Source organism: Vulpes vulpes, chromosome 13, assembly GCF_048418805.1.
Source record: "Vulpes vulpes isolate BD-2025 chromosome 13, VulVul3, whole genome shotgun sequence".
Classification (NCBI taxonomy): Eukaryota; Metazoa; Chordata; class Mammalia; order Carnivora; family Canidae; genus Vulpes; species Vulpes vulpes.
Window position 1 is genome coordinate 307,984 of NC_132792.1, and position 133,187 is coordinate 441,170.

Consider the following 133,187-nt stretch of genomic DNA (forward strand, 5'->3'; position numbering starts at 1 on the left):
CTGCAGAGGGGTGAGGCCGAGGCCGGGGGAGGGCTGGGGGGACCCTGACCCCTGGAGGGGTGAGGCCGGGGCCCGGGTCTCGGGCGCGACTGTACTAGCTGCGATGACAGAGAAGCCGCAACTGGGTCTGCAGGTGTGGAGGGCAGCGCCTCCCCCCCCCCCCCCCGCCGCCGCCCGTTCCGTCTGGTGCCCCCAGCAGCGGGGCCTCGCCTGGCAGGCAGCCGGGGCATTGGAGAGGGCTGCGGGGGGGGGGGGGGGCGGGGGCGGGGGGGGCTTGCCGAGCTCTGCTTGGGGCCTGGCACACGACACAAAAGTACCCAGAGGAAGTCGGCCAGGCCTTCTAGTGTGAGGGTAAGGCAGCACCGGGCGTTGCTATAATGCACAGCTTTTCGTAAGTGCAAAAGGGCACATGCAATGGGCCGACCATATAATTCTACATTTGTATGCAGCTATTCACAGAGCCTCAAAACCTATCAAGCAGGATCCCTGGGTGGCGCAGCGGTTTGGCGCCTGCCTTTGGCCCGGGGCGCGATCCTGGAGACTCGGGATCGAATCCCACGTCAGGCTCCCGGTGCATGGAGCCTGCTTCTCCCTCTGGCTGTGTCTCTGCCTCTCTCTCTCTCTCTCACTGTGTGCCTATCATAAATAAATAAAATAAAATTAAAAAAAAAAACCTATCAAGCAAACATCAACAGAAATAAAAGATGAAATGGTAGATGTCAGTGTCTTTCTCTGTGTGTGATGAAACAAGCCAGCAAATTAATAAAGAGGTAGAACATTTGAACATCAGGATTAACAACCGTGGCCCAATGACATATAGAGAGCGCTGCATTCAACAGCTGAAAACTCCGTTTTTCTTTTTCTTTTTCTTTTTTTTAAAGATTTATTTATTTAGTCATTCAGAGAGAGCGAGAGAGAGGCAGAGACACAGGCAGAGGGAGAAACATGCTCCATGCAGGGAGCCCGACGTGGGACTCGATCCCGGGTCTCCAGGATCACACCCGGGCTGCAGGCGGCGCTAAACCGCTGAACCACCGGGCTGCCCAAAACTCCGTTTTTTCAAGCAGATATGGAGTATTTACCAAAATTTTCCATATACGCTGGATATAAAGCAATTCTCGACAATTTCAGTGGATTGAAATAATCTCAAGTGTGTTCTGACCATCGTAATATTAAGTAGAAAACCAGTAACAAAAATTCAAACATTCCCAATGCTTGGTAATGAACATTTCTAACTATCCTAAGACTCAAAACGATGACAACGGAAGTTGGAACATATTTATATTCAATGTGTACATAATGTGAAATGAAAACAGGGAAATTTTGTTTAGATGCAGAGGGGAGGCCTGCAGGGGAGCGCTCGCTTCCCGCCTGCCCTGGTCAACTGCAGGTGCTTCCCCAGGCCCTGCGCCTTGCACCCCGAGACTCTCCAGCGGAGGAGGGAGGAGAGTCGCCAAGCAACAGCCCAGCCAGTGAGAAATCGCTTTACTTCCAGCTCCCAGTTTCCTTCGATGGGCTTTCAGTTTACCACGGCTCCTCCTTTCCCGGGACAAAGAAGCTGCTGGTCCTGCCTTGCAATATTTTGCTGTCCTCCAATAACCGCATGTTTTGCTGGTAAAGTAACTGGTACATTTATTTTTAAAATGAACAGTAATACATTATTATTTGTGGTTTACTGCTAATGACTGCTCATAAAGAGAAATTTATTATCTAAAATCATGTATTGGGATGCCCCGGTGGCTCAGTGGTTGAGAGCCTGCCTCCAGCCCAGGGCGTGACCCCGGGGTCCTGGGATCGAGTCCTACGTCGGGCTTCTTGCAGGAAGCCTGCTTCTCCCTCTGCCTGTGTCTCTGCCTCTCTCTCTCTCTCTCTCTAGGTCTATCATAAATAAATAAATAAATAAATAAATAAATAAATAAATAAATAAATCTTTAAAGAAAAAAAGAAAGAAAGAAAACGGAGCAGAGGAGCAGAGGCACGCCTGGAGGGCTCAGCGGTTGATCGTCTGCCTTCAGCCCAGGTTGTGACCCCCGGGTCCCGGAATCAAATCCTGCATCAGGTTCCCCGCAGGGAGCCTGCTTCTCCCTCTGCCTGTGTCTTTGTGCCTCTCTCTGGGTTTCTCATGAATAAATAAATAAAGTTTAAAAAAAAAAAAAAACGGGAAACAAGTTAAATACCGTCCAGTGGGCAAGTGGTCAGACCAGCTGGGGTCCATCCACGCCGCGGAACACTTCTCAGCAATGAAAGGGATGAGCCAGTGATACAGGCAACAACCTGAATGGAACTCAAGGGAGCGACGCTAGTGCAAAAGTCGAGACCCGTGCGTGCTGCAAGGTTCCATTTGAATAAGAGTCTCCCCGATGACACAGACTTTGTTAAACCACCCAGAACCCAGCACTTGTTACGGGGAGCCCCCTGAGAGGGGAGGCAGCCACTTCTTCGGGGCCAACGATGAATAGATGAGTGCTGTGGGGTGAGCTCTCATTCCTCACTCAGCCCTGCATCTCACGGGTGAGGAGAGGAAGGCCGCACGGTTGCACGCGTGTTTCAAACTTGCCATGAGGGTAAAAGCCCAGCTGGAGACCTCCCTTCCCTTTGGGACACTTTAATAGAAAAAAGAAATGGTTCGATCAGCCCATTTGACAGGCTCTGGTGCCTCCCTGCTGGGCAGCTCCATATCTCATTAGATATATTGGAAACTGGTCCAGGGCTCCAGAAGGAGCGGAGATGGGCGGAAAGTTCTGTGGTGGGTCTGCTCACTCACTGTCAAAGCCTCCACCTGCTCTTGGTCGTCGTCGTCGTCGTCTTCTTCTTCTTCTTCTAAAGATTTTTATTTATTTATTCAGGAGAAACACAGAGAGAGGCAGAGACACAGGCAGAGGGAGAAGCAGGCTCCACGCAGGGAGCCCCATGGACTCGATCCCAGCACCCCGGGATCACACCCTGAGCCAAAGGCAGCTGCTCAACTACTGAGCCCCCCAGGCGTCCCTGCTCTTGGTCTTCTTTATGGCAAACAGAGGACGATGGGGTTCTGGTCACCCCACGGGGCCACTTAGACGAGGGGAACTTAAGAGGCATGTTTGGTTTTCAAGCAAAGGGATCGTTGTCCCTGCCACATCAGACACCCTAAGCATTAGTGTTGGTTTGTGTGGAGTTGGGGAGACAGGAAGCCAAGGGAAGCTTTTGTGATCCGAAGCCACACCCCCGAGACTTGGCCGCACCCCACATCACCTGGGGTTGCCTGGGGCGCTGAGAGCCCCCGAAGCTGGCTATCTGGTGCTCGGTGCTCGAAAGGTTGCTAGTGTGGCAGATGCACTGAATTTTAAGTGTGACATAATCTGAGTGAGCGGGACTTTGAGTACTCACACTCACTTTAGGTGATGTCAGGGCACAGCTCTCACAGACCTTTTTGGCCACATCTTGCGATTTCTTATATATCTCTCTCCCTCTGCCCCTTCCCACTGCTCCCTCCCTCCCTCTCCCTCTCTCTCAAATAAATTATTATTTATAAATATATAAAATATTTTTTAAAAAAGGAAAAAGAAAGAAAATACGTTCAAGTCCAGAGTCCGGCAGCTGAATTCATCGTACAGCTTGTGGTCTTCTGCGCCTGCGCTGTCTCAGCAGCCTCCGTGTGGTTGGGGGACCCCGGCCACAGTCCCCACGGTGCCAACGGCCCCAGGTGCCGCCGGCCTGCCCTCTCCACCCCGGCCCCTGGCGCCCCCCGCCCTTGTGCCTCCCCTTCCACCTTACTTTCCTGCTTGGTGTTCTCTCCGCCTGCTTTCTTCCCTTACCCCACCCTCCCCCACCGGCTGCCTCCCCTTCTCTCCCCCCAGCACTGCGGGGACACGCAGCGACAGCAGTGCTGTGCTCCGGAGCCAGCTGTTCAATTTTCAAGAATTTGGGGAGCTTTGGGATGCCTCGGTGGCTCAGCGGTTGAGTGTCTGCCTTCAGCCCAGGACGTGATCCTGGGGTCCCGGGATCGAGTCCCGCGTGGGGTCCCCACAGGGAGCCTGCTCCTCCCTCTGCCTGGGTCTCTGCTTCTCTCTGTGTCTCTCCTGTATTTAACATAAAAATCTTAAATAAAAAAGAATTTGGGGAGCTTTCGTGAAGGATGGTCGTATGTCAAGTTGACCTAGATCACCTTAAAATTTAATAAATCATGTCACAACAGAGGTGATACTCAGAACTTGCTACCTCTGATTCTTTTGCCACCCGTGACCGTCACCTGCCCTCCTGAGGTGGCTCTGCCCGCTGTGCCTGGCGGCGGGCGTGGGGGGCTGCTGACGCCCCTTCCCGGCTCAGCGCCCGGGTGTGCGCACCGGCAGCGGGGGGAGCCTGGGGGGACGGTGGGCACCACGCAAGTCCGCAGGCCATCAGAGGAAGCCACGTCTCCACGGATCGTCTTATCAATTATTTCCGCTGAAGAAAGTGGTAGAGAAACGCTGATCGTGCAGACGTGGTGCTCTGCGGCTGTTAGCACTGCGAGTGGCACAAAAGTGGTGGGAAATCTTCCCGGATTTGAAAACCATCACGGAGACCTTGGGGCAGCGTTGAGAGGTGAGCCCCCCACCCCCGCCCCCATGTGACGTCTCCGTGGCTCCGCTGGCCTCACACCTTTCCATATGGACAGAAACACCGGTCGGCCTCCGAGTCAGGATGGGTGCTCCCGTCGTGCGGCAAGAAGACCCAGCAAGGCCCCCTGGCACCTCTGTGGGTGTGGCACGTACCCCGAGGACTATTGTGCATTATTCTCTGTGACTGGTGTGCTGCGCATCTTCTATGGGCATATAATTTGTAGCAAACTCAATCACACATCGGCTGCCCTTTTGTGGGTGAGCTGCTCCTTAACCCTGCACCAGTGTCCCTGAGGGGCTCCCCTCCGCCCACTGTGATTCTTGTTTTGTCGATGCCTCTCCCTTCTTCCCCCCTTTCTCTCTCATATCCCCCCCATACGATTCCTTTTTGCTTCAAGTGGCGTAGGCCCTCCGGAGTCCTGGATCAATCCTTCTAGTTAGTGGCACTGAGGGTCACGGTCTTCATGACCTTTCCTTGCTTTCCCAGAGGTCATGATGCCTGTGTAGACACACCTTTCCTGGAGGATCCTGGGCTCCCAGAGCTCTAGGATGATGGCCAGACTTTAAGGCGATGGAGCATTTTGCACCCAAACACTATTGATCCTCGGGGCCAGCCTGGAGGACACCCCCCAAACCCAGCTCCGGAGACCGAGGCTCTAAGCCTGTGTGCCACGCTCGGGCCTCCAGCTACAAAACTGCCCAGCCAGGCCTTGGGCCAGACCCTAGGTTCCCAGCCCAGGTCTGCCTACCTGCGGCTGCTTCCCGAGACAGGGCTCCCTTGCTGGGGAGGTATCTGGCTCGGCTGCCGCTTGGTGACGTGTTCCTGGACTCAGCGGCCCCGGGGAGATCAAGCTACAGTTTCCTGGATCGCAGGCCACATGCAGACAGGAGTCTGGTCCACTGTGTGGACGCCTGTGGCCTCCCCAAGGGTGCCCGGTACTACTGGGGTGCTCATCGTCATTGCCGTAGCTGCTGGCGGACCAACCGTGCGCCGGCTACTGAAGGCACCAAGTTTGAGCTCCCCTCGACGCAGACCCTGAGGTGAGGGTCGGAGAGCCAGTGATTCATTCAGGACGGAAAGGGACGTCTCTAGGGGAGACGAAGAAAAGGCATCGCTCAGCCAGTTACCGCTGCAGGCTCCTCGCAGGGGAACCCCGTGGTGATTGTGTGGCGCCCTGACCTCTGACAGTCCAGTTGGGTGAGGGGGGGGCGCTCAGGGGCTGAGGGCCCATCTATTTCTCCAGCATTGCTGGCCCACCTTGCTGAGATCCCAGGATCAAGTTCAGGAGCAGGCCCCAGGCCAAGAAGTGTGGTGCCAGCCCTGGGAGCCGGGCATGGGCGCAGGGTGGCAAGGCAGAGGTGCAGGCAGGGCACATGGGGCGGAAGCTAAGGAACAGGGGGGTTCCCGAGGCCGGGGTGCGTGGCCGCAGACCAGCCCCTGGCTTCCCCCTGGTCGGCTGACTGGGCACCTGAGCGCACCTGTGCAGGGCTTTGGGAAGCCCCTGCCGAGCCACCTTTGCTGCCATCCTCCAGCTGGGCAGAGGTGGCCGTGTCAGTCCCTCCCCGACCCTGCCCTACCTGGCGAAAGGGCGTGAGCTCCAGGGCTGGGCCCAGCAGGGAACGGCCATTCCCCCGCTGTCTTCCCATGAGGACTGTGGCCCCGAAGCCGCCCTGCTCGACGCCCTCGGCGCCCTTGCCCTCTGGAGCCCTAGGAGCTTTCTGGGCCCCCTCTCCTGTTGCACGGGCCCTCCCAGGCCCCTCTGCAATGAGTCCCTCTCCCTCTGCCTTCCCGACGACGACTTGAAGAGAACCCCACCCCAGCCCCAAAGTCACTGCCCTTCTCTTCACCATCGCACAGCCTCCTGCCTCCCGGCTGGGCCAGGCATGGTGCAGCCCCATTAGCCCCTTCTCTCCATCCCACTGACAGAATTTAAAGCTGCAAGAGGAGCAGCCGCACAGCCAAGGCGGGATCAACCAGTCTGGGGCCACCAAAGCCTGGCCGCTCTGACACAGTGCTGCCATGTGGGCAAGGTCCCCAGGGTGTCCTCCTAGGACACGGAGGCTGCCTCCCCCTGCCCTCCCGTGCTGCTCTCAGCCGGCCCTGGGACGCACCAGGTGCCGGGTCCCCCAGAGGAGAGCCTGCCACCCTCTCGCCTGGCCTCCCCAGGCCGCAGAGGCCACATTTCCGCTTTGCCAGCAGGAGGCGCTGAAGGGAACCTGATGCCGCGGCAGGAACCACACCTGTGCGGGGCCAGCTGTAGGGAGCAAGGTGGAGTCACTCTGTCCAGCAGTGGCTTGTGTCAAGCGATGATGCAGTTAAGGACATTGCAGCTAAGACCGGACGTTGCCGAGACCAGAACTGCCGACGACGCCCCAGAACTGACAACCAGCAGAAGCAGAGGGGGCTTGCAGGGGGTCAAGGCCAATTAAACCCCTTTAAAAAGGGAGGATTAGGGAGGAGTTAAAATGACTGAGGAGCAGGGGACCCTAATTTCGTGAATTCAGTTAAAGAGCCGTCAAATCATCCTGAGCACCTGCGAAATCAACCGAGACCTGAGAAAAGAATTGCCGCAATTCTACAAATAGAAAAGAGACCACTTTTTGCAAGGTAGGGGGTGTGGAGACGTGAATCCGGGGTGATATATCGGAAGGTAACCCCCGGGAGCAGGGAGCCTCCGTAAGCTGGTTACCGGAAGGTGATAGAGCAGCGGAGCACAAAATCCGAACTTTTCGAGGTCGGCCTGGAAGGCGCTCAGGAGGTGAAGCGGGGGCAGGCTGCTGGGGGCGACGGCGCCGTCCCGGATCCCCGGGGTCACAGGGAGATGGGGGTGCCTGAGTGCGCACGGTTCCCAGTCAGCGAGGCCAGGCTGGGCTCAGCTCGGGGTTGCCATAAACCTCTGGCTGGGCCCAGTCGGGCCACCCACACCCCCAGCAGGGCCCTGCCAGAGGCAGAACCACGGGGAGCCCCTCTTCCCCTCCCCCAGGAGTTGGGGTACCAGGTCCCGATGCAGGAATCCGCAGGTTTCGGAGACTGGAAGCGAGGCCCGGTGCCTGAGATGGAAAGGCTCGGTCCCGGGCTGGGCGGGCACGGAGTTGGACGGGCACCAGGGACGCAGGAGGGATGGGCCGCTTTTCCCTGAAGTGCATGAGGAGTGGGGGCCGTGAGCTTTCAGCTCTGGGGCTGGAGATGGGGGTGCCACCATTTTCATCCCCCCATCGACTCCGGAGCTGCTTACACGGAGCCGGGCCCCCTGCAAGAAGCGTGCAGTTCCTTGGGGACAAAGACACCGGAGAATCAGCACAACGGGCTCCTCCCCCAGACGCCGAGCAGCAGCTTCTGGCAGAAGCCAAGTTTCCCAATCGTGCAGAACTGCAGAACTCCAGCTCTGGGGGAAAGGAGTATATAGAATTTGTGTTTTTCTTATGATTACTTAGAGTTTCAGTTTTATTTTTTCCCTTTTCAGCTATTTCCTTATTTTATCAATTTTTAAAGTCTTTTAAAATTAATTTTCAGTTTTGTATTTGTTTTATATATATATATATATTTCATTTTTGGTTTCCTTTCAATTTTATTTTTGTATATATATGTTTTTCTTTCTTTCCTACTTTGGTAGGTTTCTTTCTTACTTTCTTTCCTACTTTCCTCTAAAAAGCAGACCAAGATACACTCAGGATCTAGTTTATTGTTCTGTTCTGTTCTACTTGATTTAATTCTCTCTCTTTTTTCTTTGGTTTCTGTTCTCTTCTGATTTGTTTAGGGTATATCTTTCTGGTGTTGTGGTTGCTATTTTTGTATTTTTCTCTATCCTTCATCTATTCTTTTCTGGACATAATGGCGAGATGGAAAAAATCACCCCAAAAGAGAGAACAGGAGGCAGTACTCACTGCCAAGGATTTAATCAATATGGATGTAAATAAGATGTCTGAACTAGAAATCAGAACAACAATTATAAAGGTAATAGCTAGGCTTGAAAAAAGCATAGACACTAGAGAATCCCTTACTGGAGAAATAAAAGAACTAAAATTTAATCAGTTTGAAACTTAAAGGCTATTAATGGGGCACCTGGGGGGCTCAGTGGTTGAACATCTGCCTTTGGCTCAGGCCATGATCCTGGGGTCCCAGGGTGGAGTCCCACATCGGGCTTCCTGCATGGAGCCTGCTTCGCTCTCTGCCCGTGTCTTTGCCTCTCTATGTGTCTCATTAATAAATAAATAAAATCTCAAAAATAAAATTTAAAAAAAAGGATTACTCACCACAAACCAAGTAGGATTTATTCCTGGACTGTATGGGGGGTTCAACATCCACAAATCAATCAGTGTGATACATCACATTAATAAAGGAAAGGACAGGGCAGCCCCGGTGCTGCAGTGGTTTAACGCCACCTGAAGTCCAAGGTGTGATCCTGGAGACCCCGGATCGAGTCCCACGTCAGGCTCCTGCATGGCGCCCGCTTCTCCCTCTGCCTGTGTCTCTGCCTCTCACTCACTCTCTCTCTGTGTCTCTTATGAACAAATGAATAAATAAATCTTTTAAAAAAATAAAGGAAAGGACAAGAAACATATGACCCCCTCAATAGATGCAGAAAAAATATTTGACAAAGTACAACATCCTTTCTTGATTAAAACTCTCCAAAGTGTAGGGATGGAGGGAACATACCTGAGTATCATGAAGGCCATCTATGAAAAGCCCACAGCAAATATTCTCGATGGGGAAAACCTGAGAACTCCCCTAAGGTCAGAAACATGACAGGGGTGTTCACTCTCACCACTATTGTTCAACATAGTCCTGGAAGTCCTAGCCTCAGTAATCAGACAATAAAAAGAAATAAAAGGCATCCATACTGGCAAAGAAGTCAAATTTTCACTCTTTGTAGATAATGATATTCTATGTTGAAAACCCAAAAGACTCTACTCAAAAATTGCTAGAACTCATACAGGAATTCAGCAAAGCGGCAGGATATAAAATCTATGCACAGAGCCCAGCTGCATTTCTATACTCTAACAATAAGATAGAAGAGGGATGCTCGGGTGGCTCAGTGGTTGAGCATCTGCCTTCGGCCCAGGGCTTGATCCTGGAGTCCTGGGATCAAGACCCGCATCAGGCTCCCTGCATGGAGCCTTCTTCTCCCTCTCCCTGTGTCTCTGCCCTGTGTGTCTCACAAATAAATAAATACGATCTTTAAAAAAAAATAAGACAGAAGAAAGAGAAATTAAAGAATTGATCTCATTTACAATTGCACCAAAAACCATAAGATACCTAGGAATAAACCTAACCAAGGAGGTAAAGGATCTGTACTCTGAAAACTGTAGAAGATTCTTGAAAGAAATTGAGGAAGACATTGTTAAAATGTCTATGCCACCCAGGGCCATCTGCACACTCACAGCAATCCTCATCAAAACACCATCAACATTTTTCACAGAGTTGGAACCAAATAATCCTAAGATTTGTGTGGAACTGGAAGACCCCGAATAGCCAAAGGAACGTTGAAAAAGAAAACCAAAGCTGGTGGCATCACAATGGCTGACTTCAAGCTGTCTTACAAAGCTGTGATCAAGACAGTGTGGTACTGGCCCAAACAGACACGTAGATCAATGGGACAGCATAGAGAACCTAGAAATGGACCCTCAACTCTATGGCCCACTCACCTTTGCCAGAGTAGGAAAGACTGTCCAACGGAACAAAGACAGTGTCTTCAACAAATGGTGCTGGGCTGGGGATCCCTGGGTGGCTCAGCAGTTTAGCATCTGCCTTCAGCCCAGGGCGTGATCCTGGAGACCCGGGGTCGAGTCCCACATTGGACGCCCTGCATGGAGCCTGCTTCTCCCTCTGCCTGGGTCTCTGCCTCTCTCTCTCTCTGTGTCTCTCATGAATAAATAAATAAATAAATAAATAAATAAATAAATAAAATTTAAAAAGAAAGCATAGTTAAAAAATAAATAAATAAATGGTGCTGGGAACATTGGGCAGCCACGTGCAGAAGAATGAAACTGGACCATTTCCTTACACCACACACAAAAATAGACTCTAAATGGATGAGAGACCTAAATGTGAGACAGGAATCCATCAAAATCCTAGAGGAGAACACAGGCAGCAACCTCTGCGACCTCGGCCGCAGGAGCTTCTTACTAGACACTCTCCAGAGGCAGGGGAAACAAAAGCAATAATGAACTACTGGGGCTTCACCAAGATGGAAAGCTTCGGCCCCGCAAAGGAAGCCGTGGCCAAAACCAAAAGACAAGCTACAGAATGGGGAAGGTATTTGCAAGTGTCTTATCAGATTAAGGGCTGGTATCCGAGATCTATGAAGAACGTCTCAAACGTGACACCCAAAAAACAAATGATCCAGTGAAGAAACGGGCAGAAGACACGAACAGACGTTTCTCCAAAGCAGACCTACACGTGGCCAACGGACACATGAAGAAATGCTCCACATCGCTCGGCATCAGGGAAACCAAATAGAACCACAGCGAGATCCCACCTCACACTGGCCAGAATGGCTAAAATCAGCAAGTCAGGAGACGGCAGGGGTTGGTGAGGATGAGGAGAAAGGGGCCCCCTGACCTGCTGGTGGGGATGCAGGCTGGGCAGCCGCTCTGGAGAGCAGTGTAGAGGGTCCTCAAGGGGCTGAATGTAGAGCTACCCAATGGCCCAGAAACGGCCCTACTGGGTACTTATCCACAGGACACAGACACGGTGATTCCCAGGGGCGCCTGCACCCCAACCTTTACAGCAGCAACGTCCACGAGAGTCCGAGTGTGGACAGAGCCCAGATGTCCATCGACAGATGAAGGGTAAAGACGCGGCCTATGTATACAACGGAGCGTGACTCGGCCGTCAGAAGAGTGAGATCTTACCATTTGCACAGCGTGGGTGGAACTAGAGGGTATGATGCCGAGCGACATAAGTCAGTCAGAGAAACACAATTAGGCCTTGACCTCACGCATACGTGGAATTTGAGAAACAAAACAGAGGATCGTGGGGGGAGGGAGGGGAAAATACAGTAAGATGAACTCAGGGAGACGAACCATGAGGGACTCATAACTCTAGGAAACCAACTGAGGGTCGCTAGCGGGGAGGCCGGGGGGACGGGGTGAGGGGGTGACGGGCACCAAGGAGGGCACGTGGCAGGATGAGCACTGGACGCCGCGTGCAGCTGGTGAATCACTGACCCCTACCTCTGGAGCTAATGATACACTATATGTTAATTCATTGAATTTAAATAAAAAACAAAAACAAAATAAATAAAAAGGGAAGATTTTTGTAGCAAACTGCCCGACTCTTCAGGCCCGACCGCTCTCCGTGTGCCCAACTCAGAAAGGCAGCTGCTGCCCCGGCTCTGCCCGGCTCATCTGCGAACAGGCCCGGGATCCTCCCGGCTTCAACGCCAGACACGGCAGGTGCCCAGGGCTGACCCGGACAGGCCGGAGCCTCCGCGCAGCCGCTTCCCACGGGCCCACCTGGCGTTGGCTGCGCTAACTCCCGCCCTCTCGTTCTTGGTGGTCGTGTGCCGTACTAATCGCATGGTGAAATGTCGCTGAATTTGGGGTCTTGACCTTATTTTATGATGAAGTTGCCTTGTTTGGTGACTGAATAAAGCCAGCGTTGCGGGAAGACACCCCTGTGCTGTGCACCATCCCCTGGCGCCGCAGAGGACAGGATAGCGCACGTGGGACTCCTGGGCCGGCCTCTGCCCCCGTGTGCCATCACCTCCATGACACGGGCCGGAACGAGGCCAAGAGCACCCTGCTCAGTGAGGGTGCTGCTCCCACGCAGACCTTCCCTAGGACGGCCTCCTCGTCCGCCTCGGCCCGCTCGGTGAGTGAGCTCCTCTCCACCCTTCCTGGCCCGCTGCCAGCGCCTGTCCTCTGGGAAGCTGCCCGTGGAGTCCCACCCATGGCTCGGCCTCGACCTGCAGGGGAGGGCAGGCCCGGGCTGTCTCAGGTGCGTCCTGCGGGACAGGATGCTGGCAGCCGGGACACCCTTGTTTATCCAGTTTGCCATCTTGCCGCTCCTGGAAAATACCAGCCGCCCATACCTAGCAGCACCGGCGTCCCTACATCCTGGCTCCTTGCTGTCCAGACAGGCCAGAACTGGGTCATCCAGCCCACCTGGGCTCCCAGGGAAATTCTTCACCACTCCCCGCCCCCCGCCACTCCTCTCATCCCTCCCCTCAAAGGGACCGGCTGGGACATGCCCAGATAAGCAGCTCATTGTGTTTCTGTGTGTACTTTCAGAGAACCCCAAACCCTGAGGCTGGGATCCCTCAGGATGGATACAGACGAGCTAGTCTTCCCCATGCTATAGGAAAATGGAAGGTGGCAGTGTCAGGGCAGGGACGGAAGAGGCTAGGCTGACCAGGGCACCGGCCAGAACAACTCAGAACATCAAACTTTCTGCTCAAAACACTCAAGAATTGCACTAGTCTGACCCCTCCAGCTGCTCCTCTCTGCACCGCACCCCCTGCTCTGAGCAAACTGGCCTTTCTTTGCTCCTCCCCACACTCTGGTTGTAGGTCCTAAGACTACAACAGCTTCCAATCTCTATGACCAGGGCTAAGGCTCAACCTATGAACAGGGTCAAGGCTCAGTGTGTGACCAGGGTCAGGGTCAGTGTGACCAGGATCAGGGCTCAGAGTGTGACCAGGGCCGAGGAGCAAGAATGCCTCACCCCCTTCACAGGGGGCAAGAAAACCTGCCCCCTTCAAGATCCTCGTAGCTGGATTAAGATTCAAATCAACACAAGACAGATTAACAGGAGAAATAAAATTTAATAGGTGCACTACAGGGAATCCACATAGACATGCAAATCCCAAAAGCAGGAGAAATGAGGTGTCTGTGGCAGAGTGAACTAAGGAGAAAGTGCTTTCAGAGGAAAGGGATGCACTTCTCCGGTGGCAAGAGCAGGTGTTCGGTAATGAGCCATTTGCCCGGCTGTATAAGGGGGCGCTCAGGTAACATTCATCTCTGCTAATAGCCCTTATTCTGGGAAAGACCCCCAGTTCAGATTCTTCAATAGAGTTCATGGAGGGACAAAAGTTTCTCTTGGGGCTGAAGGATCTCAAGTGCCTTCAGCTCAAAATAGCCCACATGCCAAATTGGTACTATCTGTGGGAGTCGGAGTGGAGGACTGTCTTGAACCCTCCACCAGGCTCAGGGCTCAGGGTGTGACCAACATCAGGGTACTCCTTGGTCATGTAGGCACGGGAGACCCCTTTTCCAGCCCCTGCCCAGCAGGGAGGGGCCTCAGTTCAAATTCTGGGTCCCCCTCCCTTCCTTCCCAGCACAAGCGGGAGGAAGGGTAAGAAGCAGGGTAGAAAGGAGGGGCCAAGGGAAGGCAAGAGAAAGCGATGGGGAGGTCAGTGCAGGACTCTGCCTCTGGTTTGGGTGGAGTTCTTGGGGTTCCTAAGAACAGTCAAGATCTCTTCCTGGAAGGTAGGAGCAAGTGCTCTGGGCTGGCAAGGTCCACGCTGGGTGTCCAGTCCAGAGGCGCACCGCTGCCCCAGTTCCTCCACCTGCCCTGCACACCTGTGTGACAGGAAACCCCACGTCTCCCTCTCAGTCACTCTGAGGAGTGGAGCTCAATGCCAGGTGAGGGAAGCCGTGCATCAATGGTGGCCTGGGTGGGAATCTGGGCCTTAACTGGAGAACACCCAGCTTATAAAGTTTCAGATGCCCAATTAGTTCAACAAGGGGTGGGTCCACCTCCTCCGCCAGCACCTGGGCCACTCATGCCACCTCAGCCCAGGACAGCTCCTGTCCTCCTGTTTTTCCCATGGGGAAAGTCACTCCTTCCTTGAGGGTTGGCTCCCCAAGAAGGCAGGCCCTTCCTAGGGTCCCTTCCCCATGAGGCTGCAGCATTTTTGCCCCAAAGGCCCTTTGAGATGCACAAAGTTCAGCATTTCTCAGGTGACCTTATTAGAAGAGAATATACTCACAGAAACGCAGGAACATGGACCTTGATATTTGAGAAATGCTGTGCCCACTGGGTAAGATCCAGCCAACTTTGCTTACACTGAGAGTTTTGGGGACTCATCACCCTGACTTGGCTGCTCTTTTGCATTGGCTCTTTCTCTACTTTGAAGAGTCCCCTTCTCCTCGCCCCTACTTCAAAATGCAACCCATCGGGTACCTTCTCCAGATAGAAGTCTCGGCATTGATAGAACCAGGCCGGGCTGGGGGTCCCCATCATGTTACCTGACTAATCTTGATAGTGCAGGTCCACCACACCCCTATCCTCAGCACCAAGGGCTTGAGCCTGTCACTCAGTAGGAATCAGAGCCGCTGGAACCCATGAGCTACACCCATTATCTGGGGGGGAGGGGTGATCCCAGAGTCTCAGGCTCTCTCCCCATCCACAGCTGCTCTGCTGCACATTCATACAGGCACAGGTTACCTACCGAGTAGAGCTGCCTGGGTGCTGGGGGTGGGAAAGTGAGAAGCAGGTCTGAGTTCAATGAGAGGAGGGTTGTAGTCAGTCGCCCAAGGTGGCGATGGCGGCTTGCGCACGTAGGGATGGGCTCCCCTTCCCTGGAGCCCAGCCAGGGCCCTGCTAAAAGACCTGGAGAATCTGTCAGCCACTGAGCACGCATCTGGCCTCTACTCTCTGGCCTCTGAGCTGGATCTAGGGCCAGCCCTTGCTTGTGCTCCTATGTCATGGCACCAGTCTGGGCTCTACCGCACCCCTTCCAATTCTGGAGGCAAAGTAAGCAACTTTCTCAGGCCTGGGCTGAGAATGATGTGGAGTCTGGAAGGGAACTCAGTTCTCAGAATCCAGTCCCCATTTCAGGACAGCTTCACGCAGGGTAAGGGTTCAGGCGAAGGAAGCCAAGGACTGCTGAGCAAGGCCAAGTTGGCTGTCACGGGCCATGGCTCCAGGAGGTCACCAAGCTCAGAAGGGAGAGGAAGGTGGGAGGAGCGGGGTCAATGGAATGAAGTGTATTGGATGGTATAGGAGGAGCTGACTGAGCAGAATGCAGAGAGTAGACAGGGTAGTAGATGGAGCGAGACAAAGTAGAGTGGATGGAGTGGGTGGGGGGATGGAGGGAATGGAGGGATGGGCGAGGGAGGGGATGAGGGGATGGGGGATGAGGGAATGGAGGGGATGAAGGGATGGGGGAAAGGAGGGAATAGAAGGATGGGGGAAAGGAGGGGATGGAGGGGATGAAGAGGATGGAGAGGATGGAGGGGATGGAGGGGGAAGGAGAGGATGAGGGGATGGGGGGATGGAGAGGATGGAGGTGATGGAGGGGGAAGGAGAGGATGAGGGGATGGGGGGATGGAGAGGATGGAGGCGATGGAGGGGGAAGGAGAGGATGAGGGGATGGGGGGATGGAGAGGATGGAGGGGATGAGGGATGGAGAGGATGGAGGGGATGGAGGGGGAAGGAGAGGATGAGGGGATGAGGGATGGAGAGGATGGAGGGGATGGAGGGGGAAGGAGAGGATGAGGGGATGGGGGGATGGAGAGGATGGAGGGGATGGAGGGGGAAGGAGAGGATGAGGGGATGAGGGATGGAGAGGATGGAGGGGATGGAGGGGGAAGGAGAGGATGAGGGGATGAGGGATGGAGAGGATGGAGGGGATGGAGGGGGAAGGAGAGGATGAGGGGATGAGGGATGGAGAGGATGGAGGGGATGGAGGGGGAAGGAGAGGATGAGGGGATGAGGGATGGAGAGGATGGAGGGGATGGAGGGGGAAGGAGAGGGTGAGGGGATGAGGGATGGAGAGGATGGAGGGGATGGAGGGGGAAGGAGAGGATGAGGGGATGAGGGATGGAGAGGATGAGGGGATGAGGGATGGAGAGGATGGAGGGGATGGAGGGGGAAGGAGAGGGTGAGGGGATAGGGGGATGGAGAGGATGGAGGGGATGGGAGGATGGTGGGGATGGAGGGATGGTGGGGATGGAGGAGATGGTGGAGATGGAGGCAGTGAGGGGGAGGTGAGTGAAGCGCCAGGCATGCTTGGACACTGGGCTCGGCCCCAGCGTCGCCCCCACTACCCCGGTCCCCCGTGTCTGAGTTTGCACAAGGTGGCCGGGGAGTGAGCAGAGCGCGTGCTGCACTGCAGGTCCTGTGAGCAGGTTCCTGAGGACGGAGGCCGCCCTAAGGTCTGGGTGTGGGCCAGTGAGGCTCACATACCCTAAGGCTGAAATTTGAACGTTCTAGAAGTGTTAAAAAAAGGTGACATAAAACGTCATGGACAAAGTTACCATCAAATAAATTGATGGACGTTTGGACGCCCGGTCCTGGCAGTGTCACTGGGCGGCGGCCGTTCGGGAGCCCGTCCTCCCGGGGTGTCACCTGTGCGCCCTGCACGGGCCCCACATTCAGCCCACAGCCCCCCACCCCCGCCGCCTGTGCTCCCGCCCCACCTCCACCCCCACCGTCCTTTGTGGCCCTGTGTCTACCTTTGTGGCCCTGTGTCTAGGGACGGCACCAGCGGCGCAGCCCAGCCGAGCCTGGATGCAGACAGGAATACCCGGTCTAGGACCGTCCTAGACAGAGATGATTCTGTCCGGGAAGGAAAGGAGGGGACGGCGTTGGGATGTCAGGCCGGGCCTGGTGGAGGGTGCAGGGGTGTGTGGCCCCTGTGGAGGCCCAGGGGAGGCCAGGGGAGGCCAGGCTGCCTGGGTGGTGCACACCTGCGGGCTCTGCATGGACTGGAACCGTCCGAGTTGCGTGTAGGGTGGTGGCTCTGGCCACAGGGGAAGGGACTCCAGCCACCAGGAGAGAGAGCCTGGTGACCCTGGGAGGGGATGGGTGAGCACCCACCCTCAGCCTCTGGAACTCCAGCCAGACCCCAAAAGCGCACCTGGGACCCGCCTACTGTGTGCAGGCTGTTTCCTGCATCTTCCAGGGCTCCCCGGGTGCCAGTGGGCCCCAAGCCTGGCCTGGGGACCTGGAGCCCTGATTCGGGCCCCCTGAGGTGCCGGCCTGCCCCTCTGGCTCTGCCCATCCCTGGCCGGATGCTAGGGGGCAGGCTCTCAGGTCCTGCCTGAGCCTCCTGCCGGGATCAGCATTTTGTCTGAGCCCCGTGTGGTCGGCCTGCATAGACGTGGAGATGTGCGGGCCCAAAGCCTGCCTCCAGCCTCCAGTGCCTCAGTGTCCCCGCCACAATGGGCTTGCTGACTCCCGATTGCCCTGGGCCCAGGGACGGGCCCGGGGGAAGGGCCGTGCTCACTCAGAAGGGTTGTGACCCCCGAGGCCTGAGAGGGGACGCCACCCGCAGGCCATCAGGCCTCTTCCTGCTCCCCAGCCTGACCTGGGGCCTTGGGATACCTGCGGGGACCCGGATGCCAATGGCTCCAGACAGACAGGCAGAGGGGGCGCAGGCGACCTCGTGAGCGCCCCCGGAGCCCGGGGTGGGGCACAGGGAGGCCCGGCAGCGTGAGTCAGGCGGGCCTGCCGCCCCCAGCGCAGCTCCGCTAAATTACTAGGTCTGCGCGCGCCGGGGAGCCGGCCCTCGGCCCTATAAAGGCCCAGGTGGCGGCGGCTGCCCAGACCCCACCGGCGGCCGCCCCGCGATGAGGCCACTCCTGCTGTCTCTGCTCCTGGCTACTCTGTGCGCTGACCTGGGTAAGGGCTGCTGACCCGGGTGCGACAGACGGGGACAGACGGGGACAGACGGGTGCTTGGCGGCCTGGCCCCCATCCGTGGAATCTGTGGGGAGCTGCAGGGAGCGAGGGGAGTCTGCGTGGCTGCTCCTCCACAGCCCGACCACACACTTTTGTGTCTCTGTGGGCAGTTTCCGGTCTGGCCGCCTCTTGTGAGGTGAAAGACCCCGGGGAGGGGGCCCGAGTCTCCAGAGCCCTGGGCTGGCGCTGGGACGAGCTAGTAGCCGGGTGACTGCTGTCCTGTGTCCCTGACATTCCCGGGGGACAGAGCTCGGGCACCCAAAGCAGGAAAATGGGTTGGCCACACCCTTGCAGCCCCAGCTCTGCCTCCACTGATGACTTGCTTGTGTGACCTTAAAAACCACCTGCTGCTTTTGGGGCTACCGGAAATGGGGCCTGGGGAGGGGGTGATGCAGCCCGTGATTATCAGCTAATTACCATCCAGGGATAATAGCCCCACAGCGTCCCCTGAGTGGAGGTGGGGGAGGTGGGGCCTCCAGCCCTCGGGGACCAGACCCAGCCTGGGGGAGGCTAGAAACAGGGAGGGGACGCTTGGGCGGGCTCTGGGGACAGGGCAGGGGACCAGGCGCTGGTCAGAAGAGAGGCCGGCACAGAGGCGAGGAGCGGCCGCCGGGGAGGCCCACTGAGGCTCTGCCCAGGCCCCCCCAGCCCGCGGGACTGCTCCAGTCCCAGAGGGGAAGCCGAGACCCTACAAGGTTCTTGTTCAGAGGAGCCTAGGACCCAACCCCAGCAGCACCCAGGGCCGTAGGAACGATGGCTGGGGGTTCGCCCAGATGGACAGGCCTCTTCTTCTTGGAGGGTTCCAGAACCCTGACCTGGGAAGCTGGCCTCGGAGCCCAGGTTCTGAGCCTGACTTGATTGCCTGGACCCCACCCCCGGGTGCCGGCTCTGAACGTGGGCACCGCCTTGCCCCAGCACACCGAAGGCCCCCCAGACCCGGGGCAGAGGTGCCCTTTCTGGCAACACAGCCCCTCCGTCCTGGGCAAGGCTCCTGGCCTTCCCCCGACCCGACTGCCCTGTCACAGCTCCAGGGACACCCATTCCAGGAAGCCTTCCCAGATGGAGCCCAAGCTCTGTCTGAGCCAGGAGTCCTACAAAGTGTCTATTGTACCTTCTCCTCCATCCCACTCAGGCATGTACCTCGCTTGGCCACCCCCGGGCCCCCGAGGGCCTCCTTGCTGTCGGAAACTGGGGCCACTCACACCGCACGTGGGGTCGGGCCAGGGCCCTTTGCTGTCGCCTCCGCCCTGATGGGTCCAGGCTGGGGTCGCTGCCAGGTCCCAGGCAGCGACGGGCAATAAGGAAACAGCCGGGAGCGTCCACGGGAGGCCCAGCTGTGCTGTCCGGGCAGCAGACCGGGCCGGGAGCCGAGTGCGTGCGCTCCGTCCCATCCTACAGGGAGGACTCTGCTCCTCGGAGAAGGGCAGGGACCCTGAAACGCAGAGCCCACATGCCTGAGTTAACTGTCCTCGTGTCACCCCAGGCCGCCCGCCTCCATCCCAGGGTGGCCTGCAGGCACCCCGGCCACAGCCCGCACCCTCACTCCTGCCGAGCGTCCCCGGCCGGTGTGGGGCACCTGGGTCACCGCCCCCAAGAGTTCAGCCCCACCCCAGGGGACCAGGAGCATCTCTGGAGGGTGGGTGGGAGGAAAGCGAGGCTCAGGGAAGGCCAGCTGGGCAGTGGCCGTGCGGCATGCAGCCGGGCCCAGGCCCCCAGGTCCCCCCCTCTGCCGCCCCCCAGGGTCCAGACTGACCGGGGCCTGTGCTTTCCCCCCAGCCCGGGCCCTGCACTGCCATGTGTGCTGTGGCCACAAGGACTGCGAGTCTCTGGTGGAGTGCGCCCCAACTGACAACTACTGTGTGATCACGCAGGCCAGTGAGTACCCCGTGCCCACCCCATGGCCCAGCCAGGGGCCCACCCGGGGCCCCACGCACCCTGGCCCACCCTGGCCCTCCGCGGGTGCTGGAGGTGGCAGGGACGGACCGTCCCACTCTGACCTCCCCCGGGTTGGTGGCGGGTGGGGTAGGAGCAGCTGTGCCAGCAGCCCCGCAACTACCCCGTCAGAGTCAGGCCGTATGTGGCCTTCCAGCTTGAGTTAGCGAGAGGGAGTCCGGGTTCGAGACGCGGGAGTGGGGAACAGGCCGACGAGGGAGTTGGCAAGGCGAGGCCTGGAGGGAGGCTGGCGCCTGGAGACCCGGTGGGGACAGCCCTGCAGGGCCGCCCGGGGATAGCAGAGAGCACCGTGGGGCCCCGCAGCCCCCCCCCCCGGGCGCCTCTCCCCTGCCACCCCTGGAGCCCGCCTCCTCCATCCCCCGGCTGCCTGGGCCTCAGAGGTCACATGGCGGGAGTCTGAGCGGGACAGGGCTGCCGCACTGCGGTGACCCCGAGGAGCGGGAAGCCTGTTGGGTCTCAGAGGGCTGGACAGGGCAGTGGGGAGGCTGGCCGGCAGGGACAGCAGGCACGGGGGCCTCGAAGTGATGGGAGCTGCAAGCCCCTCGCCGCTGGGAGAGGCGGAGGCGCCACGGGACACGGGTGGGTCAGCACAGACAGCGGCGTGTGGTCCCGGAGGCCCGGCAGGCAGCAGCATGTGCTCCCCGTTGCCGTCCATGGTGTCCTGTGTGTGGCCGTCCCGCAGCACCCGCAGACGCCCGGCAGGGCAGCCAGGCCGCCCCTCCGGGCCCCAGCTCCCTAGAGACCCACGGCTTTCCCGCAAGGGTCACAGCCCCCTAATGACGAGGACACGTGGTGTCCGGCCCTAGGTCACAGCTGGACCTCGCCCCCCGCTTGGCCCGGGGCCCCTGTGAGGAAGCAGCACGAGGCCCTCAAGGCCCCGTGGGACCCTCCCCTGTCAGGTGGAGGAGGACCCTGCCCAAGGACGTGCCACTTTCTCAGGGGCGAGGGGACACTGCCCCACTTCTGGCCAAGCCCTGGGCGTGGGGGGCCACAGCCAGGCTGCGCTCCTTTCGGTCACCCGGCCGACAGCCCCGAGCCCCTAGGGGCACTGCGGGCTGGGGGCCTGGCACGGCGGGACCTGTGGCTTCTTGGCCTCGGGCGGTGTGGGGGGAGGTTAGACCACTGACCTGGACGCGAGGGGGCGGGCGGGAGGGCGGCAGAGGGGCTGAGGGGGCACCACTTCTCCCCGGGGTCCCCAGCGAGCCAGGAGCCCCCATGGACTCCCTTTGCCCTTGAAGCATCCGTTCTGACGCCCTGGACAGGGCCAGATACCCTGAGGGCCCCCGGCTCCGTCTCTGGGGCGGGGGCTTCCTTTCGACCCCCCACCCCGCCATCCCCACCGTGGTCCCGGGGCTTGCTCCTCACTCCCCAAGCGGGTCCTCCGGGTGGGGGGAGCAGATGCGCTGACCACCGGGCCGTAATGCGGTGCCCGGGATGACAGTGGGGGACGGCGTGCTCCTCTGAGACCCCGCTCCGTGGGGGGAGGGTGCTGGTGGGCAGGGGGAGGCAGGACGGATCCCGGGGCAGCACCTGGGGCTGGGGTGGGGACAAGACGCCCCGGCTGGTGTGAGTCCGGCACAGGCAGCGGCAGGGTACTCACGCCCACCTGCTCCCTGCATCACCCGGGCGCCTCCAGCAGGTTGCGGGGACGGCAGGTGGCAGGGGGTCCTGGCTCCCTGCTGGCGATCCCAGGGGAGGGGGAAGGGGGAGGACTGCACGGTCGTCCTTGCGCCAAAGGGCCAAGCGGGTCTTTCCCGAAACAAAGACAAATGTCCCGCTGTGCGCAGGCCCCGTGGGTGTGCCCTGTGGCCCCACCGTCCCGCCACGCGGCCTAATACTCCATTTCTCAAGAGCCTGGCGGGGCAGGAGGCGGCCACACGGGGTCAGGGTCCCCGGGGAATGGCTCCTCGGGGGGCACCCGCCCCATCCCGTTCTGCCCGCAGATACACGCTCCTGATTCCGGTAACCGAGCGTGGGCCTCACCACCTTCCTGTTTAACTGAGGAATGTTCTGGGCCTCGCGGCATCCTGCTCGGGCCGGGGCTCGGGAGGGGGACTGTGCAGGGCGGCTTCCCTCCGCTTTGGCCGAGTCAGGGCTCCGACTCCTGGCGCTGCCCCCCCAGCCCTGACGCTGCTGCTCGCTACCTGCCGCCAGGAGCACGTAGTCCACAGGCTCCGGTGCCGCGTGGGAACTTAGCTGATCCCCAAACAATCTCGGAGGCCTCCGAGTTCTCTTGTCCTCCATCTCCCGGATGAGGAAACCGAGCCAGAGAGATCGGCCCAGGGAAGCACCCCGGTTCCCAGGGCCCCACTGGCCGGCGCTTCGGGAGCCCTGTGCACAGCTGTCCCCGGGGCGCGGGAGCCCGGCCAGCGGGTCCCACGGGTGGAGGTGTCCTGCCCCCGGGGCCTCTCCCAGCTGCCTCCTCAGGCACTTTCTGCCCCCCCACCCCGTCCCTGCCCCCCCCCCCACCATTCCCCAAGGCCTCTCAGTCCTGGACCAGGTGGGTGCGGGTGGGGCCGGGCCCCCCCTCCAGACCCTGAAAGTCAGACGCAGGAAGGAACCCAGGCATCTGTGGGGGGTGTGGGGATCACTGAGTCCCACAGGGGCCTGGCCTGAGGGTGAGACGGGGCTCTCCAGACCCACGGGCCCCACGGAAGGAGCCCCCAACCTCAGAAGGCTCTTTGGGGCACTCACGTTGGTGCCCCAGGAGCCCTGGAAGGGCCCAGGCCATGGGCCTGTCTCCCCGAGGGCTGGCTGCGTGGGGGCGCATGGAGCAGCCACCCATGGGCCCTTGCCCCTCTCTCCACAGCGAACCCCGGTGGCATCCTGGTCATGAAGTCCTGCGCCCCCGTGTGCCCCAACAGCACCATGTCCTCGGACGGCCGCACCCTCTCCGTCTCCTGCTGCCAGGGCAGCCAGTGTAACCGCGCGGCCGGGGGCCTGGCGGCCAGTCCCGGGGCCCTGTGGCTCGGCGCCTGGGCCTGCCTGCTGGGGCCGCTGCTCCGGGCGGCCTGGTGAGCCCGCCCCCGACAGTCATTCCCAGGCACCTGGCCACCTGCCCGCCCGCAGGGACAGTCCCCGGCTCCCCTGCCGCGCCTCCCCCTACCCCAGGATACACCCAGCCCCGTCCTGGGGCTCCTACCCTCCTGCAGGGAACCCACCTCCAAGGGACCCTCCACCCTCTCCTGGGGTCCCGGCCACGCGGGAGTGGGCAGGGCACCTCCATCCTCCCTGGCACCCTCCGCCTCATTTTAGGGGCTTCCCCTGGGGGCTCGTCCCCCAGCTGCCCTGTGCACGGGGTGGGGAGGGGCGGGGGTCTGGGCGTCCCCTGCTCCGGCCACCGCTGGCCTCCCACCTGCATCCGCCTGCCCTCCCCTTCCACCCCTGACTCACATCTCGGTGGGCACACTCGCTCCTCGTGAACCCCCCAGGCCTCCTGCCAGGCCCCCCAGGCGGTCCTTCAGGGGCTCCCCCACTGCCCACTGCCCGACTGGAGATGGGGTGAGGGGCCCCGCCGGGTGAAGGAGGCTCATTCACGGTCCCCTGGCTGCCCGTTGTGGGGGCCAGTCCGAGTTGGGTGTCAGTTCTCACAGGGCGTGGGGGGCCGCCCGCCTCCCCCAGAGGCTCCTGTGACAAGCCCACCCCCAGGACAGCTCGTAAGAGCAGAATAAAGCTGCACATCCTGTCCTGTCCCCATTCTCTGAGGCGTTGAATCTGGGGGTCCCTCTATACCCCAGAGGCAGGAGAGGGGCACCTTTTGGGGGCTGGGAGCACTCTGCAGGCGTGAACTCAGAGAGGAAAAAGCACACTCCCCTCGGACCCAAGAAGCCAGCACCCACTCCCACCCGCTTGGCCTTGGGGTCGCAGGGGTCCCCCAGCATCCACGGTCAGCCCTGCACTACGTCCCACAGCCCCCACCATCCCGCACCCCGGTCAGGGCCCAGCCAGGTCCCCAGGGCTGTCAGCTGGCCAGGCCAGGGCCTCCAGTGCCGCTCCCTCCCCGCTGCGCAGGGCGTCTCCTCGGGCCCCGACGGGGCCTCCTGTTCCTCACCTTTCCCTCCCCCCACATCACTGACCCTCGCGTCCCCCCGGGGGCTGAGGGCCGACGTCATGCCTGCCTGGCAGAGCTAGGCCCCCGCCGCCCGAGTGCCAAGGCCGTGGGGCTTGTGACGGTGGGCGCTGCCCTAGCTGGGCGTGGGCCTCGTTCTGGGAGCCCAGCGGCAGATGTGCGGCTCCCACGCCAGCCTCCCCGCCGTCCTCTCTCAGCCTCCGCCCTCCCACACCCAGCCGCGTGCTCCTGTCCGTTCCCGCGGCCACCCTCTGGCCTTGCAGAGCCACTGCCCCCCAGTGCCTGTGAGCCCGGTCTGCCGGGGTCCCCCGTGCCCGTGACGGTCCTGTGGCGGCCGCGGCCCTTCCGTCGGGGAGCACAGTGCTCCGAGGGCGGGCGGGGAGGCAGGCGGGTGGAGGACGCCCGCCCTCCTGCAGGGTTCCTGCGGCTCTGTGCATCCCGGAAGGCAGGGTGGCCGAGCGGGGCCTGCCTTGACACAAGGAGTGTCAGCGTCCCCTCCGAGCCTCCAATACGATTTCCCTTGGTGGCCGGGCCTCCAGGAGGAGGCGGGCATGGAGCCCATGTGAAGTGGTGGCCTCGGGAGCCAAGCTGGGGCCCGGGGTTGGACCACCCCACGCAGCCTTGGAAGGTTGGGTTTCTCTTCCTGGGGATGGAAATTCCCTCTCTTGACTCCTGTCTGACCAGCCTGCCCTCTAGGGCAGGTCCCACCCATACAAGTCCCAACGGAAAACCCCACTGGGTGCCACATGATGGCCCATGGCCTCCTCCTCCAAGAGCTTCTGCTTTCAGAAGTCGGGGTGGCGCCAAGAGAGGCTTCCATGCGAGGACACTCGTTTCCTTGCTACACCGGACACTGAGGCACAAAAGCCTTTCAGACTGAATTCCGGGCTGGCAGAGTGGTCTGCCCCAGAGCCCGAGTCCTCTCCGCCCCGGCCCTGCCCGGCCTGCAGCACGGTCTCCAAGTCAGTAGACACTCAGAGCGCCTGCTGCATACCCGGACGGGAACAGACACGGGCGGCAGCCAGCAAGGCCTTGCCAGGGCTGTGGGGGAGGGTGGGGAGTTGCAGGGGTTGCCGGCCGCTCAGAAGGGGAGGTGACAGCTGCGATCCCGACCCCGGGAAGCCCGTGCGGACGACAGGTACAAAGGTCCGGAGGTGAGAAAGGGCTGGAGGGCCTGCGAGGAGGCCGCGCGGTGGGAACACAGGGTGGGCCGCAGGTGCGTCAGCTGAGCAGGGAGCTGGGCTGGGGACAGAGCAGGATGCTCAGGGAGGAGCCTGTGGGGTGTTGTGGGTGTGGGGCCACAGCCGAGGACTCAGACCTTGACCTGTGACTCCTGAAGTGGCTAAGGGCACAGGCAGGAAGGCAGGGCGGGCGCTGGAGCTCAGAGAGCTTGGCCGACGTGCAGAGAGCAGCACGGCAGTGGCCAGCCTAGCGGCCTTTGTCCTGGCTGTGTGCCCTGGGGTCACAGTTGGAGCTGGCTCCCCGGCCTGCGCTCAGCTCTGGGGGTTCCTGGCCCTCCCCGCAGCATCTCCTGCTCCCCGAGGAGCAGCCCTTCTCTGTTCTTACATAATATTCTCAGGGTGAGGTGGCACAAGCCCCTTGATCCCCTAAGCTCTTTAGGCAAAGTAATGAGCTCCCTGGCAGGCCCAGCCTGGGACCCACTCCCTGCCCTGGGGAGCCTGTCCCCACACCCAGAGCAGGTTGCAACAGCATGCAAACCCCCTGGACCAGCGCTGGGTGCCAACGCCGGGCCCCTGGGGCCACCTGGCTAAGCAGGGTGTGGCTGAGCTGCGCTGGCCCAGATTCAAAGCTCAGCAGCTGCCTGAGGCCCAGAAGAGCAGAGGCTGGGTCTGCTCAGCGTCTAGGCCATGCGAGGACAAGGCGCCGTTCGCCCCAGGACACCTGGCCGATGCAGACACAGCCCGCCAGCTCTCACCGTCCTGTAGCCCGACAAGTGCCTGGAACCCCATCTACCAAATGCGGGGTTGGAAAGAGGCCGAAATCCGGGCCTCGCTGCGAGATCGGAGCCCTCCCCACCCACGGACGGTAGTCCCCACCTGAGAACTTTACCAGCTGTTTCCAAAACATCTTTTTTTAAAAATCCAATTGTCCTGGCGGTGTTTTAGTGGGGCTTAAAGAGTGTCAGGACCCAACAAGGGGCCATTTCCTGTTCGCAAGGATAAGGGACAAATGAGAGGGTTGGGGATTCTTAAGGAAAGGGATCTGCACTGCTCCATGTAAGAGGTACTAGTGGATAGAGACGGACAGACAGACCGACAGGGCACACGATGTATGTAAGATATTAATTCCCCTCTTAAGCATTAGGATCAATGATGTCCTCTCAAAGCCACCCCCAACTTTTTATACAATCTTAAGTAAAAAGAGCGTGTCTTGGGACACCTGGGAGGTTCAGTGGGTGAGCATCTGCCTTCAGCCCAGGGTGTGATCCTGGAGTCCCGGGATCGAGTCCCACATCAGGCTCCCTGCATGGAGCCTGCTTCTCCCTCTGCCTGTGTCTCTCTGTCTCTCTCTCTGTGTCTCTCATGAATAAATAGGATCTTACAAAAAAGAGCACGTCTGCACGTTGGGTGTCACAAGTCCCAGTGCTGCTCGCCAACCACTTGCAGACCTAAGGCTCTCCGAGCCCACACTGGGTTTCACTCCACAGTTTGAGAATCGCTGTGTTCTCTTCTCACATTTGTGCATGTCAATGAGAAAGGGAAGAGGGGACAGGAGAGAGAGACATCATGGTAACTATTTCCTACAGGACACATACGTTGTGTGAATGGATGAGTGGATGGATGGATGGAATAATGGATAAATAGATGAATGATAGATGGGTGGGTACAGGGCTGGCTGGCTGTGGGTGGGTGGGTGGATGCATGGACAGATGGAAGATGGATGGATGGATGGATGGATGGATGGAGGGACTAGTAACTGATGGATGGGTGGATTACGTAGGTGTAGGTGTTCACTACTCTGGAACTTACACCTGATGCCATCATGGAGCTCAAGGGCTTAGACCCACAAGCTCAGGCTACACAAGCAGGAGGAGCAGTGAGCAGTGACACAGCAGAGGCGAGAACCTCGGATAGAACATGAGCACAGGGACACCTGGGGGGCTCAGTAGCTGAGCGTCTGCCTTCAGCCCAGGGCGTGACCCCGGGGTTTCGGAATCAAGTCCCACGTCGGGGCCCCCACAGGGAGCCTGCTTCTCCCTCTGCCTGTGTCTCTACCCCTCTCTCTGTGTCTCTCGTGAATAAGTAAATAAAATATTAAAGAAAAAAAGACCATGAGCAGCACTAACACTGTCTAGAACCCCAGAGGGAGCTTTCCTCACATGGAGAGAACAAACCCCCACAGGGTACCCAGTTCTCGGGTTCTCTGGGCCCTGCTGTTCTGGGGTTCCATGCTCTGCAAGCCCACACTGCTAAGAGCCTGCTCTCTTGGAGCTCCGAGGTCCCCAAGGCTGCTGTGGCTCTGTGGCTCTGTGTCCACGCCCTCCACTTCACGAAGGGACACAGTCCTCACTCTGAGAGCTTCTCCTCCATCACCAGGTCCCCTGAGTCCCGGTGCCTCTCAGGGATGCAGCCAGGGAAACTGATATGCAGGGCCCACGCCAGACCTCTGCTGGTGCTGGGTGCTGGTGCTGATGTTAGGTGCTGTGTTGGTGCTGGTGCTAGGTGTTGGTGTTGGTGCTAGGTGTTGGTGCTAGGTGCTGATACTGGTGTTGGTGCTAGGTGTTGGTGCTAGGTGCTGGTACCGGTGTTGGTGCTAGGTGTTGGTGCTGGAGCTAGCTGTTGGTGTTAGGTGCTGGTGCTGGAGCTAGGTACTGGTGCTAGTTGCTAGGTCCTGGTGCTAGGTGTTGGTGCTGGAGCTAGGTGTTGGTGTTAGGTGCTGGTGCTAGGTGCTAGGTCCTGGTGCTAGGTGTTGGTGCTGGAGCTAGGTGTTGGTGTTAGGTGCTGGTGCTAGGTGCTGGTACTGGTGTTGGTGCTAGGTGCCGGTGCCAGTGCTGGTGCTGGTGCTAGGTGTTGGTGTTAGGTGCCGGTGCTAGGTGCTAGGTCCTGGTGCTAGGTGTTGGTGTTAGGTGCTGGTGCTAGGTGTTAGTGCTGGTGCTAGGTGCTGGTGCTGGAGCTAGGTGCTAGGTCCTGGTGCTAGGTGTTGGTGCTAGGTGCTGGTGGGGGCAGAGATCCTGTGGGGCCTCTCTCGGGGGGTTGCCTGCCAGGCCTGAGAACTGGCTGGCGCTCCTGGCCTTCAGGAGCCTCAGGCTCCAGTCCAGCCGTTCCCGGGGATCAGGCTATGCCCAAGGCAGGGCAGGGCTGCCCGTGTGCTGCTCCCTGGATTTGCACTCGGGCAGAGCAGGGGAGGAGGCCCCGCACTGGCCGCCAGGGTTCCAGGGGATGATCTAGGACAGGTGCAGGCCCTGGGAAGCAGGCGAGAGACACCCAGGTCTAGGCCTGCGGTCCTGTGTGCAAAGGTGAGTGTCCTGCACGGGAGGGGGGTAGGGAGGTTGGGCACGGGGGAAGCGCCCCGGGCCAGCTGGGGACAGAGTTGGGGAGGAGCGCAGGCCCCGCTCTGGTTCCCACTGGCTGGCTGGGTGATCCTCTGTGTCATCGGAGGGAGGCCCTGGCTGTGTGTGCAGGTTCGTGAACGGAGGGGCAGAGCAAGCCTGACTCACGGGGTGCTCACCTCAGCCCTGCTGGGGAAGGAGGGGTCTGCCCCGCCCGAGCCCCTCCGCGCCCAGACCCAGGCCCGACCCCCTTGTCCTTGCTCCCACCCCTCGGCCTCCTTGATCATCCCAACACATGGGGCCCGCTGGCCTGGGCCCCACATCCCCGGCTCATCAGGGGTCCTGGGGGCGGCCTGCCTTTCGGGTCCGGCTCCGTCCCGCCCTGAGCGTGGTCCGTCCGTGGTGGGCGCCGCTAAGTGAGCCAGCGAGCGGGCAGGTGTCGAACCCCCGCGTGCGGGTGGCCAGCACTCACCCTTGATGCTGAAAGTGAAGAAGCCTTGTCTGCAGGCCCCAAGGTTTGGGGGGTGCCTCGGACAGAGCCCACCTTGCCCGTCCTGGTGCCCACCTTCACCCACAGCGGGGCCGGGCCCACGCCGCTCAGGCTGCGTTTTCGGGTCTGGAGTGGCCACTGTCTGCACTGACCCCGGCGCTTCCCTCTCTGGGCCACTTGTCCCCTTTGTGTGACCCCAGTGACCCCACAGCCGAGGGGTCCAGGCCTCGATTCCCGCGTCGCCCCCCCGCAAGGCTGAGACCCCGGGGAGAGGTGGGGAGGTGGGAAGGCAGGGCGGGGCCGGGGGCGTGGGCAGGGAAGCACGGCGGGTGGCAGCGGTCTGGGCTTGTCCCGGCGCCTGGCTTCCTGGCCCTCCGAGTTCGGGAAGCAGACAGGGTGCGGGGTGGGGGTGCCCGTCCTCCCGGCCCCCAGCCCGGGGCGAGTTCTGCGGGCTCCAGGGACTGGGTGAGAGGGCTTGGGTTCTGGAGAGTGGCGGCTTTCTCCAGAGGACAGGAGAGGCCATGCGGCACAGAAGCGTCCGTCGGGCTCCACCTCACTCCCGGGGTGATGTGGGCGGGCGCCGGCAGGGCCCCCTTGGGACTCATTTCCTTCCCAGTAAAAGGATGTGGGAAGGGGTGCAACCTGGGAGGCCACGATGGCTACTCTGTCCCCTGAAATCTGCCTCCAAGGTCGGGCCAACCAGGTCACCCCCTGCAGGAAGCCCTCCCTGCCTGCAGCCTTCCCAGGACTCCTGCTTCTCGAGAGCTCCTGCGTGGCAATCGCCCACTTTCTCCCCAAGTCAACTGCGTGGGGGCTGCCGTTGATGGTTCTGCTAGGAAGCCCCGGGACACGCAGCTCGCAGCTGGTGGGCAGCCCGCGCCCTCGCTGGCAGTCCCGTCAGAGGCCCGGGCTTGCTCCCCGCGGAGCCAGGAGCCAGCCGCCCCCTCTGCCTCGGGCGGTGCAGGTGCGCGGGCAGTGAAGCCTGCGGTGGCCGCGGGGACGGGACGGGTGTGCAGGGGTCTGCCCAGCAGCCTCACGTCAGAACGTCCAGCCCCGGTCGGCCCAACACCCCCGGACCCCTTAGCTCTACCAGGCCCGACAGGAAATCCAATCCCCCAAACCTGTTTTTCTAGTAGCTTCCATGCCCCTTGGCCTCAGTGAGTCACCCCTCCCCACCTACCATCCCCCACCCCATGCCAGTCACAGCCCCGTCACTGAGCCCTATGTCCTGCATCCGACGTCCACCTGCCCGCCAAGGGCTGTGCCCAAGGAATTTGAGAAGGCCTCAGAGCTTCGAGGGAGGGCGCGGGGTCCCCCACGTTCCCTGCCTTGTCAAGAGAGACCCCAGCTACCCTAACTAAGGCCCAGGGAGCCGGGGACCAGCTCGTGGGATGGGCTCACGATGCTGACAGCCCTCGGGGGCTGCTGCTTGCACCCCTCCCTGCCCACCCCCGGGTCCTAGGAGAAACCCCACACCACCCCTCCACCGTCGGCCCGGGCCTACCAGGTCCAGTAGCATCTCTAGGGAGGGTGGCACCTGCCCGGACCCCCAGGACCGTGACACGGCCCACCTCACCCACTCAGGGGCCGGCCTGTCCAGGCCCCCCCAGTGGGGGAAGGGCCAAACCTCCCCGATCTCCCCGGCCTGAGGCCGTGGTGCTCCGGAGAGCTGTGGGCTGGCCCTGGCCCTGCCCTCCCTCCAGCCCAGGCCACCCTCCCTGCAACAGGCCCTGCCCCTCCAGGACTTGCAGGGCTGGGGGCTCTGCGCTCTGGCCCTACTCAGCGTGGCGGTCAGTGAGCCTGGTGGGGCGGGGCAGGGGCAGGGGCAGGGGCCGGGACAGGGGCAGGGGCAGGGGCAGGGGCTGGGGCAAGGGCAGGGGCTGGGGCAAGGGCAGGGGCTGGGGCTGGGGCAGGGCAGAGGCCGGCCTCTGTGGGGCCCAGCGACATGGCCCAGCAGGGTCCGCGGGGCACAGCAGAGCAGCAGTGGGGGCCCAGGGCCAGCAAGCCGACAGGGAAGGGAGCGCCCCGCCCCTCCGCGATGCCCCTGGTCCGGCGCTCACCTCTCTGCAGGCACGTCCAGCAGCCACACGCCTGGCCTGCTGCCTACCCCGCTCCAGGATGGTCTCTCCCTCCCCGGACTACGCTGAGGTCCCGACATCTCAGCAAGATGCCTTGATCCTGAGGGGGTCCTACCCCAGGGCTCCACGGGGGGGACCTAGCAATCCTGAGCCCCAAGCCCAGGAAGGCAAGGCCAGGGCCTACTCCCGCCTCGCTAGCCCCGTGGGCACAGCTCTGGGCACCCACAGGGCACCTGCGTGGGCTTGAGACTCTTATCTGAGGGTGAGAGGGGAAGGTCAGAGAGAAAGTGATCTAGGGCCGGACAGACAGCCAGAGAGAGAGGACGATGAGGCAGCGAGCGCAGAGCCAGCGAGGCCTCTGTCCACAGCCCGGAGACGGGGGAGGGCAGACCCCTGCCTCGGGGGACAGGCAGCCGGGGACCCAGGTCCCCCCGGGTGGCAGGGACAGGGGCAGTGGAGCGCTGGGTGGTGGGTGTGGGCCAGCCAGGGTGGGGCGCGTGGAATGCCGCTGCCTGGCTGGCTGCCCACCTCCACCCCTCCCACCAGCTCCTGCCCCAGCTATAAGGCCTCCAGAGAGGAGGGGCCCCCACTGCTCCCAGAGACGCCCCAAGATGAAGACGGCCCTGCTGCTCCTCGTTGCACTGGCTGTGGCCGCCGGGCCAGGTGGGTGAGGGCCCGGGGCGGGGTGGGCAGCGTGGACACGCACGGAGGCCTGGGGTACCTTCAGGCTCAGGGTATCCCGGACTCAGGGGATGCCACACTCAGAATTGGAAACAAAATGAACCCACATCTTAACTTAGTGGAATCAGACTTAAAGTATCGCGGATCCGGGGAGTCTTAGACTCGGTCCCGGGATCAGACACGCAGAGGGGGAGAGAGAGGCGGGGAGCGGCTTGAGATGCCCCCACCCAGGAGAGCCAGCGCCCAGGCCATCCAGCCCTGACTCTCTGTCCCCGGGGAAGTCCCTCCTCCCGGGAGTGCAGTGTGGTCAAGCTGAGGCCCCCGGCCCTGACTTAGCCTCGGGTCCTCGTGACCATCGCTGCCCGGTGGGGACAGGCTCTGGGGAGGGGGACAGTAGTCCTGGGCTTCGAGCTGCTCTGTGTAAATCTCAGAGCTCTGTGATGCCCTGAGGGGGCCCCAGCGTACCCCACATCAGCCACCTTCCCACCAGTTCTCTAGACGCACAGGCACCTCCTCGAGGCAGGAGGGGCCCCAGGGTCCCAGCAGCCGAGGACTGTCCCCTCCTGAACTCCCGAGGCTGAGTGCAGGACAGGAACCCCAGCAGGGCCTGGAGCTCCGAGGCGCCCAGCCTCGGGGTGGGTGGGGTGGCAGAGGGCTCTGTCCAGACTGTGACCTCAGACCTCCCTGCACCCGCCGTCCCCCAGCCCGGGCTCTCCGCTGTCACGTCTGCTCCAGCTCTAGCAACTGTGAGAAACCCCAGAACTGTGCGGCCAACGCGCGCTACTGCAGGACCAGGACCAAGGGTGAGCGACGGGACCCGGGCCGGAAGGGGGCCTGCGGGACCCCCCAGGGCTCTGTCCAGGCGCCGCAGGGGACGGGGTGCCACGGCTGGGTGATTGGCGGGAGGACGTCGGGGATGGGTGGCTCACGGCGGTGATGGGGGCTGGGAACCAGGACTTGGGGTGCGGGGTGCTGACGGGGCCCGTCCGTCCCCAGTGGAGCCGCTGCTGGGGAACCTGGTGGAGAAGGACTGCGTGGAGGCGTGCACGCCCACCCACAGCCTGCAGGGCCAGGTGAGCAGCGGCGCGGCGGCCACCCAGTGCTGCCAGGACGACTTGTGCAACAGGAGTCTGCAAAGCAGCGCGCCCGCGCACACCCTGCTCCCCAGCACCGCCCTCGGCCTGGCGCTGGCCCTCAGCCTGCTCACCCTCCTCGTGGCCCCCAGCCTGTGACCCCCGGGCGAGGCCCCCATCCCTTTCCGGGGACCTCTATGTGCCCCGCCCGGGAGAGGCCCCACCAGGTGGTGAGGGGAGGTTCCGATGGATGTCCGGGTGGGGGCCCGCAGGGGAGCTGGTGACCCCGAGCCCCTCCCCCGAGACAAGAGGAAGCACTTCCCTGAGCAGCAGGAGGGGGCACAGGGGGCGCTGGGCCTCTGCCATTCCGCCTTCACTCTGCTTGGTTTCCATTTATTTTTCTACTTGAACCTCCGCATAGGAATAAATGACTCAAAACCAGCGTGGCTGTGCCTGTGCTTCTCCGGGGTGCGGGGAGGGGGGACACGCGGCCACATAGGCCCCCAGGTCCTGGAGCTTGTCACCCGGGGCCAGTCTTGGCATCGTGCGTGACCCCTGAAATGCCACCGTCCCTCTTCACCTTCAGAGGAGACACAACAGTCCCCGCAGCCGCGGAGCAGCGGGAGGCTCCTGGGAGGCCTGCTGGGAGCCCAGGGCAGAAGGCTCGGGTGCTCCTTCTGCGCCCAGCCCGGAGGGTCAGGGACGCACGCGCCACCTCCGCCTGGGGACGTCGGCCCCAGGGCTGCTGAGCCACCTGGACGGGAGGGAAACATTCCTTGGCCCAACTGCCTGGGTTCTGGGTCCCTGCCTGGGTTCTGGGTCCCTGCCTGGGTTCTGGGCCCGCTGCCTGGATTCTGGGCAATTGGAATCATTGTGTCTGTGAGTGTCCAGCACCCAATTGATGCCAGACAAGGAGCCTTCCCTGCTCCTTGGAGGACCAGAGGCTCCTGGGGGCTCGCTCCTCCTCTGGGGCAGTCACGGCACTCTCAGGCCTCACGGCGGGTCAGACAAAGAGACCCGACTCAAGGGCCGGCAAGGAGGCAACCCGGCTGGTGCTTGGCTGAGGGGTGGCGGAGATGGGAGGCCCAGCCAGGAGCAGGAGGAGCCGGACCCCATATGGTCTGAGGACTCTGGTGAAAGGGAGGAGCTGCCTCCAGAGCTACCTGGCACCAGGGCCCAGCCTGCGTGCCCTCCCGGCAGCCCTGCGCACGGGCCCCCGTCTGACACACCTGTGACCCGGGTGGCTCCCCGCCCCCCCCCCCCCGCCCCCCTCAATCTTTCCCCACAGCTTTTCACCATCTAACATACTCTGGTCTTAGTTTCATCAAGGGACACTCGAGGTACAATAAACTGTACGCACCTAAAGGGCACGAGGTGCTGGGCCGTCACGCGCCACAGGCCGTCCAAACCATCGCTGCACTCGAGGGACCGAGCGGGAGAACGGCTCCCCTCCACAGCTGCCCGCACCCCTGTACGGGCCCTCCAGCCTCCCCTGCGCACCCGCCCCAGGCGGCCACGGATCTGCTGTGTTCCCCGGGCGGGGGGGGGGGTGTCTTTGTGACCCCTCACACCCGGAAATCCCCAGCGCCGCGGGTCAGCCCAGAGCTTCCAGAATTCGACCAGATGGAATCGGACAGCAGGCCTTCTGCGGCGGCCATCCCCTCTCACTCGGCAGGGTCCTGGGGTGCAGCCCCGCTCCAGCGCGTCTGGGTCTCTCGCCCCTGGTGGGCCGGGGCCTGGTGGGCCGGCCACCGAGGGGTCCATCCACGCCTGTGCCCGGGCAGCCGGGAGGTTCTGGGCCTGAGCTCTCAGGGTGACGTTGCTATGACCATTCACATCCAGATGTTTCCTCTCCCTTGGATAAAACCCAGGAGTGGGGTGCACGGGGCAGATGACAGAGGGACCCCCCCCTCTGAGCGACCACCAGACTCCTATTCTCCGCATGCCCCGGCAGCGGAAGAGGGTTTCTGTCGCTTCACGTCCTCGCCGGCACTAGGTGTTGCCAGTCTTCAACTGGAGCCGTCCTGGTTTCGGGGGTCCTGGGGTCTCACTGCGGGGTTCGTTTGCCCCTAACTAACGCTGAGCATCTTCTCACATGCGTCTTCGCCGTCTGGGTATCTTCTTTGATAAACTGTTCAAATCCTCTTACTCCCTTGTTTCTTTTGGGTCGTTTGGCTGCTTATTATTTGTAAAAGTCATTCACATGTTTTCATTCATACAACTTCCAGATACATATTTTGCAGATATTTTCTCCCGATCTGGCTCGTCTGCTCATTTATATGACGCTGTTTTGTAAGAGCAAAAGTTATGCTGTGATGCAGTCCAGTTTATGGATTTCTTTTCGCATAGTCTGTTTTTAGAGAAATGTTTGCCGTACCCACGGTCACTAGGGTTTCTTCTGGCGCCGCTCTTGGGTGGGTCTGTGGCCCACTGCGAGCTCGTCTGTGCGCACAGCGTGAGTCCCACACTGAGATTCCAGCGAGCTCGCATCTGGCTCACTGGCGGAAAAAAATGTTCTTTCTCCATCGAAATGACTTAGCACCTGTGTCAAAAGTCAGCTGACCAAACACGTGGGGTCTGCTCTGGGCGCTAGTCCTGTCCGTTGGGTCTGTATGTCCATCTGACAGCCCTACCACAGTGTTGTGAGTAAATTAAGGCCTAAAATCAGGTTGTGTGAGACCTCTACCTTTTACCTTCTTTTCCAAAATGGTCTTAGCTATTTTAGATCCTTTGCATTTCCATATAAAGTTTAGACTTAGCCTGCTAACTTCTTTTTTTTTTTTTTTTAAGATTTTATTTATTTATTCATGAGAGACACAGAAAGAGAGAGGCAGAGACACAGGCAGAGAGAGAAGTAGGCTCCATGCAGGGAGCCTGACGGGGGACTCGATCCCAGGACCCCGGGGTCACACATTGGGCCAAAGACAGACACTCAACCGCGGAGCCCCCGAGGTGCCCCAAGCTGCTAATTTCTTCAAGAAAAATGCCCTTAGGCTTTGGGCTGGGAATGCACCTAATCCAAAGTTGGTTCTGGATGGGTTCTCTCTCATTATTAAGTCTGCTCATCAGTGAGTAGGACATTCCGCTCCATCTGGTGAAGCCCTTTAGAAATTTATTTCAGGAATGTTTGGTGGCTTTCATTTTTTTAAAAATTTTTATTTATTTATGATAGTCACACAGAGAGAGAGAGAGGCAGAGACACAGGCAGAGGGAGAAGCAGGCTCCATGCACCGGGAGCCCGATGTGGGATTCGATCCTGGGTCCCCAGGATCGCGCCCTGGGCCAAAGGCAGGTGCCAAACCGCTGCGCCACCCAGGGATCCCTTTTTTTTTTTTAATTTTTTTTTAATTTTTATTTACGTTTGGTGGCTTTCAAAGTGAAAGGTCTTGCACATCTTTTGTCAACATCATCCCCAAGTATTGCATGGGATGTTTCTTATAAATGGTCTTTTCCATTTTCAATTATCAGTTGTTGGTTGTAGGAATATAGAAATACAACACATGTTTGCCAGTTAACCTTCTATCCTGCAACCTTGCTAAACCAACATAGTTCTAAGAGGCTTTCTTGAGGGTTTTTTTTTTTTTTTTGTACATTCCCCGAAATTTTCTCTGTGAACAGTCTTGTCATCCGAAACCCAGAGGCAGTTTTACTTCCCTTCCAATCTCTGTGTCTTTTGTGTCCTTCTGTTCCTCTTTGCACAACGGGGCTCCCGGCAGGTGGCTGAGTAAGAACCATCAGAGCCTGCTCTGCTCCTGCTGGGGAGGGCCAGCGTTCAGGGTGTACCAACCGCCTGCATCCGCTGTAGGATTTCTGCAGATGCCTTCATCAGGCTCCTGTCCCTAGTCTGCTGAGAGATTGGTTGGTTGGTTGGTTGGTTGGTTGGTTGGTTGGTTGGATCAGAAATTGATGTGAGATTTTTGTCAAACATTTTCCCCAAATCTATGCAGATAGTCGGCTTGTGCTATGGTGAATCACACTCGTTGATCTTCAAATGTCAAACCAGCGTTGTGCTTTGTCGTTTTATATTTCCTTTTCTCCATCTTTGGATTCATTTGCTGTATTTTTGTTCATGACTCTTACAGCTACGTCCGTGAGAGATGCTGGTCTGTCACGGATCCCTGTAATGTCTGTGTCTGGTTCTGGCCGTGGCGGGGAGGGCGGCCTCCCAACTTTAAATGCTTTGTAGGAGCGCCTGGGTGGCTCTGTCGGTTAAGCGGCTGCCTTCTGCTCAAGTCACGCTCTCAGGTTTGTGGGATGGAGCGTGGGGTCGGGGTCCCTGCTCAGCAGGGAGTCTGCTTCTCCCTCTTCCTCTGCCCCTACCCCTCCTCATGCACCTTCGCCCTCTCTCAAATATGTAAAGTCCTTACAAATAAGTACAATCAATCAATCAATGCTTTGTAGAATTCACTGGAGTTTTCTTTGTGGGCAGATTTTTAGCTACAAATTCAATTTCTTCGAAAGACGGAGGGATAATCACTTATGTATGTCCGCGGAGTGAGCGCTGCTGGCCTGTGTGTGCGGGGCCCGGCCCAAGTCATCTACACTGTGGGACGCATTGGTGTAATGTTGTCACGACCTGTCCTGATGCCCCCTTTCTCACTCCTGCTTTGTGCTTTGTCCCAGCTCTTCTCTTTTGGATCAGTCTGCACAGGAGTTTAAAAATTGTATTGATGTTCTCAAAGGATCAGCTTTAGGTCTGATTGATCCTCCATGTTGCTTTTCTTTTGGTATTTCATGGCGGGGTGGTTTTGCTTTTATTTTTATCATTCCCTGTATTTTGCTTCCTTGGGGTTTGCTTTGCTCCTGTTCTAGTCTCGCTGTGTTGAGAGCTTTCTGGTTTTCTAATGTGAGTATTAACGCGGACGCACCCCCCTTCCGAACACTGCTTTAGCTGTGCCCACTAACTTTGCTGTGCTGCGTTTTCACTTTCATTGGGCTGGGGGTCCTAAGTTCCTCTCAAATTTCTCCTTTGACTCATAGGTTATTTAGAAATGCATTGCTCTGTGTCTAAATATCTGGGGGAGCTTACAAATATTTTTCTGTTTCTGGTTTCTAATTTACTTCCGTTGTCGTCTAAGGAAACAATTCATATGATTTCCCTCCTTGTAAATGTACTGGGATTTGTCTTATGGCCCAGAGCACAGGCCATCTTGGGAAATGCTCTGCGCATTCAGACCCTCCACTGTGGCTGCTGCACTGGGTGGCCCGGGTTCCGGGGTTCCAGCCCTGGCCTCTCTGCGCCGCTAGCTGGCCCTGGCCGAGGGGCACACCTGGCGAGCCCTCAGGGCCCCGTCTCTGTCGCTGCTTCTCACACCTGCTGCGCAAGGTGCTCTGGCCCGGTTTTCTTCATATTTCTTGTTGTTAGGGTTCATGGAGTTTCTGGGTTCCGTGTGTTTGTAGTGCTCAACAAATTCGGAAAGATTTGGCAATTATTTCTTGGGACGATGTTTTCCCTTCCTCGCCTCTCCTGGGACTGCAGGGACACGGCTGCACTGCTTCCTGCGGCACTGGAAGTCATCGTCACGTCCTGGCTAGCTCTGCCTGATGTCTCATCTTCAAGCCTGTGATCTTTGACCCGTGGCCTTGTGTGGCTCTGGGGACTGTCCTGTCCCATCCTTCTCTGCAGCTCCCTTTGCGTCTTCGGGTAGCTTCCCCAAATGCGTGCCCGGAACCCTCTGCCCACCTTCTAGCTCTGTCCTGGGCAGCCCTCCTCGATCTGAGCTCTGCCCTGTGCATTCCAGCTGCCCTGGCCTCCCCCACTCCCCACTTGCCTCCGTCAGGGAGACCATGGGCTCTGTTTGGTCCCCCAGCACTAAGGCCTGCAGAGCCTCCTGTCAAGTCCCTTTGCCCAGAGCCACTGCCTCGGCTGACCTAAAAATGCTGCTCCCTCTCTTCTCCCCTTTTTAGTTGTTTCGGGCAAGACAGCAAGCCCAGTTCTCTTTAATTCATCATAGCCTGATGCTGAAGCCTGTGACATGCTCTGGTTTTGACCTGTGTTTAGAGTGTGAGCTTCATGAGGATGAGAATATTGGGGGCACATGGAGCATCTCAGTGACTACCCGCAACAAGGTGACCAACCATCCCAGTCTGCCCAGAGAGTGTGCCTCCATGGCTCTGGAGGCTCGGTGCCTAGGGCCCCCCAAATGGTTCACCTCCTTTAAAGAAAAAACAAAAACAAAAACCCTTTATAGTGAAACAAAATGTTTTTTCACACTAGAAAAAATGAAAAATGTAGGGCCCATGAATATCTTAAATTTTTGCCTAAAACAGAACAAAAGCTAAATGTTGAAGTATATTAAAAAGTCATATAAATAAATATTTATATTAAAAAGTCATATAAATAAATATTATAAGTAACTTATAAAAGTTATATAAATAAAAAATATTTAATATTGATGTTATTATGGTTGGAGGGGGTCCATGAAATAATGGGATCCTCTCAATGGGATCCTTGCCTTTACACTTCGCTAGATGGGACCAGGTGTGGGGACTGGGGACCAGAAATTCTAGGTAAAATGGGTAAAATGCAGAAGTCCCTCAGCAGGGAAGGCAGGGCCGGGTGGGGACCCAGGCGGGCTGACGAGGGAGCCGGGGGCAGGGTCACTGAGCCCTGGGGCTGCTCGGTGCAGCGCCTCTGCGGAACCAGGCTCAAGGCTCAGGGCTCGGGGTGGCGTGGGCGAGGGGGCAAAGTGCACCTGGCAGAAGCAGGCGGACAGAGAGACAGAAGATTGCACCAGGGGACTGTGGCCAGACCCCGTGGTGACGCCCCGAATGGTGCGCGAGCATCTGAGGATCGCGTGGGGGTGGCTGTGCGGCAGCACACGGCGCTGTGGGAGCCAGGCCTGGGGCTCCAGTCCACGTGGGCGGCGGCAGGTTGATGTGACAGGCGGGGGATGGGGTGGCGGTGGAGCCCGGGCAGACCTGGGGCGGGGGCGGGGACAGAGCCGGGGCGGGGCGGAGTCGGGCTGCGAGGGGGCGGGGCTGGGAGGGGGCGGAGTCGGGCTGCGAGGGGGCGGGGCTGGGGCGGAGTCGGGCTGCGAGGGGGCTGGGAGGGGGCGGAGTCGGGCTGCGAGTGGGCGGAGCTGGGAGGGCCGGAGTCGGGCTGCGAGGGGGCGGGGCTGGGGCGGAGTCGGGGCTGCGAGTGGGCGGAGCTGGGAGGGCCGGAGTCGGGCTGCGAGGGGGCGGGGCGGGGGCGGAGTCGGGCTGCGAGGGGGCGGGGCTGGGGAGTGGCGGAGTCGGGGCTGCGAGGGGGCGAGGCTGGGAAGGGGCGGAGTCGGGCTGCGAGGGGGCGGAGCTGGGAAGGGGCGGGGTCGGGGCTGCGAGGGGGCGGGGCTGGGGAGGGGCGGAGTCGGGCTGCGAGGGGGCGGGGCTGGGGAGGGGCGGAGTCGGGGCTGCGACTGCGGGGCTGGGGAGGAGCGGAGTCGGGCTGCGAGGGGGAGGGGCTGGGAAGGGGCGAAGTCGGGGCTGCGAGGGGGAGGGGCTGGGGAGGAGCGGAGTCGGGCTGCGAGGGGGAGGGGCTGGGGAGGAGCGGAGTCGGGCTGCGAGGGGGCGGGGCTGGGGAGGAGCGGAGTCGGGCTGCGAGGGGGCGGGGCGGGGGCGGAGTCGGGCTGCGGCTGCGGGGCTGGGAGGGGGCGGAGTCGGGCTGCGAGGGGGCGGAGCTGGGAGGGCCGGAGTCGGGCTGCGAGGGGGCGGGACTGGGGAGGGGCGAAGTCGGGGCTGCGAGGGGGCGAGGCTGGGAAGGGGCGGAGTCGGGGCTGCGAGGGGGAGGGGCTGGGGAGGGGCGGAGTCGGGGCTGCGACTGCGGGGCTGGGGAGGAGCGGAGTCGGGCTGCGAGGGGGCGGGGCTGGGGAGGAGCGGAGTCGGGCTGCGAGGGGGAGGGGCTGGGGAGGAGCGGAGTCGGGCTGCGAGGGGGCGGGGCTGGGGAGGAGCGGAGTCGGGCTGCGAGGGGGAGGGGCTGGGGAGGAGCGGAGTCGGGCTGCGAGGGGGAGGGGCTGGGGAGGAGCGGAGTCGGGCTGCGAGGGGGCGGGGCTGGGGAGGAGCGGAGTCGGGCTGCGAGGGGGCGGGGCGGGGGCGGAGTCGGGCTGCGAGGGGGCGGGGCGGGGGCGGAGTCGGGCTGCGAGGGGGCGGGGTTGGGGAGTGGCGGAGTCGGGGCTGCGAGGGGGCGAGGCTGGGAAGGGGCGGAGTCGGGCTGCGGCTGCGGGGCTGGGAGGGGGCGGAGTCGGGCTGCGAGTGGGCGGAGCTGGGAGGGCCGGAGTCGGGCTGCGAGGGGGCGGGACTGGGGAGGGGCGGAGTCGGGGCTGCGACTTTGGGGCTGGGAGGGGGCGGAGTCGGGGCTGCGACTGCGGGGCTGGGGAAGGGGCGGAGACGGGAGGGGCGGAGACTGGGCGGGACCGAGGTTAATTAGAGGGAGGGGCGCGAGCCTGGAAGCGGCGGGGGTGGGGCTGCGCCCAGGGGCGGGCTTCGGGCGGGGCGGGGGCGGGTCCAAAGCCGGGCGGGGGCGGGCCGGGGCGGGGCCTCCGTAGCGGGTCCCGCAGGGCTGCGGGCTCCTGGCCGCCGCGGCCGCCCCGGGTTATTGCGGCGTGGTCTCCGCGGGGCCCCCGGACGATCGCGCCGTCAGACCCAGGGGTCGGCGAGCGGCCGCGGTGAGTCCGGGAGCAGCGGAGGTTCAGCGCGCTGAAGGTCACAGTTAAGGTCACCCCGAAACCTTCCCCCTGTGCTGGGACCGCAGTCTTTGGGGTGGGGCTGTGCGGGAGGGGGCGGGAGCGCTGGAGCCGCAGGCCTGGCCTCACTCAGGCCTGTTGGATCCTGAAGTCGGGTGGGGGTGGGGGTGGGGGTGGGGGTGGGGGTGGGGGTGGGGGTGGGGGTGGGGGATGAGGCGGCTCGATGTTCCGGGGAAGGGCGAGTCCAATTAGTTCCCTGCTGGGGACGCTGCGGCCCCACCCCCGCCGCCCCCGAGCATCCCCGCGGGCCCGATTCCCGGGTGCTCCAGAGTCCCCCAGCCTCCGGCCGGACGTTGGGCTCGGTCCCGACCCCCTCACCGAGGCCGAGCCGGAGCTGTGCGGGGGCCGTGCCCAAGAGCCCCCGGAATGCGCTCAGAGCGCACTTCCCCCGCCGCCTGCCCAGAGCTGCGGCTGCGGCCCTAGGAGGGCTGCGCCCCGGGCGGCTTCCTGGGAGAGCCAGCGAGCGGCGCCCCCGGACCCCGAAAGTAGCCGAAGTGGGGGACCCACTCAGGGATGCCCCGGGAGCCAAGGGAAGGGGAAGCAGTGAGAGAGACCCAGCCCCGGGGCCAGCCCCTCACTCAGGCCCCAGGTGGGGGTGCAGTGTGTCAGGCTCCCACAGGCCCCTGATGAGCCCCCCCTTCAGTCTGCACCACAGGCCTCCTGGGCTTGTGCTACCAGTCTCTCGTCTTGGAACGTCCCCCACCCTGCTCCCTTCTCTTTTTGTGTCCCCTCCTTCAGGAAACCGGACACCCAGGCTGAGTTGGGAGGCTCTCCTGCCCACCAGCTCCCCTGCCCAGGTCCCCTTGGGTCCCTCAGTCCCCGTGGTGACCAGCTGCCTTTTGTCCCCCTCTGTGCAGGGCTGCAGTGCCTCCAGTACAGCAGGAGCTCTGGGAGGGCAGGGGGTTGTCAGACACCCCCGCCCCCACCCCTGGGCCCTGCCCCAGCCCAGTTGAATCCAGGACCATCCGCTCTTCACCTCACCACGCCCACTCTCAGCTCCAGCCATGGGGCCCCTGCTACCCCTGTTCCTGGTGGCCCTGGTGGGCCTCCCGCTGGGTAAGGCGGATGGAGAACAGAGGACGGGCGGCCCCATGTTGGGGGGCAGGAGGGGAGGGAGGCCAGGTCTCCTAATCCCCTGTCCCTCCAGCTCTTCTGCTCTGGGGAAGGTGATGGGACCTGCGGTCTGATGGGTTGGAGGAGGGGCCCCTCCCGGTTCCGGGACCCGCATCCAGCTCCCACCCCATCCCCTGGCCCCCAGCCCAGGCTCTGGACTGCCACGTGTGCGCCTACAATGGAGAGAACTGCTTCAACCCCGTCCACTGCCCGGCCATGGTCACCTACTGCATGACCACGCGCACTTGTGAGTCGGCCGGTGCCCCAGTGGTCCCTGGGAGCATGGGGGGCTACTCTTCCCCAGCCCTGGAGAGTGGGAGACTGAGCAGGGAGGCCCCCGCTTGCCCTAGGAGTCTCTTGGGGGAGCACCTGGGAGCACTTGGCTGCCCTAAAGGCCTGTGTGCCAGGGTTGGCCAACCTGAGTCCTGGCCCACCCCCGCTGTGCAGACTACACCCCGACTAGGATGAAGGTGAGCAAGTCCTGCGTGCCCAGATGCTTCGAGACCGTGTACGATGGTTACTCCAAGCACGCCTCTACCACCTCCTGCTGCCAGTACGACCTCTGTAACGGCGCTGGCCTCGCCGTCCCCGGAACCCTGGCCCTGGCCCCCATATTCCTGGCTACCCTCTGGGGTCTGCTCTGAAGCCCTGCCCCCACCAGGACCCACGCAAGGACAAGTTCTGAGAAGCCCAGCCCTACCCTTTCACCCTTTTACCCTTTCATCCTGCCCCCACCTTCTGTGCTCCCAGAGATCCCCCCCAACCCTTCCAGCCACCATCCAGAACTGCCTGCAGGAGGGAGTCGAGTGTCCACCACCATCCTGGGCCTCGCTCCCAGACCACCACCTTCCATTTTCCAAAGGTTGACGTGGGACCTTCCAAAAATGTCTGGTCTTGGTGGGAGAGCTCGCCCCTCCTCTACATGAGGATGAGGGCATCTGGAGAAGTGTGCCACTTAGTTGGGGTCCTCAGTTGCCTGAGGGACACTGATGGGAAGGGAGACTTGGCCCACCCTCCTGGCAGCTCTGGGAGCAAGGCCCTGCCCCAGTCTGCTTAGTAAGTGTGTGGAGGCGCAGGGGAAAGCAGGGACCCAGGGTGGGTGGGGGCAGTCTTGGGAAGAAGGGCTTTCTGGGGCCCCAGGAGGTCTGTCCCTGTGCATCTGACAGGCCAGGAGCTGCCCAGGGTAGGCGTGGCATAGAGGGCCACGTGAGGAAGGCCTTCGTCCCTGTCAGCCATCCAGGTGGGAGTGCCAGGAAGGCCTGGGTGGGGGGTGGGGGTGGCTCATCCTAAAGAGCCCCTGAGGCCCCCAGCCCCAGGAGCCTGGCAAGAGGCTCTTCCCTTCTAGCTCCGCCCAATCCCTGACCTTCCCTGTTGCGCACCCCCGCACCCCGCCTGAGGCTGGCAGGCACTTGGGGGCAGGGCAGGCAGGCCAGATGGCTATATTTGGTGGAGCGTGAGAGCTGACCCCAGGGCTATTTTTGGCAGGGAGGGAAGGGAGTTGGGTGGGTCCAGAACAGCCTGATCTTCAGCCCTGGCCTGGCCCTTAGTGGAGGGGGGTGAGCCGCAGCAGGTGCCTGAGAGTGTGAGCACCCGAGTCAGCGTCAGCGGGGGAGGGCAGAGGGCGGAGGATGGAGGGCGGAGGGCGGGGTGGGGGGGTGCGGGGAGGATCCTGGGAGGAAGGAGAGGAGTTGGAGAGACGCTGGGAGAGGCCGGCTCTGGGATGCAATGCAGATGACCAGGCTCCCTCTGGACACGCACCCCAGGATTTCCTCTGCAACCCCCATCCCAACAACCACTGCCCACAGCCGCTTCCGGCTGGCCTCCCTCCGCTCTGGCCTGCAGGCCCCGCTCAGTGAATGCTGGCTGAACTGGCCTCGGCCCCAAAGCCTGAGCCCATCAGCCTGCGGGTCTCCATGGGACCCTCTACCCTCCAACTGTGCCTGAGGAGAGAGAGGCCCACCGGGGCTGGAGAGCTTCCTCTCTGATCCGAGGAGTGGTCTGTGAGTGCCCCCAACCTAGTGGGGTATTGGGACCGTCAAGGGCCCAAGAATTGGCATTATTTAAAGGGTACAAGCCTAGGTGAACCCCACCCCTGGCCTGGTTTCAAAGTCAAGAGTCTGCCCAGCAGAGACCATCCTGGATCAGGGTGGCCCAGGAAACACCGGTCCTCCTCCCACTGAGGCCTTAGTTGCCCAGTGTCGCCAGCCCCAGGGTCCGTGGAGGGGCCCAGGAGCCCCTTCAGGCTGTCTGGACCTAAGCGGGCAGGACTGTGGCAAATGCCTGTGTGGTGGCATCGTCTCTGGAACGCAGAGGCCCTTGGCCCCCAAGTGTGGCCTCATCAAGGGAGCCTGTGCTGGAGATCCTGCCTTGAGAGCTTCACCCAGTGCTTCCAGAACCCAAGGGATTAGGATATCGTGGGAGAGCCTGGGGGAGCCTCAGCAGGTGACCTCGGGCAGACCTGGTTGGACCTCCCAGAAGGTCGGGGAAGATGGGCCTCTCATCCTGGGCAGGAAAGGAGCTGCACCCCTCAGAGTGTCCGGTCAAGGGCTCAGTCCCCACAGGACACCTGGGTGCCTCCTCCTGAGGCCCGATCCGGTGTGAGCCCTTCCCTGGGGGAGGCAGGCAGCAAGCCAGACTCCAACCCTGAGCTCCCACAGGTCCTGCGGGACACCCCCCAGGAAGGGTCGGTCTCAGGAAGACCAAGCTCCCCACAGAGCTGCCTGGAGGGCCAGCGCAGGCCTCTACCTGCGGATGCCGGCTGGAAGAAAGGGTGGACGGAGGCCTCCAGCCCTAGCCGCCCTTGACCTGACTCAGTGGGAGAGGCTTGGAATTGGTTGTTAAAGTGCTTGTGTAAGACCTTTGTCCTGGGTCAGCAGGCATCCTAGGCCACGGCCGGGAGGAGCACAGGATGGGTCCTCCCTCCCCTCAGTGGCTGATGACGTTAGAGCCCTGCCTGGGCACCCGTGGGCTCTGGGGTCACTGAGAGCAGGGATCCAGGGAGCTGGGCTTGCCGCCGTGTGCGGGTGCTTCTTACACCTGCCTTCTGTGCCCCTCTGTCCACCGTGACCTGGTCCAAGCCCAACACCCCAGCATTGCACCAGGCCCGCAGGACCAGGCCGGGCTCTGGCTGGCTGGGCTGTCCTTGGAACCCAACCCAGAGCCCTCAGGAGGTCCTCGACCAATGCGGGGGCCCCGGCCCCTCGTGGGACGCATGTGACACTGACCTGGAAGGGCAGTGCCAGTGGGGACAGGCACAGCGACCATGGGAACTGACTGTCCGGCTGCCCTGTGCTGTGGCTGTAAGCACTCCACGACCACCCTGCGAGGTAGAAGGCATTACAGGTGAGGAGGCTGAGGCACGGGGCGCTGACCTGGCTGCCCGCCACCCCCCACCCCGCCCCCGCTGTGCGGTCTTCTCCCATCTGCTGGGAGGCTGCGTCCCAGAGCCTGGGACAGGGAAGGGAGCAGGTTATAAACTTAGAACTATTTTGGCCTGTGAGATAATGATAAGAGCTGAGAGTCAGGAAAGCTCTAGAAGGAGAAAAGTAGAAGCAGAGGTTTGAGATACCGTGAGGCCCAGAGGCAGGTGTCCAGCCCCGTGTCTGCGTCCCACAAGCTGGGGTTGCAGAGAGGGGGCACAGGGGCACCAGGCCAGGGTCTCCAGCTGCCAGCGAGACAGCGGGCATTTCCACTGTGGGGATCGCCCCAACAGAAATGAGTGTCCCCTCCATGTGGATCGATGCTCGGGCTCTTTGAAGCTCTCCGTGGCGTCCATCTCGAGTCTGGAAGCAGCCTGGGTATCTGCTGTGCTGCCTCCTGTGGGCACCCTGGGAGCACAGCTGGGGAAGCGGGGGCAGCAGGCGCCCACCCTGGGGACACAGGGTGGGCGTTTGCAGCCAAAGGCACCCTCCAGACCTGTGTGCGGCCTGGCCCCGCTGCATACAGAAGGCATCAGGAAGGTGCGCTGGTGGTGGGCGGGCGGGGAGGGGGGTCGACCAACCGCCCCATCTCTCTCCGCAGTGGCTGACTTGTTTGATAAACATGTAACTCATTCATGCTTCTAGACCTCTTGAGTTCTGTTGGGTCCTACAGCTCTGGGCTGGCTCATTCATAAAATGGGCATGATGCCCACCAAGCGGAGGCCTCGGGGGGATGGACGAGGCTGGGGGTGTAAGTGCCCGGCTCAGGGCCTAGCACAAAGGAGGCCTCAGATCCATGGGTGGTCCCTCTTCCCTTCCTGCCACTGGCGAGCTCCGGGCACTTCCAGGGCCATGCCCCTGCCAGCAGCTAATGCCAACCCCTGACCCTGACCCGCATGAGACTCCGCCTTCGGGCCCGGGCCTCCTCCACTGCTCACACTATGCACTTCAGTATCTCCAGTGTGAATAAACAGATGAGGACACATGTCTGCCCTTCTCTCTGTCCTCACCAGCCAGCGGGGCCTGACCTCGGGTCCCCCCTTCCGGTCTGGTGCAGCTGGTCATGCCGGCTGCGTGGGTCCCAGACGCCAGCTCATCCAGTGGCCCTCATGTGCGCCGGGGCTCGCACAGGGCAAGGGGATGACCAATGGGAGGGGAGCGAGCAGGACAGGCAGGAGGATCTGTGGGTCCAGGGAAAGCAGCAGGCCACCCAGTCACCCAGCTGCCCCCTCTGAGCAGAGAAGGCTGGTGGGGGCTGGGGGAGGGAGGCGGCACCCAGGAACCCCCCTACCACCCCAGGCTCTCAGGCTCCTCACCCTGGCTCCCCATCCGGGAGCAAGGTCTGAGTCTACCCGGCCCCCAGCCCTAAGGAGCCCACCAGATAGAGCGGCTGACGGAGCCAACGCCCCGGGACAGCCACTGCTCGGCCCCTGTGGTGCCCCAGGCCTGCCAGCTTTTGGCCCGCATGGCTGGCTTCTGCTCCCACGTGTGCCCTTTTGGGCTCTCACCCATCGTGGGACCTCAGATTCCTGTCTGCTGCCCACTGGGCCCATCTGACGGGCAGGACAGCTGAGGACGCGCACGCTCTGGCTCTCGGAGGGGGGCTGCTCCTCTAGCCCGCAGGAGGCAGCGCTGCTGAAGGTTCCCGCGGGCCCTGACGTCGCTGGCACGGCCGCGGGAGGACCTCGGCTTCAGCCCAGGAGAAGCCAGAGGCTGTGCGCCGAGGGTCTGCCCCGTGCCAGGCGCTCTCCCGCGGTCCCCACCTACAAGCTGGGATCGCCCTTGATGGACAAGGAAAGGTCTGCCTACACCGGGCCTGCCCTTGGGCCTGGGCGCTGGGCGGCCCGGCCGGCTTCTCGGCTGAGTCAGCGGCCACTGAGTCACACGGAGCGGGTGCGGCGGGGACAGCAGGTATAAGATGGCAGTGGGGGCCGGGACCAGCCTCTCCCCAGGACACCATGCGGCTGCTCCTCGGGCTCTTGCTGGCGGCCGCCTTGAGCCTGGAGCCGGGTGAGTCCAGGGGCCACCTCCTCCCCAGCTCTAAGCCCTCCCCGACCTCAGCCACTGCCTCAGGGGCGCCCAAGTCCTGCTCCTCCATCCCCTTTCCGGGGGCGCTGGGGCCTCCCCGCCGTCTGCTTCTGGAGCATTCAGGAGTTCTCCCCCGACCCCCTTCCGGGACCCGCAGGCCCCTCAGCCGAGCCCTCGAGGCTGTCCTCGTCCTGCAAGCGCTACCCCGAGCTTGACGCCTTTCTCCCCCCACCTCCCCCACAGCCCCACACTGAGAGTGGGGCTCCCTTCCAGCTTCCCGGGGCCTGCACCCCCTTCTGGCCGCCTCCGAACTCTTCTCTGGCTGGGGCCCGGGTCTCTCCTCCTGTGCTCAGGCTCCCTCGTGGGGCCAGCTCCCCACTCTGGCCACCTCCATATTCAGCTGCACCCACGTCCGCTATCACTGGCCCCATCTGGTGCGGCTCTGGGCCCCTTGGACCCGATGCCTGCCTGAGGGCTGCTCGGGGGCATCTCCCTCGAATGGGGCTGCCCACTCGTGGCCGCATCATCTTCCTGCCACACACGAGGTGGGATGGCATCTCCACCCACCTCCCCAGAGGCCCGAACCAAACCAGCTGGGCCCTCGATCCAACCGCAACCAGCCCACTCCTCGTGCCCTCATCTGGCAAGGCCTCTGTCTCCCCGTCTGGGTCGGCTCCTCACGGGCAGTGGCCCTGAATGAGATCAACAGAGAGTGTCTGGGCGGCCCTGGGCATGGGCACAGGGCTGCACCCGGCAGCATCCGGGACCCGCCGCTCTCTCCCTGCAGGAACGCTCTGTGCGGGCTCTGTCTGGTGGGGAAGGTCTGGGAGGCTCAGGGCCCCGGGGCCATCAGTGTGGATGGACGGGCGTGGGGAGAGCCTCTGTCACCACCAGGGCTAGGTCACGGGTTGGGTGGCATCTGGGAGTGGCCCCCACAGGCCCCTCCTCCCTCCCCTGGCTCCCCTCCCTCAGTGGATCACAGGACCCCCTCCCCCTGGTGCCACAGTGCTGCCTGTGTCCTCTCCCTGCTACCCATGGGAAGCACACTGTCCCCCAGCACACATGCCAGCCCTGCTTTAGAGGGAACAAACGGGGTCCAGAGCAGGAGGTGTCCACCTGCTGCTCCATGAACCAGGATAGGACACGAGCCCGGTCAGCTGCACCTGCAGCCCTTCCACCTGACTCACTCCTCCCTCCCTTCCTCCCTTCCACAAAGCTCTCCTGAGCCCCACTGGGTACAGAGGAGGATGCTCTGGGGGTACAGAAGAGGAGGTGAAACACCCCACCCATGTCCTTCACATCAGAGGCAGTGGGGGTAGGAAGGGAGCCCTGAGCAAGATCAGGTGGGGTGTGATCTTGTGACATTGTCACCAGGCTAGGGCCAGAGGTGCCAGCAGCTCGTGGTGGGCACGTCCAAGGAGGAGTCATCAGCTCTGCCTGGAAATCCAGGAGGCGGCATTTGAGCTGGGGTCTGTTTTGCCTGGAAGGCAGAAGGAACAGTATGGGCAAAGCAGGAAGGCATTTGGGAGGCCGAGCAGAGGAGAGCGGGAGGCCCGGCAAAGTCTCAGGGCCACAGACACCCCGCCTTCCAGGTGACATTCCCTGTCTGTCCATGAGGTGGCACATGCAGCTTACCACACGGTCGTCAGGTTAGACGTGAGGGTGGCTTCAGGCAGCTTCCATGGGCTTTGTGACCTGAGCTGTCACCTCTCCTGGACACGCGTGGGGTCTCGGATGGCTCTGTGGGGCTGGCTGATGGTCGGCGGCACTGCCACCGTGGAGACTTCCCGTCTCCATCGCCTGCTCTGTGGCTCAGGGAGGAGGCCACTCACAGCCCCAGGGGTGAGCAGAGGGCTCAGGGCCAGCCAGGAGGGAGCAGGTAGCCCTGCCCGGGCGTGTGTGCACACGTGCGCCGTGCACGCTACGGCCTGGTTAAAGGGTGTGGTTCATCATCGTGGCCAAAGGACCCGGGTCTGAAAGTGTGCTGCCCTGGGCGGTGACGGCGGGGCTGGGGCAGCCCAGCTGAGGCCCAGGACTGACTGGGGCGTGGCCGGGGCGCGAGCACACGGCCTGGACTGCGGCACAAGCGTCCTGAGGCTCGGAGCCTGCCCGCGGCGGGTGTGCGTGGCGCGGGCCAGCAGCTCCCCCGGCCCTCGGGCTGCGTGCGTGCTGGTGCCCGCAGGGGCACGCGGCCAGAGCAGGGCGACGCCGCGCTCCGACAGCACACAGCTCGGGTGCAGGAAGCACAGGAGAGGCAGGGAGGGAGGCAGGAAGTTCGGGGCGAGAAGCACAGGTGGTGAGAGGGGACAGGGGACCGAGAGCCAGGCGGGCTGACGGGCAGGTGTGCCAGAACTCGGGGTTTCAAAAGCCTCAGGGCCGTCCTCAAAGAACACACGGGGCCGTGCCAGCCTCCTCCTGTCCCTTGTATTGCCCAGCGCTTCTGTCACCCTTGCCTCCCACTCCCCACGGAGGCCGTGAGGCCCCACCACCTCGGCCACTGAAACCAAGGTGCCTGCGGGGCTCAGGGGTCCTGCTCAGGTCCCGCAGACGTGTGGGCGAGGCCATGTCCTGGGGAGCCCTCGCCCGCTTCTCCCATCCCAAACTTCCCCCAACCCTCCACTCCCTCTGCTGTTCGTCCACTGCCCGGGGTGGGGGGGAGTCACACAGTGAGCCCGGGGAGACCCCATCCTGCCCCCCAGCCCAGTGCTGTCCTCACTCAGAAGAGCTGCCTCCAGCTGCAGCCGACCCAGCTGTGGCCCTGGTCATCTCCCCCACCCCCCATCTGGGAGATCTTCAAGGGTTGTGCACCCCAGGAGGAGGGGCTAAGGTCCTGAGGATGACAGGGGGCACTGGGCGGGGATAGAAGGGACTGTCAGGTGGGCGTTGCTCACACCTGTGTCCCTGTCTGTGTGTCCATCCACCCGTCCCTCCACTCGTGGCTGCAGCCCGAGCCTTGAGCTGTCACCAGTGCAAGGGCTTCGGAGGGTGCCTCCATCCGTCCACATGCCCCTGGGGCTCCAACTACTGCGTCAGCATCGCCACCCGTGAGTAGGGCATGTGCGGGGTGGGCCAGCCGTCCCCTCCTTGCCCAGGAAAAGAGACCCAGGCCCAGAGGGTGCAGAGCTGATCCAGGCTCCCAGCTAGTCAGGAACAGGGCGGTGGGGAGCATCCACTGGCCGCAGCTCAGGAAAGGACCCAAGGGAGGGGGCCAGTTACACCCACTCTGGGGACTGCCTCTGGGCTTGGTGGCAGGGGGCAGGGGGTACGGGCAGCTCAGAGCCTCGGGGAGCCTGCAGTTTATCTTCTGTCCACCCCAGGAGTCCCCTTCAGCGTCATTGACATGCCTCTGGTGACCAAATCCTGCTACAGTGGCTGCCCCGACATCGCTACCCTGGGCCTTGGCCCCCACGTGTCCATCGTCTGCTGCCAGTTCAGCCTCTGCAACACCGACTGACCGACTGACTGCCGCCTCCACCCCCCGCGGCTCCCCCCACCTGCGGAGCTCAGAGCTGCACCCGCACAGCGCAGGAGGGCACCCCAGCACAGAGCAGGAGGGTGGAACACCTACTGGTGGCCCTGGGAGGGTCAGAGGAAGCGGGAGGGGCCCTCGCGGAGGGGGAGGGGAGCATGCAGGGAACAGAGCGGGCAGGTGGGCGGGTGAGGCTGGAGGCGGCTCTGCCCCCACCCACGCACAGGTGCACACGCAAGCACCCACCTGGGATCTTTGCAGCATGGCTCCAGCCGGCCTCCAGCTGTCGAGTGGGTCAAGGCCTCCCCAGTGACCCCCAGGCCCACCCCCCAGCCCTTTCCCTTTCCCCAGCCGCTCTCATGGAAGCCAGTGGAAAAGCCAGTGTGGTGGTGCAGCCCCCCGGGGGCGGTGGGAGGGGAGCGTCCCAGCAGAGAGCGGCCCCACACAGGGGCACAAGGAGGGCCTCTGGGTGGCGGGGCTCAGGGTGCATGGGAGAGACTCGGACAACCCCAACCGCAGGACAGCTCTGTGCAGGCGCTAACGCGGCACAGAGGGGCAGCGGGGGAGGCAGGACTCGGGAGGTGGGGAGCTGACCACCCCGAGGAGAAAACCAGGCTGGCTCGGGGCCTTCTCTCCCATTCCAGTTGAATCAGAGATTTAAACGTAAAAAAAAAAAAAAAAGAAAGAAAGAAAAAGGCGGGGGGGGGGGGGGGGGGCGGGCCCGGGTGCTTCAGCAGTTTAGCACCTGCCTTCAGCCCAGGGCGTGACCCCAGGATCCTGGGATTGAGTCCCGCGATGGGCTCCCTGCGTGGAGCCTGCTTCTCCCTCTGCCTGGGTCTCGGCCTCTCTCTGGGTCTCTCATGAATAAATAGATAAGATCTCTTTAAACAAACAAAGACTTAAAAAAAATTGTTAAAATGACAGCTTGTCACAGAAAAATCTAGTCACCCAGCCCTCCCACCCGCAGGCGCATACCCACAACAGGGGAACACGTGTTTTGCACAAAAACCTCTCCATGAACGCGCTGCCACGGGGCCTGGTGGCGACAGTGTGCGAGGAGCGCAAAGGGCGGCAAAGGGCAGCGCTCGGAGGGACACACGGTCCCCGCGGCGCGTGCCTGGCTCTGAGCGCGGGAGGAGCTCGCGATGCGGAGCACAGGAGGCCGAATCTGGGGAACGGGGGGCCTACGACGGGCCAGGGCGGATGGGGGGTGCTGCTGCGCAGGGGGGCTGGGGGGCAGGGGCTTCTCGCTGGGCCCCAGGGGATGGTTGCCCGAACCTGCGGGAAACACTTCCAGGGGGTGAATTGTGCGGAATGTGAGGGCCATCCAATAAAGCTGGTTGAAAACTAACAAGAAAAAAACAATGTTTGAGAAAAAAAAGAAAAACAAGATTGATAATCCACACTGGGAAAGATTCATGACCTCACAAAAAAATCTAAGAAAAACATGAAAAAGTACAATACACAAAAGGGAAACACAACAGCAAAACAGCCACACGTGTGAAAAAAAGATGACCCCTTCCCCACTAGAGAATCCCAAGGAGGAGCAGAGAAGGGGGTGGGGACAGGCGGGAAGCAGGCCCCTCGCGGGTGTGGGGTGTGGGGTGTGGGGTGTGGGGTGTGGGGTGTGGGGTGGTGCTGCCCCGCGGGCGAGTCCGAAGCCTGCGCCAAACTCTAAGATGCCCCGAGAACTTTGTTGGTGCCGCCCCCGAAATGTCACCAGACGCCTGTGGACGGGAGCGAGTACCGGCCACTCGGGGCCCACGCCTCCCCTGCTTAGGCTTGAGGACCAGGTGCGTGGGGGGGGGGCCTGGTGGGGGGACGCAGCGCCCTGAGATCACGGTTCGGCCTCTGGGCCTTGAGGCGTAAACAGGTGTGTCTAATGGTTTTCGTCCAAGAGCGATTGCGTCTTTCACAAAGTCCCTGCAACGAACGGGAGTCGTTTGCCAGCTCTGCCTTCCTGCAAACCTGCCGGAGGGTCAAGCGTGGTGGAGAGCGGGGAGGAGAAGCCCCGAGCTGGGACAAGGAGCCTGTGGCGCCGCGGGTTCAACGGGGGTTCCCGGGGGTCCCGGCTCTGTGCCTCCCAGCGCTTGTCTCACTGGAAGATTCCGGCACGACACAGGGAGCAGCCTGATGCCTGCTAATACACAGGTGCCCGAACACTGGGGCACATGCACCTGGGGGTCCCTCAGGAGGGGTCCAGCTGGAAGGCGTTCGGGCCTGCCTTGGGGAGAACGTCACACCATACGCTGCCGTCACAGTGGAGGAAACACCTGCTCAGGAACCGTCACTCTACTCTGCTGGATGCCTCCCGGGGCCACGGGCGACTGCGGGCCTGCTGGAGCACGCGCTCTGCCTTCCTGGGCGCTGAGGACACTGCTCAGAAGAGGCCACCACAAGCAGCGGAGGAGGACCCTGGCCCGCAGATGGAGCGGAAGTACAGGAGCCCTGGCCCTGGTCACACCCTGAGCCCTGACCCCGGTCACACCCTGAGCCCTGGAGGCCCCTAGTAGAACTGAGGGGCGGCTGGAGGCCTCTCAGCGTGGAGGGGTCCTAGACAGCCCACGCAGACTGACTGAGCCACACTGCCGCCGGCCCTCAGTGGACAGGTGCCACCTGGAGAGTTTCAGTGGCTCCCCAGGGATGGGGCCGAAACTGCCGGAGCGGCCAGTCCCCAGGGCCCGGGGTGTGTTCCCGAAGCACAGGTGGGGCCTGGCCTGCAGACGAGGCGGCGGCGGGCCTGGGCTGCAGCGAAGGCGGCGGGCTGGCCGGGGGGGGACGCCGGGGCGTGTGTGTGGGTGTCGGATCCAGTTAGCCGCTCCCAGCTCCCGGCCGGCCCGCAGCCCGTGGCTCAGTGGGCATAAAATCGGACAAGCCCGGTTGCTGCCCTGGCCGTTGCCCAGCCCGAGCTCGTGCCCCGGCCAAGCCAGCCGGCTGCTAGGAGCATCTGACGCTGTGTCCGCGGGATAGCTGTTCGGGCGTAGTGAGGAAAGCACCGTCCCGCGGGAGAGGTGGCTGACGCACGCCGGGTGACACGGGGAGGTGACACGGGGAACCACGCGCCGCGCCCTCGGGCCCCCCCCAGGGCCCCTCCAGCTCCCACATGGAGGCCACGGGGTGGGGGTCGGGGTCAGGTCCCCAGACAGAGAATTTCAACCACAGGAGGGGGGGGGGGCAGGGGAGGGCCAGGGAGGGATGGGCATCCCTGGGGACAGGAAGAGCAGGAGCAAAGTCTAGGAGGAGTCAGATTTGGACCCTCTGCGAAAAGGCGGAGGGGCTGGGTGGGGTTGCAGTGTGGCCCCCGCGAGGCCGGGCGCCGTGGCCTTGACTGCCCAGCAAGAGGCCCTAGGACCTGCCAACAACCCTCCCCACCCCAGGGTTCACCCTGGCAGCCGCGGGCTCGGCGGAGAGTGTGAGAGCCACAGACGGAGCACGTCCTGGGAGGCTGAAGTGCAGGCACTCTGGGGGGCGCACGTGTGTGTGCAAGCATGTGCACACGTGTGGGTGGGGGAGTGGCTGGAGCCCCACTTCCATCCTGTCTGGGCCTTGGACAAGGACCTTCCTGTCACCTCCCTGCCTGACAGTGGGAGGGGACACTGGGGACGCGGGGATTAGCATCCCCCCGGTGACCCTGCCCCTCCCCTCCCCCGCCCTCCATGCAGCACCTTTCTGTTGACCCAGCACTTCTCCTGTCCTTGTCCCCTTAAACATCTGAGTTCACTTTGGCTGGTTGTCCGGGCAGAAATCTGCCCCCATGTCACTGTGCCCCACGACACTACCTCAGAGGAGCTGGGCGGGGCGGGCGTCAGGGCACCCTGGTAGCATTCAAACCCAGAACCACCGGACCCAGACTCTGCCCTGGAGATAGGCACGGGGACCCAAGTGGGAAGGGTGCGGGGCAGAGGCAGGAACCAGGGTGGGGGTAGGGGTGGAGGAGGAAGGAGACGGTGGGGAGCCCAGGAAAGGGAGTCACAGAGGGCAGTGAGGACCTCCAAACCACAGAGGGGGGCCCTCGGGGCCGAGGAGGGACCTGGGCTCTGGGAGGGAGGGAGAGCGATGGGAAGGGACAGGGAGGGCAGAGGAGTCCCCACAGAGGAACGGGGCGCCCGGTGGAGGCGGGAGGGCCTCGGAGGGCGGGAGGGGCGGGCCTCCACTTCTCTGCCACCCACAGGAAACCCAATCCCACTAATCCGCCTGGCTGACCGGTTGGGTGGCTGCACTGGGTGTCCGCTGGCCCGCGGGCAGGCCGGAGGCGCGCGTGCAGAGGTGCGCTGTGAGGACCCGACCATGAGGGGGGCTCGGCTGGTGCTACTGGTGCTGCTGCTGGTGACCTGCGGCGAGCGTGGAGAGCGTGGTGAGGGGCGCTGGGCAGAGGGGCGGCGGAGGGGAAGCGGGGGACCCAGGAGAGGCGGGGCGGGGAGCGGGCTGAGCGGGAGGGGAGGGCCCAGGCCTGGGGCGGGCTGGGTGGGCTGGGTGGGCAGCACCGGCCCGGGGAGGGGGGCCGGCTGGGGAGCCCTGGGAGCAAGTCCCTGGGGCTATGGGCACGGGCAGGGCCGTTGGCTGGAGAGGGCATGGTCACCACCCTGCCCCCCGGCTCCGGCCTCGGGGCTGTCTTGGGGAGACCAGGAGGCTCTGCCAACGGGGGCTGCCGGGGGGTCTGAGAGAGCAACTGGGGGAGACGCCCTTGCCCCTCGGGGCCCCAGCCCAACCAGAAGGGGAGCTGGGCAGAGCGGGCCCCCGCCGGAGGGAAGCTGAGGTCAACTCGAGGGACACAGGGACACACAGAGGGGCAGAGGAGCCTGTGGCCTCCGTGCGTGGACCAGCACGAGCCAGCCCGGCCCCCCGGGCTCCCATGGGGTGAGGTGAGGTGGGGAAGAGAAACGCTCCCCGGGGGCCCCACCCCTGCTGGCCCGCACCCCACCCTGCCTGGGGCCCTGGGCTGTGGCTCTGCCCGCCTGTGGAAGCTGGCACCTTGGGAGCCCTGGGCCGGCCCGCCCTGTACCCCACACACCTCCTTGTCTGTGCCCGATGCCCACTGCAGCCCTCTGGGTGCTGCTCTTTGCTGGTCAGGACCCGAGGGGCTGTCCGGCCACACCGAGGCCACCCTGACCCTTCCTGACCCTGCAGGGCTGGCTGGCTCCCTGCAGGCACCTTCTCGATGCTTCCAGAGCGGTCCCCTCCCCACCTGGGCCCCGCAGGCCGAGCCCATCAGGGGCACCCTCTGTCTCTATGGCCCGCAGCTCAGACCTCCTGAGTCCTCCCAGGGGCTGGGTTGGTGGGCAACCAGAACCTGGATGGCACCGTCCCCCTCAAACCCGGGCCTCCAGGACAGAGGGCGTGGGGAGGGGCAGGGTCGGCCTGATGCATCCTCCGTCCCTCCTTACCCAGTGGTGGCCCTGCGATGCTACACCTGTCATGAGCCTACTGCTGTGTCCAGCTGTGCCACCATCGTCACCTGCGGTACCAACGAGACCATGTGCAAGACCACCCTCTACTCCCTGGAGACAGGTCAGTGGGCGCTGGGTGGGCGGGGCTGGGGTCCCAGGGCGGAGCTGCCTCCGGGACAGTCACCCCAGGCCAGCGATGCACAGCAGGCAACCACCGCCTTAGCCATTTGCAAAAGGGTTTTTGGTCCAAGCAATTAGGCCTCCTTCCCTCCTCCCTTCTTTCCTTTAATGGAAAGGAATCCTCGCCTTGCCTGGGGGTCACCTGGAAAGGGCTTGCCTCATCCAGCCAGGACCCCCTCTGCAAGTCGCTGTGTCCCCAGCGCAGAGGCGGCACTCAGCCCACGGTGGCGGGAGAAAAGAGGAAGGAGGGACGGGTCTCGGACGGCCTGAGAAGCAGTGCTGACCCGCCCTGGGGTCACGGGGCAGGGCGCAGGGGCCCGAGGGCCGAGCTGACCAGGCCCCCAACATGGCCCACAGTGTACCCCTTCCTCGGGGACTCCACGGTGACCAAGTCCTGCGCCAGCAAGTGTGTGCCCTCGGACGTGGACAGCATCGGCCAGACCCGGCCCGTGTCCTGCTGCAACACGGAGCTCTGCAACCTGGACGGGGCCCCCGGCCTGGACGGCCGCCGCAGCCTGGCCTTGGCGCTGGCGCCCCTCCTGCTCTGGAGCCTCGGCCTGTAGCGCACCCCCGCCGGCCCGGGCACCGCCCGAGCGCCCCTGAAGAAGCCTTGTCCCTGCACCTGGCCTCCTGAATCTCCTTTCGGGCAGCTCTGCCGCCGGGACCGGGGCGGGGGGCCTCCGGCTGCGCGTCTGGCTCTGTCAGCCTCGTCCCGTGTCCCCCTCGGGCCCCTTCTCAGCCCCTCCTGGCCTCTGGGGTCTCTCTGGGGCCCTCTCGTCACCCACATGGCTGCCCTCGTCTGCCTCCTCCCCATGTCCCAAGACGTGCTAAGCAGGGATGGTCACTAGGCCATCAAAGCGGGCAGGGCTCTGCTCCCTGAGCCCTGTGGGGGCAGAGTGGGTCCCCACAGGCGGGGGCAGCACCCCACCTGCCAGGCCCGGGTCACACATGGTGGCTTCTCGGTGACTGACTGGGAGAAGAGACAGGCCCCGCCGGGTGGAAGGAAGGTCCAGCGCACTGAGAGTGGTCTGGGTCTGGGGTCGCTCCATGAAGGCCCCCTGCCCCCCCCCGCCGCCCCTAGTGACACGCCCCCTTATGTCGGGTGGCACCTCTGCCGCCTGCCTTCTCCAGGCCCACCGAGCCCACTCCCTGCTGCCCCGGCACCCAGGCTCCAGTGCAGAGGGACCTTCACTCTACCTTGGCCCTGGGCACACATCCTCCGGCTCATCTTCCTGGGAGTCACCTGCCCCGCAGGCCTCTCGTCCCGGAGGACCCCGGCCTGCATCCAGGGTGGGCCTCAGCGCTCGCACGCACACACGCTCACACACCTGGTCCTGGAAACACGGCGAGGGCTCGGCACTTGAGGAGGGACGGACCCCCCCAGTGCTCCCACCCAGCGCTGGCTCCTCCCCAGGACAACCTGAGGGAGGCGAGAGGGGAGGGGAGGCGAGGGCCTTCAGTCACCCTGGGGCCTGCCCCTCGTCTCTGGCCTCCTGCTCCAGCACCTTCTCCTGGGCCCAGTCCTGGGAGGGGGCGCAGCTCCTTCTAGCTCACCAGGGTGCTCCCGCCGGCCTCCGCCCTGAGTCCAGAGAGCCCTCGCCACCAGCCCTCACCCTCCTCCCGGGACTTCCTGCTCCGGGATGGGGAGGGCAGCAGCCAAGACCCGATGCAGCACTGTCCTGGCCCAGGAGACACCCCATGCCTCTGACAGAGACCAGTGGCCAGAAGGCCCCCCCCCGGGACCCCAGGAACCCCACACCTCTGCCTCCTGTGGCGAGACCTTCAGTCTCAGGGGCTCTGTGGTCCTGAGCCAGCTCCTGGGGGACAGAACCCCACTGCCCAGCGGGCCCCCCGTGTGTCCAGCACAGACTGGCCACACAGCATGGCCACCAAGTGCCCCAGAGCCCCTCGCACAGTCTCCAGGACTGGCTGGGAGCTCGGGAGGCCGGGCCAAGTGCTGTCAGTGCGCCTGCGTTTGGGGTTGTGGCCCTGAGCTCTGGCTGTCACGGGGGAGGCACCGTCCAGTAACTCATCACGCCTCTCCCCTGGCGTTTCTTGTGTCTCCCACAAAGGCAAGGAGAGAGGCGGGGCCACTTGAGCCCCACAGCCTGGTCCGAGACCCAATCCACACACACGCACACGCACACGCGCACGCACACACGCACGGCCCTGCAGGCAAACACGGGAAGCTGTGCCCCCCTCCCGGCCGCCGCTCCCACCTGGCCTTCCCTCCCCTCCAAAGCCAGAGCAGGGCCCTTCCAGGCAGCCCCAGCAGCCCGGGGGGGGGGGGGGGTGTCTCTCGCCCTCCTGCCCAAGCCCGTCCCAGGTCCACGCCCCCCTCGTCTTTACGGCTGCCCTCAGGCGCAGAGGCCGCTCTGCCTGGCTGACAGGTGGAAGAAAGGGGGTCAAGGGCTCGTGAGTGAGCACACTGGCCACACAGGAGGTCAGGCGGGGCCAGGACCCACTGGATCCGTCACACTCCACACTAGACACTCCCTGGCTCCTCTTGCAACATCCTGGGCGCGATTGTGGACCCGGCCCCGGGGAGGGGCCTCCCCGGTGCTGCCTGTGCCTGCACCTGCCGTGTGAGGCCCAGTTGTCGGATCTGCAGCAACCGCCGTCTCGTCCTTTGCAAGCAACGCCCTCCCTTTGTTTCCTCAGTCCACAGGGCCAGGTCACATCTGCCCTCGAAACTGCCCTAGGTTCCTAGTCCCATCCTACAGACAGGAATGCAGTCTGGAGGGGCAAGGGAGTCACCCCAAGGCCGCACGCAGAGCCAGTGGCAAAGCCAAGACCAAAACCCAGGCCTCTGGAGTGCCAGCCCAACCTCCTCCCAGCATGTCATCCTGCCTGGAGATTGGGGTCTGACTCCATACCCTGCAGCGGGGCCCACCCCCCTCCACACACCCAGCCGGCAGCACGCTCGCATTCCTTCACCTGCCATCCAGTTGCTCTTCCGTCTACTCATCTACCATCTCCCCCCATCTTTCCTCCCTCCATTCATGTACTCTCCAGCCATTCACTCTGCCCTCTACCCATCCACTCCCTCAAATATCACCCACTCACCCACCTGCCCACCCATCCATCCAAACATCCACCCATCTTCTCATCCATTCACCCGTCTACCCATCCATCTACTCATCCATTCACCAACCCCCCCACCCATCCATCTGCTCACCCACCCACCCATCCCTCCACCATCCATCCACCCATCCATGTACTCACCCATCCATCCATCCATCATCTACCCACCCATCCATCTACTCACTCACCCATCCACCCACCCAACATCCATCTACTCACCACCCACCCATCCATCCATCATCTACCCATCCATCCATCTACTCATCCATCCACCCATCTACCCATCCATCCACTCACCCACCCATCCATCCATCATCCACCCTCCCAGCCACCCATTAGGCCCTCAGAGGACAGAGAAAACAGAGTCTGGAACACTAGGATGACCTCTGGATGAGGGGCACCTGGACTGGGCCATATAGCATGAGGAAGACTTGAGGCTAGGATGGGAGAGCAGAGATGGTGCCCACTGAAACGCAGAGCACAGGCAAAAGTGTGGGCACGAGAAAGCCTGCGGTGGGATGTGGGCAGTGAACAAAGTCAGAGAAGGCTATCAGGCCGGGAGACAGGGGGTGGGCAGGACCCTGTTGTCTGGGGCCTAAAACCTGGAAGCTCAGGCTTGGTCTAAAGGTCATTTGTAGGGAAGGGGCTGGCAGTGATTGTGGGGCCTGCCTGGAGCCTCACACCCATCATCCCAAGAGGAGCCTGGGCGCCCACCCCACCCCACATGACACCATCCCCTCGTCTCAGCAGACACTCCCCACCTCCAGGCCTGTGCTCGGGTGGGCACCTGTGTCAGGGCAGGACATCCCGGTGTGAAGGACACCAGTCTTGGCCCTGGCTGGGTTTGAGATACACCAAGTCCAGATTAGGGCCTGCTGAAGGGAGCTCAGTGCCTGTGCGGTATCCGCGTGGGCCGCCACCAGGCGGGCTGGAGCCACGAGGGGTCCCACTGCCTGAGGGTCCGTGAGTGAGGCGGCCTGCCTGCCCACCGTCCCGCCCGCTGCCTCCCATTCTGCCCTGTGCCACCCTGCTGACTCACAGCCACTTCCGCCACCACCCTGGCTTGCGCCGCAGAGGGGAGGGTATAAGTGCCCAGAGGGTGGCCCCGGCACTGCCTCTCCCAGCTTCCGAGCACAGCAGATGGCCCGGTGCGGGGCTGCACTCCCGCTGCTGCTCCTCGCAGCCGCCAGCTTGCGCGCTGGTGAGTGGCCAGGCCGTGGTGTGGCTGGCGAGGGACCCGTCTCCAGGCCTCACTCGGGAGGGGGCCCTTCAGGGGCTTGGGCAGAAGGCCTCCTTCAGCCCCTACTGGGCTCATTTCCCTCGGCCTCAATGGGCTTTCTGGGCCCTAGAGCCTTCGCCCGGGACAGGCTCCCAGGCCCCATTGTCTAGGCAGGGAGACCAAGGCTCAGAGAGGAACGCAGTGTCCGGGTCCGCTGGTCAGAGCCCTGGGCCTGAAGGGCCTCAGCGAGGCGGGCTACCTCCCCAGGCGGGGGTGGGAGGGGAGACGGGCCAGGTGGGCACCGGGAGTATGCCCAGGGGCGAGACCCTACGGCCTCTGCTCTAGCCTCCGAGAGGGCTCTCAAGGCCAGGTGATGAGTTTGCCCATCCCTGCCCAGGTGAGGCCTTCAGATGCTTTACCTGTGAGCTGCCCACACCTGTTTCCTTATGCAAGAACATCTCTGTCTGCAAGCCAGAGGACACGGCCTGCAAGACCACGCTGCTGCAGATTGAGTCAGGTGAGTCTAGCCCACAGCAGGCTGGGGGTCCACTGCGGTCACCTTCCCCACGTGGTCCTCAGGACTGGAGGTGCAGGGGGCAGCGGTGGAAGGCCCACAGACGGGCTCTGTCCCGCCCCCAGGCTATACCACGGGCCCCAACAGGGGCCTGGAGGGAGCAAGGACAACTTCCCAGGCCCGGCCATTAGTTTGGGGGTCACAGGGTATCACTGGAGGGGTCAGGAAGGATCAGATCAAGTGCATGGAGGTCGGGGCAGCTGGGCAGGCCCGGGGAGCAGAGGAGCAGGCCCTGACACCTGCCCACGGCCGGCAGAGTACCCGTTCCACCAGAGCCCCATGGTGACCCGGTCCTGCTCCAGCTCCTGCATAGCCACCGACCCTGACAGTATTGGGGCCACCCACCTCGTCTTCTGCTGCTTCCGTGACCTGTGCAATTCAGTGCAGGCCAGCAGGCTCCTTGGCCACCTTCCCTGAAGGTCCTGGCACCAGCAGAGGTCACCTCTACCCACTTCTGTGAGCTTCCCGAGCCTCAGGTTAATCATGGGACCCAAGGGGTGAGAGCCTTGCAGGGGGCACTCTCTGGCTCCCACACTGGCAGAGAATAAAGCAAGCCAAGGCACAGGCGACCCCGTTCCTTCCTGGGTGCTGAGAGCCCATGGAGCCCGGCTGCAGGAGCACTGGGCTGAGTCGGGCCACTCTGGGCACCCGGGCCGTTTGGACTCATTTCATGGAAGGGGGAGCGGTGGCTTCGGGGGCGAAATGCATCCTGGGCCGGCCTTCGTGGAAACCAGTCCCAGGGCACCTCAGAGCAGGACCAGCTCCTGAGCCCAAGGGAAATCTGCCCCCACTCCCGCCCCCCAGGTAGGAGGGAAGCAGGAGTGAAGGGTGCGCATGTCCGCCCTGGGGCGGGGGGTGGGGGCTGGGAGCACAGCACGTGGTCTCCCCGAGGGGGCACGGGGTGGGCTGCGTCTGGGCCAGGTGTCACCCACACACCTGGCCTCACTCACCTCCCCTGACCAGGGCCCACCAAGTCCTTGGGGGGCAGCCAAAGTGAGAAGAGATGGGGTGCAGGAGGTGCTAAGGACATGCCAGCTCGGCCCAGACACCAAGGGCCAGTGCCGGGCCCTGCACCACGCTGGACATGCGGCACCCGGGGTGGGGACGGAGGGGCCAGACCTCGGACCCTGTTTCCCCTGCAAGCTGCCCACCATCCCCCCCGCCCCCGGCCCAGGCCCTGACCTGGCTCGGCAGCCCTGGGGGCAGGTGGGGTGGGAGCTACGCCCGGCGCACTGGCAGCCTCGGAGCCTGCATGGCCCCAGCGGGCTGCCACCCCTCCCCAGGCCCCGATTCCCACCGGTGCCCTCTGGGCCGAGCACCTTCCGGGTTCTGCATCTCGGCCAGCCTTCCCCAGAGCTTCTGCAGCCAAGAGCTCCAGCATCCACTTGCCCACTCCCCGTGGTGAGATGGGGCCCTGGGTCCGGGCCTCCTAATCTGGGGTCCAGCAGCTTTCCTTGGGCTGGGGCCGCACGGCTGACAGAGGGCGCCCCTGCCCAAGCCCGCGAGCCCGGGCGGCCACCAACGCAGCCGAGTGGCCTGAGCCCAAGGAAAGCCCCTGACGTCTGCAGGCCCGAGAACGCCTGCCAGCCCTGCACATCCCGCTGTCCCCTCGGGAGCTGGGGAGGCCACGGAGGAGGCCTTGGGACGGCTGGCCCTGGCGTGCCCACAGCGGGGACGGGAGCTGCTCACACAGCTGGGGGCACTTGCGGCCTTGGGATCCAGGAGTTGGCTGTGGGGTCACAGAGAACACAGGAGGGGAGATGCCCACCAAGGGTGATCCGCTCCACAGGCAGGATGGCTGAGGCTGCTCAACGCCCCCGCCCCCCGGCCCAGCCCTGGGCCCTCCTCAGGATCCTCCTCCCTGGTTGGAGCTCCTCCAAACAGAACGAGTGAGACAGCCTCCCCTCCCGTCCCCACTGGCTGGGGCGTCTCCCTTGAGTGGACAGAGAAACCCCGGTGCCCCTGGGACACACGATGTTCAGCCCAGATGCCCCCGACCATCCTGAACGCCTCCTAACACAGACCTTGCCTCCCAGCCCCTGCCCTGCTCCGGGGCGCCAGCGGGCCGCCACCGCTGCAGGGACCTGCTGGGACCCAGACCCACTGTGTGCACACCGCTTCCTGTCCCTAGTCCCACCGTGTGACACCTGGGGTGACCCCCACGCTCCCCCACCCCCCGTATGTGCCCCACAGGACCTGCACGTACACCTGTTAGACGGGCAGACACGATGTTCCCCACAGACACCCAAGCACCCCTGTAGTCCAGGCACCGCTGCCCAGGGTGGGTGCGAGGCCCAGCCTGGCCAGCCCCAGGGCCCCTGGGCCAGGCGGGACATGGGAAGAGCTGAGCTTCGGCGGACCTCCCTCAGCCTCAGCCAGGCCGCAGCCTTCCCTCCCCAGCACCCAGTTCGAATCCAACTGCCCGTTCTCTTCCAGGCCCTCGGAGCAGGTGGTCAGGGCACGACGTGGCCCATAGCGCCCCTCACCTGCCTCATGTGCCGGCCCCACCTCCTGCCCTCTTTGAGGGACTTACGGCACGGCCCTGGGGGACCCCACCTCCACCCATAAAGGCCCACTGACCTCTGCCCCACCTGCTGCCCCCACCTCACCCCAGGAAGCCCAGAGCCTGAGGCCTAACCTCCCAAACTCCTCTGGGGGATCCTGGGACCAAACCACAAACGTGCACCGGCCGTCGCAGCCTGGGAACGAGAGCATCAGGGCCCGGGCCCACGTTCTGTGAAACAGGAGCAAGTCGTGCCCTGCCCTCCTGGTCCCTGAGGTCACGGGATCCCCAGAAGCTCAGACAGCGCCCCACCCCGGAAGACACCGCAGGGAGTGGCCCCGGCTTCCCCGAGGGACCAGGGCTTCGGGAATGAGGACTGCCTCCAGCACACTGACTTTAAAGACCCTTTAATCTCGGGTTTTCTTAAATAAAACAAATGTTGCAGCTTTCCCTTGCGGCTGTAAGGCAGATGTCAGCGAGGGGGCAGGAGCGGGGCAGGCGGACCGGGCGGGCTGCTCCCAGGGCCGGCTGGCGGGCCCGGCAGGGCGGGGTGGGGGGGGTGGCCCCGGCCACACCACGGGCTGGTGGGAGCAGGTGCGCGGCGGTGGCCGCCTCGTCCTGGGCGAGCAGCAGTGCCACCCCCGGGGCCTGAGCCGCGTCTCCAGCCGCCCAGAGCAAAGGCTCCCGGCTCTGCCACCCGGCCGGGCCACTCCGGGTTCTGCTCCTCCCTGGGCCTCCTCGGCAGGAAGGAGAGCGAGGAGGCGGGGACAGGCAGCTGGGCTGGTGTCCCAGCAGCTGGTGACCCTGACAGGGAGCCCCTCAAGCAAAGCCGTAAAGACCCTTCCCTGGCCCCAGCGCTTGGAGGGAGGGAGGAAGTCCCCAGAGGGCAGATGGGGACGACGACCCCAGGAGGGCAGGCCAATGAGGTGAAGGCCCAGAGAGGACAGGGCCCTCACCACGGTCAGAGCAGGGCCCGGTGAGCACCCAGTGGTGCAGGGAAGCGAGGGCAAAGTGCAGAGGGCATGTGGGCACAACCCTGCTCCCCGCTCGGCTTCCCCGGCAGCAGCAGGCCCAGCTGGGACGGGAGGCTCACCACCAGTACGGCCACAGGAGACCCTGCGCCCCCCGACCTGCACCGGGCCCCGCACATGCTCCGACCGCCGGTCCTGCCCCCACCCCAGGGGCGCCCCTGTGCCCTCTGGTCGGTCTGCCTGGCCCCAATTGCGCAGACCCCACCCTGGGCCTGCCTCGCCCTCACCTTCGGCCAGAGGGATCCGCTGTTGTGATCAGGCCCCAGCCGTGCCCCAGGGCTGCTCTGGCCTCACCCCTGCCGCAACACTCCCCGCCCCACCCCCAGCAGCTCCGTCAAACTCAAACTCCAGACTCCCGGGGCTCAGGGTGGTTCCAGCTGGTCCCTCTGGTCCCTCTGGCCCCAGCACTCTCCCGACTTGAGCCTACGGAAGCCTGGCTCCATCGGCAGGGTGGGGCCAAACCCTCTTCCCCCCAACAGCCCACAGGCCGAGGACCCTGGGCCTCCCACCTTCCTCATCACCTCCACCCCGAGGGCAGAGCTGGGGCCGGGCACCTGTGTCGCCCCCGTCCGGTGCCCAGCGTGGTATGGGGGCAAGGGAGGAGTATCCAAAACTGGCAGGGGGAGGGAGGGCCGGAGCATCGGAAGGGGGGCTGGGATGCAGGCTACTCCAACGGGGAGACGACTCTGCGCCAGCCCACTCTGCGCTCTCTGCCCCTGGCACGCAGGGGCGGGTGGGCAACTGCCCCAGGGCGAGGCCGGTGGGGGGCGTGGTGGTCACTGGTCCTTGACCACGTCACTGAGCCCACTCTCAGCCCTGAGCAGCTGGCTGCTGGTCTCGTTGTAGGCGATCCAGTGCCGCAGGTCTTCTGGCAGCTCCGGGGGTTCCACCTGCAGGGGGAGAGAGTACGATGCCCACGGGGACCACTGCCAGTGTGGCCAGCAGGGGTGCGGGCAGGGTGCCCAGCCAGGGTGCTGCTTTCACACCACTGGACCTCCCACCATGCTAGCTCTCAAGACACCATTCTCCTTCACCAGGCCCGTGTCCCCAAAAGGGCCACAACTGAGGCCACGCCCGCTGCAGGGAGAGAAGTGACAGGAGACAGGAGGCCCAGAGGGCTTCAGGAGTGGGGGGGGGAGGGGATGGCGGGGCGGGGAGGAGGCTGTCAGAACGCCTCTGCTGGCAGAGTGCTGGACAGGGGCCTGCCCGGGGCCCCTCTGTCCTCAGTGCATCAGGAGAGGCTGAGCCTGAGGCCCTGGGCCTGACTACTGTGTCCCCACCCCTGCACACTCAGCCACCAGCGCGATGGGCAGGCTGGCGAGACGCAGGGTGAGGGGGATGCCCGGTGGCTCAGGGGCTGAGCGTCTGCCTTCAGCTCAGGGCATGACCCCGGGGTCCGAGGATTGAGTCCCGCATCCGGCTCCCTGCAGGGAGCCTGCTTCTCCCTCTGCCTGAGTCTCTGCCTCTTTCTCTCTCTCTCATGAATAAATAAAATCTTAAAAAAAAAAAAAAGATGCAGGGTGAGGCCTGAGCGGCCAGAGGCCTCGTGGACGGGCTGCGGGCATTCCAGGGCCAAGGGCAGAAGCATGGGCAGAGGCACTTGGGGCCGCGGCCCTGGCTGGCCCTATAGACAGGGGAGCGCTGTTCAGCGTCCCTGCCAGGCTTTTGGGAGCACCGCCCTCCCAGCCCGCTGCAGTGACCAGCTGCAGTGCCTCTGTCGCCCCAAGGCCACCCTAATTTCAGCAGGCAGGATCCCCGGGCACTGGACTTGGATGGCCTTGCGCTAAGTCGGGGTTCTGTCCGGGTCCCCCTCCTGCAGGAAGAGGTCTCTTCTATCTCTTAGCCCCAGCTCTTGGTCTCCGATTAAAGTCCTTCACGGCCAGTGACTGCCCATGCCAGCCTCCTAACATGGGAAGGGACGTGTGGAGCAACTCTGTCCCCACAGGGTGGGCGACATCCAGGACCTCTGGGGGTGTGCCGAGGCAGAGAACCAGGGAGCTGTGCCCATGGCCCGAGGTGTAGCTTTGAGCAGTTCCCACGGCCTCTTTGAGCCCCAGTTTCCCCACTTTTGATACGGGGGAAAGGCTGCCCTGCCACGATGACGGTGAGCTTGTGACCCTCCTTGCTCAGGAGGTGCCTGTCCAAAGCCAGAGAGGGCAGCGCCCTGGTTTAGGGCACTAGGGGTTGGGGCAGGCCCTGCCTTTGGCTTGGAGGCTCCAGGCAAGTTTGTGGGAACCTGCCTGAGGCTGGGGCCTGCCTGGAAACCATCGCTGCGCTGGCGCCCTGGCTCGTCCCCAGGGCCCCCGTTGCCACGCTGCAGGAGCGGGCTGTGCTGAGCTGGGAGGAGCGGGCCCTGGGGAGGGTGCTCCGGCCCCACACAGGCGCTGCGGGACTCTCTGCAGCTGGGAGGCAGAAAAGCTTGCAGCATCTCTGGGGCTCAATCCCCCGGGGCCCAAATCCAGGTGACGGTGACCCGACCCCTCAGCTCCCAGCTGTGTGAAGGGCAGGGGGAGGGTGGGTGTCCTCAGGTCCTTGGAACTCCCGGTAACCTGCCCTCACTGACCCCGCCACTCGCATTCAGAAGCAGGGGCCGGAGACGGTGGCTCCAGAGTCCAAGGCACACAGCAGCACCAGGCCTCAGGCTCGCCTGGGGCTCCCTGTCCTGGAAGAGGTGGAGGGGAGGGCCTGGAGTCCGAGGGCCAGGCTCGGCCGCGGGGGGCGCCGAGAGTTCCCGGGAAAGGGGCGTCGGTGGAGGGAGGCCTGGGCCCGGAGGAAAGGCTGGAGGGGCGCTCGGGGGCAGGCGGGCACCCGGGGGGGGGGGCGCAGGCAGCTGGCCTGGGCGAAGGGGCAGGGCCCGGGCCCCGGCCGGCGGAGGGTGCTCACCCGGCGCTTGCACAGGTGCCGCACGACGCGCTCCGGCGAGGTGCCCAGCACGTGCTGGCGGGAGCGCAGCAGCGCGCACACGAAGCCGTCGCGCAGGCTCACGAAGCGCGCCTCCAGGTAGAAGGCGCGGGCGTCCCAGCCCAGCAGGCGGGTGCGCACCTCGAAGGGCTCCAGCAGGCGCAGCGAGCGGCGGTAGCGCGCGCACGAGGCGGCCAGCACGGCGCGGGCCCCGAGCGCGCGCAGGGCCCCCAGCACCCCGCAGCGGGCCAGGTGCGCGGCGCGCGCCACGTCGGCCTCGCGCAGGTAGCGCGCGTTGTTCATGTGCAGCAGCAGGTCCAGGTCCGAGGGCAGCACGCGGCCGGCGTAGCGCTGCTCGGCCAGGAGGTCGCGGACGCGCGGCTGCAGCAGGCGCGCACGGAGCACGGCGCACGGCACGCGCACCAGGTACCAGCCGTCCAGCAGCGCGAAGTAGGCGAGCGCCACGGCCAGCGACGCCACGGCCAGCCCCAGCATCGCGGGGCCTCCGGGGGCGCGGGGGCGCGGGGCGCGGGGGGCGCGGGGGTGCGGGGCGCGGGGCGCTGCTCGCGGCGCGGCCGGTGTCCGCGCCCCGCCTGCCGGCTCTGCCCGAGCGCCGCCGGGCCCAACCACCTCGCGGGCCGGGCCGGGGAGGGACGCGCCGGAATCCGCCGGCGCCGCAGGCCGGAGCCCCGCCCCCCGCGCGCCGCCCCCCCCGCGCCCGCAGTGGTGCGTCCCCCGCGCCCGCCCGCCCCGCCCCTTCCTCCGGGCCGCGCCACGGCGCCCTCTGGCGGTGGCTCCCCGCGCTGCAGGCGCAGGAGGCTCCGGGCTGGGCCGCCTGGCCGTGTCCCCCCCTTCCCGGCCCCCCGCCCGCCCCCGCCTGCCTGTCCCCTCTCACCTGCCTGCCCTCCCCCGCCCGCCTGCCTGCTTGTCCCCCCTCCTGCCTGTCCCCCGCCTGCCTATACCCCCTCCCGCCTGTCTCCCTCACCCATCCCCCCTCCTGTCTGTCCCCCCCACCTACCTGTCTCCCCCACCTGTACCCTCGCCTACCTGTGTCCCCCCCACCTGCCTGTCCCCCCGCCTGTCTCCCCCTCACCCATCCCCCCTCCTGTCTGTACCCCCCCACCTACCTGTCCCCCCCACCTGTACCCTCGCCTACCTGTGTCCCCCCCACCTGCCTGTCCCCCCACCTGTCTCCCCCTCACCCATCCCCCTTCCTGTCTGTACCCCCCCACCTGCCTGTCCCCCCGCCTGTCCCCTCAGCTACCTGTGTCCCCCCCACCTGCCTGTCCCCCTGCCTGTCTCCCCCTCACCCATCCCCCATCTGTACCCCCCCACCTGCCTGTCCCCCCCACCTGTCCCCCCTCCTGCCTGTCCCCACCTCACCTGCCTGTCCCCCCCCACCTGCCTATCCCCTCGCCTACCTGTCCCCACTCCTGCCTGTCCCCACCTCACCTGCCTGTCCCCCCCACCTGCCTATCCCCTCACCTACCTGTCCCCACTCCTGCCTGTCCCAGAGACTCAGACCCTGGCCTGAGGGGGCTCACAGTGCTGGCACTTCCTGGACCAGGCGGCAGGGCCCTCTGAGAGCGTGGGCGCAGTGGTCCCCAGGGGCACAGCCTCGGGACTGCTGGAGACCGACCGTCCCACGCCCCTCAAACATCCAGGGGCTGGCTCCCCACCTCGGCAGGGCCACGGCCCCAGTGCCAGGCAGCGGGTGCAGAGTGCGTCCGGTCTGCCCCCTACGGTAACCCAGCTCGTCACCCCCAGGTCGCGGTCATCTCAAACTCATTCCCAAGCGCTCCCATCCCTGGCGCTTTCAGAAACGGAGCCAGTGACGCCAGGGATGGAGGCGCAGAGTCGCAAATGTGCAGGACTCTGAGGTGTCGTAGCCCGTGGCGGTGGGGTGTGGACGAGCAGCCTGTAGCCCGCACTCCAGCCTCCATCCCCTTCTCTGCATCCCTGGGGAGGAAAGCCCAGAGGGGTCTGTCCCACTTCCCCTGCCCCCCACGGCTGGCCGGTCCCCGGGAGGCCCCCTCCGCAGGTCTACCCTGGAGCCCTGGAGAGCACCGCCCATCCTGAGAGGTGGCTGAGCTTTTGTCCAGGCCACACCGGGCCTGGGCTCGGGTTAACTGCCCTCCGAAAAGGGGGGCTCCCGGGGTAGTCCCACCACAGCAGGTGGCTTCCCTTGCCCTGGGCACCCTCTAGGCAGAGGCCGAGGTCTTTGCTTTTCTGGCCTTGCTTCCAGGGCCAGTGGTTGGTAGAATGGGACCTGGGTTTCCTGGATCCTTGGATCTGCTTGGATGCTCCCGGGGACGGGAAGCTCATTCTCTATGTCCTAGGAACCCCTGGAGGTAAGACAGGCCTTCCCCACGCGGGGCTCACACTTGTCTCTGTCGTGCTGGCGCTGTCCTAGCTCAGCTCCAACCGCCTGTCCCCGAGGTGGGCGGCAGCAGGATGGCAACGTCCTGAGCCCCCCGCCCACCCCCCCGGCCTGCAGCCGCTCTGTGAGTGCAGCCTGGTCACACCTGGTCTCATCCCCGCAGGGGAGGGGCCACCCCCAGAGGCCTGTTCTCGAGCTGCTGGCAAAGGTTGGTGAAGGATGAAATGGGGCTGGGGGGCTCACAGACCCCTGTGCCCATCCTCCTCACGGCCCAGGCTCCCTCGGCCCAGCTTCCTTTGGAGTTTCTGCCGGCCACGCTGAGCCCCCCACCAGACGCACACCGCAGGTGCCCTTCCCTCTGCCAGGGACCCTTCCCTCCCAGGGTTCCCCTCCCTGACCCCCAGACCATGAGGTTCCCAGAGTCCCGGGCTCACCCTGCTTTTGCACAGGCTCGATTATGCGAGCCGGGGGTGCGCCTCCTGCTGGCCCCTGAGAGAGGAGGCCGGGCAGGGCCTTGTGGGCCTCTGATGGCGCAGGCCCAGGGCCAGCACGGTCCGCAGCCCACTCGGGAATGCCCCACGAAGCAGTTCCTTCTCAGCTGCCACCATCCAGCTGCTTTGGTCCCACACAGCAGACGTGGGTGTCCCAGGGTCGTCATCAGCAGATTCCTGGGGGTTCCGGTCAGGCCGGGGACTCTTGGGCATCGGACCTAGAAGCCCCTCCCTCTGCATTGGCTTGAGGTGAGCCCTGGGAACCGCGCAGGGTGGAGGAGCTTTGGGGGGTACTCCTAGGTCCCCCGATTCCTCCAGAATTGTCCCATCTGGGTAGCGCCTGGTGTCGCCGACAGAGGTGGCTGCCGCTGGGGTTCAGGGCTCCCGGGGCGCAGGGAGAGGGGGAGCGTGGGCTCGTGGCGCCACGCAGTGGAATGGGAGCCGTGGTGCCAGCATCTGGAGCGGTGCCCCCTCCAGCCCCATTCCCAGGCCGGCCCCAGGCCTTGGCCACTGTCACACTGCCCGTGAGGGAGTCACCCTGCAACGCCAAGGGGGGTTGAGAGGGCCCAGAGCCATTTGTCTAGATTCCAGCCGGGAAGGGGGGCAGGGGGGCCCATATCCAACTGGAGCCTCAGGTCCGTGGAAAGGGAGAGGTCGCGAGCTGGTGGTGGCTCCGCTGCAGCTCTGGGATGCACTCCGGGGGACAGTCAGCCTGTTGCTCCTGCGGGGTCACCCGCTGGGGCTGTTTTCTGGGTGCCGTGTGCCCATGCCTGGGCTGGGGCAGGAGAGCTGCACCGTGAGGCAGGCCGTGTGTTCCACGGGCTCATGGTGACGTCCAGGCAGCCGGCCAGCTCGGGGGCTCAGGGCTCGGGTAGCAGCACAGGGTGCCCCCCGCCACTGTGGCCTTTGTGGAGTGGGCAGATGGGATCCCAGCTCTGTGCCCTGCAGCTCTGGGGACTTGGCAGGGGCGCTGAGCCTCTTCAGGACTGGCGAGGGGCGCCAGACACCCGTGCCCCCCCCATAGGGACCCTGCACCCCAGCCAGGGATGCAGGGCTCTTTCCTGTCTAGCTTGCCTCCTGGCTGCGGCTGTGTCCACCCTGCGTGGCCTCAGGATGGGAAAGAGGGGAGCCCCGAGGAGGTAGGTGGGCTCCCGGCAGCGGAGAGAAGGGGCTGCAGAGATGCAGGCCGAGGGGGAGGTGGGGCTCGGAGCCAGATGCCACAGACGGAGCCTCCCGAGGCAGGGGAAGTTCAGCTCTTTGCCTGCCCCGCTTCCTGGCCTCCAAAGGGGCTGCTGCGTCACCCCTCGGCAGCCGCCCTGCCCCCGCTCAGCAGCCCTCCCCCTGCACCCCAAGTCCAGCCAGGGAGGGGTGGCACCTCGCAGAGCAGGGCCCGGGCCGCTGACCGACACAGTGACCTGTGTGCCTGGTCCTGGGCCAGGTGGGCTGGGTGCTCTACAAACACCTGAGCGATCGCAGGTGGAGGCCTCGCCGGCCCGGGGTGGGGCATCGATCCCGGCCCTGCAGCCGCCAGACAGGCCTGGGCAGATGGTCAGGCCGAGCCAGCGGGCCCGGGGCAGCACAGCACAGGAGGCTGGGCGAGACGCCAGGGCCGGCGGTGCCCACCCAGGGATGCCCCTGGAGGCCCGATTTGGGCTGAATGAGCCCACTGGGGAGGACGGCTAGGAGCCAGCCCTGTGCCCTCGGGTCTGCTCCTTCACATCCCTGCGCCTTGGGTTTTTCTCTGTTCAGGGTGGTTGGGAATCGAATGCTCGCACGGGAGGCCCGTGGGGGAGCCTGGGCCTGCGGCAAAGGGTACGCTTGCTACTGTTGCACCTATTGTGATTGATGCCAGAGGCCCAGGTGTCCCCAACACCGTGACTACTCAGGACACGGCATCGTATAAACAACCCCAGGTCTGTCCGGCCAGGGGAGCCCTCAGCCACCAGACGCAGCCGTGAGGGACACCAGTCCTTGCTGTGCAAGGATCTATGTTTAGAAACTGGGGAGCATGTGCATGGTGACCCCGGTGTGCACGTTGGCGTGCACCTGTGTGTGTGTGCACAGGAAGCACCCCGGGGATGGTGGGAGATGCGAGCCTCGAGCACAGGGATCTGCATCCTGCACCCCTTCTTTCTTGCCTTTCTGTAGCTCATAAAGATGAGACGGTGCAAGGAGAGGAGAGGAGGGTCCCCCCAAGACCTTGCCCTGGGCCAGCTGCTGAGGGGCGCAGTGCCGGAGGGCTGAGGGGCGCAGTGCCGGAGGGCTGCTCTGCACGTGGTCAGGCCCCTGCTGACCCCACCCTGAGAGGAGGAGCCCCCGCGGAGGACCAGCGCCAGGCAGTGCTGTGTTGGGAGGGGAGGGGGGAGGGGCAAGGCCAGCGCCCAGGTTCTCTGCGTGAGGCCACGTGAACCTGGGGACAGCCCAGGAGGTCAGAGGAGTCAGTGGCCCGTGGACACGGAGAACCCAGCTCCAGCTCTGTTGTCCCAGCGCCCGCCCTCTCCCCTCCTGCTGGAGCCCAGGTCGGGGCGGGGGGGGGGGGGGGGGGGGGGGGGTTGGGGGAGGGGCACCCCTGCCAGGGTGTGCCTGACGTGTGGGCCGCCGTGGGTGCGCCACCCTGCTCGGCGGGCGGTGGCCCGTCCCTCTGGGCTTCCAGGCCCGGCCACACCGCTCTTTGGGATCCTCTGTCCGTGCTGTGTTCTTTCTCGAGCTCGCCTGCTGACGCTACGTATTTCTATATTTGTCCTGTTCACCAGGCCCCATTGTCCTGTAAGCTCCGTGACCTCGGGTGGCTCCAGGGCTTCAAGAGAGGTCGGGGGGCGGGGGGAATCCGTCCAAGCCCAGGCGACTGCAGTTTCTGGGTGCCTGGAACAGTGCCTGGAACAGAGTAGGTGCTCCGCAACTGTTTGCTGGGCAGATGCACCCAGTGTCCTCTGTGGTCACCGGGACAGAGTCGACAGGCCTGGGCCCACTGGAGGGAGGCACAAAGTTCCACTGGAAGCCCCGTCCTTGGTGCCCACCAGTCCTCAATCTGCTGTCGGCTCAAGCTCCAGCCCGGGCCAGACCCCGATGGGCCTAAGGGTCTGCCCAGGGACCCCAGGTCTGTGGTGCCCTCCCAGGAAACAGAGGCCTGGCCCTGAACTCTGGGCCCTGGACCGGACCCCGGACCGGAGTCAGAGGGGCATCGTGGCAGAGGCCCCGGCCCAGAGCTCCCCAACAGGAGCCGGGCGCCTGGGCTGGGAAGGGCGCGGTGGGGAACTCTGCCCTCCCGACGGTGCGACCCTGGGACCCGGTGTCCTGCCTGGGGACACACTGGGGGAGACTTGGAGCCTCTGGCCCCGCCATGTTGGGCAGTGTGACCCCGCCCCCCCCCCACCCAGAGCTCCAGAGCCCAAGTTCGAATCCTGCCGCAGCTACCACGTGGTGTGTGTTGGACCAGAACCAGAAGCAGCTCGTGCAGGTCCCGGCCCTGGCCCGTGGCCCTCAGGGCCCACCCCCCTCGGGTGGCCTCCCCCAGGCCACAGGTACTCTGAGGGGAGCCCCAAGAGGAGTGATTGGGGGCTCCTAGAACGGAGAGGGACAGGTGGTCAGGGGCGGGGAGGCCCGTCTGCTGGGGACCCTTCAGCGTAGTTTGACTTTTTCACTGTGGATGTGGAGAATTTACAACAGACAAAAAACGTTTTAAGAAACAGACGGAAGGGCTGTCCTCAAATGAAGGGGAAGGACAGGGCGGGGCCGCCGTGGGGACCTCACTCAGCAGCAGCCCCTCCCACCCAGAAACCCGTGTCCTGTGAATCCTCAATCCTCACAGCACAGAGGGGTCACAGGTAAGTGTCTGAGGCTCAGAGAGGTCGAAGGACATGAGTGAGGCCACACGGCAGGAGCCGGGATCCCCAGGATGCTGCTTCCCTCCAGGCGTCCATCACGTGCTCCTGCCAGGCCAGAGCTCCACCCCACGTGGCTGGCCAAGGACATGGCCACAGCCCATGGACACAGGGCCAGGTGGCACCCCAACACAGGCCCGCACCCCAGCCTTGACCCCACGCAGGGGCATGCAAGAACGGAGCTCTCTGCAGCTAAGTCAAGGGGACTTTATTAAGGGCCTACCCTGTGCTGGGGTTCCTGCCCCAGGACTCCCATGGCCATGAGGAGCTGGAACCCCTTCCACACCTCATCTTTTGGGGCCCGTGGGACCTTACACCCCTCAGCCTTCATGGGGCCCTCCTGAGTGCCAACTCCTTGCTGGGGGCGGGGGACACCATGGGTGGGACATGGCTTAGCTGACGGAGGGGGTGGGCAGGGAAGGCTTCCTGGAGGAAGAGATGCCTGAGCGAGGGTTGTGGGGTAGGCTGGAGTCTGGGGGTTGGACAGACTGTACGGGCTGGGTTCTACTGATTTGGGACAGTGCCACAGCAATAGAACCCAGCCTGCTGAGCAGTAGGAGCTGGGCAGGGCTCGTGGGGGGAGCCACAGAAGGCTGGAGAGGGCAGAGGGGCACGGTCCAAGCTGAGTTAGGGTCTCGGAGGAGTCTCAACTGGGCCAGGTGTGTGAAGGGTGCTCTGGACCCCTGCACATCAATGCCCAGCGTGGGACAGCGGGGTCCTCCTGGATCTTACAGCCGGCCAGGGCCCCAGAGCAGCAGGCCACCGAGAGCAGTGAGCAGTGCCAGGGTGACAGTGGCTGGCTGCAGGGCATGGGCCCCACTGGCGTTGCACAGGTCAGTGGAGCAACACGTGATGTTCTTCTTGCCCACGTAGTAGTTCTGCGAGTCCTCCACACAGTGCGAGCTGCAGCCCTTGCTAATGAGGGTCAGGACGCCAACCGCACCTGGGAGTGAGGGCCGCTCAGCTAGGGCTGGTCCTGGATGCTCACCCACCTGGCCTTGTCCCCATGCCCATGGCCCTCTTCCTGTCCCCACTCTGACTGAAACTCTAGAGTTGACTGTCCCAGACTGCCAGCAGTGTCAGGGCAGGCACCTGGCCTCATCCATGTCCACGTGCCCAGCCAGACCTGCTGGGCACTCAACATGCCTGATGAGTGAACAAATGCGGCGATGGGTGAGTGAGTGATGGATGGGTGGATGGATGAGTGATGGAAAGGGGGATGGATGGATGAAGGAGGGATGGGTGGGTGGATGAGGGAGGGGGATGGATGGGTGGATGAACGAGTGATGGAGGGGGGATGGACGGTAAAGGGTTGAGTGATGGGCAGACAGACAAGGGACGGGGGATGAATGGATGGGAAGCTAAGCACCTGTATCTGGGGGTGGATAGATGAAGAAGTCAGCAGGTGGACAGGAGGTTTTTTGAGCCCCTACCACCGGGGGTGAGTGCAGGGAGTAGAAGGGATGGCGGGAGGCAGGGCAGAGCCACACCCAGCCCTGGGAGAGTCTGGGCAGGTCACGGGAGGACTGCGGGGGCGGCAGGGCCACTCACGGATGCGCTCGGTCCAGCACTGCGTCTCGGAGTGGGAGCAGTTCTGCACGCGCTGGCAGTCCTGGCTGCTGACGAGGGCCTTGCAGGAGTAGCACTCCAGGGCGGTGCCTGCGGGGCGGGGTGCTCAGAGGCTGCCCTCCCACAGTGGGGAAGCACCACCTTCCAGGTGCTGAGAGCGTGCAAGAGCACAAGAGCCCACTGCAAGCCGGGACGGCCCCAGGGTGTCACCAGGGAGGCTTCTCTGCCCACTTGCTGCCGTGGCGCCGGGAATCCACCCTTCGTGCCCCAGCCTGTGGTCTGAGAGGGAAGGGCCTACACCCCCCAGGGTGGGAACTGGCTCACCCCACTTGGCAGGAGGCCCAGCTGGGTGCTGGGCAGCTGAGGGCGGTGGGGTGGGCAGGACTCCTCCCAGGATCACTCGTGCCACCATCCAGGCCCTTCCATCACGGTCTCTAACAGCCTGTGTGAATCCAGCCCAGCCCCCCAGTCCCCAACCCCTCCCAGGCATCCCCGGTGCCAGGAGACCCTGCGTGGGCCCCTGGGTGCTGGTCATGATGCGGTCCCTTCCGGTCAGCACACTGATGGAGCTGGGATGCCAGCCCCGTGCAGCCAGCCCTGTGCCCACACACGAGCCGACCCCCAGCAGCCTTGGGGGCCATCGTCATGATCCCCACTTCCCAGAGGAGGAAGCTAAGTCTCTAAGAGGTTTAGGGACGCCCCAGGGCGGGAAGAGCCCCAGCTGGGCCCGGCGTCAGGACCAGAGCAGCAGAGGCCTGCCCGGTTTCCATGGCCTGTGTCTGCTGTCCTGGCTGCCCACAGCGGACCCGGGGCCGGGCCTCGGGTGCTCTCGGGATGCCCCCCAGGGCCCCCACCACCCCATTCTGCCCTCCTTGCCTCTGTGGCACTTCTTACCTCGAGGCATTTCCCCAGGGCCTCCCCCAACCCTGCAGGTTCCCTGCGCCACCGTCTGGCGGTCTGGCCATCGGAGAGCCAGGCCCCGCGCCACGGCGGGTAAAGGACTAGAAGCCCCGTGCCCTGCCTGCCTCTGGGTGAGTCCCTCCTGCACCTGCCCCGAGGGGGACGCCGGCAAGGACCGAAGCCCCTTCTTCCTGCCGCTGCCTCGCTTACCTGCCACCTGGAGTCCTCCTCCCTGTGCCCCCACCTCCAGCTCCTCTCTGTCCTTCTGGGTGGGTCCTCTCTCTGGGTGCCCCTCTGGGCTCCCTGGCTTGCCCCCACCCATCCTAGCTCCCACGGCCCCGCCCCACGGTGGCGGAGGTCTCACCTGGCCGCAGGGCCAAGGCAGCGGCCAGCAGGGCGAGGAGGACGGCCTTCATGGTCACCAGCGGGCAGCGGTGGCCTGGACCTCAGGGTGGCTTTATATCGCTTTGACCAGCAAGGGGGAGGCTCCGCAGCCCACTGTCAACACGGACGGGCTCCCCACGGCCAGCAAGGCCTGCGGGGCGGGCAGATCCCAATCTCCGGCTGCCCTGCCAGGCTGCACCCGCCACTCCCTTTGTCCTCCTGTCTGCTTCCGGGAGGCAGGGCCTGCCCCGGGGCAGGGGCACCCTCCCCACCCACGCCCGGGTCCCAGCCACCCCAGGGGGCGCAGTGAGGCCAGAGGAGGGTGACCGCCTTCCTGAGAACCATTCATTCCCCTGGTCCTTCAGCCAAGGTCGAGGGCCAGCCTCCCTTGGGGCTGCTCTTGCTCCCAGGCCTCCTGGTCGCCCAGGGGCAACAGGCCTCGAATGGGGGGGGGGGCAGGGAGGCCGGTCGGGGAAGCGCCCGAGGCTGGAGGGCGGCCGGCACAGCCCGAGTGCACAGATTTGGTGCGAGGAAACGTGTGCAGCCGGGTGCATGCTGCACCCTCCAGACCCTACTTAGTCCCCACACAACACGGAGCTTTAGCTGCAAGGGAGTCTGCGAAATCGAGCGTTGGCGGCCTCTGGAGGATGGGGAGGAGGAGGAGGAGGAGGACGGGGGTCGGCACCAGGCTGGACGCTGTCTGTGCCCAGGCCCGCTCTCCTCCTTGCTTGTGCCCTGGAGCCCAGAAAGGGGCAGGAAGGGCTCCCTCTGGCTGGACACCCCCGGGACGAGCAGAGGCTGAGCCGTGTCTTCCGGCTGCAGGGGCCGTGAGTGGCCGTGTGCACGGGACCGGCCTCCTCCCTGCCCACCGGCCCTGGCCAGCCCGTGGCAACCCCTCTGTCCCCCCACCCCTCCAAGCCCCGGGGTCGGTGGCTTCCTGCTGCTCATGGCCTGGGGCTCCTCTAAACATGACCCTCCCTTTGTAAACAGCCTCCCCATGTGCCCTGGAGTGTGCAGCTGGGTGCTGGCAGCTACGGGCCTGCCCACCACCGCTGACCCCACGCATCTGGGGGCTGGCAGGGGTGGGGGCAGCACCTCTCCCTTCCCGATGCTCTCCTGGCCCTGGGGGGTGGGCATCTTGACCTCACTTTCTCATCTGACCTCACCGTCCTGGGGTTGCCCCTGGGACACGGCAGGGCCGAGCACATGTTGCTGGCAGGGCACTGGCTGGGGGAGTGGCCTCCGTGCCCCAGGTCCTGGCGGGGGGCAGCTCCCACCCCTTCACCGTGAGTCCCGGATCAGGATAACACAGTGATGGGCAGGAGTGAGACCCTGGGCTCCCTGGGATTCGCTGTGCCTCTAGGGCCTTTTCTGCACAGCGCCCCCCTCCAGCACCCATCGCGCTGGGCCCTCCTGGGGGGGGGTCTTTCCCTTGGCAGGTGAGGAGCTTGGGGCCCCAAGAGGGCCAGGACCTTGCTCAGGGTCACTGCGGGGTGGGGAAGCGTGGCCCCTCTGCCAGCCTCCTTCCTGGCCGCTCAGAACCTTCTCCCTGGACACCCCCACTGCAGCCCCAGTCCCATCACTCAGGCGCGGCACGGGGCACAACGTGTGTGACTTCACGGTTTCGTGCGTGGCAGTCTGCCTGTCTGCTCACCCCCAGCTCCCTCCCCGGGACTAGGGGTGCCCTGCCCTGGAGCCTTTCTTATCTGCCTTTTTATTCAAGGCACCCAGCACCTAGCACCAGCCCGGAACATTCATTCCTCAAATATTGACAGGTGCACAAATGTTTGTCAATCTGATTTGATATGCGGGGATTGCGGCCGAGGTTCTCGAGCAGGGTCCTTCTGTGCCCGGGGGACGTTTGGCGATGCCTGAAGATATGCCGTGTCCCAGCAGGGGCTGCTAGTGGCTTCCCGGGGGTGCAGGCCGACAATGCTGCTCAGCACCCCGCACAGGACACGCCGCGACAGGGTCGTGGCCAGCCTGATGTGGGCAGACCTGCAGGGGTGGGGGCCGGCCCAGAGCGGATGGGTACGGAGGGCACAGAATCAGACCAAACGGGGTTGCCTGGGGTCTGAGGAGCCAACGAAGTCGGCCTGGCTGGCCCTGGGGCTTGCCTGGGATCCCCCACAGCCTCCTTCCTTCCCATTGCTCCCTTGGGGAATGGGACGCGGTGGCCCTGCCGGCGTCGTCGCTGTCTTCCAGAAGCACACGACTCGTCTGCTCGCCCAGGTTTCCAGCTGGAGGATCCTAGTCTCGCCCAGACCTGATTCACATGGTCCCGGACGGGCCTTCGGACTTTACTAGTCTGAGCTGGTGCTGAAATGAGTTAGGACTTCGGGGCTGTTGGGATGGAATGGGTGTACCTTGCTCCGCTCTGAGTTATGTCCCTCCCTGCCCCCAAAATTCCTATGTTGGAGGCCCAACCCCGAGGTGACGGTGTTTGGAGGTGGGGCCTCTGGGAGATGACGGTTCTGATGAGGTCATGAGGGTGGCCCCCCCACCCCCCCGCCATGGGGTTCATGCCCTGATAAGATCCATGGAGGACCTCGAGAGCGGGGCTGTCTGCAGGCCAGGAAGCGGGTCCTCGCCAGACCCCGACGCTGCCGGCACCCCGACCTCAGACCTGCAGCCTCCGGAGCCGTGGGAAACGAACTGTGTTGTTTTTGCCACCCGGTCTGCAGTGTTTTGTTACGACAGCCTGAGTTGACAGGGCCGCTGGCCTGGGAGCCGTGGCTCAAATATTGCAGCCACCGCAGGGACGCCCTAGACTCAGGTATTAAACTCCACCCCCGGTCGCAGGCTGACCTCTCACCTCAGCCCCAAACCAGGCCTGAACTAGGTTCACAGTCTGAACTCCGACCCTGCTCACCAAGTAAGCCCCGACCTGGCCACCCAGAGGACCTGCCCCCGTCCCTGACTGCGTCCTGGCCCACCATCCGTGCTTTGGGCACACACTGAGTGCAGCCCCTCGGCCTAGACCGAGCCTGGATCCCCCCATGTCCCATTTTCCCGGGAAGGTCTGTCGCTAAGGGGCACGACTCCCTGCAGCCCCTCCCGGCAGTGGATGGGGTCAGGGCGTGGCTCCGACGTGACTCACGCTTAGCCCCCGTCCTCTCCTCTGCTCTGCTGTCACCTTCTGGGCCCCAGATTTTCCTGTTCTCTCTTGGCTCTCCACCGACCCGCCCAACCCGTTGGGTTCTCCTGAGATCCCGCCCGCTCACATTCCCCTCTCCCCCATTGCCAGGAGGGAAGGTGGGGGGGGGACTGGCAGCAGGGCCAGGCCCTGGGAAGGGGGGGTCGCTGACCATGGCCCTGTCCCACACTTGAGTGGACACTATTTTGGACGAATCTTATATTTTATGCAGAATTATTTTTTTTAAGATTTTATTTATTTATTCATGAGAGACATAGAGAGAGAGAGAGGCAGAGACACAGGCAGAGGGAGGAGCAGGCTCCATGCAGGGAGCCTGACGTCGGACTGGATCCTGGGTCTCCAGGATCACGCCCTGGGCCAAAGGCAGGCGCTAAACCACTGAGCCCCCCAGGGACCTCATTTTATGCAGAATTAATTTAAAAAATAAAGATGGTATGTTAATGACAAAAGCACCACTGACTTCACCTTCCACTTTTGTAGACTTTGCCTTTAGAAAAGCGCATTCGTAAAACCCAGAGGGGGATCCGCACGCTGCCAGACCACTGACAGTCGGGAGAAAGCGTGCTCAGGGCCTGGACTCGCAGTTTGGGTTCTTGGGATTAAGGCATCTAGCGAACTGTGTGTGTGCGTACTGGGGCACTGGTCCCACTGGGGACCCTGGGGGCCTGCGTATGACCCGCCACCTACCGTGGCCAAGCCCCCACGGCCCACCCACCGCACCCCGGGTGCCCGTCCACCTGTAATCCTGCAAAGGGCTTCGGGCCCCTGGTTCTCCCAAGGCGTCCTGGCACCGTCCGGGCCTCTGCCCCAACCTCCCCCCCGCCCTGCCTGTGGCCTTCAGTCCAGCCCCCTGCTCCTTCCCTGGTCCGTCTTCTCTGCCCCGCTCCCTTCCCTCCTGGAGCGGGGTCACTGAGCCCAGGACACCCCGCCTGCCTCAAGCAGCGCCGCCCCGCGGCCACAGGGTGTGGAATTCACAGGCACCCTCACCTGGAGCCGAGGCCCCCCTCCTTGCCAGGAGACACCTGTCACCCCAAGAGCCCCCTCCAGGGACTGGCTGGTGATGTGTCCCCACCTGAGGCCTCCAGAGTCTGGGTGAGAAGCTCTGTTCCTGGGGGAGGCCTGCAGGCTGAGGGACCACCCGCTGGGAAGGAACTCCCGTGGGCTTGGAGGGGACGGTGAGAGGCGGACGTGGTGCGGCCTGCTGGGGACCATTCTGTGGGGCCCGCTGGGAAGCCGGTGGGGGGACGGGGGCCCACTGATGCTCTCAAGGTCACTCTGGCTGTGAACAGGGATGGGGAGGCTGTTGTGATCAGGTGTGGTCGGGGGGCTCAGTCCTGTGCATTGGGGGTGATGGAGGTGCCAGTTCCCAGGAGACACCAGTTCTTTCTCCTCCTCCTCCCTTTCTGACCCCTTCTCCGCCAGAGCGGGTCCCTGGGTGACCATGGGAGCCCTGCAGGGTCTGGGAGGTGCATGCAATCCCGTGTCCACGAGGTGGCAGCAGACCGTCACACACGGCCATGGAGCCAGCCTTCCTGGGGGGGCCACCTGGCTGCCCCAGGAGACCCCGCTCAGTCCCGTTTTCTCCTGTCAAACACATCTTCTAGCATCCCCAAATTCCTGACCCACAGAACCATGTGCAGCAAAATGGTTACTGTTTGGAGCCACTGATTCTGGGGTGCTTCATCAATGGCTGATGGGGGGATACAGAAGCGAGGCGACCCGGCCGGGGCCAGGGACAGAGCGGCCGTGGGAGTGGGGAGACGGGTGGGGAGGGTGGGGCTGGGCAGGGCTGCTGGTCAATCGGGCGGGCGGGGTGGGGACGGCCCGAGGGACCGCAGCGGTGGGGAGCGTGGGGCAGGGGCAAGTCTGGGCAGCGTCAGGACTCGGGTCTGGAAATGTGGACAGTGCACACGGAGGTGCGGGGAGGGTTCCCCAGAGGGGTCCTGGCGGGGGGGGAGCTGGGACGTCCGTGCCCGCTGGTGCTGCCAGGTCACCTGGGGCGAGGGTGTGGGGAGGGAGGCGGGGAATCCTGGGGGGGGGGAGCCCAGGGCAGAGAGTGAATGGGGGGGCTATGGAAGTGTCTCAGGCCCCGTGGCCGTGTGGCAAACACTAGGCCTTCCGCGGCCTGGACCACACTGGGGGCAGGGCCCCGCTCCTCCTGGAGGCTCCCGGGCCTGCAGCCCCTCCTCACCTGCAAGGCACACACTCCGGCCTGTGTCTCCTGACATGTCCTCTTGTCCCCTGCTCCCGCCGACAGGTGCTCCCCGACTGCCCCCCCCCCCCCGCCTCCACGAGTCCCGAGGTCACACTGCCTGCCCCACCCCATCTCAACTCTTAGGTTGACCCCATCTGCAAAGCCCCCGCTGCCCCTGAGGTCACGGCCCCGGGTTCTGGGGCGGGGTGGGGGGGGGGGCACCGGCCGCCGGGCTCTCTGGGCTCCAAGGGCTCACCTGTCCCCGCCACCAAGCCGCATTCGCCCCATCCCAGGGCCCAGCGGGCTCCGCTCACGGCGGCGTCAGGCCCAGGGCAGGTGGCGCGAGCCCTGAAGTCGCACACGTCACCGTCACGCGTGGATGCGGCGCCAGCTGAGGACGCGGCCCGGGGCACGAAAGCCGCAGCGGCCGCCGCGTTCCGCGGAGGGAAGGGCCCGCCCCGCCGCGCCCCGGTCCGCCGGGTGGGCAGGAGCCCCGGGTCCCGCAGCGCACAGCGGACGCGGCCCCGGCAGGTGCGCCCGGGCGGCAGGTGCAGGGGGCGGGGCGGGGCGCGGCGGGGCGCGGCGGGGCGGGGCCCGCGCGGACACCGAGAGGCCGGCCCAGTCCTCCCGCCGCCTAGAGCGGCCCGGAAGCGGCCGGGGAGGCGGGCGCGGGCCGGGGGCGGGGACAGCGGGGCACTTCCGGCGGCGGCGGCGGCGGGTCGGCAGGTGAGCGCGGCCGCGGCGGGGGCGGCGGGGGCGGCGGGGGCGGCGGGGGCGGCGGGGGCGGCGGGCTCCCGGGCGGGCCCCTCTGTCCCGGCCCCGCGGCGCGGAGGGGGGGCCCCGGACTCGCACCGTCTCCCTTGTTCCCTTCCCGGTGTGTCCCGTTGCCCCGGGCGGCCCCGCGGAGGAGACGCTGCCGGAACACGGGCCCGGTTCCCGCCACGCCGCGGCCTGCGCTGCCCGCCGGGACCCCCCCCCGGCAGCCCCCCAGGACCCCCTCACCCAGACGGGCCCCCAGGACCCCCCCCCGGGCAGCCCCCCAGGACCCCCTCCTGCCCCGTGTCCCCAGCAGGTGCCCCCAGCGCTCCCTCCTCAGCCCTCCCCCCCCCTGGAGCCTTCCCTTGTCTCCCTCCCTCCCTCCCTCCTCTCCCTCGGGGGCGACCAGGGCACCTCTTCTCTTCAGTATTTCTCCAGACAGCCCCTGCCCCCGCCGCTCCACTTCCTTCTCCTTAACCCCTCAGGCCGGGCCTAAGGTCCCCTCCTCCCTGGAAGGACAAGGGAGCTGTGAAGGGGTGCGCCCTCCGCGCCCTCCTGCCCCCTCTGTGGCCCCGGCCTCAGTGCTGGCTTTGAATCCCCACACGGACACCTCCTTCGTTCCCTTGCTCTGCGAGGTTAGTTGGCTTTTGGTTTAAGAAGTTGTTCCAGAACATCAGAATATGTGGGTTTCAGCTTAAAGAGTCTGTCTGGCGAGCTGGACCGTCCCCCTGCACAGCCCCCGGGGCAGGGAGGGTCAGGGCGGGTCAGGGCGGGTCAGGGCGGGGAGGCGGCCCCAGGGATCCTGCAGCCCCAGCATCTCCCGCCCCCACCCCCGCCCCCCTGCTGTGCTTGGAGTTAGTCCCTGGTCCTCTTCCTGTGCTGCTGAGGGAACATCGCAAGGCAGGCGAGGCCTTTCCGTCTCCGCAGTCACACAGTCGTGCCCAGTAAGTAGGATGCAGCTAGGATCCCTGGAGGAGCAGCGCGCTCACGTGGCCAGGAGGCTGACTCAGGGGGAGGACGTGCCCAGAGCTGGCTGGAGACGGGCCTACGGTCCGTCTTTGGTGCCGTCCCTACATTTGAATAAACTTCGTTTTTCTTGAGTTCTGGTCTCAAGGGGCTGCACGAGTGGTCCCGTGGCCTCAGCATCCCCACAGGTAGGACACAGCCACCGTAAGGGTCTGGGTGGCAGGTGGGGTGGGGAGTTGCTGGAAGCCCACCCGTGAGTCCTGCACACCCTTCGCTGCGGGACGTGATGGCTGGCAGCGAGCTGGCTGTAGTGGGCGCCCTGGTGACCGGCCATCCCTCCCGGGTGGGAGCGGAGTGACGGGCGGGGGGTCAGGTCATGAAGGAAGTGAGGGGACACGCAGGCTGTGCGGCAGACGACCGTGCCAGCAAACTGCGCCGAGTAGGCCAGCGGGGCGGTCACTGTCAGGGCAGCAGCCCTCGACTCCTCACGGGCTGGAGGACGGTGGCATCTTAGCCGGCGAGGCGCAGCAGGGGCGGCTCCTGAAGGATCCAGCCAGGATGCCTCAACTCTGCCCCACGCGTCTGCTCAGCAGCGCAGGGAGGCGTCCAGCCGGGAGGAGCCATGCTGACCAGGAGGTCGCTGGAGGAGCCCGCTGCGCAGCTGGGCGGCCTCCTGGACATCACGCCCCTCGGCCGGCTCCTGTGTTGGTCACCCCTGCAACGCTCTGCTGCAGCTTCCCCGCGTGCCCGAGGTAGTGAGGACTTGCGTGCAGGTGGCCCAGGTACATGGTCCGTGATGTCCTTTTTTCCTCTGTTGTGCTTTCCAGTTCCTAAAGCACGGCGGGCGAGACAGCGCCGTGAGCCCGGAAAGGCGTCCCCAGCACAGACCGCACAACCTTGTTCAACCAGAAACCAGTCCCCAGGATCCCGGTACTCGATGGTCCACGTTTGAAGGAAGGAGCTGCCACCATCCACCTCAGAGAAGGCCAGAGGTTCCAGCAGGTGGACAGGTCCCCCAGGAACCCCCCGTGTGCCAGTATCCCCTCCCGCAGAGAGGACCGGGAGCCCGGAAGACCAGCAACAGCCGGGGCGAAGGGCGGCTGACACTGGAGGGGGGAACGAAGGAGAGGCTGTGCCCATGGTGACCCAGGCTTGGTGGGACGGGACAGGCAGGTGAGGGAGCAGAGGAGAGGGGGCAAGGAGTCTGCCAGGCCCCCCCCCCGCGTGTGTCCCCCCATTCGCTGGGGACAAGCCACCCCCAATGGCCTCCAAGCAGGCGGCCGGGAGGAGCCCGGGGGAGAAGCGCAAGAGGGTGGTGCTGACCCTGAAGGAGAAGATTGACATCTGCACGCGGCTGGAGAAGGGAGAGAGCAGGAAGGTGCTGATGCAGGAGTACAATGTGGGCATGTCCACCCTGTACGACATCAAGGCGCACAAGGCGCAGCTGCTCCGCTTCTTTGCCAACTCGGATTCCAACAAGGCCCTGGAGCAGCGGCGCACCCTGCACACGCCCAAGCTCGAGCACCTGGACCGCGTGCTGTACGAGTGGTTCCTGGGCAAGCGCGCCGAGGGCGTGCCCGTCTCCGGCCCCATGCTCATCGAAAAGGCCAAGGACTTCTACGAGCAGATGCAGCTGACGGAGCCCTGCGTGTTCTCTGGTGGGTGGCTGTGGCGGTTTAAGGCCAGACACGGCATTAAGAAGCTGGACGCGTCCGGGGAAAGACAGGGGGCCGACCACCGAGCGGCCGAGCAGTTCTGTGGGTTTTTCCGGAGCCTGACCGCTGAGCACGGCCTGTCCCCTGAGCAGGTTTACAACGCTGATGAGACCGGCCTTTTCTGGCGGTCCTTGCCGAATCCCGGCCTGGAGGGCGGTCCGGCGCCTGGCGTCCGGCAGAACAAGGACAGGCTGACCGTCCTGATGTGCGCCAACGCCACCGGCTCCCACAAAATCAAACCCCTGGTGATCGGGAAATGCGGCGCCCCCCGGGCTTTCGGGGGCATCCAGCACCTGCCTGTGGCGTACAAGGCCCAGGGTAACGCGTGGGTGGACAAGGAGATTTTTTCTGACTGGTTCCATCATATCTTCGTCCCGTCTGTGAAGGAGCACTTCAGAGCGGCGGGTCTACCCGAGGACGGCAAAGCCATCCTGCTGCTGGACCACGCCCGCGCCCGGCCACGGGAGGCCGAGTTGGTCTCTGGGAACATCTTCACCATCTTTCTGCCTGCCAGCGTCACCTCCTTGATTCAGCCCATGGACCAGGGCATTCGGAGGGATTTCATGAGGCACTTCCTCAACCCCCCTGGCCCGCTGCAGGGCTGCCACCCCCGCTACAGCACCAACGACGCCGTCTTCAACGTGGCCTGTGCCTGGAGCGCTGTGCCAGGCCACGTCTTCAGCCGCGCCTGGAAGAAGCTGTGGCCCGCGGTCACATTTGCCGAAGGCTCGTCTTCTGACGAGGAGCCAGATGGCCTCCAGGTGAAGCCTCATGATCAGACTTTCGCGCACATCCTGGAGCTGGGCAGGGAGGTCCCCGGTCGCCCCGGCAGCCGGCTTCACCGCGGCACGGCCACTGAGCGGAGCGGGCCAGGCTGTGCGGCCGGGGAGGACCCGGCCCTGGCTGCGGGGAGCCTGGAGCCGGCCGAGAAGGACGGTGATGAGGCCGCCTGGGAGCAGGCAGCGGCGTCCTTTGACGCCGTGGTCCGCTTCGCCGAGGGGCAGCCCTGCTTCACAGCACAGGAGGTGGGGCAGCTGCGCGCACTGCGCTCGGTGTTTGCCAGGCAGCGGCAGGTGAAGCGGCAGCGCGTGGCCCTCAGGGCCGTGGTCAAACTCGAGACCCCCCCAGAGGCCTCCCCTCTGCCCTGCTCATCCACAGCCGGCGAGCACTGACGTCCGCACAGCCCACGCAGGTGGCCCGGAGCTGGCCCAGGAGGTCGGGGCGCCCGGCGTGGGGTTTCGGCTGCTCAGGATGGCCCATCCCCGTGTGTCTGTGTCATCACGGGCTTACTGTGCTTTCCATCCTGGCATGGGAACATGAGCCATCGTTCTGGAAGGGCCCACCACGCCCGAAGCTGACCGGAGCATCCCATGGCCAGAACCCAGGACCGTGCCGGCAGATTCTGGCCCCGTGTTCTCCAGCCGAGCCGCGCACATGGGTGGAGGTGTCTGTCCGAGGGAGGAAAGCCTGCCCTTGAGCCACCTGACGGCAGTGCCCGCAGCCAGATGACGGGCTGGCGTTTTCCCTCGGGGCTCGGTTGCCATGTGGCGGCCATCCCTACTTGTGGCTTTATGGGTGGTGCGTCGTCACCCTGCTGGTGACTGCCATGGACTCGCTCAGCCTCATCAGGCTCCTGAGAGTTCCTCCACGTTGCCAGGGTGTCTCACCCCTGGGGCTGGGCCGCAGGACGTGGGGGCCGCGCGGGGTTGGCAGGGCGGGGCCGTGCCCCCTAACGCAAGCAGACTGTCTGCCCAGGCCTGCAGGTTGCCCCGAGGACAGGCTGGTGGCCCCGTGGGCGTGCGTGGGCTTGGTTCCAGGTCTGCGGCGTAGTCCCTGGAAGATTGCACTTACTGCCTGTTTGTTCCTAAATTTTGCCGAGGCGTCCAGAAGTTAGTCTTAGGTGTATACGTGCGACCCAGCAGTAAGCGAGCCGGTCAGATCTCTAGCAGTGTCGGGCTTCTGTGTTTGGCTGCTCGCCCCTCAGTACTCCGTGCGGGGAAGAGCAAGGTGCCCGGCTTGCCTGTGGGAAGACGTAAGTGTCCGTCCCGTGGCTGCCGGCAGGCTCCCCGCCGCCCACGCTGATGCTGGCAGGGACCGTAGGCGGAGGCGCGCACCCTCCCTGTGCACCTCTGGGCCGTGACTGTGTTTCATTGCTCCGCCTTCGGGTTCCAGCCTGGCCACCCCGCTGGCTCCTCCACCTGTTGGGCCTCCCCCGGCGGCTGAGGGGATGCAGTGTCTGGTTCGTGCATTACATCTCCGCAAACCCCAGGGGGACGGCCGTTGCTGCCGTGGTGCCGCCCTGGACATGGTGCTTCCTGCTTTAAATGCACGTGAGGATCGGGAACCTAGCAGGGCCATTTTCATTGCGGAGTCTTGGGGGCATACAGCCTTGGGGCTAAGCCGCTGTCCCTCGGCTTCCTTCCTGCACCGGGGTGACATCTGCCCCTGTGTGCTTGGCCACCACAGTGGACTCGTGTGGCCCCGTGCTGTTGAATTGTGGCTGCTTGCGGTGCCGCGGGAAGTGAGGTGTCGAGAGTCACGGGGGTGTCTGCCTTCACCTCGTGGTGGTGGCGGCGGTGGCAGCACAGGCAGGTGGACAGACGCTGAGAAGCTGTCTCCCCACAGCCTGTACGGCTCTTGAACAGCAAGGCTCTGCGGGGCGGGTGGAGCCGGGCAGGGGCAGGACAGGTGGGCTCCCGGGTCCCCTGGGGAGGCTTTGTCCAGACTGTAGACCCCAGGCCGTGGATTCTCATCCTGCCTCGGCACCTGCCTAGCCGTCTCGTGGCCAGTCAGTAACTGCTTGTCACCGGACGGCCTGAGGGGTGTCTGTGCTCAGGGCGCTCCTTCCAGAAGTATCCACGGAGCCAGGTCGAAGCCTCAGGCTCCTTGGGAGGTTCTGGGGCCCAGCCCACCTGGCCTTGTTTGCCTTCCCCTCTGACAGGCAGCATGCCTCCCTTCATGTGGGCCTCGGGCGGAGCTAGGTGCCCCGGGCTGCAGTTGGCTGCGGGGCATGCAGGGCCGTCTGCAGAGCCGTGTGGCCCAGTGGCTGGTGAGCGCCTCTGCCCCCGTCCCGGTGCCCCGTGCTCCTGCCAGAGACCTCTGCACCCACCCGTCCTCCCAGGGCCTTTCCCAGCTGCCTCGCTCGGCACTCTCAGGTGCGGGTGGTCAGAGTGCTTTGGCCTCAGGATCCTTTTTCCGAGGCCTTTCTGGGTGTGAGATGGGAGCTGGGAGGGACCAGTCCCCTCCCTCCCTCTCTGGTCACTGCTGAGGCACCTCAGGAAGCCTGGGTGCTGCTCCCCCACGAGCACTAGGCCTAGAGCCCCGGCGGTGGGGTCAGCGGGCATCTGGGGGCCTCTCTATCTTGTTGGGACGTGCTCCTACCCTCTGGCTCGTCTTACCTGGGCCAGAAGGAGATCCGTCGGAGGCAGCTCAGGGTTGGGATGGCCACGAGGCAGATGCGTGCTTTCCTGGGAGCCTGTGTGCACAGGAAGCAGAGTGTGTGGCAGACGGGGTCCAGCGATCTGCCGCCGAGGCCCAGCCTGAGCTGCTCGGGGAGGCGCCGTCACAGGTGCCAGCTCCTGGGCTTTCTTGGCGTGTGAACATTGTCATGTTTCATCCATCGTGTAGCCTAGAGTGTGGCAGGTATCGAGTACCTGCTGTGTGCTGGGCGTTGTGCTCAGCCTGAGGCCGGGGAGTGGTCATCAAGGCCCCGTCCTGCCTCCAGGGAGCACGGGTTTACCGACAAGGGCAGGACACTGCTGAGGAGGCTGGGACACAGGTGAGGGGCTGAGGTGGCTTGGGTGTTAGTAGGTCCGTGAGGGCAGGAGAGAGAAGCCAGGTTCCCACCTGCCCCAGGTGCAGCCGGCAAGTCCAGGAGGCTGATCCGGGGTGCCGGGCTCCTGTGCCACCTGTCACCTGGCGCTCCCACTTCCCGTGTCAGGACAGTTCCAATAGCCACCCTGCCATCTTCCTGCCTGGAGAAGCGGAAAGCATGCCGCTTCCCCTGAGCGTCCCCTCAGCTGGCACAGGTGACTTCTGCTCCTGTACTTGGGGCCAGGTCCCTGTCACGCAGGTACCAGCAGCCACGAGGACGTCTGGGCAGTGTGACTGCAGAAAGCCGAGGGAGCAGCCTGGGAGGGCCAGGCGGGGTCTCCTGGCTCCTCCCTGCACCATGGCTCACCTGCAGCCACGTTCTGGCCTCAGCCCCCCTCTGCCAGGACACAGCGTGTAGAGGGAGGAGGCAGGCGATGCGGGGCTGCCTCGAGTCCTGGAGTGGGGGCTCTACACGGGGGCAAGCCCTGGGGGGCTGGGAGGGCGGCCCCCCACCCCCAGAGCTGTCAGGGAGGAGCAGCCCTGTGTCCGTGCCTGGTGCCAGGCTGCAGCTCAGAGGTTCTTCCAGGGGAGAGGCGGCTGGGGTGCAGTCCCCCTCCCTCCACAAGAGGACTGACCGCTTGCAGCAGAGCATGAGGTTCAGTGGTGCTCGTGAAGGGGGGAGCTCGTAGAGAAAGCACGTGGGAGGAGCGGTGGGTTTATCGGTGACAGGCTGAGCTGTAGGCGGGCTGTGGGTCAGGAAAAATCTCCAACGCTGATCTCAGGAGCTGTTCTTTCGAAGCCAAAGTTGTTGGATTAGGCTCCGAACCATTTACGCCGAGGTGTGACTGCTGAAGACACAGCACTCAGCAACCAAGGAGCGGAGCCCAGGAGCTGGTGTGGGAGGGAGCAGGCCAGCAGCTTCGCCGGAGCCGCTGTCCTCCCAGGGTGACTGTGGGCGAGCCTGGGGCTGCAGAGGGGCTGCAGGGGGCGCGGGCGAGGCACAAGCAGCCCCCCCACCCCGTGCAGCACCAGCAAACAAGGTAAGCTGCAGGGTAGCAGTGACGCGACCCCGCAGGGTGCCAGGATCCAAGACTGCTGCAGCGCACGCCCTAACAGGACCAGTTTCCCACCTGAACATAAAAAGAACAAGGAAGAATGGCCCAGACCCCAGGAGAAAGGTAGTAGGTTACAGAACCGGCTGCGCAGGGACTTGAACTTGGCCATTGTGCACACGGTCAGAGGGTAGGAAGGCACAGACCACAGCATCCACGGGAGGATAGGAATCACCACCCTCCAGAAGAACCGAGTGGGGTTCTGGGGCCGAACAGTACAAGGTCCGAAGTGAGTTCCCGAGAAGGGCTCAGCAGCAAGAAGAACCAGCGACCTTGTCTGACCTGGACACCCAGGTGACCACACGGCGCAGGGGCGCCCAGGTGCAGGCCATTGGAGCCCTGGAGTAGAGGGCAGTAGGCAGGAATAGAAAAAACAGTGTCCCCCAAGCCCCCAGATTTATTGGGAAACGTTCATCTACAAATCAGCAGGCTCGCTGAGGTCTGGTGGGACGAACAGTGGGTTGGAGAGGCGGGAACGTGGGGAAAGCTGCCCCGGGCCCGAGCGTGCCCAGCAAGGCTGGTGGCAGGGCGTGGGCAGGGCTGGCACGGTCCACGTGCTCAGAGGAGACCATGGCCCCGAGCCCGCGTCCACCCAAGATAAAGCGAGTGAACGATTTCTGGGTACACAGAAACACCTGCGGCTGCGAGGCCCACCTTTGCCTTCGGAGCAAGTGACCCAGACGGCAGATCAAGTCCACCCAGAACAAGGAGCTGCGGCGAAGGTAGTTCTGTCCTGAGAGGAGACGGCATGCACTTGACCCCTGGACACCCCTGGCTTAGGGCACCGACCCCCTGCTCCCTTTCTTCTGGCTGCAGCTTTTTTTTCTTTTAAGAATTATTTATTTATTTGACAGTGAGCACCGGCGGGAGGGGCAGAGGGAGAGAGAATCTGGAGCAGACTCCCCGCTGAGCACAGAGCCTGACGTGGGGCTCGTGCCCGGGACCCCGATGGCGACCCGAGCCGAAACCGAGAGTTGGACGCTTAACCGACTGAGCCCCCGGTGCCCCGCGGCCCCTTCAGAGCTTGCATAACGTTCCGTGGGGTGATCACGTCGGCTTCGCCACGTTCGCAGGTGCCGAGTGTCGGCTGCTCGAGGGGGGCTCTGGCAGGAGGGGAGCGGGCACCGTCCCAGGGGCATTCCCGTCCACCTCAGCAAGCACTCAGGAGGTAACCCGAAAGCAGCGAACAGATCCGTCCCGGAGGGAAGCGCTCGTTAGACGAAACCACGCGAAAGCAGCACGTGAACGGGGCAGGAAGGCGGGCGCCCCTGCCCGCGGGGGCTGCGCAGCCTCCTGGCCCACACGGAGGGCGGCGGGGTGTCCCCACCACACAGGGCAGGGGCGGGGCCCTGAGCTGTTCTGCATCAGGCGCAGGCCCGGCTGTGGCCCTGGGACACCGTGTCCCCCCTACCGTTGCGGGCTGCACAGCACTTCGGGCACAGATTCATTTAAAATTGACCTTTTCTCAGTAAACTTGTCTCAGAGAACCTGTTCTGTATTTTGGCACTGAGGCACGTGTCATGGGCAGGGGGGAGACGCCGCTCCTCTGCGGGCACCCGTATGGGGCAGTGTGCGCTTCTGTGCCCCCTCCCCGCGGGGCATCCAGCCCCCCGCACCCAGAGCAATGCTCTTTCCCACCCCGGTAATTTCCAGGGGGCCCGGCCCGGCAGGTGGAGCACGATGAGCGGCTCTGGCCTCTGGGTCCCGGGGAGACCCGGGAAGGGGGCTGCGGGGGTGAGGGCCCGTCCAGGCGGGCAGGTGGGACCGGGAGGGGCGGGCTGCCCCCCCAGCCCCCGGGCCTCTACGCATGTGGACATCCATCTAGACTGGGGGCCTCCGGAGGTCAGCACAGGCTGCGTCGTGGCCCCACACCGGCCGGCGCAGGAATGTCAGCAAGGCGAGGGCGGGCAGCGGTTCTTGCAGCCGAGGAGCATCTGCGGAAGCCCCGTGCTGGCTCCGTCCAGGCCTCGGGCTGTGCTGCACCCCGCCCTGCAGCCCCAGAGGCCCAGGGAGGCAGGAGGAGAGGGAGCCCAAGTTAGCGCCCCAGCTAAATGCTCGTGGGAGGAGCAGGGCAGCGCCGCTCCACGGGAGCCAGCCTGGAGCCGGGAGCCAGCTGGAGCCCACGAGTCTCCTGTGCCGGGTGCCAAAAGGTGGCTCTCCCAGTGCCACCCGGGCCCAGAGTTGTGGGGTGGAGTCACTGACTGGACTTTTTGAGGGTTTTCAGGGTCTGGGGGCTGCCTGGCTGGTGGGACAGAGGTGACAGGATGAGTGTAGCCTGACAGCTACCCCTCAAGCCGCTGAGCAGAAGGTTGGGGTTGCAGGAGAGGCTTGTGGGAAATGGAGAGGGCTTCATGGAGGTGGTGAGCTTGGAAGCAGGCCTGGGAGGGCACGTCGGCGTTCTGTGGCTGAGTCTGGGAATAGGGGCTTACGCACAGACGGGGGCTGGGGGGCTGCAGCAGGGCACACAGGACACGACACCCAGCAGGTGGGGTCGCGGTGGCCTGAGAGGGTGGCCTCTGACTCCTCCCTAGCCTGTCCCCATCAGAGACGCCTCCTCACCTGTCTGCGGGGTGACTCCAGGACTGAGCGCCCCAGTCTACAGCAGGAAGCCCAGGAGAGAGAGAATCTGGGGGGGCTTCGGATGGCCTGTGCCCCGGGGACCTGAGCTCACTGGGTCTGGTGGCCTGGAGCAGCCTCGGACGGGCCAGGGGAACCCACCAAGGACACGAGGGCCTCGGAGTCTGGCCATGGAGCAGCCGTGCTGTTCCCACCAGGGTCACCAGGCTGCTCACCCCGCGGAGATCCATGTAGTACCAGGGGCCGAGGGGCCTGAGTGTGTCGGAGATAACGGGGGGCTGAAGTGGGGCTGGACTTGGGCTGTTGGGCCGTGTCAGGAGGCCGCCCCGAGGCCAGTGCCCTCCCTGGGTGGCTGCCAGGTGGGCCCCCGCTGGGAGCCGGAGCCCTGTGCCAGGCGCGGCTGTGTGGTCGGAGCTGTCAGGTGCAGCTGCCCGCCGCGTTCCCTGCGGCTGGAGGTGCGTGCCTGGCCCCGGGGCTCTGGCTCTACTGGGCGGGGGGACCTGGCGGGTCCCCATTGCCTGGGCGCAGTCGTGACTAGCATCCCTTCACTCTCCAGGGCCTGGGTGTGGCCAGTGCACCCCCTGGGACACCCTGCGGGGCCCACTCCTCACCCCTGCTCAAGCAGACAGGCCCCCAGATGCCACCGGAGCAAGCCTCAGCCCGGCCCGTGTGTCGGGTTGGGAACCACTGTCACAGGGTCCACCCTGAAATGGGGACCGTGAGCTCGCTGGGCTGGGGGGCCCTCAGGGGACAGGCCTGCAGCAGGTCACAGGTGGCGGGAGGGAGGCTGTGACTAGGTGGGGTGAGTGCACCTGCCCTGCGGGGTTGGAGTGCAGGGGAGTGTGTACTGGGGGCCCTTGACCTTGGGAGCCAGGGGCCTGCAGAGGCTGCAGGTGGCTCCCGGGCCCAGAGGGCCGGGCCACCCCGTTGCCACCCCCGCCCTGAGCTCAGTGGGCTCATTACTGCAGTTGGCGGGGCGGGACCCTGCAGGGCTGGAGGCCCCCATGTCCTATCCATGCCCCGACGGTCTGCACGTCTGCCCGCTGACGGATGTGTCCTGAGCTGGGCCCCAGGTCTCGGCAGGCAGCTGGACGCCGTGGGGGGTTGGGGTGGGGGTCCCTAAGCAGGGGCCGGCCTGTACCCTGAGGAGAGGAGCTCTGCTGCGCATCCGTCTGTGGCCTGGGTGTCTGGGCCAGGATCGGCCGGCGCTGGGGGCCGCCCCTGCCCTCCACAGCCTTGCGGTCCCCACACACCCGTGGCGCGCGGCCCACGGCGCCTTCTCCCCAGGAGCCGGCCCTCGCTGCCCACTCCCACTGGGCCCTCCGTCCCCACCGTCACCCTCTCTGGGGTCCCGGGCTGAACCCTGCGGTGGGACGGCCCTGCACCAGCTCAGCCCCTCCCACCTGCCCCTCGCTGGCCGACACTGCCCCTTGTCCCTCCCACTTCTCCGCCAGCCACGTGTTCTCCTCCCACTTGGGGTCTCAGAGGCCCTGCTGCTGCAGGGGGCAAGAGTGGGGGTCCTGGCTGGACCTGGGGCATGGCAAGCATGGAGAGACTGGTGGGGGCCTGTGGGGGAGCTCTGGCCACCCCGGCGGGCCTCTGGCAGGGGCAGGAGCCGTGGCAGCTCGGGCAGTGGTGGCCAAGGACACAGCCAGTGGGAGGAGGTGCGGGACCTGGAGGGGGGTGGTTGAGGGACAAGAGAGGTCCTGGCTGGGGCCTGAGGCAGCGGGTGGTGTGGGCGGTGCTGGGTCCCTGGGCCGGCCTCCTGCTCCTCTGGCAGGCCCAGCCTCGTTCCTCTTTCTGCTTGAATAAGTCATCCTGCCCCTGTTCATGGGCAATAATTTTAATAAAGTGCTTTTTTCCCGTGAGCCCAGAGCGCAAGACTTCGTCTCAGCTCAGGAACGTGCCCGTTGCCAGCAGCTCTATTGAGGGCACCCATGAACCTCTCTTATTTGTGGCTCCAAAAATGAGGCCATGGGCTCTCGCTGTGCCTCGTTCTTTAATTAAGCAGATGTGAGAACAGCAGAGAGGGGCCAGGGCGCCAGGTAAGGGGAGGTGCCAGCGCGAGGGGCCCGGGGCTGGAGGGGGCGGTTGGGCCAGCTGCCACCGCAGGAGCCTCCGGCCAGGCCCGCCCTCCTGCGCTGGGCGCCTCTCACCCCCCGCCTGCCTCGTCTCCCCTCTTTCCTGAAACACTGTCATTCGTGCAAGACGCTGCCCTGCAGGGACGGCCACGTCCACCCCTTCCCGAGGACGGGAGGGGAGCGGCGCACACACGCTTTACTGCGGCTCAAACAATTAAGTCAATAAAACAGCCTTTCTGTTTACTGAACTTAAAGTGTTCAATTAATTGTCTTCTCCAGCGCGCTGGCTGCCACGTGATAAATGCGTTACGGGCCTCTCTCTCGTTCGCATCCACGTTTTCTGTCCCCACTCCGGGCGCCATCTGGGCAGCCCTGGGTGATTCCGAGTCAGGAGTGGGGATCAGGGTAGGGGCTGAGTTAGGATTTCTGGCCACTGTTTCGGGGGCAGGTGTGTGACCCTTGGGTCTCAGGTCCTCCTTGGAAGCCCCAGTGAGGCCCCAGGGCGTGTGGCCCTGCCAGGAGCTCTGCTTGGGGCCTCTCCACGGAGTGCCAGGGCCAGTGGCCTTGGGGAATTGGCACTTAATGCCACAGAGTGTCTGATTGGAGTGAAAAAAAGAGTTCGGAAATGGTGGTGATGGTTGCACAACGTGAATGTGATCGGTGCCGCTGAACACCACTGAAATGCTGAGGAGGGTGTGTACGTTTTGCCACAATAAAAACACTTTTTTAAAAAAAAATTTTATTCATTTATGATAGTCACACACAGAGAGAGAGAGAGAGGCAGAGACACAGGCAGAGGGAGAAGCAGGCTCCATGCACCGGGAGCCTGACGTGGGATTCGATCCCGGGTCTCCAGGATCGCGCCCTGGGCCAAAGGCAGGCGCCAAACCGCTGCCCCACCCAGGGATCCCTAAAAACATGGTTATAGGAAACAAACACAGGGACCTGATGGTCCAGGCCTGGGGCGTGGAGGAGCCTTCGCGGGGAGGTGAGGCCACCGAGAGGCGAGCAGCAGCAGGCCAGGCGGCTCGAGGGAGGCACCCAGGGCTGCGGGCGCCCGGGGACCGCAGCCAGAGGAGGCAATGCAGGGAGTGGGGTGTGGGGAGAGGTGCCCTAGCCTGACCCTCTCGTCCTGCCACCCCATGCCCTCAGCCACCCAGCGCCCAGGCCACAGGGAGGAGAGCCTGGGAAAGACCGTGGCTGAGCTTACAGGAGGGACCGGCCAGGGGGCGGTGGGGCTGGCGCGGTGGGAGGCACTGGGGTCTTTTGCTTGGTCCTGCTGTGGGCAGACGTTTACTGAACAACTACTATGGGCGACCTAGGCCCAGAGAAACAGGCAAGAGGCCAGACGCCCCTCCTGCCCCACCCCTTGGGGGGCAGGCCTGGTCCTGGGAGGCGGTGAGCCCACCATCCCTCCTCTGTCCCTTTCATCACCCTAATAGGCCCCACTGTGTAGTGACTCTCGGGATTCTGTGTGACAGTGGCCCCTGTGGCACAGGACTCCCAGGCCAGAGGGAGACAGTGAGGGGAGAGGCCTTGGCTTTTCATCCTGTGCTTGCTGTGAGCCCAGGAGGGTGAGGGGCAACTCCAAAAGGACTGGTGTCAGCCAAGAGTGAGGACCAGGCTGTTCAGGGACGTGGCACTCCTAGACACGGCCCTGCTTTTTTGGGTTTGTGCCTGGATGTTTTGAGGCCTTGGCCTAATCTCACTGTGCAGCCACGAGTACACAGCCTTTGCCGTCACAGACCTGGCTCTCGTTCTTCACCATGCCAGTCTCCACCACCCATCCACCATCCATCCGTCCACCCGTCCATCCATCCACCTGTCCATCCACCATTCATCCATCCATATATCCACCATCCATCCATTCACCCGTCCATCCATCCATCCATCCATCCATCCATCTACCCATCCATCCATCCACCAACCATCCATCCACCCGTCCATCCACCCACCCACCCATCCATATATCCACCGTCCATCCATCCACCCGTCCATCCATCCATCCATCCATCCACCCGTCCATCCATCCATCCATTCAACCATCCTCCCTCCCTCCATTCACCCATCCACCCACCCATGGCCACTCCCAGGGACCTGCCCATTCCCTGGAATAGTCTGGGTTCCAGGAATGACAGGCAAGTCTCCCTCTGCCCACCTGGAGCCCACCAGCCATCCTGTGCTCTCTGGGTCTCTGGGTGGGGGACAGAGTGGGACCCTGCCACTCCTGCCCTCTGCCCAGGCATGGGCTCTTCAGCACAAGGTGCTGGGCTATGCCACCAGGCCATGTGGTCACCAGTCACAACCTTCTTTGCCTTATTTGAGGTCCAGGCCACTTAGTGATGGAGACCTTGAGAGGAAGGCAGTGAGCAAGCAGGATCCCTGGGCCCAACAGGAGCTTGCAGGCCAGCCTTGTAGACGGCAGGTGTCCCTTAGTGCCGCCCAGCTGCCTGGCCCCCACCCAGGGAGCCCGCACACAGAGAAGAGGGGACTTTGCCCCAGGGAAGGGACCCCTGGGTGTACAGGGAAGGAGTGCCAGGGAAAGGTAGATAATGGGCAGAAATACAAGGAGATGGGATTTTACTGTTGTGTTTGCTCCAGGGTTTGGGACAGTGCCTGGGACACAGTAGGTGCTCAGGGGTCCCGCCTGCCTCCCTCCCTCTGCCTCAGTCACCTGCCTGACCACCGGCTGTTGCCACAGAGGAGGGGGGCCTGGGCTCCTGCCCCTCTGGCCCTGGGCCCTTCTGCGGGGACATCCGGCCTCAGGTGACAGGACGCCCAGGGAAGAAGGCCAGCCTCCCCATCGTGGACCTCTAATCCATGGAGAAAAGAAGGGACGGTCAACTTGGGCCATGGCCATGTAGCCCTCCCCAGCCCTGGCTCAGCCACCCTTCCCCCCCGATGGCTAGAGCACATCCTCACCTGCCCCCAGCCCACGGGCCTTCACGGCAGGACCTTGTACTGACCCCCCCACCTCCTGCCTGACATTCCAGGCCTCCCCGCCTCCCAGGACTCTGTCCTGTTTCTCCAACATGGCAAGCTCCTTCCTGCCTCAGGCCCTTTGCATGTGCTTTCCTCGGAGCCTGAGTCCATTCAGGAACCTCCGCGGAGGCCTCCCTGGCCACCCCACAATGGTGGCTCTCGGGCTTTCAGCACCTGCTGGTGACAGGTTTCCTGGCGCAGGCATCCGTCTCACCGTCCGGGACGGAGGGCTGTCTCCTGGCTGGCCCCCAAGGCCCCAGAGCGAGGGTGGCCCAGCAGGAACCACACACGATGCAGGACCTTGGTCACCCTGGACTGGACAAACCAAGTGGCCGGGGCTCAGATCCTAGCGGGGACTCGGCAAATGTTATTGGCGTCCTGAGTGACATCCCTTTGTTTCCAAGAGGCTTCTCACAGACGCATAACAATGGATTTACAGGCAGAAGGATGTGGGGTGTGGGGTTCGCTCTAAGATGCTCCAGGAGAAAGGGGAGACCAAGCCACAAGCGGGGAATGTTGGGAAGGGCAGGGGGACCAGGCATGGGCCCTCCCCCACCCCACCCCACCCCCGCCGACGGCTTTCCCTGTGGCCTGAGGAGGGGCCCCCCCTGCCGAGCCTCCAGGCTGGACCCCAGGCCCAGGCGCATGGGGGCCCTTCTGCTCCCCCTGCATACAGCTGGCGCCTCGGCCACGGGGCCGCTGGAACACTTTCCTCTGAGGCAGAAAGCAGGTGCCTGGAGATGCCCGGGGGGTGACTGCTCGTGGGTCACTGCTGTCACTCTGGATGCAGGGGGGGCGCAGGGGGCACCCTCAGCCACAGACGGGCACAGCCTGCAGAGGGGCCCGTGCTGTGGGCTGGGCTGTGAGGTGTCCTGTCCTGCTGCCTCCTGACCCGTCCCCCCTACTGCCCGCAGTACCCCGGCCGTGGCTTCCCCCAGCGCCCTTTGGAACCAGGACACACCTTGCCCGGGGTCACACAGGCCTAGAGGGTGGCTGCGGGTCAGGAGCCCTCTCAGCCGCAGGAAACCAGACATCAGACTCCCCACCTGGGACCGTGGCACGGGGACAGCCCACTTCTGCCCATGCAGGTCGCACATGCACAGACCAGTCACAGGGCTTCTGTGTCCTCCTGACCTGTGCTGCTCCCTGCCACCTCTCTGGTCCCAACCAGACCTCAGGTACAGGGGCCTTTGGAGGGGGCGAGGCCAGTCCAGGAAGGTGTGTGTGGAGGAGCCCTGCAAGGGCCCGATTCACAGGGGTCCCGAGGCCACCTGACCACGGGCCTCCCCCTGTGTGATGCCCAGTCAGTGTGCCCACCTCTCTGGACTCTGTCATACCCTGAGCCCTGACCCCGGTCACTCTCTGCAACCTGACTCAGGTCACACCCTGAGCCCTGACCCTGGTCACACTCTGAGCCCTGACCCAGGTCACCCACCCTGAGCCCTGACCCTGGTCACATGCTAATCCTTGAAGGTCATCACAGGCTGAGCTCCCACCCTGGCCCCTGTATTTTCTGAGCTTATAAAGAGGACAAGACCAGGGAGCCTGGAGCCCCTATATGTGTTTTACATTTAACCTAGAAAAACCAAGAGCCTGTGCTGACCTGCCTCCTCCCCCACGTGTGACTCAGTGCTCTCCTTGGCCAAAACACTCCCCCCACTCCGCCTCTGTCACAACTCTCACTTTGAGTGCGGTTCCAGGTCCTCTGGGTGACAGTAGCCGTCCCGGGTGTGGGGGTGGATGAGTGGTCATGGAGCTGACTCACTGAAGAGCCGGGGGAGGTGTCGGAGTCAGAGCTGGGCTCCCCACAAGTTCCGATCCCAGCAGTCCAGGTGGCTCCTGGAGGAGCTGCCCCGCAGGTTGGAGCACATCCAGGGGGCACAGCGGGCAGGGGCCTGCAGGGACCAGCTCTCTCTGTGCCCGCTCCACCCTCAGTGGCTACCTGCCCGCCTTACCCCCACCTCATAGAGTCTTGGGCTCTGGCCCTTCCTGGTCACCAGCTGGAGTCAATGCCCTGTTGCTGGGGAGTCAGAAGGTTGTAGGTCCCAGGGTGAGGGAGAGCCTAGAGGGCCAGCCGGGGCCCCCTGCGGGGACAGGAGCTCCCTTCTCTCAGCGCCTTGCCTGGCCCCGTGCTCACAGGACTCAGCTCCCACCTGGAGGGGCCTGTGGAGAGACCTGCCTGAGCCCAGGGGCTGGGGGTGCAGAAAAGAGCCTGGACAAGCTTCCCAGGGGGACACTGAGGGCAAAAGATCCCGGTGAAGGCAAAAGGTCAATTCCTGGGAGGGAACGGGGGGCCATTGTGGGGGGGCCAGCATCCAGGAGGGGGTAGGGCCGCGTCTAGAGGAGCCCAGATCCCACTTAAGGGCTCTCTCCCTGACTCTCCTTTTCCTGCCCCCCTAAGCAGCATGCCCTGCAGCCTGACCAACAACCAGGGAGAAGCTGGAGCCTCCTACCGGCAGCCACGCATGGGGCTCAGGAGCAGACAGGTCCTGGGTTCATCCCTCAGGTGATGCGGGCACCAGCCTCCTGGGGCCCTGAGCAGAGCCCCGTGTGAGCCCAGGCCCTCCACGTTCCTGCCCCTTGGACGCCGAGAGGAAATACAGGGATTGCTGCTTGAAGCTGCTGAGCTCTGGGCAGCTCGTGGCACCGCAGACATAAATCACATGCCCCATCTGTCGGGCCCACCCAGACCCCTTCACTTGGGGTGCCGCCCCAGCTGCTGTGAGTGCTGGCTGGGAACAATCACAAAGCCCCTCCTTTGGAGAACTGCCCTCGGTGGTGAGGGACCCCCTCTAGGCCGACGGCGGCCACTGACTGGCTCCGGGAGCCACCCTTTGGAGCTCCGCTGGGGCTGCTGAGGCTGGACTTGAGCTGTGCCCTCCCAGGCTCTCCTGAGAGCCCCCCTCGGTGAACCGCTGGAACAGATGTTGGGCGCTGCTCCCAGGAAGCTGACCGGAGGCCATGGCCACCCTCAGCCACTCCCAGAGGTGGGCCCTTGGTGTCCAAGCCCATGGGTGCCGAGACGGGCCCCTGACAGTGGTGGAGTGCTGTTGGGGGACCGGGCGGCTCCCTGGGCTGCTCACAGCTATGCGCGTGGCCAGGTTTGCTCTGCCCAGGGCTCGGCTGAAGGCCCTGTCACTCAGACGGCGTAGGGGAGGTGCCATCCAGCCAGGCCCTGGATGGAAAAACCTTGGCCCACATGCTTGAAGACCCTGGTTCAGCCTCCTTTTCCTGCTGGGGTTGGGCCAGGCTCTTCTGGGGAGGGGCTCAGGGGAGAGAGAGAGAGAGAGAGAGAGAGAGAGCGAGCACGGGGAGCTGGAGGTGGGAGCTTTGTCTCCCAACCTGGATTGCAGCTGGGCGCCGGGGCTCAGTGACATCTCTGCGGTGATTCAGCAGATAACCACCCCCAGGGCTCCTGTGTGCTGGCAGCCTCGCTGCGTAGGGAGCACAGATGCAGGCGCAGGGGCCAGGCCTACGGTTCTGGGTGCCGGAGCTGGTCTGGGGGAGCGGGGTGGCGCTGTGGGAGCGCTGCCGGCCAGGCAGAGGGATGCTTGGGCTGGTGGGGTTCGGCCCACTGTGGGGTACCTGCCAGACCACAGTCCTTCTCCCCGTGAGGTGGCTGGGTGGCCCCCCACAGGCTTGGCCTTCCCGGAGATCCCTGTTCTTGGATGTTTGCCTGCCCCAGGGCCGAGCCATCTGAACCCCTGGACCTCTGCAGCCCTCAGCATTCCCACCACGGGTGAGAGCCACCTGTGAGCAAGCCCAGATGCCTCCAGAGCAGAGGTGATGAGTCACTTGCGCACTTTCCCAACGCCCTGTATGGCCAAAGCATGTCACCGATAAAGAATTGAATAGAACAGATGGGTAAATGGGGAGGCCCTTTGACACACAAAGGAGGAGTTGGTAAGGAGTCAGCTTGTCACTGAGGGCAGGACACAGGAGCTGTGCTCTCTGCGAACCTTAGACCTCCCAGGTCTGGGGCTCCCTGCAGAGCCTCTTGACCCTTGTCTGGATGGACAGACACTCCCAGGCTCACACAGATGCCCACGCTCAGCCACATTCACCGTCCGTCCACCCACTCCTTAGTAGCTGTCCTGCGCTCTGCCCCAGAAGACCAATGGTTCTTCCTCTGGTCCCATGAGCCCTGATGCACACTTTTAGCCCCTCATGGACTGTGCCCCAGAGGCCTGCATACTTTGAACTCTGTGGGGACTGTGGCTTGGTCTTAACCATCCTTGCACCTCAAAGCTTGAAGAGATGGGTGGACAGAAGCCGGGTGGGGAAGGTCTTGGGAGATGGAAGACTGGAAGGTTAGGTGGTAGATGGAAGGATGGAAGAAGGATTCACTATGATTGTGGGGTTCATAGTTACCTAGATAAGGCCAAAATGGATGAGCCGTTGGGTATCTGGAGTATTGGTGATGAAAGTGGTTGTCATGATGGTCATGATGGTGATGGTGACAGTAAAGATGCAAGCGATGGCAATGAGGATGGTGTTACTGACAATAATGATCATGGGAAAGGTAATCATAAAGGGCGATGATGATCACATCATCATGATAAGAAGAATGTGGCCACAATGTGGGGAGGTTATTTGTGATATGATGATACTGTAGTAATGATAGAGATGATCATGATAGTGGTGGTGATGATGATGGTGATGGTCATGGTGGTGATGGTGATGGTGAGGATGGTGGTGGTGGTGGTTGGGATGGCGATGGTCATGGTGATGATGGTGAGGATGATGGTGGTGGTGGTGGTGGTGGTGGTGATGGTCATGGTGGTGATGGTGGCGGTGGTGATGATGGTGGTGGTGGCGATGGTGATGATGGTGATGATGATTGTGCTGTCAGTGACATGGTGAAGGAGTGCTGGAACTGGGGATGATGGCATCGATGACTGGCATTTGGTGTTGGTGGAAGTGACGAGGACGTTGGCCAGGTGAATGCCAAGGGTGGGGCCAAGGATGGTAACAGTGAGATCAGGCTCTGGGGCTGAGCGGACCGAGAACTTTTTCCAGGGCTGGCCCAGATGACTGTCTGCAGATTCAAGCCTTGCCCTGCCCCGCACTCCTGCCCCGGATGTGGGCTGGCAGGGGAAGTTATTTTCATTCTGGTAAGTTTGTCCTCCAGGGAGGCTGCGGCGCAGCCCTGGGCCCCGTGGCAGCGGGTGTATGGGAGCGCCTCCTTGCTGAGCGCGGCACCGGGGAGCGGCCCCACTGCTCCTACCAGGGGCAGCCTGAGCCTGGGGCCGTGGGCTGGCTCTCCAGACCCCTGTCCTTCCCGTCGGGGTTCACTCTCAACAGGACACGGAGGTCTTTGTAGGCTCCTGTCGCGGCATTTCATTCTTATGTAGAAAAAAGCAGCGTCTCTCAGGCCGGGACTGGGACTGTGCTTCCCTCGCGGTGGCTCCCCTCGGCTGCGGGTGGGCGGCGGGCAGGGCACTGGCAGCTCCTGAGCTGCGCCTGCTATGGAACCGGGGCAGGTCCGCCGGAAGTCCCCGTCGAAGCCTCTGCCACCATCTCTGGCCTGGGTGGCGTCGAGGGGGCGCCTGGGGAGGGGAGCCCCTTGTCTGCCCTGTGCCCAGCCCGGCTGCCCCAGGGTCTGGGTCCTGACTTCCTCCCGGAGGCTCCCCGGATTCCCGGCCCTGCCTGGATCCGGGTCTGAAGGAGCCAGGACCCCAGCCCCACCTGTGGAGGCTCCAGGGGCCCTGAGGACAGCCTGAGGGGTCCGGGGTCGGCGGGTGAGCATCCCTCGGTGGAGAGGGAGGCGAGGGCCTGGCTGGCACCTCCCAGGGCCGCGGTGTCCCCCACCACTGTCCTTGGGCGGGAGGAGGAAGCTGCGGCTTCAGCTGAGGTTTTGAAGGTGAAGGGGGTGTGTCCTGGGCCCTCACAGCACTGGTCTGGGGGCCTGCTGGGCACAAGGGGCCTCTTTCTCAGCTCCAGGGGGCACGTCTGGGTGTGGGTGTGGGGAGCTGAAGCTGCAGTGGGTCCGGCGCACCCTCAGGGGCCCTGTACTCTCGCCCTGAGCTCCAGGCTTGGGGGGCAGACAACTGCCCCCAGAGGCCAGATCCAGGACCCTCCGCAAGCTGCTCCTCTCGTCTCTCACCTGGCGGTGTGTCCCCAGCCCCAGCCCCAGCCCCACACAGGGGGGGCCTGACCTCCTCCTGGGGGCAGCGAGGGAAGTGGCCACAGTGACCGCCGTCTGCAGTGAGGGCGGAGGGGTCAGGGCAGGGGACATCAGGCAGGGACACAGGGAAATTGAAGCGGAGCAGAGGAGAGGGGGGCGGGGAGGGGGGACGGGAGGCCAGAGAAAGCGCTAGGTGGGCACGCAGCCGGCAGGTGGCGCCCGGGCCTTGGACGGGCCTAGGAGGCCACCGGTGGGTCAGGGGCAGAGGACAGAGCAGAGGGCAGGGCCACGGGTGCGGGAGAGAGCGCTGCGATGGGAGGAGCCCTGGAGCCCACCCCTGCCTCCACGGGAGACCTGGTGGGTCCCAGAGCCCCCTCACCGCCAGGTAAGGGACAAGCACTACACCCCGCCAGGACACCTGCCGTGGAGGGGAGGGGACAGTTGCTCTGCAGGTGGCGGTGGCCCTGACCCCCTGGGATGGCTGGCGCCAGCTCTTCCTCACTCTGCGGCCTCACCCAGCCCAGTGCACAGCAGGCAGCCCCCTGCCCCGCCGCCCCCACCGCCCTGGCCCTGTCTTGGGGATCTGTCCCCTGAGATGCCGCCCCCCCACTGCCCCCACCCTGGCCAGGGAGAGGGGCTGTGTGTTGGGAGGAGTCCACGGAGTGGGAGAAGCCCAGACAGGAGGCCGGGGTGCAGACAGCCTTTTGTTCTGTGCTGTGCCTCCATTCCTCAGCCACCTTGGGCAATTCCTGACCCTCGGGGTTTCAGGGTCTCAGGGGCCAGCCTGGAGCTCGGCTGGGCGGGGAGGAAGGGACAGAGGTCGGGTCCCATCCAGGGACGGCGGCAGGAGCCCAGTGGTCACACCCTGGCCTTCCCACCCGAGCCCTGCCGTCCACACTGGCTTGCGGGGTACAGACAGGTGTCCCAGAACCCGGAGGAGGCATGTAGGGCGGACAGTGCCACAGAGGCCATGTCCCACCTCGGAGCACCCCCAACAGTAGGGGTCACGTGCAGAGGTCGCTGTCACCCTGCCCCCCCCAAACTCCCAGGTCAGGCGCTTGCCCCGGACAAGGATCTGAAGACCAAGAACGCAGCACCAGGGATGTGGGGTGTGAGCCGGCCGAGCTGGTCAGGGGTCCTGCAGGCGCCGCGGAGCCACCACGGGGTCCATCAGCCACGGTGAGCCTCTGCGGAGCGACACCCCCCGCAGCTAAAGAGGCCAAGGCTCAGGGGGCGTCTGGAGTAGCTCAGTCCCACGCTGCACAGTGGTGGACGGTGGTGGACAGGGTAGGACAGGGGCTGCGGGCTCCCTGGGCAGGATCCCCAGCACCCCCCACCGCCCAGCTAGCCCAAGCTTCGGGGAGATGCTCAGCATGCAGTGGGGTCCCCTTTCTCCTACGTGATCTGATCTCTGCGTCCACACTCTGTCCAGAGAGATCACAGGACAGTGGACCCCCACCCCTGGGACAGGGAAGGACCCCGGCAGGTGGCACTGGCTCGTGGGGTCCACAGCAAAACAGAAATGGGGGCCTTTTGTTCAAAGTTAGTAAGAACCGTAGGCCGGCTGTGGTAGAGCGCGGCCTGGAGACCACAGAGAGGGGACGGGCCCTAGGGACAGATGTCATCGAGGCACCCCTGTGGAGAGTGCCGCTGGGGACAATGAGCCCCATCTGGGAGACCGGGGGGGGGGGCTGTGCCCAGCAGACACTGGGCCCCCGAGGACCCAGAATCATCACGGCTCACGCCTGGCACCCAAGAGGCCCGCAGCGGGCAGGGAGGCGTCCACGTCCGAGAAGCGGGAGCCGGGACGATGCCGGACGCCAGCGCGGGGCCGCTGCGGGGCCTGCAGCCGAGCAGGGTGGCCGGGCCGGCGGCGGTGGGACATCCAGGTCCAGACCCCAGGACAGGGCCTCCCCTGGACAGGATGGCCCGGGACATCGGGGGGCCCAGGCCCCAGCCCCAAGGGGAGAGCAGACACGGCGCACAAGGGACCCCGAGCCATTTCCGGCAGGGGGTGGTGCGGGGCCGGGGTCCCTCCAGGACGGCCCCTCTCGGGTGCAGGCGCAGCGCGGGCCTGCGTGCGTGGGGAAGCTCCGGGCTGCGTCACACTGAGCTATTCTCAGCCTCTCCTTCTACGGCTCCGGAAGTGTGCCTGGGAGCTGGTGCTCCGAGCCGGAGCCGTGTAAATGGGGATGCAGAGGACAGCAGGAGAGTCGCCGCCACCCCCTCCCTGGACGTCCTGAACCCCCAGCTCTGGGGGTGTCCGGCCAGGGCCAGCTGGCAGTGTCCCCCCTCGTCCTGAGGGGCCGGCCACGCTGGGGGTTTCTGCTGCACCATCTGATCTGACGGCCCTGGGCGTCCAGGGAGGCGGCGGGGGCGGCACAGCCTGGCCGGGGGCCCAGTGGGGCAGAGAGGAGGGGGTGGCCACGGGCTCCGGCCCCCACAGGCGGCTCCCCGGCTCCCGCCCCTGCCTGACTCACTGTCCCCCCTCCAGGCCACAGACCCAGGCTGGTGGCCCCGGTCTCCCCACCTTAGGACCTGCCGCCTCTCTCGTAATGCCCCCTCCAGGCCCTGCCCCTCCTGCTCCCCCTGCCCCCCCATGGCCAGGGCACCCCTGCCCACCCCCAGCTCTCCTCTGGGCGGCCGGCCCCAGAGCATTCGGGCTTTTGGGATCTGGGGGGCCAGGCTCCTCCGGGCAGGGACCAGGTGGGTGGGGTCCACTCCGCATGCCCAGAGCCGGCTCAGAGGCTGGCACAGTCGGAGCCAGAGCCTGCCTGGGTTGGACAGATCGGGAGGGCGCCGACGCACACACGTACACACTCACCACACAAATGCGCGTGCGCACAGACACGTTCACAAACATTCGTAAACTGACACACACAGAGGAAGATGTGGCGCTCAGGGGCTCTGAGCATGGCACGTGGGGGGGAGGACAAGGTCACAAAGGACCTGGTTAACCTCTAACCTCCCGCTGGGAGGCTGCTGGGAGGCCTTCCTGGAGGCGGTGACTGTGGGCTCAGGTTTACACAGCACGTAAACCCGCCGCGCTGAGCTTCTGTGCTTAGCTCTTCAAACCGGAGAGGCCCTGGCACCCGAACCAGGGGCGACGCGCAAGGGTGGGGTCGGGCACTCGCGGTGGGGCGAGCAGGGAGGGCAGAGGTCCAGCCCACTCCTCACCACCCACCACTCGGTACAGCCTGCCTATTGCGTGAGGAGGACGACGCCGGGGCCACAGTGGTCAAGGGATCCGCAGGAGGCCACACAGTGCCTCGGGGAGAAGCGGGCGGGGACGCAGGTGCCCGATTCACACTCAGCCAGGGGCACCTGCCGAGCGGGGGCGCGTTTGGGATCCAGACACCACGTGGGCGGCCCCACGGCGAGCAGTGAGTGTGGAGCCAGGCGCTGACCCGGGGTTCCCACCCTGCACACCTGCCCCAGGCCACAGTGGGATCCCTCCTGCTGGGGCAGCGGGGAGCCAGCCCGACTCCCTGGGGGCGAGGGGCTGCTCCACGAGGAGCCCGAGCCTCTGAGCAGGGGCCCAGCCAGCAGCCCACGTCCTCGGGGCCCCGTCCTCAGGGCGTGCGGGGGTCCTGGCGAGGCCCCTCCGTCACGGGGCAATGTGCACCCCCTGCACCCACCGTGCTTGGCGCCTGCCTTGTCGGGCTCGGGAACTGTTCTCGACTGACCGACCGACCGACCACCTCCTGGCTGAGCGGGACCAGGACTCTTTCCAGGGAGGGATGTGGATGCCCAGAAGGGGCAGGGCCGAGGGGCCCAGGCGCAGTTGCACAGGGCGCGCACTGAGCTCCCGGGTGCAGCAGGGGCCTGCAGGTCTCCGCACACACGGCCTGCATGCGAGGGGTGCCTGGCTCGCCCCGCCCGGGTCTCAGTTTCCCCCTTCTGCACTGGCTGAGGGTGGTGGCGAGGCTGGCCTCTGGGGCCCGGGGCCCGGCCTCCCCACCCAGCGGGGCCGCCTGCAGCGCCCAGGAGCGGCTCCGGCACCTCTGTGCCAGCCTCCTCGGAAAAATACAAAACTTTCCTTGGAGGCCGGGTGGGGAGGGAGGCGCTGAGGCAGGAGGCAGGAAGGAGGGAGCGGGGAGAGGGTCTGGTGTGTGGGGGCCCAGAACGAACAGGCTGCCTGTTCCAGGGACAGGACGCAGCGCACTCCCTGTGCCAAGCCTGAGACAGAGGAAGTTCGGGGTGGGGGGAAGGACTGGGAAGATGTCGCCTCAGCTCCGGGTGCTCACTCGGAGCCCCCCTCCCAGCACCTCTGCCTCCCAAGGGGCCCCCCACGCCAGCGCTCAGCCCCCCATCTCAGGTGTCTCAACAATGTGCGCCTGGTGCTGACTGACGGGGCTCCTGCCGCCCCTGCCTCCCACCCTGGCCGCCCAGGGGTCTCTGGCAGGTGCAGCAGACAGGTGTGGCCCAGGGACCCCCACCCTCTCACTTGCCAGCTGAAAGGCCCCAGGGCAGGGCCCCCCACCTCTTGGAATCTCTGTAAAAACAGGGCGAGGGTGTCCCCTTGAGACATGAACGGGTGCCCTTGTCTCTCCCAATCTCCTGGCGTCTCCAGCTCTCTGCCCCCCTCCCCGCCCCACCTGTCCCTTCTTCCTCTTTGCCCTTGGGCCCAATGTCACCTCTAACCCACTGTATCCCAAGCCCGGCCCTGGCTCCCCGGGCTTCCTGTGGCCCAGCTCCTCCCGCAGGAGGCCCTGAGGAGGGTGGGCAGCAGGGAGGCCCTGCGGTGGGGGGGCGGGCTGGGGCAGGGCCACCCGGAGGGCCCAGGGGTCCTCCAGCTGCCAGGGCTCAGATCCCAGGCCCTGTGCCAGCTGCTCTCCCCGCATCACTGGGGCCTGTGCAGCCGCCCCGGGCAGCCACCCCGGCCCCACTGCTGCCTCCGAAGACAGAGCCAGCAAGTGGCAAAGCAGAGCCGTGGGGAGGGGACTAGGCCTGGGGGTCACCGGGGATCCGGGTGGCCTCGCCCTTGGCTCCCCAGCTCCAGCGGTGGTGGTGGCAGTGGCGTGGGGCCCCACAGGGTGGAGGCTGTGAGCAAGGGCTGAGGCTGGGCAGGAAGGGCCAGGCGAGTCCCCGTGTCTGCGGTGGCCACGGAGCCCTGCACCCCCCGGAGGAGCCTGTGCTCACGCCCTGGGTGCTAAGTGGTGTTACGGGCGACAACCCCGGGAGATTTCCCGGGCGGTTAGCTGCGAGGGAAGCCCGGTGCCAACAGGGGAAGTCTGGAAAGCCCAAGGCCTGCGAGTCCACCGGGCACCATTACCCGGGTGAGCATTACCCGCAGCACACCTGGGGGCCAGGCAGTGGGGCCAGGGAGCCTGCACCTCGGGGTCCCCAGGGGCAGGTGCGAGGCTGCCAGAAGGGACGGGGTCACGGAGCGGCCAGGGGAAGGTAGGCCCTGCGCAGGCCCAGGGTCTGTTTAGGGTGCGGTGGGGGGCGTGGATTGGGGAGGGAGGCCCCATCTCCAAACAGGCCTCTGAGCATCACAGATCAGCTCCTGGGGTCTGGGAGCCGGCACCCCGGAGGGGATGGAGCGGGGTGTTGCTGCCTGAATCCTAGCGTTGGCCACACACGCCCCCCACCGAGTGGTCACTCTGGCCTGCCCTCCCTGCCCACAGAGCCCCCTCCTCCCAAGGCAGGCCCTAGGAGCAGCTGAGCAGCTGGGCTCTAAGCGGGGAGAAAGCCCCAGGCTCCCCCTGCTGCATAGCCCCCCCTTCCCCCGCCCCTGCAGCCCTGAGCGGCCTGCTCTGGGTGAGGCGGGGGAGGGCCGGGGGCAGGAGGCCGGCACTCTGCGCCTTCACCCCTGCTTGTGGGGATGGGGGCACAGCGGAGGGCGGGCCAGAACCCCCCCTCCCGGGCCGCGGGGAGCCCGCCTGACCTCTTCTCCGGAGGCAGCAGAAGAATGGAGCCCAAGGCTCCAGTGCGGGGGTTTGCCGAGGGCTTCTGGGGCGATAATTGGGCAGCGATTAAGTGTTCCCGAGCAGAGGCTGTCGCCTGTCACCTGTGACGGCCAGCACTGCGCAGCCTCCGTGCTGGTCCTGCCAGGTCTCCGCGTGACCCACCAGCACCCCCTCCCGCTGGACCCTGCTCCCTCATGCCCACGTCAGGCTGGTCTGGCCACGGGGGAGGGGGTCCCAAGGGGTTCGGGTCTGAGATCTTGTCCCCCAGCCGGGTCCCCCCACAAAGGGGATGCTCACGCGGCCCCAGCCCCTCTAGGGCTTCACTGCTTCTTGGGGTCTGGTCAACCCCTCCCGACCCTCTGGGTCCCGCCTGGGCTCCCTCCTCCAGGAAGCCCTGCGGGCTGGGGCGGAGTCGGGGCTGGAGGTCACTGCGGGCCTGAGACCCGGAGGGGTGCGCCCGGGCCCCCAGCTGATCGGGACCGGGCCTGAGGGTCACCCTTGGGGCTCACGTGGTCTTTGCAAGCCGCTGGTCACTCAAGTGCAGGCTCTCTGGCCCTCCCAGCACACAGGCGCACACAGAGGCACGTGAGCGGTCCCTGCACAGCGGGCTTATGAGGGGTCCTCCTTGACAACGGCCCTGACACAAGCCCGAGCTCACCCCGACGTGGACACGGACTCAGAGCTACACGCGGCCCCAAGCTCCCCACCACACAGACTCACACTCCTCACACCGGGCACAAGCAGGCCTTGTGCCCGCTGCCTCCTCCTGCTCTCAGGAACGCAGCCTGGGCTGGGCAGCTCCGGGATTCCTGTTCTCGCAGCTTCTCTGCCTGGCTCCCCCTCCCCTCCCTACTCCGTGCTGCCCCTCCGCCTCCCTTTCTGCCCACCCACTCGCCTTTAATTAGAAATGCCAGGAGAGCGATTTGGGGCAAGTTTTTGCCAGAAAGACATTTCCCCCCAAGTAGGGGTGGAAGCTTAGAGTGGGGGAAAGAGATTGGTTCTGCGGTGGGGAGGAGGGCTTCTAGGGGAGCAGGGAGCAGGGCCTAGTGGGGGAGCTGGGAGTGGGGATTCCAGAGACTGTGTGAATCAGACAGAGTGGGGCTGGACACGGATGGGGACAGGTGGGGGTATGAGTGTGCCTGGGGGATGGCTGGGTGGGGGGGGATGAGTGTGCCTGGGGGTGGGGGTAGGAGAGGAGCCCATGAGTGTGCCTGGGGGTGGGGGTAGGAGAGGAGCCCATGAGTGTGCCTGGGGGTGGGGGTAGGAGAGGAGCCCATGAGTGTGCCTGGGGGTGGGGGTAGGAGAGGAGCCCATGAGTGTGCCGTGTGTGGCTGACGGAGGGGGTGGGAAGCTGACAGGAGGGGCTAGGGCGTCTTGGCTCATGGTTGCGGGTCTGTGTGCCCAGGGCTTTGGGCAGTGTGTTACTGTGCCCCCATAACATCAGAGGACCCAGGGCCCAGAACCATCCATCCTGGGGTAACCCAGAAAGGATGTCCCTCCCCCACCACTGTTGCCAGGGAGGCAGAAGGGGCCTCCCTCCCGAGGGAATCTCAGCTTCCGGAGCCCCATTCCTTATATGGCATTTTGCTTTTCTCTGCCTCTCCTGACTGCATAAGGCTGCCAGCACCCCTTCCATCCGCCACCGCCTCCTCCTTCTCCTTCCTTCCCCCTCCCCCTCCTCCTCCCTCCCCTCCTCCTTCTCCCTCCTTCCCCTCCTCCTTCCTTCCCCTCCTCCTTCCTTCCCCCTCGGCCCTCCTTCCCCTCCTCCTCCTTCTCCTTCCTTCCTCCTCCTCCCTCCCCTCCTCCCCCCAACCCTCTTCCATCCTCTCAGAAGTCTTGGAGCTTCTTGGTTCCCTCTGTGACCTGCGAGGTTCAGGGATCAGTACCCGTCATCTCCTCCCCATGCCCTCCCTCCACTGCCACCTTTCCCTGGAGGCATCACATGGAGAAATCTTGGGTCTCACCAAAGACGTGGGCGGGGGGCACCGGGCAGTCCTGTCCAGCCATCGCCACACTGGTGTCACATGGTGTCACACATCCGCACCCCTGCCGGGCCGGGGAGTCCGTCCCTCACACCCAGGAGGGGGGCGCGGCGCCCGGACCCAGAGCCCCCAGGCAGGGGTGGGCAGGAGCCCGAGGCCACACCTGGGAACTCACACCTGACACCTGGGCGTGCTTGCACTCTCCGGGCACGGGGAGGCTCCCTGAAGCCTTCAGCTCCGGGGAGGGGTCTGCAGGGCCGTCGGGGGTCGCCGGGGCTCCTCCGTGGCTGAACGTCCGGCCACGCCGCCCGGGGGGGGGGGGCGGGGGCAGCGAGGGCCCGGGAGGGCGGGGTCGAGCCCCCCCCCCCCCCCCCCCGGCCCGCAGCGAGGACGGCGGCCGCGGAGCGCGCAGGCCCTGCGGGAGGGGCTCGCTCCAGACCTCCCTGCGCGCCCGGGCGCGCCCCTGCGCTTTGGGGGGTCGCGGGTCCGGCACCGGCCCTCGCCCCGCAGGCCGAGCGCGCCGGGGAGGGGGCGCGGGAGCCCGCGGGCGATTAGTCACCCGGGCCGCCGGCGCGTGCAGGGGGTGGGTCCTCCCGGGCGCCGGGCGCGGGCGGGCGCGGGGGGCGGGGCGCGCGGGGCGGGGAGCCGGGCCGGGGCCAATGGGAGTGGGGGCTCGGCGAGGGGCCGCCCACGGCCGCGCTGCCGCATAAAGAGCCGGCGGCCGCGGCAGGGCGCAGAGCTCGGCGCCGCGGCTCTCGGCTCCTGCGGGCAGCTCCGCTCCTCCGCTCCTCCGCGCTGCTCCGCGCTGCTCCCCGCTCCCCGCTCCTCCGCGCTCCTCCGCGCTCCTCCGCGCTCCTCCGCTGCCGCAGCGCCGCGGGCACCGAAGGGACCGCCCCGGCCCCACCGCAGCCCGCCCGGGAGCCCTTCGCAGCCGTTTCCCGCCCGTCCGAGCGCCCGGCCACCTGCGCACAGATGGAGCTGGACCACATGACGAGCGGCGGCCTCCACGCCTACCCCGGGCCGCGGGGCGGGCCGGCGGCCAAGCCCAACGTGATCCTGCAGATCGGTAAGTGCCGGGCCGAGATGCTGGAGCACGTGCGCAGGACCCACCGGCACCTGCTGACCGAGGTGTCCAAGCAGGTGGAGCGGGAGCTGAAGGGGTTGCACAGGTCGGTGGGGAAGCTGGAGAGCAACCTGGACGGCTACGTGCCCAGCGGCGACTCGCAGCGCTGGAGGAAGTCCATCAAGGCCTGCCTGTGCCGCTGCCAGGAGACCATCGCCAACCTGGAGCGCTGGGTCAAGCGGGAGATGCACGTGTGGCGGGAGGTCTTCTACCGGCTGGAGAGGTGGGCCGACCGCCTGGAGTCCATGGGCGGCAAGTACCCCGTGGGCAACGAGCCGGCCCGACACACCGTCTCGGTGGGCGTCGGGGGGCCCGAGGGCTACTGCCAGGAGGCCGACGGCTACGACTACACGGTCAGCCCCTACGCCATCACCCCGCCGCCCGCCGCCGGGGAGCTGCCCGGCCAGGAGCCCGCCGAGGCCCAGCAGTACCCGCCCTGGGGCCCCGGTGAGGACGGGCAGCCCAGCCCCGGTGTGGACACGCAGATCTTCGAGGATCCCAGGGAGTTCCTCAGCCACCTGGAGGAGTACCTGCGACAGGTGGGCGGCTCCGAGGAGTACTGGCTGTCACAGATCCAGAACCACATGAACGGGCCGGCCAAGAAGTGGTGGGAGTTCAAGCAGGGCTCCGTGAAGAACTGGGTGGAGTTCAAGAAAGAGTTCCTGCAGTACAGCGAGGGCACGCTGTCCCGGGAGGCCATCCAGCGCGAGCTGGACCTGCCGCAGAAGCAGGGGGAGCCGCTGGACCAGTTCCTGTGGCGCAAGCGGGACCTGTACCAGACGCTCTACGTGGACGCCGAGGAGGAGGAGATCATCCAGTACGTGGTGGGCACCCTGCAGCCCAAACTCAAGCGCTTCCTGCGCCACCCGCTGCCCAAGACCCTGGAGCAGCTCATCCAGAGGGGCATGGAAGTGCAGGACGGCCTGGAGCAGGCGGCCGAGCCCGCGGGCCCCCGCCTCCCCGCCGAGGACGAGGCCGAGGCCCTCACGCCAGCCCTCACCAGCGAGTCTGTAGCCAGTGACCGGACCCAGCCCGAATAGAGGCCAGCCCGGGCCCCAGCTGCCCACCACACCCCACCTGTGGCCTTTGCCGACCAGGACTTTGAAGCTGGGCTGACTCCTGCACGGGGGAGCCCCTCATCCTCATCCGGCTGGGCCCCCCACCTCAGCTTCCCAGCCTCACACAGACACATGTCATCCAGCTGTGGGCACAATCCCCCAAACGCCGAAGGGCCGCGGGCCCCCGGCCCCCTCCCTCTGTCTGTCTCTCCTGGCCTCTGACCCCACCCCGCACACCCTCAGGCCACGACCGGCCCTCCCAGCTTCGTTATTCTGCTCAACGCCCGGGCCCTCTGGGCACTCAGGAATCAAGTGTCCAGATGGCGCAGGCCAGTGAGCACCACGCCCAGGGGACGCCCCAGAGCAGAAGCTGAGACAGCACCACGGGAACCTTGGCTTGGGGCGCCGCCTCCTCCTGGCAGTTGCTGCCGCCGGCTGGCGCTCTATCGCCGCCGCCCAGGGCATCCGGCCAGCCTCAGGCAGCGCGGCTCCCTCCTGCTGGCCCCGAGCCGCAGCCTCAGACCCGGAGCCGCAGACGCAGCGCGGCAGCACCGCAGCCTCCGCAGACCTGGCGTCCTGGTGCCTCCTGGCCCCTCAGGTGAGGCTCTGCCCCGGGCACGGCCGCCAGGGGGCACTGCGGGTCAGGGAGGGCCCGGGCCAGGTCCGCTCTCCAGGTGAGCCCCCCCCAGGCCCAGAGACATCCCTGGCAGGTTAGCTGCAGAGATGGGGGGGGCTGCAGGGATGGGGAGTGGTGGGGGGAGCCAGACCCCAGGTTTCGGGGAGATCGGCTGGGCTGGGTGCGGCTCTCACATGACCCCGTGCACTCTCTCTCCTCAGCACCAGTGATTCACACCAGCCTGGAAAAGGATGGGCTGGGCGCGATGACTCACCCCCGGCAGGCGGAGGGTCCCACAGGGCCCCAGTCCTCAAACTCAGCTGAGGAGCCAGGAGGGTGACGACAGGTACGTGGCTGTCTCTCCACGGAGACCCTGACCCTCAGCTGGCCCCCCTGCTCCCCCAGGATCCCAGCTCCCCCCCCCATGCAGACAGCGCTCGGCCCGGGCAAGCCAAGAGGCGGCCCATCACGGGGGCCACAGCCCATCACGCCCACCCCACAGCCCCCCGTGCGGCCCCTCCCGCCTCCGGCCTGGCCCTGACCCCCCTGACCTCCTTGCGTCTTTCCCTCAGGTCTCAGGCTCCCGCAGAGCCTTTGCTGCTGTGCCTGGAGCTGCCCCCCTCCTCCTGCGAGCTGCCCGCACCGAGGAGACAGGAGATGAGGGGACATTGAGGTCGGCGAGAGGGTGGGCCTGGCAGCGGGCTGCTGACGAAGACGGGCCAGCGTGAGGGCCGGGGCTGCCACGAGGCCTGCCCCGCTGGCCACCAGCCCGCCCGCCCGCCCCCAGGGCCCCTGTGGCTGGCGTCGGGGTCTGCTCCTTGGGCCCCGTCTCGCTCCAGCCCAGGACCCCCGCCACCGAATGGTGGCCGCCCCCTCCTGCCAGAGCTTTCCAGGAGCTCTGAGGCTGAGGCCACAGCCCCAGCCCCACCCGCAGGCCCAGGCTCCCCCGCCCCAGGAGATCACAGGAGCCTCACCCTGGGGCTTAGCAGGCTCTCTGCCAGGCCCCACTGAGCCCCGGGCACGGACCCCCACCCCTCCCGGCACCCACACCCCGGTGCTGGCCGGCCACTCGTGTGTCTGCAGCCCGAGCAGGCCCTGGCTGGGGGTTCTCGTTTCTGCCTGCCCAAAGGGGGTTCCCAGATTCCGGGTGACTGTCAACCCCTCCATCCTGCACCCCTGCCAGCCTCCCCCCCAGATTTTATTTTTGCACATAAGCCATAACCCGTACTCACAGGCTGGCATAGGCTGCAGGGAGGCCCTGGGGTCCTCAAGACGGTGGCCGGTCCCCCCCACCCCCCGTCCCCAGCGGGTCAGGCCAGGCCGTGTGTACCCCTGCCACCTTACCTGAAGACAGACTCTTTTGTAAGATTTTGTTAATAAAACAATGAAACTTCTCGGCGTGTGCTGCTGTCTGTCTGCTGGCATGGGGTGACTGGCACCGAGCTGCAGAGGGAGGCAGCTCAGGGTGGTGGGCCCCTGGAAGCCCCGTGAGGACAGACTGCAGGGTCTTGGGGGCCGGGGGAGCACAGCCCCATCACCCCACAGGCCAGTTGGTTGGGGTCCTGGATCCTCGGGGTAGAAGGGCCTTCGGGGCTCCCCTCATGGAAGCCAGTGCCCCGTGGCCTCCTGGCCTGAGCCAGGCGGCACTGGGAGGGACAGGTGGAGACCTTCCGGCTGCGCTGAGGATGGCCCCCCAACATCCCCCGCCCGCCGCCTGCTGGGGCGCAAGGGTGTCCTGAGAGCTCTGAGGGCTTCTGCCTGGGGGTCTTCTCTGGCCTCGAGCCCTGGAGACCCAGGCAAGGCAAGATCCCCGCTGGGAGGTGACCCTGACGAGTCCTGGGGCATAAGCTCGTTCTTCCCAAGCCTGTTTCCTCATCTGCCAAATGAGCAAACCATCACTAGTATAAATCCACGTGTGGGTCCAAGGACCGAGAGACGAGGGCCATCTCGTGCCCGGTGGGTGGTCGGCCTCATCTGCTTCCGTGGAGCCGCAAGGGCCGGGAGAGGGGAGAGCTAGCCCGGAGGGGGCTCGAACCCCTGGACCAGCCAGTGTTCCAGGAGAAGCAGGCCCAGTGGAGACGGACAGTGAGCCGTTGGTCACAGGAACTTGCTTGCTCAGTGGCGGGGCAGTTCCCCTGGCGGGGAAGCCCGGGGTCAGGCGGAGCTGCTGTGGGATCTCTTCTTCCCGGGCAAGGACGGCTCAGCTCCGCAGTTAGGCCCGTCGGCTGATTAAGCCAGGCCCACCCAGATGCCCTCGGGGATCTTCCTTACTTAAAGTCCACTGACTATGGACTTCAGTGTCACCTGCCAGAGGCCTTCCAAGCAATGTCTACATTAGGGTTCGACTGAATGTCTGGGGACGGTCCCCTAGCGAGGCCGACGTGTCCAACTGACCAATACAAGTGCCGCAGTCACAGGCAGTGCTCGTCACCTACCCAGCGTAGGTCCTCCCCTCCAGAGGGGCTGCCCTGCTCCATGGGGTGCGGGGCCAGGTGGCGAGGCCAGGTGCAGGCAGTGCGAGTCCAGCCCAGGCTGGGGGGGGCTGCTCCTCCTGCTGGAGCCTCGCTGCAGGGTCACGGCGGAGGGCGGGGGCTGCGGGCGCAGAGGGAGGCCTGTGGGGGCAGGAAGGGAGCCGGAGCAGAAAGAAACACCTGCCACGAGGAAATGTCGTCACCCTCCGCGTGGGGCTGGCGGCCCTGAGCCAGGGGCTCCGTGGTGAAAAGGAGCCTCTTCCCTATTCTTCCCTTTTATGTCTTTTCAATAATGGAAGCTCGGAAAGAATGGGGAAAGGAAGTTGACGGCAACTGGAGGCTGGGGCCCCGTGGCGATGCCTGAGAGGCAGAGATTCCTCCGGGAGAAATACTACAGCTCGCATCAAAGGCTGGAAGCTGTAGGTGCTTTTTCTTTTTAATAATAAAAAAGTTACTCCCTGTAATTGGATGATGGTGAGACAGACTAACCCAGCACTTGGAGTAATTGGAGACGCTGCCTCTGTGTCCTAGAGGAGGGCGGGGGCGGGGCGGGGCGGGGCGGGGTGGAGGGGCCCAGACCCAGCCAAGCCCCGGGACAGGATGTGCCCCCTCCCCCAGGCCGCCTCACCCCTCCCCATCCCGCCCATGCGCATCGCGGACCACCCTGCCTCCTCTCTTGCCTAGTGCATGGGGAAACTGAGGCACAGGGAGGGGCCCTGCTTGCCTCCCTTGGAAGCTGGACTGGAGACGGGGTGTCCGGAAGCCCGAGGGGCTCACCCTGCAGACCCAGCTGGGTGCGGGGCTGCCAAGGATGAGGCTCAAGCCTCAGGGCTGCCGCTTCTATAAAACCACGTCTGCCCGAGGGCTGGCCCAGGGTCTGCGGGCAGGACGCCAGGCTGGGTGGGCGCTCGGGCTGCTACTCCGGTCGTCCCCTGGGGCCTCGGCTGAGACGGAGGCCTTGCTTGTCCCACGAATGTGCTCTCGGGAGTGGGCCCTCAGCCTGGTGCTGGGGAGACTGCAGCACCCCGCAAGGGCCGGCCCGGAACCCAGCTTGGAAGGTGCGCGAATCCGCGCGGGGCCGAGCCGCGTGACAAAGAGGCCCACAAACATACACGTGTGGTGGGTGCCGGGCCGTGTTTATCCAGAGCTTCCAAAGCCCCTGGCTGTGTCCGCTGAGGCCAGAGGGAAGGCGAAGGGCCAGGAAGGGCGTACCCCAGTCTTGGGCCCCAGACGCCCAGGGAGGAGGCCCCACGCTGCCACGGGCACCTGCACAGGGACTGCGATCACAGCTCCACGTGCGGCGGTGAGCAGGAGGGAGGTAGGGAGGGCTTCCGTGGACAGCCCGAGGGCAGAAGGCCACGCGGAAAACCGTTTGGAGGGATGTGAACTTCACCCTGCCCCAGGGAGGCCCGGCCTCCGCCCTCGGCTGCAGGGGGGTCGCCGCCGAGCCCGTGGACGCCCTGAGTCCGGTGTCCTTGCTTCCCTGGGGCTCTGGGCCGCACGGCATGGGCTCGGCCTCCCGAGGGGCTGGACGCTGAGGTCAGCCACGCGGGCAGCCGACCAGGTCCACGTGAGGGAAGCCCCACGAAGACCTGGGACACCGGGGCTGGGGGCTCCCTGGGCGGCCACACTGGTGCGCGCTGCCACCGCGCCGCCAGGGGAGCCCACGCTGCCCACGACTCTGCAGGGAGAGGGCGGTCTGGACCCTGTGGGCCCTGCCCGGGGCGCCCTTCCCCTGGGTGCTGGGGGTCTGGGTCCTCTCCCTGTGGTACGCCGTCACCCTGAGCACGACGGCTCCATGAGCTCTGGGGGCCCTTCTAGAGAATCAGCGAGCCCCACGGGGTCTCGGGGACCCCAGACTGCAGCTGGCATGACCAGTGAGGGTGGTCTCGAGGATTGTTCCCAGGTGATATAACGTCGCAGGTGACACGACTCTTCCTAGCCTGTAAGAGACTAACTCCAGGGGCTTTAGGATTAACATAGACATTTAACAAAATCAAACTAAAAATATTACCATTTTTGTTAACAATTTGTATGTGTTTCATATTTTGAGCTTTTTCACACTGGAGAGAATTTGGCTGATAGAAGTAACGGGGAAGCTCGTGATGCCGATGTGAAGTGTCTAACTGGCCCGCTGGTGTGGGTTTGTGACTTTAGGTAGAAATCACGTAAAAATTTTATGTACAGTGTTGGAACATTGGAAAGAGCTTAAGAATCACCATATTTTTTATCCTAATTTATTGAATTTATAAACATTTTTAAGTACTTGGAAATTTCACAAAGTTTGACAAAGTAGATTCCGTGCAGAATATGTTGATTTAATGGGTGTAGTTGAAAAGGCTTGAGGACATCAGTGGGACCAAACATTATTTTAAAGTCCCCTTCAACAGCTGGGGAGAGCGTGTAGAACCGCGGGTGTCCCTCAGAGTCTGAAGGGAGGGGGCCTCTGGGGGGCTCAGCGGTGGAGCGCCTGCCCCCGGGGTCCCGGGATCGAGTCTCGCATCAGGCTCCCCGCAGGGAGCCTGCTTCTCCCTCTGCCTGTGTCTCTGCCTCTCTCTGTGTCTCTCATGAATAAATAAATAGAATCTTAAAAAAAAAAAAAAAAAGAATCTGAAGGGATGAGGCCTGGGGACTTGTCACGTGGAGCTCCAGCACCCATTTAAAGGAGGAAGTGGCTTCTGAGCCCCTGGTCCTGGGCGCAGCCGAGCACAGCTGAGCTCCCTCCAAGGGGGCTGCCTCCCCTGAGCTCAGAGCTCCGGGTCCCTTGAGGGCCTGGGGACGTCCAGCTGAGCTCTCCGATGCCCCACCCCTGACTCACCCCACATTCTGCTCCCACCTAGGCTCCTCCTCCCCCTCCTCTCCTCTTCCCTTTGGCCTTTTGGGGGCAGTCTCTGGGTCCCTGTTGTCTCTGTCTCCACGTGTCTCTGTCTCTCTCTCTCCTTTATGACAAGCTTCCCCATGACAGGCCCCCCCAAGAGGGCTCCCCCAGGACAGGCCCCCAGGATGGCTCCCCCATGACAGGCTCCGCCAGAATGGGCCCCCCAAGAGGAATCCCTGGGATGGCCCCTCAGGACGGCCCCCCAGGACAGGCTCCCCATGACAAGCTTCCCCATGACAGGCCCCCCCAGGAGGGATCCCCAGGACAGCCCTCCAGGATGGGCCCCCCAGGACGGCTCCCCCAGGAGGCCCCCCCAGGACGGGCTTCCTTCCAGGGCCCCATCTTCCCAACCTGGGAGGGGAGGCACAGGGAGGTGCAAGGATGTGCCCAAGGTTGCAGTGAACCAGCCAGACGCCTGGTCGCCTGCCTACTGCCTGGAAGATGCTGGAACTAATGGCCGCACTGCAGGGGTGCTTCTGAGCCCCCCTCACTGCAGCTGCCTCGGGGGGCCTGCTGGGAACACGCTCTTCTCCACAACAGCAAAGGGAAAGGCGGGCACTGAGGACGGTGGTTCTGCTGTGGGCGTCGCAGGCCTGCAGGACCAGTGTCCCCAGGGCCCTGCCTGCAGGGACCCCGAGTGCAGACCAGCCTGACTTTGAGGCTCCCGTGCTTTTCTGTCCTCCCTGCTGGAGGCCCCAGAGCAGGTGCCCCAGACCCTCCTGCACGCCCAGCACCCCACCACCACGCTGTGGCTCTCCCAGCCAGCACCCGACTTTCTGGTTCCGGAGGCCAGGCTGACCCAGCCTCCCAGGCTGGAGGCCCCACGTGGCCCTCGGGGAGCACTCGCCCCGCCATGTGCCTTGCAGCCTGGGCGCCCCCCTGGCCGCCTGTCCAGACTCGGGGGGCTGAGGTCCAGGGGCAGCGGTCATCAGGTGAGTCCGGGGCCAGCTCGGGCCCAGCTTCTCAGCAGGGTGGAAGCCGGGCGGCGGCAGCCAGCGCTCCTTCCTGGGTGGGCCCCACTCTTGCCCTTGCGCCTCTCCTGCCCCCTTAGCCACGCCAACCCTCCCTCCAGACGGCCAGACGCCCCAGGCGCTGGGGTGGGCCACCCTGGGGCACCCAGGTGATGTCGGCGCGGCCTGAGGGCGGGGCTGAAGCCGGACGCAGGCCGGGGTGGCCCTTCCAGCAGCACAGTCACCGCAGGTGGGGTCCGCTCCCCTGAACCCCCCAGAGGCCCCGCGGCTGCCGTCCCGTCCTGCTCTTTTCTCTGCGCCCATGAGTCCCCGTCCATGGACGCTGCACGGAAGATATCCTGGGCCTGGCCCCCCAGCCCCGGCTCACAGCGGCCCCCAAGGCTCAGCTGGGAGCCCAGGAAGGGCCCGGACACCCCCACCCCAGTGCCCTGGCCCTGCCCAGCCTCCCCGCTCAGCCCCACCCCCAGCCAAGCTGGCTCAGATGCCTGTTTCTTCTGTGACTACAGCCCCACTCCTAGAGCCGCCCCCCAGGAGCCGTCCCCCCATGTGCCCTCCCTGGAGCCGCCCCCCAGCCGCCCCCTCCTCTCCCCAGAGGCCAGCACCCCGCCTGGGTTCCACACTCAGGGCACACTCCTCCCCCAGGGTGGGGTCTGGGTTGGCAGCTCCTTGCCTCTGTGTGGGTCTTGCTCTTCCCGGGGGTTTGGGCGGCTCCCTGCCCCTGCCCCTGCCCTGCCCTGCCCTGCCCTCTACTCCCTGCCCCTGCCCCTGCCCCTGCCCCTGCCCCTGCCCTGCCCTCTACTCCCTGCCCCTGCCCCGCCCCGCCCCTGCTCTCCTGCCAGCCCCCACCAATGTGCGTGCCACACTCTTGCAGCCGAGGCCCCTCAGTCCTACACGCGGCCCACGGCCTCTGCTTCCGTGTCCGTGTCCGTTTGTGCTGATTTCCCCCCAGACCCTCTTCCCGGAATCCAGACGTTTATGAAACAAAACTGTTGAGCAGGAAGGCCCTGCTCCCCGGCTCAGCTCTGACCCCTCTCCCCGCCCCATGGGCCCCCACAGTGCGGCCCCCCCCCCCCCCCCCCCCGCCACTGCCCCTCCTCCTCTCCCTCCAGCCTCCTCTGGCCCCTCCCGTCCTGCCAGCCGCCCTGTCCTTCCAGAACCCCCTAGAAGCAGCCCTCCTCCCCCGTCCTCCCCACAGGCCCCGCCCTCTGCCCGGCTCCCGGCTGTTTCCCGCTGCCCACCTCTGTCCACCTCTGTCCACCTCTGTCCACCTGGAAGTGCTCCAGGGTGCCTCCTCCCTCTGACCGGCCTGTGTGCAGGAGCCCTGGGCCCTGGCACCGGCTGCCTCGGTTCAGCCCTGGCAAGGGCAGGGGTGCTGGGTGTCCCTCCCGGACCCCTTCCCCCGAGGGCCCGTCCCCCCCCCCCCAGCTGGGCTCAGACCGTGGGAGGACCTGCGGAGGCCTCTGGGTGCCAGGCGGTGTCCCTCTGAGCCGCGGCCCCAGGCAGGGCGAGGTGGGGGGCCTGGGGGAGGGAGGCCTGGGCAGCGCTGTTCCCCCAGACAGCGGCACCCTGAGGAGGGGGTGCGCGCCCCCCCCCGGAGGTGTGGGGGAGGCCTGGAGGGGGGTCGGAGCAGGGCCCCGTGAGGGCCGCCTCCCTGCTTGCCTCTCCGTGGGTCTCACCGGGCGGGAATGGCCACCGCACCCCGGACCCCTCCTCCTCCCCAGGCGCTCTGCTCTCTGGCCCCCCATGGATGCCACCCTCCACCCCTACCCTTGCCATGGCCTCTGTGGGCCCCCAGCCCCCCCCCCCCCCCCCCCCCCCCCCGTCCCTGCACCTGCTTGGTGCTCGCTGAACACAGACCCAGCGGCGCCCTCTGTGCCCCGGGGCGGGGGTGCGCCCCTGGGGGCTCTGGGCTCCCCTGCTCCTGCTGGCTCGTCTGGCTGTGAAGGAGGCTATTTTTAGCCTCTGTTGTCCCGTAACTATCTTGCCTCTGTTTCGCCCTGTGCTTGGTACGGCTCTGCCAGAGAGCGTCAGTCTGTCTGCGCCCGCTCGGGGGAGCCGTCCAAAGCCCGCGAAGGACGAAGAGCCACCCTGGAGCGGGTGGGCGTCAGCCTGGCGGTAAGAGAACACCCGGGGGCGTCCTGGCCACTGCAGAGACACCGGCCCCACCCACGGAGGCTGGGAGGGCCTAGGGCGCCGGCGGCAGGGTGACTGGGGTTCCGGACCGTGGGCCCCGCCTGTGCCCCACCGCGCTCAGGAGAGGGCCTGGCCTGGGGGGTGGGGGGTTCCCGAGAGCGCTGGTGCGTGAGGTGTCGTCAGTGAGAACTCGGCCCCAGCTGTCCTCTGATCCCTGGATGAAGCAAGAGCTTGTGGTCCACTCAGACCCCCCCCATCTCCTGGGCAGCGGCCTGCTGTTCCGTCCTCGAGGCCTGAGGAGAGCCGACCTGGGCTTTGCTCCCCTGAGCAGCAACGTCACTGCTGTGCCGGCTCCTGTCTAGAAGGGCCGGGCTGGGCCGTGGGCACGGCTGCCCGGGGCCCGGGGACAGAGGGGGCGGAGGGGCCGCGCGGGGGGCTGGGTTCCCGGGTTCCAGGCCTCAGGGCCTCCCCTGACGGGGTCCAGCACCTCTGCTTCCTGGCGCCCTCTGCCCACCCTGCACCCGGCCCCCACCTTCGGGCCCCCTCCACGCTCCCCTCCCCCTGGGGGCTCAGGTGTGGAAGGTGTGTTCTGTATTTAGAGTCTGTCTGCATTTCTTCTCCCTGCCGCCATCCGGGTGTTGCCATGGGAACCAGGCTGTGCTCCCCGTGGCATCCTTGACGGATGAGTGTCAGGGCCCACCTGTGCGAGTGTGTGTGATAGGGTGTGTGTGTCTGAGTGTGTGTGGTAGGGCGTGTGCCGTGTGGCACAGTGTGCACGAGCGTGGCAGGGGGTGCACGCGTGTGTGTCTCGGCCCCGAGAGGCGCCGTGGGGTCCGCGGTCGGAGCAGCGGGCAGAGGGCAGGTGGTCGTGGGAAAGCCACCCCATGCTGGCCCGGCCTCCGCGCGGGGCTGTGACCCGGTGGCCGCCAAGGTCCTGCTCCTGACCCACCGCCCACCCGCGGGGCGGCCCCTGCCCTCCCGCCTCCCCTTTGAGCACCAGGCCCGGGCTCAGGCCGCAGCCTGTCCTCTGGGGCAGGTGTCAGGGGGATTCGGAGCCGCCCTGCGGCCCCTGCCCCCACAGTCACGGGGTCCCCAGCCACAGGCCCTGCACACTCACCGGGCACAAGTCCTTGCTGACTGGGGCTTCCTCTGCCCCCTCTGGCAGTCTGTGCAGTGGCCGGTCTCCAGGGCCCTCCCCTGCTCCTGGGACCCAGACCAGGGCGGGGGGAGGGGAGCAGCGGGGAGAGGGGCCCGCTGGGCGCCCGCTGACAGCAGCCCCCCTGTCGCCTGTCATAGGCCTCCACCCACCCGGGAGCTCCTGCCAGGAGCCCCAGGAGCCGCGTGGGTGGGAGAGGAGGGGAGGGGGCAGAGGGGAGGGAGAGCCCAGGACAGCTGAGAGCTGCAGGGGCCGCCTTCACAGGCCTGGAGCTCCTCCCTGCCCCTGTGCCCGCCCCCACCCCTGCAGCCTCTCCCACCCCTGCGGCCCAGCCAGTGGGGCTGCCTGGGTCTCCAGAGGGATGGGGGGGAGCTCCTTCCCCTGCAGAGCAGCTCCCAGGGCAGGGCTGGCCTCGGATTGGTCCTGCCCCCCGCCGCTGCCCGTCCCCATCACCCCTGCCCTGACACTGGGTCAGGCTTTGGATATATTGGGTTAAACAAATTGCATAATTAACACAAATTTCTCTTTTTTATTGTGGCTCCTAGAAAATTTTCAGTGACGTCTGCAGTTCCCTCTTCCTGTCGCCAGTGCTGCGTGTCTCCCTGGGGGGGGGGGGGGGGTGCAGGACAGGGACGCCCCTGTGGAGGGGCAGGGGCTGGCTTGCTGATCCCGACCGCTGGGTGACGGGGGTCTCTGGAGCTCCGGCTTCCCCGGCTGCAGGACCGTCTCTGAGGCCAGAATCCCACGGGGGTGTTGTCCTAGAGCCACGAGGCCCCAAGCAATCACCTGGGGTGATCCAGGACCCCACGGGGGAGCCGGTCTGCTTCCAGCATCGCAGGCCAGCTCAGTGCTTATCCGCCAAAAGGGGCCCCTCTGGAAAAACACACAGCGCCTGGGGCGCGGGGCTCGTGCCATGCCACCCACGGCCCCAGCCCCACGCCACGCACCCCAGCCCCTCTCTGCCCGCAGCCCATCCCGCTACCTCTCGGGCTCTGGACGCTTCCTGGTTGCACCCCACGCCCACCAGGCCCGAGCGCTCTGGGGTCGGCTTCCCAGCACCTCCCCAACCCAGGGGCCCCCCTGACACTTCAGCCTCTAGGACTTGGGTTGGAGCCTCCTGGGCTGCTCCCCGCAGGGCAGGAGAGGGCAATGGGGATTTCTAACAGGCTTCCAAATGTGGCGAAAGTGATGCTGATGACAGCCAGGCCCTGGGGGGGGGTCTTCTCTGTCCCCACCCCGTTTTGCAGGCCACATGTCCCTGTGCCTCTGGCTTGGGCACCCGGTGTCAGGTCAGGGAAATGGCCCAGGGGCCCAGGGCTGGATCCTGCGGCCCCCCCTACCAGCTGGTGACCCCTTAGTCCGAAGAACTAAGGGATCCAGAGCAGGGCGAGGCGGCCGCAGGGGTTTTTGGGCCCAACCTACAGACTGAACCCTTGCTCGTGGCCTTCGCTGACCCCCGGCCTTGGACACCAGACGTCTGTGGGGAGGGGCTCTGTCCCCGGGGTGGGGGGACTTTGTAGCTCAGATGTCTGGAGACCTGCCCCCAAGATGCCAGCTGTCAGTGCCCTGGACTCGGCTGTGCAAAGCGCCCAGCCCCAGGGCCCAGCCCCGCCCAGCAGGGAAGCCCTCGGACACCCGCACTGCCCCGGGAAGCGCCGCCGCCCTCCCGGGAGGCCTCAGGGCGACTTTCCAGTCGTGGAGAGTGGAAAGCCGTCGCCGTGCGGACCCTGCTCGGGGTCCGAGGGTGGCGGCACACGGCCGATGTCGCCGCGTCTGTTCCAAGCTTCCTTTCAGCAGTTCTCGGCCCGGGATCCGGGTGCTGCCTTGGGCGTCCCCCGACCTGGTCCCGACCTCCTCCCGGCTTTGACCGAGGCCTGGCGCCAGGAGCTGAAGGCCGGCTCCGAAGCCGCGCGCCAGCAGGTGCTTCCCGTCGCTCAGCACACTAAGGGGCTTCGGGACAGGAGGGGCCGGATCACATCCCTTGATGTGAGAAAAGGTAACACTCGGTTACGGGTTACGGGTTACGGGTTAGGGTTACGGGTTATGGGTTATGATAAAACCCAGCAAAGCGGGAGGAGAGGGGAGCTCCTCCAGCCCCAGCAGGGGCGTCTGCAGGAACGGACGCCGACTCGGGCACCAGCGCTGAGGCCAAAGGTTTTCCCACTAAGCTCGGGAATAGTGGAAATCCTATAGCTACTGAACGAAGGCGAGAGGCGCACACGGACGCACACGCACACGTTGAAGAGGAGGAGGGGGCGGCCCGGGGACTCGGCGGCTCAGCGCTGCCTTCGGCCCAGGGCGGGATCCGGGGGTCCCGAGATCGAGTCCCACGTTGGGCTCCCTGCATGGAGCCTGCTTCCCCCTCTGCCTGGGTCTCTGCCTCTCTCTCTCTCTCTCTGTGTGTGTGTGTCTCTCATGAATAAATAAAATCTTTAAAAAAAAATAAAAAAATAAAAATTCTGGCGTTTGCAGGGAAAGGAGAAGGAACAGGACTGGCGAACACAGTTTGGAACAAGAAGAATGAAGCGGGAGGAGTCAGTCTCCCCGATATCAAGGCTTCTCAGTGGCTGCCGTGATCAAGACTGCGGGGTGCTGGCAGCGGGGCGGCCGCGCGGGCAGGGGGAGCAGGGCGCAGCCCCCGGGACAGGGCCCCCCAAGCTTTCCGGCTTGTTCCACCTGCCCTGCAAGGGGGCCCCTCTGCGAGCCTCCAGGTGGCTGGAAACCCCCCGACCCCGTGACTGCCACGACCCCCGTGACCCCCGCGACCCCACAAGTGTGCAGGAGGCCCCCACCCCGGACTGACCACCTCGAGGAAAGGGTGGGGACCGTGGGGTTGGCCCAGCGCCCTGGCTGCCAAGGGGGCCTGGGGTTGGCATCTTGTGGCCGGTGCTGCTCCGGGGTTTGAACACACCTGGGCTCAGATTCCTCCGCCGGGTGGCGTGGAGGGCGGGTGGTCACTGGGCCCACCCAACCGCGTCCTTTGTGCCCGTGGCTGCCGTCTTCCGGGGGGCTCTGGCCTGTGCCCACCCAGCCACGCCCCGGGAGAGCGTGAGGACGGCTTCTTTGCCATCTGTGTGGCCCTGGGGGGACAGCGTGGCTTCGTTACTGCCGCCCTCGATGGGTGTCCGGGTGTGCGATGACCCGTGTCCCGCCTCCCTCCCTGCTGCCTTTACGTGTTTGCAGGGGTCGTGAGGTCGCCGGCCTTGGAGGTCCCCGAGCCGGTCTGGGGTGACCCGGGCCAGGGGTGCTGTGGAGGGGACTTCTGTTGGGGAGGCAGGAGGCTGGCCCTCTGGGCCCCAAGGTGGGGGACGCCCAGGCAGCTTCACCTGAAGTGAGCTGGTCCCTTGGGAGGTGCCTGTGGATGGGGGGGGGGGTCATGTCAGCCTCGGAGCGGTGGCCAGGGACACAGGGAAGGAATCGACTGACCGTCAGGCCCCGGGAGGTATTTCATCAGCCTGGGTGGGGGGGCTCGCCGTCACCTCCTGCTGCCACCAAGGGGCTCCTTGAGGGGACGCACTGCCTGCGACCCGAGGGCCATAAAGTTCACCCCCGGTTGGCAGAGGGGGGGGGGCGCCCATGCGCTTGGCGTCAGGAGAGCCCCGTGGCCGAGGTGGTGGTGCCGCTGGGGACAGGTCCCCGTCTACCGTCAGCCGCATCTGTGTCTGTGGGGCCCTGGGGGCCCTGAGGTGACCGCAGTGGGGCTCGCAGGCAAGTAGGGGGATAGACTCCCGCCGGCAGACGTGTGAAGTGGGTGACGTAGCGGCGGTGGGGACATGGGGTCGGTCTGCTGCCGAGTGGAAGATGCGGGAGGACGCGGGAGGATGCAGACCCAAGGACTCCCTGTGAGTAACCCGCGTGCCTCTACGGATCCTGCCGGTGGCCGGCTCGACGTCCACGCCCCGTCCCTCCCACGGAAGCCCTGGTGTGTCCGACGTGGCCACGTGGCCCGTTTCCTGCCGACGCGGCATAAGGGTCCCTGCGTACAGCTGACAGGAGGGCTCGTTTCCAGCGGACTCGGAACTGTTCACCCCTTTGGCCACAGGGATGTGACCTCCTTTGTATGATGTGATGGTCGTAGGCAGGCAGCCCCCTGGGGGACAGAGGGAGGAACAAAGCTCCTGCAGGAAGAAGGCAGGAGGAGGGGGGTCAGGGGGGTGGGGGGGCATGCAGGGTCCAAGCTCGCTTTGGGCCGCCCGCCCCGACTTTGGGTCCGAGAGGAAGCCACTTATTTGAGGGGAGACTGTTGCACTGGGGTGAGCGTGGGCGGACGGGCAGTGTCAGGGGCGCAGACACACCTGGGGCCCTTGGCGCGAGCTCAGCCACCTCCGACTCCTGCTGGGGCATGGCCGGTGACCCGCGAGCAGCTCCCGTTCCAGCCTCCCTCCTGGGCTCAGGGCCCTCCCTCACCTCCCCACCTCCCCACTCACCCCTCACCCCTCACCTCCTTGTTCACCTCCCTGCTCACCTCCTCACCCCCTCACCTCCCTGCTCACCTCCCTGCTCATCCCCCACCCCCTCACCTCCCTGCTCACCTCCTCACTCTCTCACCCCCTCACCCCTTCACCTCCTCGCTCACCTCCCTGCTCACCCCCACCCCCTCACCTCCCTGCTCACCTCCCTGCTCATCCCCCACCCCCTCACCTCCCTGCTCACCTCCTCACTCTCTCACCCCCTCACCCCCTCACCTCCCTGCTCACCTCCTCACTCTCTCACCCCCTCACCCCCTCACCTCCCTGCTCACCTCCTCACTCTCTCACCCCCTCACCCCCTCACCCCCTCACCTCCCTGCTCACCTCCTCACTCTCACCCCCTCACCCCCTCACCTCCCCGCTCACCTACTCACTCCTCACGGAGCCCGGGGCTGCCAGAAAACTAGGGCAGAGTGTGTTATTCCAGGCGCCCAGAAATCTCCTGAGACGCTGAAGGGCCCAGACTGTGCGGATGGGCGGCGGCCGTGGGCAAGGACGCAAACGTGGGGGGCTCCCTGCTCGCTCGCTCGCCCACCTGCTCGTCCTCTGCTCCACTCGCTGGGCTGTGCTTCCTCCTCCTGTCCCAGCCGCTGTTTCCTGAGGACCCGGTGTGAGGACGAGGCCCAGGCCGCACGCCCTTGCCCCTCCCCGCCGCCCCAGGGCCCCTGAGTGTCCACCCCCCACTCCTCCCCGGGCGTCCTCGCACTTCCGCTGTCCCTGCCCAGCACGCTTGCCCAGCGTTTGTCATCAACGCCCAGTAATCTGCCTCATGCCCCATGTGGCCGTGGCCGAGGCACAGGGAGGCCGAGGAATGTGCCCCGGGCCACACAGCATGTGGGGGACCAGCAGGTGTTCGCCTGAGCCCGGAGCAGAGGCCTCCGGATGTGGCCACAGCCGGGCTGACCGCAGGGGGCACAGGCCCGGCTCGGCTGCTGGGCTGCGGCATCTGGAAGCCGCCCATAGCCCTGTCCCGCCCTGGCCTCCCCCTCCCTGGCCCCACCGGACCCTGGAGAGTCAGGGTGGACACGGCAGCAGCAGGGCTGTGGGCCGAGGCCCCCGAGGAGCCAGAGCAGGAGCAGGAGGAGGCCCAGGGGGAACGCGGGGAGCTTGGAGAGCAGACGCTACCTTCCTGTGGCCGAGACCCTCTCCCCCGCAGGTGCATCCCCCGCCCCGGGCTGGGCCCTTGCACACCACCCCCTGCCCTGACACTCGCTGGGGCTGTCCCCCGCGTGGGCTGCGACACCTTTTCTTCCCTCGCCATCTGGCGAGCTCCTACCCATGCTGCAAGCCCCGGCTTGGATGCCCCTTCCTCCAGGAGGCCTGCCCTGATTCCCCCAGGCACACCTGGACGGTTTCCCCTTTCCTTCCAGTGAGTCTGTCTCCCTGCCAGGCGGAGCCCCTGGGCACAGCCCGTCGCTCACTCCGTCTTCCTCTCCCCAGCTGACGGGGGGACAGTACATTCTGGGCGTTCGATTATCATGTACTGAATAAGCGAGTGAGTCAGATGGTGACAGCCTGTCGCCGGGAGCCGTGGGCTGCAGCGGGACTCGGAGGAGCCCTGCCTTCCCCATCCCACCGCTCCCCGCCAGGGAGGGATCCATCCAGCAGAAACTGCGCCCCCCCCCCTGCCTCCCCTGTGCTGCCGGCCCGTGTGGACCTCGGGGGGCAGGAGCGAAGTCTCGAGCACAGCGCGGGCCCGGGCCGAGCCAGCCCCTCCGTGACGTGAGCAGCGTGGGCGCCCGGACTCCCTGGTGTTCAGGGCCTTCCCGGGCCCAGGGGTCGCCCCACATGGAGGTGCTGGCGCCCCGGGTCACTCTGTCCAGCTGTCAATCTAGATTTCCATACACGGGGTTCCGGGTCCTCAAACTGTAGCAGTGACAGGTGCCTGGGGGACAGCGGAGACCTGGGTCAGGGGGCAGGAGACCTCGGCGTGAGGCGCATGCCCTTCTGCGTCCACGGAGCCTCACTGCTGGAGCGGGGATCCTTTGTCAGGCTGCACCTGCTCCCCACTGCTGCCACCGTGAACCCCCATGACGCCCCTCCTCTCACGTGGTCCCCCCAGAGCACCCAGGGGCCTCTGTCCCTCTCTGCCTTCTCCAAGAAGCCTTCCCAGGTTGCCCCTGATGCCGCACCCACTCCGGGGTGAGGGCCACCCTCTCGCTTCCTCAGGCCTTTGGTCTCCCACCCCAGGGCAAGGGCTGCACCACTGACACCTGCCCCCTGTCTGGAAATTGCCCCTTGAGTCCTGGTCACTGCTTGGCTTCTGACCCCGGCTCGGATGGGCCTCGCCAGCTCCGCCCCAGGGCCCCCAGAGCCTTTGTCTCGTGCGAGGCCCTCGGCTGCTCCTGGGGAGGTGGGTCGCCGCCTGCCCTGCACCCTCCATCTCTAGCTGTCCTCAGGCCTCAGTTTCCCCGGCCCTGCTCAGCTCCTCCTCCGGGATGCCTCCTCCAGGCTGGGTGAGGGCCCAGGGAAGGGCTGTCAGGAGCAGGACACCCTCTCCCAGGCCCCAGGCTAGGGTGGGCGTGCCCACTGAGCTCAGGGCCTGGGGGTTCCAAGCCGGGGGGACCCTGCCAATAGGTACCTCTCAGGGCCCCGGCACCTGCCCACTTCTGCTCCGATCTGTCCCCAGGCGGCTGGCTTTG

The 133,187-nt window shown here is 64.7% G+C and overlaps 9 protein-coding genes across 17 annotated transcripts; 7 read left to right on the forward strand and 2 right to left on the reverse strand.

The window, feature by feature from the left end:
* Positions 1–31,859: 31,859 nt before the first annotated feature.
* LY6D (lymphocyte antigen 6 family member D) lies at positions 31,860–33,452 on the forward strand. The gene is made up of 3 exons (XM_025985038.2): positions 31,860–31,972; positions 32,695–32,793; positions 32,987–33,452. The coding sequence occupies exons 1-3, from the start codon at positions 31,921–31,923 to the stop codon at positions 33,220–33,222; spliced, it is 387 nt and encodes a 128-aa protein (XP_025840823.1). The 5' UTR covers positions 31,860–31,920; the 3' UTR covers positions 33,223–33,452.
* An 8,106-nt stretch (positions 33,453–41,558) lies between these two features.
* LYNX1 (Ly6/neurotoxin 1) lies at positions 41,559–47,300 on the forward strand. Of its 4 annotated transcripts, none has more exons than XM_025985032.2 (4): positions 41,559–41,705; positions 42,641–42,839; positions 43,042–43,143; positions 43,344–47,300. In XM_025985032.2, exons 2-4 carry the CDS (start codon positions 42,788–42,790, stop codon positions 43,538–43,540), a joined length of 351 nt encoding a protein of 116 aa, XP_025840817.1. In that variant the 5' UTR covers positions 41,559–41,705; positions 42,641–42,787; the 3' UTR covers positions 43,541–47,300. The 4 variants fall into 4 exon arrangements, with proteins under 4 accessions (XP_025840817.1, XP_072589822.1, XP_072589824.1 ...); XM_072733721.1 differs by having other exon boundaries at positions 41,582–41,754; XM_072733723.1 differs by having other exon boundaries at positions 41,594–41,742; positions 43,344–46,951.
* SLURP2 (secreted LY6/PLAUR domain containing 2) lies at positions 47,301–51,879 on the forward strand. The gene is made up of 3 exons (XM_072733724.1): positions 47,301–48,325; positions 51,289–51,387; positions 51,661–51,879. Exons 1-3 carry the CDS (start codon positions 48,274–48,276, stop codon positions 51,795–51,797), a joined length of 288 nt encoding a protein of 95 aa, XP_072589825.1. The 5' UTR covers positions 47,301–48,273; the 3' UTR covers positions 51,798–51,879.
* A 4,133-nt stretch (positions 51,880–56,012) lies between these two features.
* LYPD2 (LY6/PLAUR domain containing 2) lies at positions 56,013–57,993 on the forward strand. Its single transcript, XM_025985061.2, has 3 exons — positions 56,013–56,166; positions 57,201–57,320; positions 57,737–57,993. Exons 1-3 carry the CDS (start codon positions 56,100–56,102, stop codon positions 57,940–57,942), a joined length of 393 nt encoding a protein of 130 aa, XP_025840846.2. The 5' UTR covers positions 56,013–56,099; the 3' UTR covers positions 57,943–57,993.
* A 2,926-nt stretch (positions 57,994–60,919) lies between these two features.
* Positions 60,920–62,673, forward strand: SLURP1 (secreted LY6/PLAUR domain containing 1). The gene is made up of 4 exons (XM_025985063.2): positions 60,920–60,976; positions 61,538–61,664; positions 62,080–62,199; positions 62,513–62,673. Exons 1-4 carry the CDS (start codon positions 60,920–60,922, stop codon positions 62,671–62,673), a joined length of 465 nt encoding a protein of 154 aa, XP_025840848.1.
* Positions 62,674–65,150: 2,477 nt separating this feature from the next.
* THEM6 (thioesterase superfamily member 6) lies at positions 65,151–69,343 on the reverse strand. 2 transcript variants are annotated; one of them, XM_072733725.1, is made up of 3 exons: positions 68,674–69,343; positions 68,354–68,452; positions 65,151–66,680 (listed from the first exon to the last, which is right to left on the reverse strand). In XM_072733725.1, the coding sequence occupies exons 1-3, from the start codon at positions 69,184–69,186 to the stop codon at positions 66,567–66,569; spliced, it is 726 nt and encodes a 241-aa protein (XP_072589826.1). In that variant the 5' UTR covers positions 69,187–69,343; the 3' UTR covers positions 65,151–66,566. The 2 variants fall into 2 exon arrangements, with proteins under 2 accessions (XP_072589826.1, XP_072589827.1); XM_072733726.1 differs by lacking the exon at positions 68,354–68,452 and having other exon boundaries at positions 68,674–69,331.
* Positions 69,344–75,636: 6,293 nt separating this feature from the next.
* On the reverse strand, positions 75,637–78,628 carry PSCA (prostate stem cell antigen). The gene is made up of 3 exons (XM_025985049.2): positions 78,277–78,628; positions 76,995–77,102; positions 75,637–76,386 (listed from the first exon to the last, which is right to left on the reverse strand). Exons 1-3 carry the CDS (start codon positions 78,326–78,328, stop codon positions 76,172–76,174), a joined length of 375 nt encoding a protein of 124 aa, XP_025840834.1. The 5' UTR covers positions 78,329–78,628; the 3' UTR covers positions 75,637–76,171.
* Positions 78,629–84,315: 5,687 nt separating this feature from the next.
* Positions 84,316–96,915, forward strand: JRK (Jrk helix-turn-helix protein). 5 transcript variants are annotated; one of them, XM_072733730.1, is made up of 3 exons: positions 84,328–84,373; positions 84,889–85,038; positions 86,197–96,915. In XM_072733730.1, exon 3 carries the CDS (start codon positions 86,631–86,633, stop codon positions 88,254–88,256), a length of 1,626 nt encoding a protein of 541 aa, XP_072589831.1. In that variant the 5' UTR covers positions 84,328–84,373; positions 84,889–85,038; positions 86,197–86,630; the 3' UTR covers positions 88,257–96,915. The 5 variants fall into 5 exon arrangements, with proteins under 5 accessions (XP_072589832.1, XP_072589831.1, XP_025840868.2 ...); XM_072733731.1 differs by lacking the exon at positions 84,889–85,038 and having other exon boundaries at positions 84,316–84,373; XM_025985083.2 differs by lacking the exon at positions 84,328–84,373 and having other exon boundaries at positions 84,409–85,038.
* Positions 96,916–114,371: 17,456 nt separating this feature from the next.
* Positions 114,372–117,861, forward strand: ARC (activity regulated cytoskeleton associated protein). Its single transcript, XM_025985044.2, has 3 exons — positions 114,372–116,449; positions 116,689–116,813; positions 117,040–117,861. The coding sequence occupies exon 1, from the start codon at positions 114,643–114,645 to the stop codon at positions 115,831–115,833; it is 1,191 nt and encodes a 396-aa protein (XP_025840829.1). The 5' UTR covers positions 114,372–114,642; the 3' UTR covers positions 115,834–116,449; positions 116,689–116,813; positions 117,040–117,861.
* The last annotated feature ends 15,326 nt before the right edge of the window (positions 117,862–133,187 follow it).

Excerpts from the sequence above, each read along its gene's own strand:
- SLURP2 (XM_072733724.1), top strand. The coding sequence starts at position 48,274 with ATGCGGCTGCTCCTCGGGCTCTTGCTGGCGGCCGCCTTGAGCCTGGAG. Across the intron at positions 48,326-51,288 it reads CGCCTTGAGCCTGGAGCCGG|CCCGAGCCTTGAGCTGTCAC; the intron begins GTGAGTCCAGGG and ends TCGTGGCTGCAG. Across the intron at positions 51,388-51,660 it reads CTGCGTCAGCATCGCCACCC|GAGTCCCCTTCAGCGTCATT; the intron begins GTGAGTAGGGCA and ends TGTCCACCCCAG.
- ARC (XM_025985044.2), top strand. The coding sequence starts at position 114,643 with ATGGAGCTGGACCACATGACGAGCGGCGGCCTCCACGCCTACCCCGGG.
- LYNX1 (XM_025985032.2), top strand. The coding sequence starts at position 42,788 with ATGGGGCCCCTGCTACCCCTGTTCCTGGTGGCCCTGGTGGGCCTCCCG. Across the intron at positions 42,840-43,041 it reads CCTGGTGGGCCTCCCGCTGG|CCCAGGCTCTGGACTGCCAC; the intron begins GTAAGGCGGATG and ends CCTGGCCCCCAG. Across the intron at positions 43,144-43,343 it reads CTGCATGACCACGCGCACTT|ACTACACCCCGACTAGGATG; the intron begins GTGAGTCGGCCG and ends CCCGCTGTGCAG.
- JRK (XM_072733731.1), top strand. The coding sequence starts at position 86,631 with ATGGCCTCCAAGCAGGCGGCCGGGAGGAGCCCGGGGGAGAAGCGCAAG.
- LYPD2 (XM_025985061.2), top strand. The coding sequence starts at position 56,100 with ATGAGGGGGGCTCGGCTGGTGCTACTGGTGCTGCTGCTGGTGACCTGC. Across the intron at positions 56,167-57,200 it reads CGGCGAGCGTGGAGAGCGTG|TGGTGGCCCTGCGATGCTAC; the intron begins GTGAGGGGCGCT and ends CTCCTTACCCAG. Across the intron at positions 57,321-57,736 it reads CCTCTACTCCCTGGAGACAG|TGTACCCCTTCCTCGGGGAC; the intron begins GTCAGTGGGCGC and ends CATGGCCCACAG.
- SLURP1 (XM_025985063.2), top strand. The coding sequence starts at position 60,920 with ATGGTGCCCACTGAAACGCAGAGCACAGGCAAAAGTGTGGGCACGAGA. Across the intron at positions 60,977-61,537 it reads TGGGCACGAGAAAGCCTGCG|AGGGGAGGGTATAAGTGCCC; the intron begins GTGGGATGTGGG and ends CTTGCGCCGCAG. Across the intron at positions 62,200-62,512 it reads GCTGCTGCAGATTGAGTCAG|AGTACCCGTTCCACCAGAGC; the intron begins GTGAGTCTAGCC and ends CACGGCCGGCAG.
- PSCA (XM_025985049.2), bottom strand. The coding sequence starts at position 78,328 with ATGAAGGCCGTCCTCCTCGCCCTGCTGGCCGCTGCCTTGGCCCTGCGG. Across the intron at positions 77,103-78,276 it reads TGCCTTGGCCCTGCGGCCAG|GCACCGCCCTGGAGTGCTAC; the intron begins GTGAGACCTCCG and ends CCCGCCCCGCAG. Across the intron at positions 76,387-76,994 it reads GTGCTGGACCGAGCGCATCC|GTGCGGTTGGCGTCCTGACC; the intron begins GTGAGTGGCCCT and ends CCTCACTCCCAG.
- THEM6 (XM_072733725.1), bottom strand. The coding sequence starts at position 69,186 with ATGCTGGGGCTGGCCGTGGCGTCGCTGGCCGTGGCGCTCGCCTACTTC. Across the intron at positions 68,453-68,673 it reads GGCACCTGTGCAAGCGCCGG|GACAGGGAGCCCCAGGCGAG; the intron begins GTGAGCACCCTC and ends CACCTCTTCCAG. Across the intron at positions 66,681-68,353 it reads TTCTGAATGCGAGTGGCGGG|GTGGAACCCCCGGAGCTGCC; the intron begins GTCAGTGAGGGC and ends CTCCCCCTGCAG.
- LY6D (XM_025985038.2), top strand. The coding sequence starts at position 31,921 with ATGAAGACGGCCCTGCTGCTCCTCGTTGCACTGGCTGTGGCCGCCGGG. Across the intron at positions 31,973-32,694 it reads GGCTGTGGCCGCCGGGCCAG|CCCGGGCTCTCCGCTGTCAC; the intron begins GTGGGTGAGGGC and ends GCCGTCCCCCAG. Across the intron at positions 32,794-32,986 it reads CTGCAGGACCAGGACCAAGG|TGGAGCCGCTGCTGGGGAAC; the intron begins GTGAGCGACGGG and ends GTCCGTCCCCAG.